The sequence below is a fragment of the Columba livia genome, chromosome 4, assembly GCF_036013475.1.
Source record: "Columba livia isolate bColLiv1 breed racing homer chromosome 4, bColLiv1.pat.W.v2, whole genome shotgun sequence".
Lineage (NCBI taxonomy): Eukaryota > Metazoa > Chordata > Aves > Columbiformes > Columbidae > Columba > Columba livia.
In genome coordinates this window covers 8,873,294-9,006,558 of record NC_088605.1, presented here as the reverse complement: position 1 = coordinate 9,006,558, position 133,265 = coordinate 8,873,294, and the positions used below count along the sequence as shown (strand labels likewise).

The following is a 133,265-nucleotide window of genomic DNA, read 5'->3' as shown; positions in this document are numbered from 1 at the left end:
CGACCGCGCTCCCAGCGCGGTTCTTCCCTCCTTCCCTCCTGTTTCTCACTTCCCTCAGCTTCTCTTTACATCCACTTTCTCGTTCTGCACTCACAGGCTGTGTTTCCCAGCTTGCTGGTTCTCAATCTTCCTTTTTTTCCGCTGCTCACGCAAGCTCATGTCTCTGTGCTTGGTGCCCCTGCACTCCCCATATTTCATCTCCTCTCTGTTTGTCAGCATGATAATGCTTGCAAACCAGAATAAACCTTTGCTATCCAGTCAAATGACCTGGTGCAATCAGCCACTGGACTTGCCCTAATTAATTCCTCTTCGAAATACAGCGTCATTTCTAGGAAGTTCTCCAGTCTCGGTTTAAAATTTGCCAGTGAAAGAGAATCCACCGCAATCCCTTGGTGAGCTCTTGTATTCATTTGCTGCTATCACGTTGTGGTTTGTGGGGGTTTTCTAGCAGAGGAAGGGAGCGGGGAAAGAGTCTTTAAAAATAGTAAAATAAATTAACTCCCCACCCTTGGAAAATCAAGCAACAAAAAGCCAAACGGTCTCTGGCAAACCTGTCTAATGCCAGTTTCTGTTCATCTGATTTCAGCTGGCTTGGTGGAAAAGCCCTGACAATGTTTCCTTTGTGGGGCTGCTTACGGGCTGTGTGAAGGTGGGGAACACTGGAGCTGCACAGCTCCCCCAAAAGTTTCTTGACTCTCTGTTAGTGCCCTGTGTCCTGTGCTACCCAGAGCCCGTCCCTCTGGGCCGGTGTAGCTTTTGCTTATTAACTCTTCAAGTTCAAACACTGCCGCAGTGTTCAAATGTGCCCTGTGTGCTTTCTGTCTGCCTTGGCTGCAGAGCATTCCATGTGACTCCACAGCTAGAGGTGACATCCAAACGCTCCTGAAGATATGGTCCTCTTGCGATGGTTTAAATTGCTAATCTGGGCTTGCATCTTCCCGCAGAGCCCAGCACTTTCCTGTTGCTGTAAAAACGCCGGTGCCGGTGTGCTCTCCTGTGCAAACAAAGGTGGATTCGGCTCTTGTCTCAGGGGCTTAACAAAGGTATTAGTCAGAGCTATAAACACTTAGTTAACAAAAACTGAAAGTCCACTCTCATTTCTTTGGTATGAGACATTTTTAGCATCAAATGCTGGGTCAGTTTAGAGTGGGTTACGCACAAGTGATTCAGCGGTTTGGATGCAATGCTTCAAATGACTCAGGCATGTTTTAAAAAAACGTAACTGGGTGAAAAGGTATGAATCAGAGAACCAGAATAATTCAGACTGGAAGAGACCCCTGGGGTCATCCAACCTTCTGCTCGGAGGACGGCCAAATTTAGATCACGTTGCCCCCAGCCTTGTCCCGTCACGTTTTGCTTGTCTCTAGGGATGGAGATGACACAAATACCTGGGCCCTGGGTCTGCCCACCTTCATGTTGGTATTTTTTTCCTAATGTCTTGGTGGGTATATCCTGTGTTGCGACTAGTGTCTGCTGCCTCTTGCCCTACTGCTGTGCACTCCTGGGAAGATTTGCCTCCATCTTCTCCACACCTTCTCCCCAGGCAGTGGCAGATTGCAACAAGGTCCGCCCGAAGCCTTTTCTTCTCCAGGCTCAGCAGGACCAGTTGGCTCAGCCTCTCCTCGTACACTACATGGTCCAGACCCAGCCATCCTGGTGGCTTCTGCTGCATCCACTCCAGTATGTTCGTGTCTGTCTTGTGCTAAGGAGCCCAGAACTGGACCTAGCACTCAAGGTGTATAAGGACCATCTCCCTCGACTTGCAGGTAGTGTGCTTCCTAATGCAACTGTTGGCCTTCCTGGCTGCAAGGGCTCTTGGTAGCATGTGGTCAGCTTCTTTACCAGGACCTGTTCTGCAAAGGTGCTTCCCAGCTGGTCAGTGGTCACCCTGTACTGGTGCATGGGGCTGTTCCTCCCAGGCCAGGGGTTTGCATTTGCCTTTGTACCACTTCATGATGTTCCCACCAGCCAGTTTCTCCAGCCTGTTGAGCTCCTCTGACCGCTATGAACACACCACTGAACAAGAGGGGTTGAAATGGAAACAAGGAGGTCACATGTTAATTCACAATGTGGAATAGTTGAGTCTCACTTGCACATTCAGGCTAAAGAAAATTTAATGACAGGCATGGAATTGATGACAATTTCAGCAATTATTATTAAGTGAGCGAACTACCATATGGTGTTACAGAAGCTCTGAGAAAAAATGTTAATAGAAAGTTGGTTCAAATGTGAAAGTCCTGAACTCATCGACCGACGTGTTCTAAAAATAGAGACTTGAACCTTTGCATTAATAAAAAGACATTACTCCCCTTAGGAAGACTTAACCAGGTCTAAGCAGGAATCTTTCTGATTGATGTCCAGCTATTTATTTTTAAGTCCTGTAATTAAATTTCTTTTCATTAATTTCTGGTGAGAAGTTTTCTTTTTCTTTTCCCCACTTCTGTTAAGCAGTGGTGTGCAGTTGCTACAATGACGAGAATAATGGCCTTCCTATCACCATGAAATGTTATAAGTTGAAAAATTTATGTGACTCCTGTACATACTGATCTTACAAATTATAAATGACCTGTTCATTATTTACGCTACATGGGGTAAAACTTTAAACAAAAAGTTGTTCTTCAATTCACCATCTAATCGCATGTTTCCTGCCCTATGTGTTTTCTAGATGTGAACTCTAGCAGTATAGATTCTTTTCAGCCTATTTAACAGTGCCGGTAACTGCAGTTTAGAGGCTGCTGTGCAGCAGAGCTGGAACTCACTAGACCTTTGTCCAAAGTCAATGGGTTATGGGGTTTTTGTTCGATCTATAGATATCTATGCTGTTTGCCCCAGGTCTTCCTGCCTCACAGCTGTGATTAAAACGCTGCCTCGATAGTTCAGAGCTACTGTTTGCTAAAAAGTGCTCCGCAGCTTTTATGATTGTCACATTGTTTGTCTGCCTAAAGCATCTAAGGCTTCTGCAAAAACAGATTAAAACCCTACACTGTCTGCTTCTACGTCCAGGCAGAGCCTGATACCAGGCAAGGATTCCTTCAGGGTCAGCGTCACAAGGCAATCGAGTGACTGCAGATCGCGGTGAGACCAGTGGGTTAAAAAGTATTTTCAGATGCTAATGAAACAGAATATAAAATATAATGATATGAACAAAAAAATATAATGATATCTTCCATATTGAATTCCACACTCTCTGGCTCCCAGCCCCAGATTTACGCAATGACTTTGCCTATAGCTGCTGTCTGGCTACCAAGTCTTTACATCACACTGTAGCCTTTCCCACATGGAAACCTCCTGAGCATCTGGTGTGAGCTGAGAATTGGTTAGCTGGAAGTTAACGACTGAAATAACCCCCCAGGCAGTGGTGGAGCCTTGCTGCCTTCAAACCAAGGTCTAGTTGTTGTTCCTTGCATAGGACGTGCAACTCATGGACACGGCGGGGGGGGGAAATCTACTTTTCGGAAGGAGTTAACCGCAAACCTGCCGTCAGCAAGACAAACTTCAGCAAAGACCTAAGTAAGAAGGTGTGATCCAGTGCTCAAATTCCTGAAGAGGAGGTAACAGCTGGTGAGGCTGCAGCATGACAGAGGAACATCTGGAAGCTATGGGAGACTCTAATCCAAGTGGGACAGCATGACGCCGTTTGTCTGCCTCTTAGGAGCTCTCTGGGCCAGCTTCCTAGGAAAGCTGCCCATGAGATACGGGAGATGGCTGCACCGGGTGTTGTTGAGGTCTGAAGTGCAGTATATTGAATCCAGGTTTGGGTATTGTTCTTCACTACTGATGCTGATGAGCTGGAGCAGGTCCAGATTAACAAGAATAACGAGGAGCTCATTGCTGTGAGGACCAGTTAATGGCACTGCATTGCTTTAATCTAGAGAATATAGGACCAGAGGGAGGGAAGACTCAAATTCAGAAGGGTTTGCTGCACAGGACCCAGTGCTCTGTGCTCTTCCACAGCTGCCAGAGTAAGATGAGAGAAATAAGCTTAATTTTCAATGAAATTACTGGGACCAGTTTCTGGTGTTGGATGGAGGTTGCTAGGCCTGTAACTGACAGTAAATGCCAACCTGTGACAGCTGCTGCAGCTCAGCAGTTGATGTGTTAATTTAAACCAGCACCATTAAAGCTTTAAGTTATTGCACTATGGCATAGAAGAATATGGGATGGGACCATGGGATGACTCTCGTTCGGTGCCCTGCACAAAGCAGGTTTCAGCCAGGCCAGGTTGCTCAGGGCTTCATCCCGCTCAATCCAAGGATTCAGTCCCAGGATGGAGGTGACACAACCCTTCTGGACAACTTTTTTTTCCCCCTTAAATTTAATTATAATTCCCTGTGTTGCAACTTGTGTCTGATGCCTCTCACCTATCACAATGCAATCAATAACGTTAATTATTAGTTAGCAATAATTATTAGTTAACAGTGTGTTTCTTGATAACTACCTACCAGCCTCTGATTTCATGATGCTGCACAAGTGGAGGACACAAAACTTTTTCACTTTGGCCAGGTTTGAGCATCAGAACAGGGCGACTGTGCTGGCCGAGCTGCAGAGATGCCGTTCTCCCTTCTCACGGGTGCCTCCCCCGCACAGCCAGATGTGGCCCTACGAACAGCTGCTTTTTAGCAGGACAATGAATTCATCCCTGTCTGTAGTTGGTGCGTGGTGGTTGAAAGCACTCTGGGATCCTTGGGGATGAAAAGCTCTGCAAAGGCTGGAGTTGTTTATTATGATTACTAAAATAAAACTTTAAAATACCTTAATGTAAGGAGTTCATTGGAAGGTTTACAATTTGGGGTGTTTTATGAGAGGAGAAATTATTTCCAAGAGCCAAGTTAAAGTAAGTTCTTCTTAGGGGAGTCCAGTGTATTACAAAATTAGCATGGCTATAGCTTCCTAAGCTTTTCAGATTCTCTGGTATCAGGGGAAAGGGAATAGGAGACTCAGGCAGCCAAAACAGGAATCTGTCTCTGTTTGGAAACCATTAGAAAGATGCAATGTGGTGGCTGGAACCCAGGCAGAATTTGAATATCATCCCTTTTCTATAAATAATTCATAATCATCATCATGTTTTTGAATGCAGACTGCAGAAGGAAGTTATTTCTCTTGATTGAACTGGGATGTAACATTCTGGACTGGAATTCAGAGGTCCCAGGTTCAAGGATCATGGGTGGTGTGTCCCAGCTGCTGGGTGCTCCCCTCTTCTGCTCGGGCATCTCAGGAGCAAAGGGATGAGGATGCTGCTCCAGAAGTGGATCCAAAACTGCAGACTCTTGCTTTGAGGGTTGTCCCAGATGCACTGGAACCCCCACCAGGAAAATGGGATGTTTACCATGATTTTTTTTTTCATCTCTGGACTATGGATGAAGTATTTACCACCTAGATCCAAAGTCAAGGGGTTTATCTGTGTCAACTCAGAGTGACGCATCAAAGAGAAAGTTTTTGGGGCAAATATTGGGGTTTCCTGTGGGAATTCAGGGTGAACAAAGAACAGAGGGCACATCCCATCCAGCTTTCAGGAGTGATGCTGCTCTGCATCTGGGACACTTATGTGATGCTCAGTCACTGTGCTGTCCAAGTCACTTGTATATTACTGTCATGATGCCTACACACTGTCCTGTGGGTGATGGGACGATGGAGTAAGGTGTCGGTGCTCCATGTTTTTGCAGTTTTGTGAACCTGCCTTCAAGGAGGTGTGCAATTCTGGTTTTAGTGATGAAATTATGCTAACAAATGTCCCGGTGTTTTATGCCACACCAGCTTAACCTGCACACCTTTGTGGCTTAGAGCACAAGGTCTGGCTTTGCTCTCGTTCTCTTTCAAAGCCCATTCGTAGTGTCTTTGTAGGGGTTTGTGCTGGGCATGGGAATTTGGCTGTGATTAGATGTCACTTAGCTCTGCATCGCTGCAAGCAAGCAAGGAGAAACAGCTATAATGTTTTGCCCTGTTACAGTTTCCAAAATACTGGGAAATCTCACAGCCCCTTTCTGCCAAGCACTGAAATCAGAGACATGCCCCTTGTTTAATGTCTATCAGGTTAACAGCTAAGTCACAACCAAGGGTTTGAGAGGGATACCAAAATACAGGAGGGTTAAGCACTTGACAAGTCAACAGATGTGCAAAGCAGCAAATGGAGTGTCCTATGTCCCCATCACATGCCCTGTCTTGCCCACCTCCTACCTTGCTGCCTTTGAATTGCTCCCTGTGCAACAGATTCCTATGGGGACTGGCTTATTTATGCAGTCTGCACTCTCTGTGCCTGAACTGGAGAAGAAAACCGATGGAGGAGAAATGAAGTGGTTACTAATTAGCAATTAGTTCATTAATAGAAGACATCTGCTTCACATTAGGCAGGGAGAGATGATGAAGGCTGGATGTCACATCCCTAGTAACTGGCTATTTATGGAGTCTGCAATAAACTAGAAATCAGGGTTTTTTTAAGGTTGGTTTTGTCTGCCCTAAAGATGTCTGTGTATTGAGGACTGAGTGATGGTGAATACCAATGATGAGACAGGATTCGCCTGTGAAGGATCCTCATTCTGCTGGGTGCCGGATCTGCTCTGCTCCACATCCCTCCTTGGTGCCAACTCTGCTTTGTCCAAATTTCTGATCCTGGTATGGGCAGAAAAGGGAAGGAATCTGGATTTGGAAGGAGAATCTGGAATTACCCCTGCAGTTAATTCAGCCAGGTTTGAACCTGGGTTTTGAGGTACTGATGAGACCAGTCTCATGCACCATGTGCCCAAACCCCGTCCCAGAACATGCAACCCACCCTGGGAGGTGATGGAGCTGGAAGGTAGTTTGCTCTTGTGAACACTGGGTGCAAAATCCAAATCATTGGAGGAACACCAATAGCTGAATAACCAAATCACTTGGAATCACTGGCTTCCCCAGCCACGTGGGCACTTTGAGAAATGCCCATCACGGCACTGGGTGAATATTTCAAAGCAGGAGCAGGAGAAGGTACCAACCCCTCTAGAGCAGCAGTGGTTTTCTCCTAGAAGACTGGGAGGAGAAGGATGAGGAGTTTCACATGGGCTGCTCTAAAACTGAAATACCATGAAGTCCAAAGGTGAGTTCCTTGTACACAGCCTGGAGACCTCTGAGCAGCAGATGCTGGGAAAGTTCTTGCAGTTTTATTTTCTGCTGGAAAATTTGGAAACCATGCACGTGAGGAAGCAAAACTATCAAAGAAAACAATTATCAACACTGTATGGGAAAGTAAAAGATACGTTTCCCTGGCCATAGTTCTTGAAATGTGTCCCCCTCCCTGAATTTTCCCAAAGTCTTCTCAGTTATCTTTCTGTCTAAATTGTCTTTCCTTCCAAATCTGAAACACTGTCATTGTATTGAAATTAAATGGAAAAAGAAATCCCCAGTTAAACCTGAAAGGGATTTAAAAATGCTAGTATAAGAAGCCATTTTTCCTTGAAAACCATTCAACTGACTGTAATTAAATCCCCTTGTATTAAAGCAGCAGAATTCCCCTTGATTTCAGGAGCGCTGGGACGGGCACTCAGCAGATGTTGATGCCGACAAGGGCAGCAGACCTCTGATTGCATCGACTATGAAACTCCTTTCCCTGGTCACCACATAGATGTTCTGCCTATGGATCAGGAGACTGTGGATTTGTGGGCTTGTCTACCAGGCAAACTTGTCCAGAATAATCTATTTTGCAAGAGCTACTCTGGAGCTGCTGTTTGCCTGAACCCTATTGAGGCCGTGTATTCCAGAGGAATTATTTTGCTCTGGATGAGAGCATTAATTATCCACCGTAAAATGACTCTTCATGTGGAAGACAGTGATCTGAGCAGGCAGCTGCTCCAGAAGGGTGATTGTGGAATAGTTTATTCTGCAGGAGCTGCTCTGGTTAAGTTCCCCGTGTTGGCAAGCCGTGAATCCCGGCTGCAGCACGGGAGGGAACGTGCCCGGCACCGGCAGCCTCTGCCTTTAGGGACGGCTGTGTGGCTGCGAGCTGATAAATCCAATGATATTATTATTCTGCTTGCCTTTGAGTGAGAAACACCATTAACACCATTTCCTCCTGGATTTTTCAGCTCCGTTAAATGTTATGCATTCATCTGTCTCCGCACAGGTATGCAGGGTTACCCGCTCCTCCCCCTCCTTTCCCACTGAAAAGCTGACTTGTTCCATCAATGCTTTTTAACTTTCTTGACTTTGTGGGTTTTATCCCTCTGCCCAAGTGGATGCAACCCCCTTTTATTTTAACTGCATCTATGACTTGTTGTCAGTGCTCCTTGGATTCCCCCTTTTTCCCCCTGATGGTGGGTGAGGTTAAGCTGCTCTCCGGCCCCACAGCGAGAGCATCATCGTGTGCCATCACCCCACGTTTTCCGTCTTCTCAGGCAGCTTTCAATCAGCATGACAGTGTTTTCCTGCCCGAGCCAACGTGAATTAATTTGGAGGATAAGATTTCAGGAGACAGTACTGAGTCCTTCAGTGAAATCCAAATAGATTGCAGCTGCTTTGCGCTCTATTAAGCCCATCGTTTTGTAATTCTGTCCAAAAAAAACTGGGGGAAGGGCAAAGAAAACTAGAGTCTGGCAGGATTTTGATTCCACAAAATCAAATGCGAGTTGAAGGGAGTTTAAGAAATGCTTTCCTGGAGCAGGGTAGCAGATTGGTGTAGTAAATTTCCTTGTCTACAATGTGGATGTCTTTCTTTACCTCTGCATGCCTCTTTTATCCATAATTAATATTTGATGTATTCCCCAAAGTGCAAGTATGTGTGTCCCTCATAGCTAGTGTAAAATTTCCCAAAGCACCTCATGATTTTGGCTCTTACGTTCTTAGCTGTTATCCGCTTCCAGAGGGACTTCTGGTCCGCAGGGATGGGCTCTTCCAAGTAGTGAAATGTAAAAAGTAATAATAATAATAATAAAATCCGCAGTAGCCCCAAAACAAAAAATGAATAACAAAACTTGAACCTTTGAGGCTCTAAGCTGAAGCAATGTGGTTTTGTAGATCAAAAGGTGGATTTAGAGTTGCACCAGATCTACACTTTTTAGTACAACCTGACTTTTACTGGTGATCCACCGTCCCTCCAGCCTTTGAGGGCAGTTGACTCATTCTTTGTGTTGAGGAATCCCAGAGAAATTCCCACAGGGGAAATTTCCCTATGGGTGGTGTTGGGCTTTATCACTTTCAGATCAGCTGGCAGTGTTTCCTTACGCACATTTGACATAACTTCTCTCCTGCCTTCTCCTCCTGCTCCTCATTAACGAAAACTTACAGAGACCTAATATTGACAAAAATCCTGGATGTTCTTTAGAACTTCACAAGCTGTTGACCTCAATAGTGCTGTGGGACACAAACCAAAGTGAGAGTCTTGGACAAAATGTTGTATGTTCTTTTTTTATATATATGTATATATTTTTTTTTTCCAGTTCAAATTATGTTGGCTGACTATTGGCATCCTAATGGGTCTTGGTTCTGTGGTCATCTAGAGGTTCAATAGTCTCTCTTTGCCCAGTTGTTGCTGTGTTTTTTCTTCCCTCTCCATTACGTGGCTTCTGTCCTTGTAATCATCTTTGGTATTTGTTGCTCACCACATGTAAGTGTGTCCTGGTCTTCAAATTCATGACAAGAAACCAAACCAGAAACAAACATCTTGATAGTATAAAGACTAGCCAGTTAATTCCTTTACTGGGATAAGGGAAGAGGAGCTGAGTAAGCTATTTGTACACGTTCACTTTTTCCAGCAAAGAGGAGATTTCTCTTCCCTAACTAAGAAGCTGGCTGGCAGTTGCCCTTTTCTGCTAAAATATCCAAGATTTGTACTTACACCTTCCACTCCAGAAGAACCCGCAGCCCAAAGCAGGTGTTTTGTGCACAGCGTTTGTGGATCAGCAGCAACAAAGATGTAACTAAAGCCAGGAGCTTGCTCAGGCTCCTGTAGGAGCTGAGACATTTGCTGCCTCTTCTGCGGCTTCTGTGGTTATGCGCTTCGGGCTGCATTGCTGATCCCAGGGTTTCCTCAATACAGTCTGTATCAGAGTATGGCGGGAAAGAGATTAAAGGTAAAACCCTGGGAGATGGTTTTTGGGAAGCTGCTGCATTCATTTTCCTTTTCCTCCCAACCACAACATCTCACCACAAAGTCACACAGAAGCACTGAGGCTTCTTGCCCTGCCACCTACTGTCACGAGATACCCTCAGCAGCCAAACCTCGTTGTCTTCCTCTAAAAATAAAAATAAAATAAACACCATAAAGTAAGATTTTGTCTCTATTTTCTCAGCTCCAATGTATAGTTTTAAGAAGAAAGGCTCCTTCTATATATTACTTCCCAAGAAAGTAGTTTCTGCTAAGTCATTTATTTATCAATAGCTGTAATACATCTTAACACAGGTACTTTTTTCACTTCAAAAAGAATAGCAGAAGTTCAAAAAGAAATTCCTCCTGTAGAAGTACTTCTGAGATATCTGAATAGTAAAGGATAATACAAATTCCCCATGCCAGTGCCAGAAGAGGAGCATCTGGGATGCCTTTATGCTGTCTCTAGCTCTGGTACTTACTAACTCTCCATGGTAACTTCTCTTAGACGGGACTCCCTACCAGGAGGGAGTGCCTCACTCCCCTGAAGCTCTTGGAAAACTCAAGTTTAACTTCTCTGTGTCTCATTTTTCCTGTCTCCAAAGCACAGGTTGTACCACAAACCCAGCTCAACTCCAGATGTTTGACTGTTCCCAACCAAAACAGCTCCAGCACAACTGGTGTCGGCCACACTCTCATCAGCTTGCATCACCTATAGCTCTTACCCTTCCCCATGTCATCTCTCCCCCAGTGATTTATTTGTCCCTTCATGCTGTCACATCTTGATTGATGCCACAGCTGCTAAGTGCTGTGCCTTGTCTGGATGCTCCGTGTCGGGTGTGTTCTGTGCTTCGGCAAAGGTAATTACCAGTAGCAGAGAGCAAGAGGTTAATTCCAGCTCCTTTCCTCTGCCTGGACCAAGTGTAAATTCTCACTAGAAACAACTGTGCAAGCAGCTGCCACTCAGTACAGAAATTAATAATTCCAGTTTTAATAAAGCAAAATTTTTGTGCAGCAAATAACTGAGGTGGTAATATTTAAGGCTATTTTTGTGAGTTCGGAGTTAAGCCTTCTATATAGAGGTTTAAATACTGGTTATCTCAGTTCGTTTTCACCCCGTATGCATGATCTGAAGGAAGCAAATATTTCTAAAAGGGTCTAGAACAATAAGTCTTATTTTCAGACTGATGGAGAAATGTTAAATATTCATTGCCCTTGCTTTAATTAGTATTATGCTTCTAGTAAGGGGAATGAATAATATTTCCCTGTTTGGCACTTTGCTTCATTAAGCAAACTGCTTGCTCTTAAATCAATCTTAGTTGGCTCCTTCTGTGATTTAATGATTTTAGCTGTAGCCCCTAAAACCAGCAGGTGACTGGTACCATCAGAAGGGGGCAAAATTTATACAGGGAAATGAGGTTTTCCTCATGCCCATGATAGTTTCAGTTTGTCAGCAGGAGGCTGTGCACACACGCTCAGGTTAATTTGTACAGAGGTAAATGTGACCTGCACAGGGTGTGAGAGCTGCATTTCTGTCCTTCTGACTCAAAACACAGATGTCAAAAGGGACATGGACCAGCACAGACCCTGCAAGGCAAAGGTGCAGGTACATTCCCAGTGTTTTTAGAAGATCTCACCAATGCTACAGGATCACTGTTTATGGTACAGCTGTGATGCCTTTTACTCAGTCTTTCTCACCTGGCAGTAGCTCATCAATTACTGAGAACTTTGCACAATTTGGTGCTGCTAGTTATTTTTCAGGCATCATGAAGAGAAACAGGACATGGGTTCCATAGTCCAAGGGTTACACCTGATGGTCCAAAGCCAAGGTTAGTGTGCAAGTGCAACCCCAATGATCTCATTGTTGCTGTGGAGCTGGAGGAAAGCCTGAAGCAATAGCCACAGGTCTCAGGTAGTATTCAACAGGGCTACAGCTCCCAGCAGCAGAGGGACTGGGGGACTACCCAGCTGAAATGTTTTATTCATCCAGTGATTGCAACTAGACTCACCTAGAGACAGCTCATCTCCAAACCCCAGAGCCCTGAGGGGTGTAATCATGGCAGTTTGATTCTGCTGTGAAGCCCTTAATTGGAAAAGCAGCTGAAAATGCCCATCAAAAGCGTGTGGGAGATTGGAGCAGCATTGGGCAGCTGGCCAGGCAGAGCGTGGGTTGGTGCTGCCAGATTCCTGTAAGTACAGGAGTTGTGATGGTGATGTGGGAAATGTAAGATGTGAAGGATGGGTTTGGTGGCAGAGCCAGGGGCTGGGTCAGAAGCAGCTGTTGGGGATGCAGAGGCAGCAGGTGATAAGGAAATGTCTGGCTGAAACAGCTTTGCAAAAGGAGCTGCTTAAGGATCACATCTTTTATAAATTGTTTCCTTAATGGTGTTGGCAGGAAAAGCTGCAGTTTGCTGCTGGGAATTCCTCCTGTGCATTCCCCACTGCTGTGCCTGCTTGTTGTTTGGTCTGTGACCCGTGGTTACTGGTGAGCAGCCTCAGGTTGGGGTTTTGTCTGAGCTGTGGAGGGAGCAGGACCTGGCTGAACAAAGTGTGGGAGGTGGATATTCTCAGCAGGGCATAAGAGGCTGTTTCTTGAGCCAACAGTGGAGATAACATAGAGATCTTCTCAATTTCTGGGTTAAGAGGAGGGGGCTCAGGTGAACAGGCATACAAATAAAAAAAAATTAACTTTATAAAAAAAGATGTTAAACAAGCATATTAATGTTTGTTTGTCCTTTGGGCTGCAGGGGAAGAAAGCAGTGAGCTGTGTAGTTAAAAAGTTTAGCATTTTTGGCTGAAAAGTCCTGTTTGGGACTAACGCAGCTGGTGGTGGTGGCAGGAAGGGCTCAGCCCGGGAGGAGCAATAACGTAAAGCCTGATGAAAGAAAGGCACTTCTTTGGGAAGGATTTGCAGGTTGAGGTTGGATTAGGTAAAGAATCAACAGCAGGATCTCTAAAAAGTAATTTTTCTGATCAGCTCTATTCTGTGCATGTCTGCCCAGGCCGCTCACATTGACTTGATGCTGAACAATTTTTCTGATTTTTGAAAACTGCAACAAATTGCAAGCATATGTGCTTACCTTGAAACACTCATGCAGCTGCATGTCTGATTATAATTATACTCCTGTGAAAATTTTTGGTGGACTCAAGGTCTTAATCCCTGAAACCTCACTGATCACTTCACTGTACATGTGAGTTTGTGGTTGCAGGATTAAACCCTGCCTTCAGCTATGAAGCAATTAATTGTTATGAGAAGAAAACATGCAGGGGGTGGGGGAAGAAGGACCAGGTTAAAACACTTAGACTCTTAATGAAAGAAGATCTTGCACTACTGGTAGGTGTGTATTTCTGTCTTTAAGGCTTATTGCTGGGTAAGCGGCTGTCCCAGGCTCCTTGCTTATGAGGCAAAGGATGATTTACTCCGTGTGACACAGAGAGGGAAATGGAACCTGATTTTAATTCCAGCGTGCGTGTGCCAGAAGCGCTTTCCCCGGGGAGTCCGCACAGTTCATCGCTTTGGTTTGCAAAGTCCCTGGTAGCCACCGAGCTGCCCAAGCAGCGCTGTGCTTGCTGCAGGCAATTGACTTGTGTGGCTATGGGAACAGGAGCAAACCTCAGGTGACCACCCACCCAAAATTGCTATGGACCAAGCCAGGTGGGAACACTGTGTGAATGCGCAAGGAGAAAGCATGGGAAGGGAGGTTTGATTCTGAGTCAAAGACAAAGAAACAAGAAAAAAGGGATGAGTTGGTTCAAATACCTAGCTCTGAGTTCCGCTCCATGGGAGATGTTTCTGCTGAGGCTAGATTGGAAGAGTGTGGTGATGTGTGAGCACTTAGGAAAGGGATTGCATTGCCAGAAAGAAATTTCCCAGGTACCTCAAATGATCTTTACCAGCTTAGTTGTAGGTTTTTACACTCTTTCCACTTGTTTGGGGTTGTGCTAAGAGCCCTGCTCCTGTGAAAAGGATCTTCTTGTAGAAAGGATCTTTGCTTGGTTCTTCTCCTGAAAACCTTTTGGGATGATTCACTCAATCCCCCCAGAGCACACAACCGTGTAAAGATGAGGTTTTGTGGAGGACCATACCTTCTCCTGTTACTCTGATGTAAACATGAAGTTCAGAACTAAACCACACTGAAATCACCTGGTTATTGAGGAGGCCTCATCCACTCACTGATGGTCTGCCTGGTGATGGTGGATCTCATCTTTGTCTGGTGTAAATCAAGATCAACACTAGTTCACCTGTTAGTGGCATTATCCCCTTCTGTGAATGATTGCTATTCAATTGGAGCCAACTGAAAAAATAAACTGAACGTTGATGCCTTTTGCCTTCTTTCCTCAAAAAGGATGGGATAAAAGGGGACTTGCAAGAGGTAAGGGAAACAGTTTGGACCTGGCCCACAGCTCTCTGATCAGCAGAACATGATCCTCTGCTTTCAATAGGTTTTAGAGTAGTAAATAAGGTTTGGTATTGGCATTGTAAATGTATGGAATAGCATTTAGCTGCTGCAGCCATTATGTTCTAAGGGTACACAAAAAATAAAGCTGGATTTTTCCTCATTCACTTCATCTGAATATTTGGGAATGGAGGAAAACAAGACACTCTTTGGCATCTGGGCTTTTCTTCCCATCTGGCTGTGTCTTCAGAAATGGTCTGTGAGCCCTTCTCAAGATGGAGAGATGTAGCTGGAGCAACCACAATTCCTGGGACATGAGGATGGGCATCTCTGATAGCTTGGGGTTTGTTTGTTTGTTTGTTTTTCCCCAGAGCTCTGTCCTACATAATTTATCTGTTTTCAGTTTCTCTGCCAATACTGTCTTGTTGAAGCGGGCAAGCTGACCTGTAAGGGCAGCAGGAGGCGGTTGCTGTCCCATGGTCTTGTGTGACCACTGACCTGCATGTGGTATCTCTGCTGGGATGTTTGATGCCCATATTTGAACGAATATATTGCAGACATTCAGGATGTTCTGCCAGAAGCCCCAATGGTTTGGCAGATTTCCTGAAGCTCATGCCCCTTCTTGCTTTCATTGATGTCCGTCTTAATTATTTTATATATGCTGTTCCTTGCTGCATGAAAGAGTGTTTCCACAGTTCTGAATGTGTGAGAAGGAGCCTTTGTTGTCTGTTATTACTCATGTAATTAGACGGTACTGGTAACTTTATGTAAAGGAATATGAAAATAATTAGGTTGCTTTTGGCCAAGCTCATTGCAAACATCAGAAACCCCTGAATTCAGATTAATTTCATGTTTTTCTGGGGTTGCTGTAGTCTTTGGATGAGTTTAGGTGGTTAGGTTGATGGTACAGCCAGTTTCTTTAGGGCTCTCTGTCCCTTTGTTGTTACATATCAACCTCTTAAATCATTAATTGAGTCACTACCATTAATAATGGCTGGGAAACATTCTAATAGTTAAAACTAGACTAGCACACACATTTTAACAATCTGCAGTGAAAATACTTGTCACCAGCTCTGCTAACAGTGGAGTGTGTAAGTCTTAAACAAAAACGGCTCTATGGGAGTAAAGAAACAAATGGAAGGCTTGCTGTTTTATGAGCTCAACAAGCTACATTTCACTCTTGTCTCTTTCCCATTCTGCATAGCAATGTATGCCCTATTTCCAAAATGCTCATGTAAACAATGGGGAGCAAAGCCTTTTGTGTGGCTTTTGCTAAGGTTGCAAGTTGTGTGGGCAACGCAACTCAAGGGAATTTCAATGAGATTTGCTAGTCTGTGTGCTTATGCACAGGGAAGTATTTCATAACTCATATTCTGTCTTAATTGACTTATTTTTTTGCACACAGTAATTTATATGAAGGCAAAAAGGGAAAGTACTTTGACTAAACAGTTAAGACTGTCTTTGAAGAACCCAAGGATGTTTTGTCTGGGTAGATTTATTCATTCTGTAATTAAAACACTTTGCAAATATGACATACTCCAGAAGTTGCAAACCACTGCCACTACTTCGTGCTCTGAAGGTCTCTTTCCATTAGTCAACGTTCTGCTCTGAATTGTACATTGTGCATTGTTTTGGAGACCACTTGAATTTTTTTTATATTTATTTTGATGTTGAGTCTTCACCATTTGGCTCCAGATGTTGCTGAAGTTCAAGTTCCCATTGCCTGTGCTGTGTCCTCATTTGTTATCGATGTATCTACAGCTGTTGCTTTATTATGAGAGTAATGAGGGACTTAAATACCACTTGAAACATCCAAATAGATGTGCAATTAAAACTACTACCTCCTTTACATTGTGCAACAAATACGCCAGACAAATTGTGTGTGTGTACGCGCGTCTGGCAGCTCTGGACAGTAAGATCTGAACGTAAGCAAAGTATTGGAGCTACAACAAGTTTATGCTGGGTGCTCCAGTAGAACGTGAATGTGGCTTTCCATCTACTTTGCAGGGCTGAACACCTGCACATTCTTGTTTCCTCCCCCCGTCTCCCCAAGCAGTGCAATGTCTGTTTTTTACGTACTTGTAGCAGCTTCAGAAAAATGCAGATCTTACCATAGCTGATAGAATCTCACACTGCGTAGATGGCAGGCAAGGAAAAAAATACAAACCAAAACCATACACACACACAATAAAACAACCCCAAACAAAAGCACTTTGACCATCTCCTACAAGGTGTGACATTTATGCTCTTACAATGAGTTTCAACAGTATATGAGATTGGGAAGGAGGCTGGGTAAAATGTTTCCTTTTCAACTTTTTGCATCTCTGCAGTTTTGAAGGAGTCAGTGCATTTCCTATAAGAAGGAGGTAATACTGTTGTCTTTCCTCCTCTCTACCTTTGCCTACAGAGGCAATAATGTGAAGCTACAGTTGTCATCTTGACTACAGGACCATGGGAGCAAGGTGTAGGGTAGAGGTAGAGGCCAAGTGGTACCATGTGGGTCAAAGCTGACACAGGAGGGTCCCGTTGGGAAATGGGAGCAAAACCACTGCAGCCACAACCTATTGGTAAGAAAAATACCATCTGAAACAAGAAACTAAGGCTCATGGGTGTATTAATGAGCTATGTTGGAGTGATGGCATTGTGAAGCTCTTGGGCTAACCAAGGCAGGGTGCCTGATCCCTGTCATGGAAGAAGTGTTGTGTAGCAATGATGTGCAGGCCAGGAAACATCCATATTTTGTGTATGAAGGTCTGTCTTGCACATGAATTTGAATGCATTCTGTTAAATTTTGAAGTTTTACAGTGTTTCAACATGTGGATACATGGTCTCAAGCTCCTACTGGTACTAAATAAAGAGCCTGTTGAAGTATATAGGATAAAAGAAAGTAAATAGAAGAATATGGAACAGGTTTTAACACAATCAATCGAACATCTACCAACAGCAACCACACTCTTCCTGGACTGACTAGTTCCTACTGTGTTGGATTTGTTTATTGATATAATTTTGTGCTACCATGCAATTGTAGCAGCAGAACCTGGCCAGAGATCCCTCTCTGGAGGACCCATGTGGTTAAGCTGAACAAGCCTGGTGCTTGGAAGTGGTGGATTTACATATGTTGGAGTATGTGGTTATGGTCAAAGTGAGCAGGTGTATCTAAGAGGGCTGAGAGAGGTCTCCTGAGTGGTATTGGTGACTTGTGAAAAATGGAGACCCTTGGGAATGGCAACCAGTCTATGGTGGCCAGTGAAGTGGCTATCCTGGATCTCAAGGAGCTTTATTGTAACTTCAACGATGTCTGCTTACCTGATGTGCTGACAGTGGAGGGGTGGCTTCATGGGCCCTGTTCTGGGAGTAAGAGCCGTGTTTATTCTTTGGCATCCTTTTGAAATAGGCAAGGAGTATCACTAACATTTACAACTCACCAGTGAAGAATGGGGACACAGAGCTCAGAGGTGGGACCTTTGGGGAGTTTCCTATGGGGGAACCCAGACACCAAGCTTGGTGTGAAGAGCTCCCTTTTCTTGGGAAGATACTTAGGAGCAACAGGAAAGATGGGCCTTAAGAACTTGGACATTGAGACTACTCTCTCTTCCTTTCCCTGTTGCAAGAACAGCTCAAGATGCTTCACCTTGTCTCTGAAACCTCAGATATGAACTTTCTTAAACCCATCAGCCGACATTTTTCTGTGGCATAAAGTGTGAAACCCCCCACTTTTGTACATAAGAGGAGGACCCGGGGAAGCCCTACTGCGCAGAAAGTCTGACAGTATTCTAGAAGAGACTGGACAACACCCTCGAATACATGGTGTGAACTGTGGGGTTGTCATGTGCAGGGACAGGAGTTGGACTTGATGATCCTTGTGGGTCCCTTCCAACTCAGGGCATTCTATGGTAAGGTGACTGCCCCAGGAAACCCTGTGAGTGGTAACAGAGGCATCTCTGGTGCCATTGGCATCAGCACGGCCTTTTGTTTTTCTCTTGGCAAACACCAGTGGTGCCAGTCTCCTCAGTGAGAGGATGTGAAGAGGGGGTCTGTGAAGTGGGGTGTGAGGTTGGGGTCCCCGTGAGCCCAGAATGATCCTCATGGCAGAGCTCCCCACCAGGGAGAGCCTCTGTGCTGAACCTCCTTCCCATCCACACTGCTGCAGTTGCTGCTCTGGAGAACTTGCTGCTTTCAATCTCATAATGTGCTGCCCAAGCAAATGTAAAATATTTAATCTGGCATTGCCAAAGGGGTGCTTTATGACTTATGCCAAATTACATTATATAAACATAATTAAAGGGTTAGCTTTGTTTGAATCTGTCATTCTAAGCAATAAAGATGTCAGATAATTTAGTGTTACATTTTGATACTCACCCTATTAAGCTAATAAGTGTTTTTGTGTGTTCATGTATGTATATGCAAGCAGTGTACGTGGAGTCAGGGTTTTTTTTTAAAGGTGGCAGAGTCTGATGATGTTGCTGATGGACTCTGGGAACATTGTCTGCTACAAAACTGGCTTCAAGTGTTTGCTTTTGACCCTGGATGCCTGTGCTTCCCCAAACTGTTTGGGTAGGCTGAGAGGGGCAGGGGACCCCCACAATGTACCCACAGCAGTGAGGGTCTGGCGAGGAGCACGGAGGTGTGGGCACAGCTGCTGGGGCAGAGTTGGGCATCTCTGGGGGAGATGTTTGTATTAAAGGTGGGACGTGACTCCTGTAAACCAAAAACTGTCAGGCTGCAATGACCAAGGTTTTAACAACATGAAACAGTAAAAATGACTGATGCTTCTGATGAAAACAATTTTTTTTTAATGAGTCGCCTCTTCTGCCCTATAGACCCTTCATGCCTGATTTATTTCATTTTGCCCAGTAGCAGGTCATGTCCACTTCTCCTGTGCACGTCATCAAAGGCCCACCACTTCAGCCAAGTCTTGTTTTTGAGGCAAAGGAACAGAGATGTGCCTAACTGGCTTTTTGAAGCTGGGGGAGAATTTGGCTGGGTACTTGCTGGTGTTGTGGGTACCAGCCGTGAGCATCCCTGGTGCAGTGTGGGATGGAGCAGAGCAGTCACCAGAGCCTGGGGTACATCTGCCCTTCACTGGTGGGGACCTGATGTGGTTTCAGCTCCCACTGGTTCTGCATTGAACCTCTGTGCTGAGCCTGGTTCAGGCTGATGTGCTGGGTACACACTAAGCTTCTGGAGTAAAAACTACCCTCCCTCCCCTGCATACTCTATTTCAAGACCTGCATTACAACCACTAAATCAATGGAAAAACAAACCCAAATCCTGCCAAGCACGAGGACAAATATTTTTGAGGTTATTTTAAGGTTTATAAAAAATACTAAACTGGAGAGTAAAATACACTTTACATGATTAAGCTGTCTTAATTTTATAGTCATGCACATGTATTCTTTACTGGGATATAGAAAGTAAAGATGCCTCTGAGTCTAAGACTTGTGTTATCAGTGTTGGAGAGTATTTATGAATTAGTAGGTGCAATTATCCTCTTAAAATCTGTTGTCAAGTTAGCTTTGTTTAAAGCTGGCTTTCCTTTTGGCTGCTGTTGAGTAAATGCACCGAGCCATAACATGCTGTTTGTTCACCTCTCCAGAATGGTGGGCGCACACAGTGCTGAATTTGTAATTCGTTCCTCATTCATATAGCATAAAGACTCCTATTTAATATTGAGAAGTTGCTGTTGGATACCTGAACAGCCTGGGCATACTAGAGGATTAAAAAAAAAAAAGTTAAATTAAAGACTAGGGCAAAAATAGATTCACTGGTTTTCTGTTTCAAACTAAACTCTTAAAAACCTCTTTCCCAAATTTCTTCCATTCCAGTTTTGGATCCAGTCCTAGATGCTGGGTCTGAAACCCCAAATTACACTGCAGTCTGTGCCCATGTTAGGGACAGGCTGGTTCAAATAGAAGATATAACCACACTGAAACCCAGGGAAGCTTTGGGACTCCTGCCCAGGTTCAGCAGAGCCCCTTTGCCTTGTGAGCCCTGTGCTGGACCCCCATATGTTCCCTCATAGCCTGTACACCCCTGCCTGACCCTCCCATGGCCAGTCTGGGTAAATATAATCTATTATGTAAATGTAATAAGATCTGCATTAGCTGCAATGACTAGTAGGGGTTAAGTAATTTATAAGTTCAATTAATAAACTAAACTTGGTGGGAGACCTGCAGCATTTCCCAGTTTTTCTCCAAGTATCACAACAAACCTCCTTGTTTGGGGAATGGTGTCTAGGGGGGTATCTGGCTTTCTCGTATGGGATTTGGTTTGGGCTCATCTCTACCCAAAATATTATTTTAACCACTCTTTGTATTTAATTTCCATACTTCTCCTTCAGTATGCTTTGAGAAAAGATTTTGCCAGAGACAGAAATGCTTTGAGCCCTGGAAAACGTTTTTTTTGCCGTGTATTTGGAAGGCAGTGTTTTGCTTGGCTTAGCTTGTGAAATACATGGTACAACCTGCATGAAATATTTGAGGCTGTGAGGAGACATGAGCAATTCTCAAAAGAAAAAAAAAAAAAGAAAAAAGTTATTTTTCATTCAATGGTCTCATTTGCTTATAGCCACACCCAGACACAAGGTGCAGGGCAAAGCAAGGAATAAGAGTTGATTTATGAACTTGTAAAATCAAAGTTGTTAGAAAGTTAAAAAGAAACAAAACAACCCTCCCCAAAAGCTCAGACTCATGGCAAGGTTTCTACATATGTGAGCAGGAATTAAACCATTAGTGTTTGATAAAAAATCATGAGGCTTTTGAAGAACCAGGGTTCAAGACAAGAGGTCCCAGGTTGTGAGGAAAAGGGCTGTCAAGCACCCCCATCCTCCCCTGGGTGGGCTTTTCCCACAGAGGGTTGAAACATGGGATAGAAGGGTGATGGGGAGCTTAATAGGGTCTTGGGATAATTTAGGTTGGCAGGGACCTCTCAAGGTTTCCACTCCAACCTCCAGCTCAAAGCAGGGTCATCAGCAAGTCATTGCCTCCTTGGGCTCCTCTGCAGTCCTTGGAGTGGCCAAGTGGTTCCCAACAAAGGTGTGGAGAAGAGATGGCAGAAGCAACTGAATCTGTCTCAACCCACTCCTTAGCACTGAGCCCAAAACAGTGTAGCCCCTGCGTTGTCCCATTTTAGCCTGGTGCTCCTTGAAGGTCCCAGCATGATGGGAGGCTTGGGGATAAAGCAGAGTTGTGGCCTCAGCCTGCAGCCCATGCCCGTTCCTCCATGCTGTGATGCAAAGGGGCTGTTTGACCTCGTGTCCAAAATGTGAGACTTTGATCTCCATCCATGGGGTTCTGTCTTTGCCAAGATTTTGCCTACAAGAAGAGATGGTGACAGTGAGCACTGTTCCGAAGTGGTGCGTTGTCGTGCTGCCTGCCAGCCACATGCTGGGTCAGGGCAAAGGGAACTGGCCATCATTTGTACCCCAATACTTGCAGGACACCCGAGCAAACCAGGATGATAATCCTACCTCTCTGATTTCTAAGGAAATGTAAGATGTGGGCAGAAGAAGGCAAGGCAGTGGTGGAGGAGGAGTTGGGATTGCTGTAAAACACAGCAGCCGTGGGATGTTGTTGACACCTCGGCACCACTCCTGCATGCAGCCGGTGGGCACTTTGTGCTCTAGTTTGCTTGTAGTTCATTGCTTAATGCCTTGCCTGGCAGTTTTCATGACATGTCTCCACCTGCAAGTGAATGTCTTCTCCTACAGCCCCTGGCAGAGCAGTGTCCTAGTTTAGAATGATTCTTGATGGGATGCTGAAGAAGGAGAACCAGGGCTTGGAGGGGCCAGCTGGTTCCTGGAACACCGTCCTCATTCCACTCAGGCACCTTTCCACTTGTCAGAGGAGTTTTTGTTTATTTTATTTCTTCAGAGCAGATAAAATATTAGGATGGCAATAAAATAGTAAAGCTGGGTGTCCATGGGCTCCTCGTGAGGTGCTGCTTGTTTGCAACTGAAAACCACTGATTTTATTTTTTTTTCTTAGATTGCTATGTGTCCTTTGGAGTCATCCTGGGGCGCTGCCAAGGGCAGTTTCTTCAGCTAAGGGCAAAGTGTGTGGATCTGTTAGCTGTGGGACAGATGGGATCAGTAACCTGGCAAGGTGCTGGTTTTGGGAGGTTTGCACAGCCAGTGATGGCATAGGCTACCCTCTTCCAGTGGCCTCTGTCTGGCACAGTGTAGGCTCCACACCAGCAGTTCAGCTGTATCCTGTGTCTCTTCAATGCCTCTTCATTTTGTTGCTTCCTTGCAAGGGTCTGACAGGCAGAACTAGTGTTTTTGAGGGGGAAAAGGAGATTTATAGACTTTTAAATTAAAAAGAAAAAAAAAGTGTCGCAATGAGTCTGACAGTGGCCAAAATGCCTTGACACCACCATTCCTGCCAGTAGCCCATCATGTGGGTGGAGCTACAGCTTGTCCTTCACAGCAGGTGGGTTTAGGTCCTTAGCATGTCCATGTGTTATTTCAGGAGGCTTCCAGGATTTCATTTTCCTCTGCAGGCCTCCACAACCGCAGTGCAAATCTAGTCAATAAACCCAAAAAAGGCTAGAAGCTGCACTTCTAGCAGGCAACGTTGGGGACCGGATGATGCCCACAGTTGTTCCTCTGGCTTTTCTTCTCAAAGCCTTTTTTTCCCTACAGCTGGGGCAAATCTCAGTAGAAACACAGGTGTTGCACTGGTATGAGTGAGAGCAAAACCACTAAGAAGACCCCAGAAGACAGCTGTTTGCTGTTACAGTCTGTCTGTGCTGGTTCCTCACGGCAGAGGCAGCTCCTCTAATCTTACTATCAACCCTTGAACCATCCAGGCTCGTCTCTGCAGCTCATCTCCAACTTGAACTTTTATCATAATTGCCAGGAAAAAACTTCCCTTTTGAGTGGAAGAGAAGTTGTCCCCATTAGGCTCCAGAAGCAGAGCATGTGTGCTGTGCCCTGGCACTTTTGCTGCAGGAGTCATTAAATCTGTTTAATTTGGCTGTGCTGGTGTGCCCGCTGTGTGGCAGGCGAGCAAGAACGGGTGCTCCAACACTTCTGCACCCTCATTACAGGAGAACTTGGGCTTCAGGAGGTGGAAGAAGGGAAATGGGAAACGGGAAATCCGCTCTCAGGGAGTGATGTCTTGCCATCACTTGATTGGGGTGTTTTAAATAACCCATTAGGGAGGAGGCAGGAGCATCACCTCCTGCCAGAGAGAGCGATTTGTTGCTGTTATCTAGTGAGCAGCTGCTGGATTTGGAGCCGTGCATGGAAGCTGCGGGGCCTGCAGGAGGATGGGCTTGGGGGATCAAAAAAGATGTTTTTACTTAGGAGAGGGGGAAACATTTAGCAGCTGAGACAAGTGCAGCTGGTCTCCATCAGCTGAGCCGTGAGGGGCGAGCCAGGAAGCCGACCTGCTCCCCAGGTGGGGGAAAGAGGAGCCTTCGCGGAGGCAATAGAACTCTCAGAGACTGTGGAATGGTTGCACAGCACAACACAGAAATGCTGTGTGTGATGCTCAGATCTCCTCAGGCTTGGGGTGGGATTCAGGAGGAGCAGGGCTGGGAATGGAGTGTCCAGGGATGAACAACATGAGGTGCACATCCCAAAATGCCCACTACTCGGTTAGAAGGGTGTTTCCACCTTCCTTGTCTTCATTGCTAATGGTGCAATGTCCTTGCAATTCCTCTTGGTTTAGTGCATGGCTTAGATACAATTTGGAAGAATTAATAAATGGGCAAAACCCCGCATACAGCTGCTTCAGCATAGTGAGCATGAGTCCCAAACAGATGCTGTTTTTAGCCAGACAGGTTCTGCCATCCACGCTTGGTTTGATCTTCCAAAACAACAGGGTGTGAACTTTGATATTTCCATGTTGTATGGCAAGAAATAACGTGTCTGTAACAGTTTTAATCCTGGGTATTACCTCTCCTCCAAACTCCAGAGATATACTGATATACACGCCCTGCCTTCCTGCATGCGGGTGGATAATTAGGAAGGAAAAATCCCGTCTGTATGTTCATACATGTCCTTCTAAGCAATCCCATTTTCCATTGGGATCAAGTGCAGCTGTTCTTGGGTATCCTGTGTGCTTTGCACTGCATCGTGCTCATAAACAAAAAGTGAGACAAATTTCAGTACCTAATCATCTTAAGCAAGAGAACTAAATGAGAGCTTCAGAGCCCTGTGCCGATGCAAGAATGAATAACAAGCCTGACTTTTCTTAGAGGAAATTTCAAGATGGTATAAATTGAATATATTGGGTTGAATGATCATGCAGATTCTTACCTTTGCTTTTTAAAATATCTTTTCAAGATAAAGGTAAAACCAGCAAATTAAATCCTCCAATTAAAATCCTTTTGGTTGTGGATATGAATAATATTTAGATGTTTCCATTTGGTAGCTACCCTTCCAAAACGGGGGTGCAGAGATCCATAGCCTACACCTCCAAAAGGTAATATTTCTTCCACTACCCTGCCATTAGCCTGGTCTGGTTCTCTGCTTCTCCCCAGGTCACCCTACCATGATTCAGGAATAAAAGACAAATCTAAGGCAGTTATAGGGAATTTTTCTCCCCTGCCCTCCCCCCCAAAAAAACAACAAACAAACCTGAGTTAATAAATTCATCTTTTTTTTTAAAAAAAAGCCTTATACCTTCTTCCAGGTGACTACCAACTGTTGACTGAGACAAGATAAGAACCTCTGGCCGGGTCAGAAGTGGTAATGCCTCTGTCTCTGCTTCAAGTTCAAGCTTAACTGACTTTTTGTGCCGTTAATTGAGTCATTAAGCATGTTGGACATGTGTTGAAATCTGAGAGTATAACAGGAACCCGTTCAGTGGTTAAAGACATTGGGGGGAAACTATACTTGAACTTATAATGAGATAATTCCAAAGTATCTTCACTGAAATTAATGGGTTTATTTTGGATTCATTCTCTTGTAGGTAGGAGGTTGGCAGCAGCAGGGGTAAGAAAGTGGCTTTCTCTGAAATCAGAGAGAGAAAGGAAAGAATACAAGCTAGGAAATGACCCAGAATTGGTTTCTTAAGAAAAATCCTCTCTTTCTATATCTTTTTAAATCTGATTTGACATTTTAGGGGAAAAAACAATTGTAGAAGATAAATGGAGTGGCAGAGAGGTGTGTGTGAGGGAGACAGGACTGGTTTGATTTAAAATTTGAGGTTGTTCACAGGGACTTCTCTGATGGCATTAAATTAAAAAAAAAAAAAGGGGGGGGGAGGAAGAAAGATGAAGAGGTTTCCCCTTGGATCCACTCCCCTTTCTCAGGCCACATGGCTGCGGGTCATGTCCAAATAAGAGACTGACGAGTGGTGCCATTCCCAGGTTGGGTTTAGGGTCCTTCTTCCATTCGGAGAGTTCAAACCCTGGTGTGCAGCAAATCCTCTGCTGTTACAGGGAATCCCAGCAACTGTAGCCCGTTTTCTCATGTGAATAAATTGGGACAAATTCCCAGGATTACTGTGATTGCAAGGCGTTTATCTTGTGTTACACCCTGGGCTGCAGGACAGGATGGTCCCTGTGCCCCGCTGTATAAGCAGCTGTGCCCTGCTGAAGCCCAAAGCTCTGAGGTTCCTGGGGACCACAACATTTTTGGGGTGACACATTGCTTTTTCTGTCCCTTGGTGCCAGGAGACATTGGATTAAATGCAGACAACTGTGGCTGGAGATGCTGCCTGCTGGGTTGGGTTTGATGTCTGTTGAGCTCCCAGCTTCCACAGCTTCTATAAGACACTGCCAGTCCACAAATACTATATAGAGCCTAATTTGACAGTTGTCTGGATGCTGCTTTTCATGTCGCTGGTGAAGTATTTGTTGACCCAGCCATTCTTGTAACCAATTTGCAATTTCTACCCGTTTCCACTATTGCATAAGAGATTTCCAGAAAAAAAATAAGTTGTTGGGTCAGTTGGATTATCTCACTGGTGTTTTGAATAATCCCCAGACATGTTGGGGTGCCTTATGAGACCATCAGCAATGTGTCCTCTTTCTTCAAAGGCTTAAATACAGAAATTCAGTCCTGCAAAGACCTCTGCAGGCACAGTGCATGATCCATTATAATGGGAATTGTAATGTTCTCAGGTATGGCTGTGAAGTATTTGCCAGATGATGGTATAGTAGATAGCATAGTGCTATAATTTCTGTTCAAGTGTATCCAAGTTGCTTTAAAAGGAAAAATAAAGCACTTCAACAGATATCAGCCCTGAGGTGGTCAGGCAGCAGGACTAGATGATTGTCATAGGTCACTTTCAACTGGAATAGTCTATTCTGTTCTACTCAAAATATGTAGGATTTGATATTTTGTTGTTCAATCCTGGACACACACAAATATGTTTGTGCTTATCATAGGAGTAGTGTGAAAAAAGGTAGGTCAGTTTAAAGTCTTCATTCCTTACTTTTAAGGTGTGTGTAATCCAAAACACTGCCATTAATGTGGCATTACTATGGGTGATGGTGTCACTTGGCAGTCCTAGGTAAATCACTGAAATGCAGGTAAATAGAACAACCCAACCCTTCCCCTGGCATCAGGCACTGAATACTGAACTGATAAAGCTTCATTTAAAGGACTCTGACAGGTATCTCTGTACTCAGGGGGTACATTTTGGCAGCAGAATTATTCAGGGGTAACCACTCACAAGGGTAATCAAACAGATGATAAGCCAGTTTGCACACAGAGCTCATGCAAAATGGGGGAAAAAAAGGTTATGCTTCGGCTGAAGGGAAGATGGGAGCCACTGGAAGGGGTGTTCAGCATACGGAGTGTGAGAGGTGTTGACTGGAGTGATGCTGGGTGCACATGAGCTGGATTTTGTGCACATGGATTTGCAAACAGATGGGTTCAGGCACTGCTGGTAACTCACCAGCCGAGCAGCTGTGCACGGGGAATACCTCTCTTGTGTTCAATGGGCAGGAAAAAAGGGTGGAAAACAAGTTAAATTACTTGCAAAGAATCAACCCCGTATTTATGCAATGGCAAATGGTTATTTTAAAGGCCAGTGAGAGATGTCCTTAGAGCAGGGAGTAGGTTATGAGATGGAACTGAATCTTAGTATGTACAAAGTCCTGGAAAGGAAAGGATATGCTTTCAAAGCAAGCGTGTACAGCTGCTCGCACTTGTTCACTAACCCTTCCAAAATGTGTCCCGTGGGCATTCCCACACAACATCAAGTGAATTGCTGATTCAGGAGGAAGCCACGTTGTTGAATGGCAGATGTTCAAGTTACCACTTGCTCTCTGCCCCCTTGAATGGTGAGGCTGCCAGAGCCTTGCTGCAAATCTGCCCTTCCCTCCCCTCTCTTCCAGTCCCCTCACCCACCCTGTCTTTGATACAAACACTTTGATTCATTTTTCACAAATGCAACCACATGTACATTAATGTGCATAGTAAAGAAAGACAGAGCATAGAAATACTGGTGGATGCTGCTAGGGTAGAAATTCCCTCAAGAAGGTGAACCTGGAGCATCTCTGCCCCCGTTATACACCAGATGACGGCCACAGAGCTGAGAGCGTTGCTGGAGTCTGTGCATCACTGTTACAGCCCCTGCCTAGAGGAAATGATGTTTTCTTCAATTTAAGAGGTGTAAAGTGCTCCCGCTAGTGCCAGTGAAGCGAGGACCAGAGGGACAGCCAGGTGCCCTCGGGGCATATGTGCACCTGGGAGGGAAGGGGAGCCCAGCAAGTGTGTTTGGGAAAGGTCCCTCAGGGAAGGGTGCCATGGATGAGCCTTTGGGATGGCACCAGTAGGGTTGTGACAAACCAGAGCTTGCTTTTCTCCATGAATATGGCACCTGGGGCTGATTCAACCTGCTCCTTTTCCCCTCATTACAATTTTTGTCATGAGATCGAGCTATTAAAATGTTAATACAAAATACACAGTGAATCCATAGCATGGTGTATGCCTCTGACCCGTACGATTTTTTCTCTCTGTATGCATAACACTATACCATGCCCTGGAGTGCCTATGCATTTATTCAAGGCTCATGAATTCAGGGAAAGACAATTTTTGTGTAACATTGGTCTGAATTTGAAGGGTTGAAGACACAGGGTCAAAAAATCAAACTGAAATTCACAGTATCTTTTTTGCTTAGTACTTTAAATGAGACCACATGATCCTCTTGTCCTTGGGAAAGATTGCTAAGAGACTAGAGCTGGCATTCTACTAGGTCTAAGGGAATCAGAGCTGTAAATTAGCATAACAAAAATAAAGTTCTGTAATTGTTTCCATTCTAATTCATTTTCAGTTAGCAACTTGTTACAGTTCTCAGATTTTGGGCTGAAATTTTCTGGGCTTGTTTTCCACCTGTGTGTATACTTATTTAAGCCAAATATAACTAAGGCATCTCTGCATTTCAGGAGAGGAAGGAAACTTTTCTCCCATTATTATTTCTTATAATTACCTCAGTGAATGTTGATAGAGCAGACACAGCTGGTTTTACATGTTGAAATGTGGCCTGGGAATGGTCCTTGCAAAGCGGTGCCTTTGTTAGAAGAATGCCATAAATCTGCTATAACATTGTAAGTTTGTGGTGCAGTAAAGTTGCTGTCAGGGAGCTGAGCTGCAAATGACTTCTGGAGTTCTTTGCTTAAAGATGTCTGCAAAAAACTCCTGTACAGAGCAAAAGTAATAAATAAATCGGTTTGTGTTGAGCCTGTGGAGGCTTCAGCTAAGGAAGGCTAGGTATTAATGCCTAATGAAAAGCATAGTAATAAACGTGATTGCTGTATACTGCTTAGAAACATCTGAGGTGGAGGGAAGAGGTTCCTGCAAGGAGCTGAAAAGCTGAACCTGCATTTCTTAGACTTTATGTTGGGCATCTCGGGGCTGTGACAATATCCTTGTGTGAGCCTTTGCATTGGGCACCTTCCATGGTCTGTGAGATAAGGAGGAGCATTATCTCATCTCTCCAGACTGTCTCATGGGGGTTGTTCTCCGCTGCATGAGATAACTTGTGTGCTGGGTAGATGTTGCAATACCATGGCCAAGCACGTCCCGTGCATGGGGCCTGGTATCACGCAGTTATTGCTGTTCTTTTTGGTTTCAGGATTTTTTGGAGGTCTTTTTTGTTTGTTTGTTGCTCAGTCCTGCAAAGCTAGCAGGTTCAATCAGCCAAAAATCTGGTCTCGGAGTTGCATCAGTTCCTCAGGAATACATATATATTTATTATTTTTATTGGAAAAGGTAACCTCAGGAAATTCTGCCCCCAATCCCCTGTGCCCCTGCTCCTTCTCTGTTGGATGCATCTCAGAGAGGAGTTGGTCTGTGGCGTCTCAGAGAAGACAGTCAGCCCAGGTCTGGCACCCTGTGACACTGAGCTGATAATGCTCATTTCTGTCAGTACAACCCAAGATTTTGCTTTATAACTATTAGCAACATGCCAGGAAGGATGGAGAGACCTAGAACTGAACTTGATTTAGGTGGATGACTTCAGGTCCATGTGGTGTCAGAAGCCTTATAATACACATTTGAACCCCAAAAGGTGTCTCTCCAGGTCACAGATCCACTGGCACAGGTCAAGAGAGCTGACTGGAGAAATGCAGGGTAGGAACATTGACAAAGCCTCCAGTTGTCATGTATGACAGTTAAAAACCTTTTGCTGGTAAAATCTGTTCACCAAAAGCCCTGTATAGCGCGTATAAAAGGCCATGAGCAGAGCATGTCTGATTTAGGAGGTTTTCCTCCAAAGTCTGGAGCTTTTTCAAGCTGCACAGCACAGGCTTCTGTCCAGAAAATCTCAGAAAAAACAAAAGTTATCCTGGAAGCCAGAGAGGACATCAGACAGCTTCTGAATTTCCTTTGATGGCCTTGTAGTGATTGTGCAGAACCACAGCTTGGATGGGGACACACCACTGCTGTGTGACCATGCAAAGAAACATAGCATTGATTTGCATAGCTGCAAACTTCAGTGAGATTTTCCAAGTGGAAGGACACAGGGTGTTGATAACCCTGGGAGGTTTCTGCAGGGATGCTCCTGCTGGCTGGAGCACCCCCATGGGCTGGGCTCTGCAGGAACCCATCGCACACCAGCTCTGCGCAATGGAACCCCCCGTGCTGCACCCACAGCTAAGGTGTGTTAATTGTGACCTCCTCCTTTTACATCTTATTTTAAGCATAGAATGTTTATAAAAAGCACTTGTGTGAGTCAGTCACCCATCTGATTACCTGGGGACCCACCTTCCCATCCCAGCTAAGCAGTTAGGCACACCTCTGCTGGCCTGTGCCCCTGAGTGTAGCTGAACCAGCATTAACAGTGATCTGCTCAACAAGGCACTGAGGGTGTCTGGTGGATTAATATAAAGTTAATGTCATTGTGTTGCTTCAATAAAATGGATTCATGTCTGCACCAGGTATATTTTCTAGTATATCAAAGCCAGACAGAATTAATTTCATGGGTTCATTCCAGTCTTAGTGCCATAGTTTTAAACCCAATATAAGATGTTCAAATAGTGATGGTAAAACCAGTGAAAACAGGTCTGAAAATCAGCCTTATTGCTTAAATTGCATTTAAATGCAGATTCTGACATTTGAGCTGGTGGAATTTTCCAGTGATACATAAAATTAGATCTTTGTATTTGTTTTTATTTGCTATCTGCCATTCATTTTGTTTGCCTTGGTTAAGTTTCCAATTTTCCTTTTATACAGCCTCTGCATACTGATTAAATGTACTTGGTGGGAACATTTTTGCTCAATGCCTGGTTTGTAGGAAGATGCTTTGCTAAGCTCAACCTGCACAGATCCCAGGCAAAGAGACTGTAAATAGCTGTCTTCACTGGAAACTTGGGATATTTTTTCCCCTCTTGAAATCAGATACACAAGCAAGTATCACAGCCTAACTGTACACCAGATAGAGCCAGGCTGATAGCCTGAGTGCTTCATTTAATGGTCAAAGTAGAAAATGCAGAGCTGGAAACTGTGTTCTTGCTTCTGACAATGATGGTTTCAGGAGTTTCATTCCATCACGTATCCCCCTCTGTGCCATTTAGACTAACTGTGATTTGCCTCTGCACACTTTCATGTGTCTTGCTTAGCTCAGCCTTGCAAAACTTAAAATCCTCAGACAATTCAAAAAGCTGCTTCAGCACAGATCATGCTTCTAAACTACTGTTTTGATCTTCAGCATTTCATTTGCTCTTGCTGAGGGTACTCTTTCTCACAAGCAGAAACTTTTTATCAGCTCAAATTTTTTGCTGTTTGCTCAATAAATTAATTTGTAGCCCTCACTGTAATCTATTAGTGAAACCACTGATGCTGCAGGTGTAACCCTGCTCCTGTGCTTAGAATCTCTGTCAGCAGAAGAAAATGAGCTTTGAGGAATAAAATATTTGCTTCAGTTGCAATTATCTTGTGTTCAAAGCCCAGAACTATTGCAGGAGTTTGTATGATTGATCTTTATAGATCAGATGAAGCTGATCTTTGTTCCAATAAATATCTACACTGTGGTGACTGGCTATCAAGGCACATCTTGAATATCTAGTATATCCCCAATATTGTTTCAGTGACTTTCCATTTAATTTGATAGTGCTTTGCTGGCTTGTGCTTGCTCAGAAACTTGTCCATCTCCCACTCTGAAAATTAGTCTCGATATGGTTCAAGGTTTTATACAGGTTGTGCCATCCATTCCTTAAAATAACACACAAATATGTTTAATAGAGGGCTGATATGTCATTCTGGGAGGTTAGAACTATCCTAATACTTTAAAGGACAGGAACTGTTTTCATGAACAGTTAAAAGCAAACAAGCGTTTTCCCCAACTAGGAAGGTGACCCTCTGCTGAAGGCAAATGTGTTTCTTAAGGGAAGGAGAATTTGTCCCTCAAAACCGGCCCTGAATACATCATGGTGAGCTATGATTCCATTCTTAGAGGAGGTCAAATGACCACTTTAGCAGGTGTCCAGTGTTCGGGGATCTGTGCTGTGCTGGGCAGCAGGGCGCTTGCCTGGGTTGGAGGCAGCTCCTGCTCCCAGCTGGGAGACCAATGCTTTCCACAGAGCACAGGTTTTAATTAGTAAATGGGCAGACTTTGGGCAGGGAGCACTCACCATCTGTAGAAAAGGCTCCTGGATCTGCCTGTGCAGAGGCAACACTAACACATCTGCAGCCAGCTCTGGACATGCAACAGGAGATTTGCCTTTCACAGCTGGCTCACCTTTGCCCTGCCAGCCATGGGAGTGACTTGGGGTGGATAAATAGCCGGAAGCAAAAATGGGAGGGAGGGAATGAGGTCAATGGATGGAGAGGTACAGGTTTTCATGGTAAAAGACATCAGAAGTTCCTTCCTTGGAGGCAGCAGTGCTCAGAAGGGCCTGACAAGTATTCTCAAAGGATTTGAAGTAGAGAATCCTGATTTCTCAGCTCTGCTTCAGCCAGTCACCCCAAATAGCACCTTGTGACTGCAACCTGGGGCACTGCATGGAGACAGGGTAACAAGGCAGAAGGGGAGCACAGACCAGATGCTTTTCTGGTCAGCTTCTTAACATTGTTTGTAAAAGGATGGTTTTATTTTTAGACATAGCCAAAATTGTGCTAAGGAAGGAATCTCGCCATGGCAAGGGAGTATCTGTTGCATCCTTGTGGTAGGACTCTGTTCTTGCGCAGTATGAAGTAGATTTTAGTTTTTGCTTGATGTTAGGTTATCACTCTTATAAACCCTAAACATGTAGTGAACTTGCTAAAGGGACAGGGAAGGGATGGTTACATGGCCTCAATCCTGAGAGGCTTTGAATCATAGGTTTAGTAGGAGGTGTCCATACCATATAATGAGTCTGAGGTAATGAGATTTGTTCAGCACAGGATATTAGGTCTGTGGAAGGGAGATACACTCGGGACATTTCTCCATCTGGTGGCCTTTCAGACCACTGGAATAAAATTGATTGTCCAAGAAGTTCCTGGGCAGCTGGAAGTTCCCAGGGGAGCTGAGACTGAGATGCCGACAGCAACAAGGCTGTGTTGGTCCTTCACCATGTTCCCCCAGGGTAGCAAAACGTGACTAAAACCAAAGGAATGAAAAAGCTGAATATGAGGATATGAGAAGGTCTGGCTAGTGCAGGTTGATAAGTGTTTTCAACGAGCAGCTTTAAACAGAAAAGGGTCGTAGGTGAGGAAAATCTGTGTTCCATGCATTTCATCAGTCAAGAAAACAAATAGAGGTGAGGGAAAGGAAGGAGGTGGAGACTAAACAGGGGCACAGCCTGAAGTGCTTGCCACCAAACCTTGGAGAGGCTGAGGGAGCTGGGTCTCTTTAGCTTGGAGGAGGCTGAGGAGTGACCTTATTAACGTTTACAAATATATAAAGGGTGTCAAATATATAAAGAGTGTCATGAGGATGGAGCCAGGCTCTTCTCAGTGACAACCAACGGTAAGACAAAGGGTAATGGGTTCAAACTGGAACACGGGAGGTTCCACTTAAATTTGAGAAGAAACTTCTCAGTAAGGGGGACAGAGTCTGGAACAGGCTGCCCAGGGAGGCTGTGAAGTCTCCTTCTCTGCAGACATTCAAAACCACCTGGACACCTTCCTGTGTAACCTCATCTGGGTGTTCCTGCTCCAGCAGGGGGATTGGACTGGATGAGCTTTCGAGGCCCCTTCCAATCCCTGACATTCTGTGATTCTGTGAGAGGGGGCTGAGATGAGTTACACTGGTAAAAAGATGAAGGAAAGAGAACTTCATGGTCATGAGAGAGCTTTTGGTTTTCCTTTCAGTGCAGGCAAAGAGAAGTAAGGAAACACTCAGTAAAATGAAATAGTGAAGAATTCAAAACAGGAAGGTGGATGCTTTCACTCAGCACAAACCTGCTGGGTCACAAACACGTACACCTGCCCCTCAGCATGGCCCAGCAGGCATGGGATAAAGCCAACCAAGAGCTGGACGGACCGCACTCTGTTTGCTCATATTTTGTATTTATTATTTCACTCATTCATTCATGAGCTGCCTTAAGGGGTTGCTAGAGTTAAATCCTGAAAGGGGTACACAAACAAACCCAGCACGCAAAGCACTTCCTTGAAGGGCTGTGCAGCAAGTGAGCCCCTGGGGATGCCGAGAGGAATGCAGCAATCAGGGCATAACTCGCTCTGTTTGTAACTTTTTTGCCTCTATCTCGTGGAGAGTTTATTTTGGCAACTGTGGTGTGTGAAGAGAAAATGAATGTTCTCATTGCAAGTATTGCATATGTTTCCTGATCTGGAGAGAGCCGCCTGGATGGGACAGGGCAGGGTCATTTGCTGAGAGAACTGGATGGAGTTCATAGACAGAAGGGCAAGACCTTCCTGCTAAAACCAAGGAAAGTCTTTCTTGGACACCTGGTCTAGCTTGACAGAGGACAGAAAATTGCATGCTGGTATTTGTAAGTGGGATTAATCCTATTGGAAGATTTGGGTAGAGCTTGACAGTGAATGTGGGGCTGTATTCTGTTCCAGAAAGGAGGGAGTTATTTCTACAGTGTAATAAGTTACATGTATCAGAAATATCTTCGTAAGATCCTTTGGGAGACAAAGACATTAAGGTAAGGCAAGTGTGGGTTGACTGATGGTTGACAACATCTACTCACCTACTTGTTGGGTGGCAAAATCTGCAGGACCTGGTACAGCTCACACCGTCCTTAGGTACTCAAAGGGGACAAACATCAAGCTCGAAGAGAAGTGCAACATCAAACCAATCTTCCTCTTGCCACTCTCTATTGTTATGCAAAGAATGACCATCTTATAAAAGTCTTTTGATGAACTAATCAAAACCAACAGTTACATGCATAATTTTGTTGCAAAAGCTTGTGGGAGCTCTGTGTAAGCAGCATTATCTGTTCTGTTTTCATGTCCATTTGTATGGAGTTGAGAGGGTGGGTGTGCTTGTAGGTGGTGTAGCAGGAAGCACCTGACAGTCCTGTAGACATCCTCAGTGCGTTTGTGGCCCTTGAGCAGGCAGGACAGGCCATACCATCCTTTGGAGCAGAGACCAAATTATGAGCAAATCCTGGATTGTTCCTTCACCTGGATGTGCACCTCCACACAGCAGCTACAGGACCTACATGTCTTGCAGATGTGTGTGCTCCTGTTCTGCCACAGCAGATTAATTTATATTTTCTAGTCATCTGAGTGGCAGGTACTATTGAGGTCCTTGAGGCCAATTAACCTCAACAGAGGGGTAAAAGGTGGAAGATAGTACAGCACACTGTGGCCAATCTGTCCATGCTGTGTGTGGTTGCATGCTGGAACCTCTGTTCCCCAAAGCTTGTCTTGAACCCAAGTGTGAGGTGGAGTCTGTGCAATGAAAACAACTGGTGAGCTTGGGTTTGTGAGGGCTTCGGCCTGTGCTTGGTACCCAGCTGTAACAAAATGTAGGACTTGACCAAAGGGACAATGAGGCTAGTGAAAACAAAGTTGTCATTGATACTAGTGTCCCCAGGAAAGACCCATGGGAAGGCCCTCAAGGGAAAAGTTGGCTTAAACAGATGTCTCCTCATTCATTCTGCATCAAACTCCATCGCTCTGAGACCAAGGTCAGAAGTTGAAATTCATCAGGCCTACTAGGTACCCCATGGCAGCAAGAGACATCACTTTACCTTTGGTAAAAAGTGGAAACTACTTTACCACTTTACTTTGGCCAGGGTGGAGAGTAGTTCCCACAGTCATCTTTTTTGTTTAACTGTCTCAAACCCTTTTGCTTGCTTTGCCACACAGCCCTGCGAACCCTCAGGTTGGTAACGCTCATGATCTACAAGCAAGGAATCAGTAATCTCTGCAGGCAAAACCCCCTAAGCCAAGCCTGAATAACCATTTACTTACAGTTCTCTATTTAATTGGGGTATTTTCTTCTACAGATGATCAGAAAATTTGTCCCCTTAGAAGATATTTTGGCTGAGCTCGTAAGTGATTTTAGTTCTTATGGCTGGAGAATAATCTTTTGTTTTGGCAGCTGCAGTGTCCAGCCTTGTTAATTTGTTTCTTTCTGAGCTCTGAAGAGCTTGGATTAGGCTCAAAGAAGTGGTCACCATAGCGAACATGAGAGAAGAACAAATCTCTTGCTTTTCTCTTCCCTGTCTCTCCAAGGCTGGGTGCTACCTCAGGGTTTGGTGCTGCTGAAACTCCTCCTGTCTCCACGCAGAGGTTCAAGCAATAAACCTTTCCTATCTCTTGGCCATACAACATCTGAGGATGGCTGAACATCTCACATAGGGTCAAATGTACATGCATTTTAGTCATGCAAGCTTCTTACTGATTTTGGAGGGTCATGTTAGGATGAATAGTACGGGCACACAATAGAGGAGTAGGTTACAAGATTAATATAAAACACAAGAGTTTTGGTGGGCTTGTTCTCTTTATCTTTCCATGAAACATCTGTTTCTTGTCAACAGTAGTAACATGCTAGATGTTGCTTTGATCCATTACAGCAATTCCTATTTGTATTATTGTAAGGGCTAACTGTTAGTGGCGATGTCTGTCCTGATGGCTGTGTGAACTGTTGCTATCTGGCACTGACGCAAGCAACAAAACCGTTCTTGTTTGACTGACGGATCAACCCAATCTCCCATAGTTCACATAGCAGCTCTGAAAGCTGCTGTCCTCTGGGAATGCCTGTGTGCTTGAATTTATGAGGCTTCCCTGAGTAAATCCCTAAAATTTCTACTGTTGAGAAGAAAGTCTTAGTGCTACTACATGTGTTTTGTGTCCTGGGCTATTTTTTTTAACAGGACAAATTCTGCAAGCCTCTCCCTATAATTTCTTTCCACAGTGACTATGATATTTTGGTAGGAACTTTCATTTTTCCTTTTTTTTTTTGGCAACATTATAATGATATCAATGTCAAAAGCAAAGACTGTGGTTGAGAGTCACGAGGAGCACTGACATTATTCCAGCAGTGCACAGTGAATGGTTAAATATACTTAATTGGCTTCTACGTATTATATCTGAATAACATGTTAACTGCCAAATAACTAATACTCCATGGACTACTAGAATTGCACTCAAAAACTATAAGAATGCCTCTGATAAGCTTTATCTTGGGCAATGTTTATGCGAAGAAAGCCACTTCAAATGAATTATTAGAAGTTTCCTCCTTCCCTGAGTAAATTACTAAATTAATTGTAAATTATGGCCCTGTGAATTCTGAATTATTTGTGTTCCTGTGAAAAGGTTTTTCCTCTGTACACTCCATGTACTTCCTATTGCTCCATGTCCAGAGAATTTCTTTCCAGTGACTGGGCTCTCTCCAAATGTATCTGTGGCCTGTGCTGAGAACTGATCATAGTAAATACTCAGGCTGTTTCATCTATGTCTCTGTGTGTATTTATTCTGAGCTTGGCTGAACATTAATACAGATGATATGGGGATGGTTTGTTTTCCTGTGACTGCATCCGTTCCATGGATACTTCCACGTCTCATAGATTTTACTCCAGTTGAGTATTTTATTAGTAAGGACTGATGAATGTGTTTTTTAAAAAGAATGTGCCAAAATAATAGATCATTGCACACACCTACATATGAAATAAAATCTGTGTTGTAAATAGCACCTGCGATTATCAGAAACAAAAACATTTTACAAATGTATTTAATTTGTTGTTCTTTAATGCTTCATAATCATTTATGTTTATATTCCCGATTTTTGCTGGTTATTGTGAAGACCACAATATTTTGGCTTTGTGCAGTACAAGAAAACAGTAAAATGGAAAGCTGTACAGTTTCTAAAAGCTGTCATGAAAATACTTCCATTAGTGGGTGGCCAAATAAAAAGATATTTAGTAAACATGAAGACAGGCGTATAAGGGCATGCCTGCATGGCTGGATGCAAACAGATGTGAGCTCCTCGCTTGCTCTCCAAGCCAACTGGGTGCAAGCCAGAAGCCATGAAGACACGTTCATGCAGTCCTGGGCTTAAATATTATAGCCTGTCTGGTAGGAGCATGCATTAACCCCCCCAAGTAGCCAGATAACTCATATGTGTGCAGTGTGATGCTGAAGCCAGCTCAAGCCAAGCTGGCTTGGAAGGCAGACAGGGGAGCCCGTGTGTGTCTGCGCCCATCTGCGTAGACATGCCCTAAGCCAGGCTGGGTGAGAGCTGGAACCTTAATTAAAAATGATGTTAATTAATTCAATAGGGCCAAAATTTTTCCTGCTGCTGGCATGGATCTGTATTGGACAAGAAGAATGTTTTTCCCTTTCTCAAGCAGACAAAATAATAGAGCTTGTATCTTTGAAGTTGGAGATGACAGAATTGACTTAGATTATTTCTGTTTGAAAATGCCTTTGTTTTTTCATCTCAGGTTGGGTGCTCATCTGGTTCCCATCCCCACAGCGCCCGGACACACTGTGGTCTTTGATGTACGACTCAAACAACACCCCTGAAAGAAGAAAATGTGCTGTTTTTCTTGTTGGGTAGATTGGAAATGGAGGCCTTGAGACAAAAGGGAACTTTTCCAAGGCTACGTGCTTCATCATACAATGGCATCTTGAACTTACTCCTCCAAGGAGTCATTAAGTGTCTCAAGCCTCCTTCAGAACTCCCCTTTGGGCCTTTTTTATACAGAAAATTCGGTGCCTTTGTTTTTCTAAACTGTTTGTAACAAGTCATGCACTGAGCTGGCAGAAGCAGGTTAATACGGGCAGATCCCTCTGATCCATGGCCACTAGTAGACATGCATGGCCAACATGTGGCCTTGTGTCCTAGCCCGTGACCATCCACACAAGTTCAGTGTTAGTAAGTGCCTTGTCATAGATGTGGCCTGTGGTAACTCACACTCTCCAAGCTGGTGTCCTGGCACTACCTAAGGGAACACATGAGCATGGGACTGTTACCAAAACTTATCCTCTTGGGATGGGGAGAACATGCACTTGGCCAGCCACTCCTGTGTGCCCCAGGCTGGGGAAGGGCTCCTCGCCCTGTTTTATTTGGCCTGTTAGGCATCACTTCATTTGCAAAATGCTGCCATGGGCTTCCTGGGGAAATGGGGATGTTTCTTGGCCTCGCTCTTGGCTGGGACAGGATGGGGACAAGAATTCCACACTGTGGGAAAACATCCGAATTACAAGTCTTTTTGGGGCTGAGTGATTTCATACTGATGACCTGAAAGCAGCAAACCAGGCTGAATTAGTGCAATAAGGTATTAATTAAGAAGGAGATTCCCATAATGTTAAAAAATATTTCTGTGCTGTTCTTCTACCACTGCTGTCAGGGAAGCTGAACTATCAAGCCATGCATCCTAGGTGGGGTTATGCCTTTGCTCCTTTGATTGTGGGTGTTTGACTTGGCCAAAGCCTCTGGGCTGGCACAGCTTTTGTGGCAGTAAGAGGTGGGAAGAGCTGGAATGTTGATGTGAAATATCAGGGGACTCAGAGGTTTGAGGACAGTGGAGCTGGCAAGTAGGGCACAGGTGTTCATCTTTTCTCAGCAGTGTGAACAGGTCACTAGAACTTTGCAGGTGCAGAGGGGAGGTGTGTTTTTAGGATGCTGCTTGAATCCCAAGGTAGGCAGATGTGCTTTGAAGCACCTGAGGTTTCTGAGCTGTTCTCATGCATCCTTCACTCGCCTAAGGACAGGGAATGGGGCCGGGCTTCAAACGATGAGTTGAATCCTGCCCTCTTTGAAGTCATTGGCAGAAAGCCCTGGTACCAGCTACGAGGTCTGTATTTCTGAAGGAGTTATGACAGAGCAAAACACCTTGTCTCTGGCTGGCCAGTTTAACTGGAGAGCCTGGGACCACTTGGTCCAGGGGACCCTCTGGGGTGCACAAGCTACAGGGGTAAGCCTGAGGTGCAAAGTGCTTCGTGGACAGGAGTTGAACTCGGTGATCCTTGTGGGTCCCTTCCAACTCAGGACATTCTATGATTCTATGGACCTGTGTCCAGAGTCCTTGTTAAATCACCCTGTTAGTATTTATAACAACCCATCCCTATTTCCTCCCTCCCTTGAGAGACCATATGCAACTGCTGTGAACAGCCCTGAGTCCTGGGGTGGACACAGTCTAATGGGCTCCAGGCAGGGTCTGCAGTGTTGAAAATCGGAAAAATAAAATATCTTATATAAATTGAGCCAATTGGATCTGGAAGCAGTGAAGAGAGAGAGAAACAATGTTATCAGCCTCTTGGCATGTGGATGTTTGCGTGTGTATTTAGTCATCTGTGCTTCTGACGGATTCCTCAAGTTTCCACACATGGTACCTGGCATAGCCGGAGTGGTGAGATTCAACAGTCAGAGAAGCTCATGTGACCGATGGTGGTTGGCCTTTACTTTTCGTGTGGATAAAGTGGCTCTAAATTATCCACCTGCTCTTTTAGGCTTGTCCTGTGCTCCAGTTTGCTTTATCTGGCACAAAGCTGTAGATGTTAATACACACCAGTGGGCTTCAGCCACACAAGAGACAGGGCTGTAGAGTCTCACAGCCCTGGAGATATTGCACTGGCCCAAGCATTTTAATGAAAAGCTGCACTTTACTGTGTAGTTGCTGATGACACCGAGCAAGAACTCCAGGTATTGAGCTTGTCCTCTGGCTGTCCCCATGCCCTTTAATGTCAAGGGCACCAACAAGGTCCAGAAAACCGGTACTGGATGCTGCCCAAGTTTGCCTTCATTTCTCAGGGCTGCAATGGCTCAAGCTGCCTTGGGTCACTGCTGCCCAACATGTGCTCCAGCAGCAGCTGTGTGCAATGCTGCTCCCAAGAAGTGTCTGCTTCGTCAGCTGGACAGACGGTCCCAGCTGTGTTAAAAGGCAACACCGTGACTTCGTGATGTGTCCTTTTCTTTTTAATTTGGTTCCCATTATGCAAAATGCCAGGCATGTCTGATGCCATCTTACATTGAGACCAATGCAATACATGTTTGCAGGACCTCAAAATTTCTGAGATTGAGCAGCCAGTGATTTACCCTCCACTTATTTGACTGCTATTGCTCTCTGTAGTCTATTCCTCTCCCTGCCAATATGGATTTTCTGCTATCAAAGTCCTGCAGCTGACATATTTCTAATCATCCCTTCATTGCAGTCTATCTTCTGTAAACAATTAGTGAACTCTCTTTGGGATTTGGAGTCATTGTGCTAACTTCCTAATTACTTTGCTTTTTTTGGCTCTTTTATTTCTTGGCAAGAAAGATTTAGTGGCTAGAAGACATTAATATGCCTGCTCTCCAAGTTCCTGGGCTTTGGTTAATCGCTCCAGCTGAAACCTGTTGATATTGGATGATTTCTAGAAGTTTATTATGTGAGTCTTTATAGTACATTTAACAAATGAGTTAGGTGGCAGGCATATTTCTGTGACAGAAATTGCTTTCCCCTTTGGGACAGGATCCAAAGACCACTGAAGTGAATGAGATTCTTTCCACCAGCTCAGTGGGCATTTCGTCTGGTCACTGACGGTGGGTTTCAGAACTGTCACTTATGGTTGGGGCTCCTTTGCTCTCGTTGCACCCTGAGCTAACATTTGTCTCATGAGGGGCAAGAACTGTTAGTGAAAAACCTGAGTTAAACTCCTAGATTTCCTTTTGGGACTTTAGCAATGTGAGCTGTGATCGATAATTTTACTTAAGAAAGCCTTTTTCCCGAGGAATCTCAGTATTTGTGGTGTTGTTCTAGACTAACATGTACAAAGCAAAAAGATTTTTAATGTATTTTCCATCCAGATGCAATGGTGATTATGAATAAGAACTTAAACAGAGCGGAGCCATTAGCTATGTTTGCCGCATAGGATTACAAGAGGAATTTCAAAATGCTCTTTGGTTAAGCTCAGATACATCCACTATAACAAACTGGCTCAGATGAGCCTGTTTTGACTGTGAACATTGGCCCTCTCCTTTTATCTCCTTGGGTTGTGCCATCATTAGACCTACATGCTGAAAGCTCTCTTTGTTAAGCTGGTGAAAACTAGTTACTCATCAGACTTGGAAGGGGTCTGCTGTCCTGTCCTGGCAGGCTGCTGCTCACAGCAAGTCCAGGGCACCTTGTTCTTCTGAACTCTGAGGAAAAGGGATTCCTCCCACCATTTTTCAGGCATTTCAATGTCAACATTACATAATTCATGTACTGTTCAAGCCATGTTAGCCTTGGTCTTTTTCTTGATTACTCCATATTATAGTGCTATGTCAGCGTATTAGTTTGTTTTCTTTCCTGTTCGCTTCCAAGAGCTTGACTCAATCCTTTACATATGTTAGTGCTCTTATCCAGCCCAAGTTATGGGTTACTGTGTGAATAAACTTCATGCAAGGAAACTGAGCATCCACACAGTGCACTGGGCACCGCATGGGATGGGATTAATGACTTTCAGGAGGGGAAGAGTTGAGGAAACACTGAGGTCTGGTGCCCAGACTGCCTGCAGCAGGGAGGTTGGAACTAGAGGATCTCAAATGTCCCTTCACACCCAAACCATTCTATGATTCATGTCACCTTGTTTCAGCGCCAGAGGAGGTTCCTTTCCTCAGGACTTGGGTGGCCTCAGATCCCTCTTCCATCAGTATGAAGAGACAGACCCCTCTAGAGGGACATTTGCATCTTCAGTGGTTTTATTTGCCTTTTGAAGAAGCCCATCTCTGGCCACTGATCACAAGGGAAGCTTATCACCCTCACCACTCCAGAAACGTGTCTACCATTGCCTTCGAATGTTAATTCTGCATGGGCTAGAGGTGCCTGTTGTGATTCGAGGCCTAAAGCTTGAATTTGGTCTGCTGTCCAAGAAGGGTTAATCACTTCTGTCAGTAGAAGAACTGGAGAAAGCTGTAATGCTGTGTTTCCCCACCTCTTCCCCATGCCCGGGCAAATAATTAGAGTATTCATCTGGGATATGGGAGACTCCCATGAGTGATTTTCCTCTGCTTGATGGGACTTGAACTTGCTTTCCCCAAAGAAATGTCCAAATGCATCTCCCAAAGCCTCTTCCAGGCTTTAAAATATTTGTATAAAATAATTAAACTGCCACTTGAACAGTCCAGACCTCTCCCCTTCCCAGCTGAAACCCTAATAACAGGCTGTGATGATTCAGAAAACCTGCCCACGCAAATTGTGGCTTCTGTTTGAACATCTGAGTTCTCAAAGCCTACCTCCACCAAGAAACCCTCTCTGGGCTAGGTTACCAGCTCCCACCAGGGTCTTTCCATTAGACAACTGGGTGTGTTAAGTGGGGATGGACCTCTCTTCACATGCAAGAATCACAGACAATATGTTAGGTCCATGGGGAAATACTTTATTCAGGGGAGTCACCTTGCCCGTGGGGACACCAAGCAGCTCTCCGCAGTGGATGGCACTTGTTTGAGGTGAAAGCTTAAAAAAAAAAGGGTTGGTGTGAAGGGCAGGATTTTCCCCAGCTCAGGAAAGAAGGACTCCAGCAGGAGGGTGAATTTTATGTGCTTCAGTTGAGTTTTGATTTTCAAGCTTGCATTCAGTGAGGCCACAAGTTTTCCAGACCCTCTGTGCCCTAAGTTTGCTGGTGAGGACAGTTTGGTGGGCCATGAAGACTTAGACCCCTTCTGTAGCAAGTATAATATTTCAGTCCAAATGAGATTTTCCTATTAGCAGTGATATAAATAAACAGTAAAAAATTTTTGTGCAGTCAGTAAGCAGCACTGTATTTCATCGGCATTTGAAAAGGGATTCATTAATGTTATAGTTTCATTTTAAGACATTTTTCTAAGCATTAAAAAAATCTATTCACTTTGCAGTAAAATATTTTATTTTCTGGTTGGGGGGGTTCTATTTTAAACATACACATTGTGTGCGAGTTTATATATTTTTATATACATATGTATATGTATATATATAAAATATGTGTAAGAGTGTGTGTGTGTATTTTATATAATGTAGGCCTGTGTGTGTCTATATTATATTTGGCCTGTATCCACTCTGACTGCCCTGAGCTTCGAAACTAAACAGTTGCAGGCTTGGCTGGTGCTGGGACCAGGGACCACCTGGGAACCTGGGTGCTGCGGGGACTGGCCAAGGACTTGTGGTTAAGCACGTGGTCAATTTTAGACCACAAAAACTGCATGAGTGGAAAGACTTCATTTGGCACCATTGTTGCTGTTGAGCTGATGGATGGAAGCTTAAAAAAAAAATCTATATAGATATATATTCTAAAAAATCCCTCCTCCTCACGGCTGGGTGTGGTGCCTTAGATGTCTGAACAGCAGAGCCTCCCTACCCTCTGGAGCTTATACTCCAGGGCCTTGAACCTGAAAAAACAAAAACAAATATGCTTAATATTATTCATGTGAGAACTTGCATAAGTGTTTGCCGGTCTGGAGCCCAGGGGGAAGCTCCATGTAGGGAGCAGGAGTAAAGCTCATGCTGGGCATTGGAGGCTGCAGTGTGGAGCGGTGTCACTGTGGGATGTCCCCCCCCGTGCCCATTTTTCCTTTCTGGCTTGTGTAGTGCGATGCCACTGGTGCTGGCTGTGAGGAGGAAAGAAATGGCCTTGGAGCTCCTCTTCTTTTAAGGACGAAAGCTGGTTTTGCTTTTTTATATTTATGCACATGTATGAGTGTGTTTAAAGAGCAGTGTGCCCATGTTTCTTGCCATCTCATCCCCTCCTGGGCACCAGGGCAGGAGCAGAAGGGGTGAGAACATCACTCCAGGAGGTTTGGCAGAGGTTCGAAGGAAGGGTTTTACTTTTACTTACATCACTCCTGGACCCCCTTTTTCTGGGCTTTCTGAGTGTGTGCACTTAAAGAAGCCCAGGGGACAACAGCACGTAGCTGTGGAACAGCCTGTGAAGATACTTGCCCTGACCGGGCTTTGGGATGCTGCTCATCACCCTCTCACCTCTGCGGTCAGTGGAGTTATTCTTGTGGAGCCAGGATGCATCTGCTGTATCTTTGTGAAACCTTTTGCACAGCCTGCTGCCAATACTCTGACTAGGATGATTTCATACTATATAACTCACAACTGGTTATTTATAGCCATATATATAGCAGGGGCTGGCCCTGGTGCTGTGTCTGGCGGGTTTCACCCCCTGATGCATCGCCTACAAAGGCCCCCGGATAAAGGCAGAGATATGAATAAGGGCCAAGGATCATTACCTTGGGCAACAAAAGCCATCCCAGAGAACAAAAATAACACAGAAAGAGCCCACAAAAGGCAGAAAATCCTTCCTTCCTGCCAGCTCCTCTCCAGGCCTTGCCTCCAGCGCAGGGGAGTGCAAGGGCAGGCGATACCCTCGGCGAAGGAGCTGCAACAAAGAGCACATCAGCACGTCCCCGGCCCCGGGCTACCTTTGCAGCCCCGTCCTGCCCTTCCCTGAATGCCGCCCCATTGTGAGGGGACACAATGGCGGAGAACCCCACGGTGACACTGAATGAGTTACAATGCCAACATCTGTGTGACAGTTTCTTTGGCCGGGTGATGGAGAAGAGGCAATAAATTCCTGATAGGCTGACTTGGGAGAGCAGTCACCCATGGCAGGGCCGGGGCATGCGGGGATGGAGTCGCCTATTTAATGCTGCCGCATGTGTCCCCAGCTCCCTGCCCGCGCCTAGAAACGGGGGGTCAAATGCTGCAGCCCATCTAACAAGGCGCTGGAGAAAGTCAACAGAGAATTAGGGACAGGCAGCGGCCACCGAGCCATTTAGCTCATCTTCTTGTTGACGTCTGCTCTTTGTTCAGCTTAATATGAATTGACCCAGCGATTGTTGGACTGTCTAATTCTTCAAGCCAGAGCTCAGATGCCTGCTTTTTTTTGTGTGTGGTTTTTGGGTTTTTTTTTGTGTGTGTTTTTATTTTAATGACTTTCTCCAGCTGTCTCATCTCCTCTAAAGGGGTGAAGCAGTCTGCTGGGATGATAGGAGGTAATGACAGTTTGAAGTTTGAAGAATGTGGGTTGAAATAAAATTGAATACAATTTATGTCTGGCCTGTGCAGACATTTGAACCTCCCCTCTGCTTGTTCACTCAGATATGGAGCAACAGGGATTGGATAGTTTGTCTTTGAAAAACAGCTATTTGTAGCCTTAAAACTGACTATTTCTCCTATTAATACAACTTTGCTCTTTTTCTGACCCAGGCTGTGTAGTATCACTCAGTGATTCCTGCAGCACAGCCATCCCACCTGGCCGAGACACAGCAGCTCTTGAATGAGAATGTAAAATTTCAGCTTTGGGCTGAGATTGTATTTTCTTTTCCTGCCAAGTGTCCACCTATTCATTATCAAAGATGAGTTGCCTACTAAAAATAAGCCCCAGCATTTACATTCACCGGTTTCCTGAAGATCTTTTAAGAACATAGAAGTGCTGATTAACGATCCTGTTGCTGATTAATTATCAGAGATTTAAGAGGCCATGTCTATCTGCACGGCAGCACAATCCCGTGTGTGTTTAAACATTCTTTCTGTTGCGTTATACATCATCCTCTTGGGACTACTCCCCATCTGACTTGGGAAGAGTTACAACTTTCAGCTCTTGTTTTTTTGCAAAGACCAACATCCCTTTTAATGGTTGAACCTGTATAAACTTGTGGGTGAGTGAAAGCAAGTTTCCCTTCTGAATTCAAACGTCAGTATTTAGTGATGTGCAAAATTGTTTTTGGCAAAGTTCCTCCCCAGTCAACATGCTATCTCAAGTTAATTATTATAATTTGACCTAAAACTGTTACATGTTCTGGAAACTCTCTGAGATTGAAGGGAAATCCTTTGAGTTCTTAATCCCTTAGTGTGCCACCTAAAACCAACTAAAAGCTGATGCATTGATCTGTCTTTTGATCTTTTCTCTCTGAGACTATAATAAAACTGCTGATCCATGATACCCTCAATTTGTCAGCAAAAACACTGCATATTTATTTATTTGTTGTTATATGGATCTTTAATTCAATTTAGTCTCCCTAAACCTCTTAACTCTTAGTGAAGATACGAAAAGAATTGCATAGGATCAAAAAATAAAAATCACTTCCACAAAATCATTCATTGATGGAGTTACAGCCAGTAGGACCAGAAGGGCCCATTAGATCGTCTAGTCTCATCCCCTATAAAATACAGAGGTCACAGAACTTCACACATTTGTTTTTGTATTAAGCTCAATACTTTGTGTTTCACTGAATTGTATCTTTCAGAGAAGTATGCAGTCTTAATGTTAACACGTTAAGAGAGAGATAATCCCCCTGTGTAAAAGGCTGAGCAGGCACAGAACCTGGAGATGAAGGAAAAAAACAACAAACCCTCCACTCCCTCCTATTAATGTAGGATTTTATCTAAAATACATTTTGTCTTCTTCATCCAGCATCCATAAAACATCTGAAATGTGACATTTTAAATTTTCTTTGGCAAATTATTCCGTTATTAAAACAACTCTGGAAACAACAACTGATATTCAACCTAAATGCACTATATTTCATTCAATTTCCTTAAAATGGCAATATCTGTTGTTACTATTTTTATTTTATTGCACAAGTGTTTATGTTTGCCAGTCAGGAATTGTAGTCTCCTATACAATACAGAGGAAAAATACGATCCTTGTTTTAAACAACTCATGCTTTGTTGTTTCTCTATTTGACCCCTCTAAGGTTCCTTTGGCTTGTTGCTGACTAGATCCACAATATACCTGCTTTGGCTGCACCACGTAGAGACCGAAAAGGATCAAACCACACACAGCCCACAGTGTCTGAAGGGCTTGTTTGGTCACACCCTACAGCAGGGGTGTCAAACTCATTTTCACTGGGGCCACATCAACCTCACGGTTGCCTTCAAAGGGCCGAATATTATTTTAATACTGTATAAATGTAAGAAATGAGTTTGACACCCCTGCCTTACAAGGTATAACTTAGCCAATTATTCCCTACAATGCTGATCCTGCACCTGGGATAGATGAGAGTAATACCAGGGTTTGTCCCTTCTCATGTCCTACTGTGATGGACAAGCTGCATTGCCTTGACACATATCCACAGAGATGATACACCAACTTTGTCTTGCCTTGTGTCCACATACCTAAATCTGTCCCTAGATTGCTTGGAAGAACTTTAGTCTCAAGGGAGGAAGCTCCTGCTACCCGCTTCTATTATTTGATTTCTGGAGGACCAATGTGTCCTCCTAGATGGGGTTTGGTGTTTGACCTGCCACCATGGGACTTGCCATGCATTGTGGTGTGAAACACCCTCTATATGGTGCATTTAGGCTATAAACTCCTTGGGAAAATGAGTTGTTTCCTACTGAGAATGTATTCAGTGCATTTCAGGCTGCCTGGACATGCTCAAGTAGTGCAGTAGGTCAGAGCAGCTGACCAAGCTCAAAGCACTGCAAAAAGCGTTGAGCTCAGAAAGCTTTGTAAGGATGTGGCATGGGTATTCTAGCATCATGAATGGGTTGATGATTTGGTGTCCACACTCAGACTCAGATCTTTCTTCTGTAAGGTCCTGAAGTTTGGCCTGGGTCCATGTTTGAGCCTACATTGCCATGTTATTTCGCCTGGGCTTAGGTCGATGCCATGCCACACTATTTCTCTGGAACTGGTAAGAACTTTTCCTATGTGGAAAAAAAGCAATTTTGGCTGTGGAGTAAACCATAGGCTTTTTTCTCCTCTTCTCCACAGTGTCAGTAATGGCCTGCCCAGAGATCCCATTGTCAGCTGTGGGTTGTGAGCAGAGAGGAGCCAGCATGCCGAACCTGGCCCTGCTGTGCTGGTCCCCATGGCCAACCTGCCCTGTCCCTGCAGCAACACTGCTGGCACTGCATGGCCCTTCATGTGAGCCCTGCCAGGAAGAATGATTTTCTCTGGGAGTAGTTTCATTTGTCTCTAAAACCGGCTTTTCACTCCTAAAATAAGTGAAAATCAGAATGGCTGGAAAAGGTTGAACCCACAGTATAGTCACTGCCTCTTAGAAAACTGTTTCTCCGTGTGTCACCTTTGCAAAGTATTTCAGGGGACTTTGGTGTGTGAGGCACTTGAAGCATCTGAGTCATTCCATTAAAATCACTGGAGGGAAAGAATTGAGACTGCCTTGTGTTTCCCAAAGGGCCGATTTTTAAATTATTTTGATCTTCCCTTTCTAAAGGGGCTGAGTGATGCAGCCAGGAGACCAAAGGCAGCTCTTCCTTTTCTGGTCTCCTTTCTGATTGTCACTGAGCCCTTCTTGGCTGTAGAGATGTCTTGACTCCCATGCCGGAGGTTTCCCCTCAAGGTTTTCCTCAGGATGGTGGTCAAGGCAGGCTCATGGGAGCAATGTCTTTGAGTCCCCTCACCCCGAGGAAGGAGTTGAATTCAAATTTGCTGTTTCTTGGCCTGGTGCCGCAGCTGTCACAATGCTGAGAGCTTCCACCTCCCTCTCGGGATGTATTTTTGGTGAAGGTGCCAGTGGCTGCTGCGCATCATGCCAGCACACCATGTACAATTAGCCCTGACATAACATGATGGTGGAAGTCATTGTCCAGGGGACTTGTGTATCCCAAGTGGACTTGGGCAGGAAATTGTTTTTTCTTGTTTTATCCAAGGAGGAGGTAGCTCTGCTCATGCAGTGTAACAGAACTTTGATCATCCACTTAAATATGACAAAAAATGTAGTTGATTTCATCAACTTTATTTCATCAAATAGGGAATTAAAAACATGATGTACCTTCAGAGTGGCCATGTTGTTAATCCAATATTGTGGCAACACAATTAGAGCTGCCCCAGCGCGGGGTCAGCACAGCAAGATCCGGATACCCGTGGCAGAAAGCGTGTAGAGGAGGGCTGGGAGCCCTGGCAGGGGAGGCTCCAAGGCTTTTGCTCAGGAAACTGTGAGCTAATGCACAGACCTGGAGGAACAGGCTGGAGGGAAAGCTGCGATGACAGTAATTAGTACTGATGTTAATATTCTCATGGTTCTGCTCACCCTGTACATGGGTTAAGTATTTCTTCCTGCAACCTGTGGATAGGGATGTAGCTCTAGAAATCTGTCCTGGATGCTGAGACATTGACATTGGCTGTTTATTATTTGTAACTCCATTCAGATCTCATTAATATGTTTAATGATCCTTTAGAGCCATTCAAGAGGACACTCCACTTGGCATATCGTGCTGGATTTGTTGGGATGGCAGTGAAACTGTGGTGTGCCTGGGAAACAGAATAGAAACCTGAGCATCCCAATTAATTTTGCCTTTGCTGCTGTTAGAGGTCTTTGTGACTTAGGTTTATACCCATTTGTTTGTGCCAAAGAGAAAGAAGGCTCAAAATATACAAAATCTGGTTGCAAGCAGCAGGTTGGGAGTTGGCTTCAAAATCGTCTATTTGAGTATGTCTGCACAGAGGGAGTGTGTATCCAGGGGATGAGGGCTGTTCTTGTCTTGGAATAGAAGCCCTCACAACATTGTCATGAAAATAAATATCTTTGTGTTCCCAAGGGATGAGATTAACTGGTCCCTCGTTCCACATTAAATTGAATTTGTACATTCCCTTAGCCTTTTTATTGTGTCTCTTCGGGACTACATCAGCAGCTGCTTGGGTAAATGCCAAGTGAATGGGACTGTGCAGCCACTTTGCATGGAGAAAAAGCAAACCCTGCTGTTGAAGCTCTGCTATGGATACTGACAGAGGGACATGAAGATGCCTAGGCTGGATTTTGCTCTGAGCATGCAGGATCCAAAATGCCAGCTGGGACACCAAAGCAGCTATAGCAGCAAAGCCTAGCACAAGATGAGCTTGAGCTCTCAGGAGGTGACCCCTTTCCTCTCTGGCTCTGTCCATCTGGGTCTGGCTCCTGTAGTGGTCCCACTGCTGCTGAACCCAATTTAACTCCCACAATAGCATCAGCGTCAGGAATCCTAATGCAGAAAGGACTCTGTGTGACCACAGCTGCCACAAACACAATCCTCAGGCTTTGCTTGGAGCAGGTGTAAAATGCTGGCAGTTGCAAACTCCTTTCCTAAACCCCCTGAATTTAAATGTTCTTGTTAGAGGATAATTCTTTTCTCTCCCCTAACCAAAATCTTGCAGCAATGGGCTGACCCCAGAGTGAGTTCCAGCTAGATCTCCTCGCTAGTTCAGTTGTTCTTCTCCTCCAGGGCTTGTCCAGACTTGGCACGAAGGTGCTAACACACTTGTACTGACACATTTCCAAATGAAAGATGACATATTTTCAACTGAGCAGTTTTATCTTTTTCTGCTAACACCTGCTAAAAAGCAGCTCCTTCTGTCCACACTGGGATTTGAAAACCTGCTTGTTCAAATATTTTAGCTGACATGTTTCAGAAATGTTCTTTTCGCCGCTGTCAGGATAGGCGGGATGTATGGGGCTGTGTTCCCTCCCCACCTGTGAACTTGGGGCTAGTGACAAAGCCTGGCTGGTTTGGATGGGGCAGGATCAGGTTCAAAATGAGTGAAAAGCCCTGTTTTCTTTCACTCAGCATCCCAGTTGTGGTGGGAGAGGAAAGTTTCACAAGCCAGGCTGTTCGCTGCAAACACTGACCTCCTGCAATTTACCACATCTTTTTAGCTGAGCTTCCAAATGAGAACGATTTGTCCCAACACCTACTGTTCCTCTTCCACACCTTTCTGACAGTGTCTACATCTTTGACTCGGTTTTTCCTTGCCTATCTGAGAATATCTAAAGTTAATCAGAAAGATGATTAATTCTTTATTTTCAAAAGAACTGGCATCAGGTACCTCTGGCAAGAGGAGCCACCTCCCAAGCCAGTTGGATTGAGCTCCTTCCTCCCGCTTTGTGAGTCAGGTCAGGTCAGGATTACCTGAGGTCTCATCCCAAAAAATCCTCCAACCTCATCCACACGTGGAACTGCTTGTGTAAGTCAAGGAAGAGCTGTGGGAGTGATGATTGAAGGGCTGGGCTCATGGGTTTCAGGCATTTTGGGGGAGGGCAAATTAAGTCTCAATAATGATGTCCTGTCTGGGCCAAATCCTGTCTGCAGTGAGCCCACTCACAGCACCTTGATCTTTGAGCGCTTGTGTTGTTGGGATTGTTCAGCCTGGGGAAGAGAAGACTCCAGAGAGACCTTACTGCAGTCTTTCAGTACTTAAACAGAGCCTATAAAAAAGATGGGGACAGACTTTTTAGAAGGGCCTGTTATGACAGGACAGGGGGTAATGGTTATAAACTAGAAGAGGGGAGATTCAGGCTACCCACGAGGAAGAAATGTTTTACACTGAGGGTGGTGAAACCCTGGCCCAGGTTGCCCAGAGAGGTGGTGGATGAACCATCCCTGGAGACATCCTAGGCCAGGCTGGACGGGACTCTGAGCAGCCTGATCTGGGTGAAGATGTCCCTGCTGATGGCAGGGGGTTGGACTAGATGAGCTTTGAATGTCCCTTTCAACCCAAATTATTCTATGATTCTACAATTCTGTGACCGCTCTTGGGAATAAGGAACGACTCCATGTGAAGCAGATTGGCAGAGTCCTATCATTAGCGAATGAATAATGAGATATGGCTCCTCTTGATGCATAAAGAATATAAGATATAAAGCTGGACCCTGGTTCTTAGCAAAGCATAAAACAAGTAAATGAAACCAAGAAAAAGTTAGGCAGGACCATGGCAAAATTTATTACAGGATAAAATCCAGTTGAACTCCCCATGACAGCACCTCCCGAGCTTTGTGCAATCCCACAGGTTGAGCAACACCACCTCTTACCTCCTCCCCTTTCACATCGTGCCTCAACCCACATCTGCCCAGGCCTTGCTTTGCCAGCCTGGGCTGCAGAGCACCTCGCTTTGGTGGGAGCTCTGCTGAAGACAGTTGGCTGTGCTGGGAGGGGATCCCAGAGAACGGGAAGCCCGTGAGGGTTTCCACAGGTCTCAGGGAAGGTGATGGAAAAATGCTTTGCATGGTAGGGCCAGGCGAGGTTAGATGTCATGTTGCTTATTATTGCAAAAAGACAAGAAACATGATGAATGTACCTTCCTTAAGACCATCTCTAGGCTCTTACGTCAATGTGTTCAGTGGTGGTAAAAAAACTTCTCTGTATGCAATGTAGAAGTTACTAGTGTTCAATAATATTAATAGGGAAGGCAGTGAGGAAAAAACCATAGTTACAACTGCAGTGAGAGCTAACTTGCATTAACTGGGTTGGTTGGTCTAGGATGGATTTTCTAAGGCCAGACATTGTCCCCTGCAGCTATTGATGTGAGCAGATAATTCTGTCTATGACAGCTTTATTAGCTTCAAAGCTAGCTTTCATTTTTCATATGAGCAAGACAGAATTCTTTTAGAATGGTTTCTTAAAGTGGAATTTCTTAACATTACTTATTTGGGGTCAAAACCCTGAAAAACATTATTTACACCATCCCATGATGCCTCTCTCAGTTAGAGATTCCTGAAACTTCCAGAAAATCTTGCCAAATACATTGTCAAACCCAAATGTCTTTGCGAGATGGCTATGCTTTGATGTGGTGACACGTTTTGACAAAATGGAGAATTTCAAGGTGTTTCCCTTGCTGCCTTGAAGTCTCTCTGTATACAACATTCAAAATATCACTTCACAAACTTCTGTTTCTAACAAATCTGTCCATGGCTCAGCACTCCCAGTAAAGACCCTTGAATTCATCCCTCACTTGTTTCACTGATGTCCTCACTGAGAGACTGAACCTCTTCTCCTAAACTTATCTGTAATGTTGTGAATCCAGTTCAGTCATTAAAAGCTGATCTACTGGCAGAATATATATGTTTTCCAAGCAGATAAATCTTAGGGGGCTGATTGTGCTCTAGTCAATGAAGTTAAGCTGGTTTGCCCCCGTTGGCCACTACTTTTTAATGAAGTGCTGAAAATGGGTCACACAAATGGTAATTGCCTGATGATTTTCATTGCCTTGAGCTCAGTGGTTGTTCAGTGTGTTTTACGAACAAAGTGTGGCATGGATGGGAATGGTCAGCCATTTCTCAGGTACATTCCTCTTCCATTTCTTGTGTTTGGCTGGTTTGTTACAGATGCGTCTTTGACTATTCACACCTCATTTCAGATGCGGACATAACCAGCAGTTTTTGTTTGATGTGAAAAAGAGAAGTAATCATAGAGTTTGGAAGCAAAAGGCGCTGTTTGTTTCCCGATGCACACAGGGATTCCTGTTTTGCAGCTATGATGTGCATATTTCATAGTGTTGTAGACAGCTTCTGTCAATTAACATGAATTATGGCTCCAGAAGCATTCATTTACCATAAACCTGCAGTACATTAACTCCTGAGTTTCAACCCCTGCCAGTTGCAAATTCATTGCAATGCAAATAGAAATAATTTTGAAACTTGTGACTGGAAAGACATTTCTCTTGCGCGACTGCTGTTTCTGATGCTGAGGGGGAGTTGTCTCCATTTAACCCGTGACATTGTGCATATCAGATTGGGGCTGCAAGCTCCTCCTACTGCTCAGGGCTTCTTGCTTCTCATTGTGTCCCCAGCTGCAGAAGGAAAAACCTTGCCCCTGGCATGGAGATAGTGGCACAGAATGGTAAACCTGACCTCTCCATTCGTATGCAGAACATCTGGAGGACAAGGAGTGCCCCTCCTGGGACAAGCCAGGATTCCCTCCTAGGAGAACCCAAAAGCCCCTCCAAGGACAACCCAGGCATTCACCTAGAACAACCCTCTAGCTAAACTCCATTCCTTCCTTCCACCTCTGCCCCAGGCTATGTGATCCCATGGCCCCTCCTGAGCTCTGGGGATTTGCAGTCCCCTCTCTGAGCCCAACAGTGAGCTGCTCATTCCTTCAAGAAGTAGTCTTCTGCTGGTCAAGTGCATTGAATCAGCTCATGGAAGAGTCAGATAAGGAATAGAACAAGGGTGTGTGACCAGGAGGAGAAGAGATAGATGGAGTAGGGGCTTGATGTGGTGCCCCAGGGTTTCAAAGACCGTGAGTAGTTAAATTTGTTTCATCTTCTGGCATTGCAACCTGGGAATTCAGGTTTCTTGAGAACTTTTTAGACCTCTTGGCAATGTGTGATAGCTGTCATGGGGAAAAAGACATACAGGTGTAAACAAGAGTTAATCTTAGAGAGCAAAGGGAGTTGATTGCCTGCAGGGGCTGTATCCATGCAGATAACCAACCAAGGCTTGTCTTTTAATAGTAAGGAATGCAGGGTCTACTTCTTTTTGCAGGCAGAAAGAGTTCAAAAATATTTGTAGAGGACTTATTTTTCTTTTGGGTCTACAGATGGGATACTGGTCTGTAGCAGCCTGTCCTGTGTGTGTAGGTATTTAGGCAGTGTGCTCAGACACTCCACTGTGGAGGAAAGATGTATTTTGGGTGTGGGTCCTGAAGTGGTGCTCAGCTGAGCTCCCATCTCCATTCTGCTGGAGTCCCTTTTAGAGTTTTTGGTCCTTTACCCTGTGTTTCAATTTGGCACCTTTAAAATGGAGTCAAGAGAAAGCACTACGCAGGGCATACCTATGTGGTATACAGATCCCCTGCTGACAGGATCCATGCAACCACTTAGACTGGCAGAGAAGGCGAAAGTTGAGATGCTGGTTAGAAATCTATCCTAACCACAAGGGAAAATGTGACTTCTGCTGCATGGACTTTTCAGAGTGTTGGCCAAGGCTCTTTGCCACACCAGCTCCCTGGCTCTTCTCAAGCCAGAGCAAATCTTTCTGAAACATCGACTTTCATGTCTGCTCCCATGGTAGAGTTTTTCTAGGCAGCTGAATGGGATCCAGTCAGCCAGAGTAGACACAGCAAGTGCTCTGTGCCACTGTAGCAATGCAAAGCAAACCAGAAAAACTGGCTGAGCTGCTAAAGGAAAGAGTTCCCATGGACTGGTAAATCCTCTGGTGGGGCAGGGTCAGTGCAGGACAATTCCCACTGCCAGCACGTGGACTGGATTACAGGTGGAGGAAGTGCCAGTGGTGCCTGTATCCAGATGCATGGTAAGCTTGTACAGAGGTAGTTCAGTTGGTGACAGCAGCCTTCAGTGACCTCTGATGGTGGTCCATGCATTGGCCAAGTCAGCCTGCAGCTCATTAAATGGTTGTGATGCTCACCAGTTGGTTCTTCAGTGCTCTTCTAATGCCATTGTGCTGACTGACCTATACCAATCTCTGCCATGACTGAAAAACAGTTTATATGCTGCAAAAATGCACTGCTGTGAACTTTCATGTATCTTCATATCTCCTGAATGGTTTAGAGGGGGTGCATGTGTATTTTTGGCCTGACAGACACTTTTCACTTGTCTCTGTTTATCTAAGGCACAAGGAGCACCTTGAGGAAACATCTTATAAGCACATCGAGGTTTTTTAGCTCCTTCAGACCAAGAAACTATTCATGAGAATATATGATATGCAAGCAGAGCATTTGCACCTCATCTGGCACAGACAGAGTGCCTGCAACTACTGGAGAAGGGGGGGATGTTTGAAAGTAAGAATGCTATTCAAGTGAATAATATTCAGCATTTGCAACTGAAACCTTCACAACATCAGCTTTGAGAAAACACGACCAGTCCAATGGAAACCGTGGTGCAGACAGTGCCCCAGGCTTGGGGAACTGCACAGAAAAGTGGGGCAGGGGCAGGAGGGAAACATTTGTGAGCGCAGCTGTGGCAAGTGCATGGACACAGACTGATCTGGTGTCCAAGATGTCTTTTATAGCAGGTGTGAGTTGCTGATTTATCTGGAAACCAACTTCCAAGTATTTTCAAGATAGGCTGGAGCTGCCAGCAATGCCCAATTCTGTATTTCAAACTATGCTGGGATCACGCAGAACTCCTGTTGATGCCAGTGGCATGGTGCTCTAGGGCTTGCTCCTGTAACCTGTAGACTTCCCCTGCTATGAGAGGCTCCTACTGAGATGGGTGTTGATCCATCCCGTATATATAACTTCAGAAAGATTTTCATTTATTCAGTGACCACCGAAACTGGTTCCTTTGCTACGGCTTGTCTGTTGTGGGAGAATGCCTTGTGTTGGAAAGTTTATTATCTGACGTGCCTTAACTAGCATAATGTTAAATGCTGCTTTGCCCAGCTGTCCTTGCTGCTGCCAAAGGCAAAGTAATATTGAAAACTGTGGTGGTGTTGATCTAATCACACTAACGAATATATTTTCTTAGGTGAACTTTTCCGCTCTAGACACAATCCGTAGTTCCAGACAAGTAAAAAGTATATAACTGATTCATCTCTAGTTGGTGTCTGTGCTCATTATGGTTGTAATTACCAGCCGCTTTTATGGATAATTTTGTTGGAGAGAAGAGCATTCACCCATTTATTTCAACAACATTGTTAGTGGGAACAGTGGGGGAATTTAGAGAAAAACTTGCTGCTCCCTCAGTATCTCTTCCAACCTCATGGCAGGTGGGATGCGGGTGTTAAGAAGGTGTTGAAGAGTTTTGTATGCTCTCAGCCTCTCAGTCCTTGCACACACTTCTAACGGACTTGGTAAAAATTCTAGCTTGAGTCAGGGAAGTGAGTTTTGAAGATTGTTTCACCAAACTCTTTCCCTAACCAAAGCAAATACATGCAAGGAACCCTATAGGCATCTGCAGCCTGTACCTGGATGGCAGTTATCATTTGGTCACCCCAGCTCATGGCTGAAATTCCAGCATTACCACTCTGGTACCAGGGAAGCCAGAAGGAGACACGTGTGACCATCAGTTTAAGGAATCAAGCAGCTCATGGAGGTTATTAAACATGGCAGAGATGGAGCTGGAACCAGGTTCAAACAACTTGGTAATAGTTGTTCAGCTTTAACTTTCTCCTGCAAGCCAAAATCAGCACGTCGCTTCCTACAGGATCCACTTCTGAGATTCACAGGGGAAAAGTGTGGCTGATAAGATACATGGCTCTGAGGGTGATTTAATAGGGCTTCCCTGCATGTGGAGCTGTTTCAGGACAGTCCTTGTGATCACAAAAGTCTTTTCACGAGATGGTCTGGAATTTGAGAGAGAAATGCCCTTCTGGCAGCCACCCGGAGCATTTTAGGAGCTGAAGATGATGAAACAGTGAGCAAGGCATTCCGGTGAGATCTGAGGTGCCGACATCACTTATGCATGGATGTACTAATTGGTAGGAGACTGGAGGCAAATCTAAATAAAAATGCACTGCACAATTATGAGAGATTAAATCAAGTCAGATTAAATGAAACTGCAGGTCTGAAGGGAAGAAGTACCCTGCTGGTATTTGAACAGGTTTTACAGAAACTTTGTCCCCCAAATCTCCCTGTCACTGAGCATCCATCCAGGGGCAACTCTTGAGTAACCAGCTGGCTTGAAGCTCCTATAAATGGCCCCTCAGACCAGCTGGGTAATTCTGCGAAGGACTAAGTAAAGGGCTTTTCAGACATATAACCAGAAGGGTCTGGAAGTCAGAGTTGTGCTTTTTGGGTGCAAGGGTCCATGGTCTTTGGTGCTGCCTGCAGCCTGGTTTCCCATCTCAGCCCCTGCCAGAGCAGCTGTTCAGAGGGCAGGGGCTGGGTGCCATATGTTTGTGCCCTGCCAAATGCTATGAGATCTCGATCTTGTGAGACTAGATAAAATAGTGAGACTAAACCCAAGAAGCCCAGGAAAGACTTGTTTGCATCCTGATGAGAGAAACACACAGAAACTTTCAACTCAAAACAAAGCTCCAAAGAAGAGCGCTGGGTCATCCGAGAGAAGGAGTTCTAGCAATGAATCCAGCACAAGTAGCCATAAATATTACAGTATTACCTATTTGCTTACATATGGCTGAAGATCAAGTGTGAAGCACAGGTGTGAATGAAATACCAGCTCTTACAGAGGTTTTAGTGGCCAGCCACCACCACACATCTAAAAGGGTGTTTAACTCCAGGCAATGCTGGTATTAGAGAGAAGGAAAGGATGGCAATGGCAGTCAGAATGGAACCATTAGCTAGTTTTGCAAATCTTATAGATGTTTTCATGTCTGAATATTGTCCTTTAAAAAAAAACCCACAACATTTTACACTATCTTAAGTGCATGTGAAAAAGCAGAGTTGGTAACTGTCATCTTTGCTTCCTTTCTTTGAAACCTCAGGTGCTAGAGCTGTGATATTAAACCATATTTAGATTTCATAGCTGTGTAGAAAAACTGTAAACGGTCCTTGGAAAGTACCCTCCAAATTCAGCAATGAGAAGTCAAATTAAAAGAGCTCCAACTGGCGACTTAGACTGAAAAGTAGTAAGAATTAAAAGTCCTGCTTCTTTGGGCTGGAATTGTGAATGTGGGGGTCTGTTAGTGTAGAAAACTATTATAAACCCTGTATCCTGCATTTATCTGACACAGCAGAGTAAGTTCTCCCATGCTCACCAGGGCAGCACTCTTGTTCTTCCATTTAAATTCAGTCTTTGGTGTCAGGCATGGATCACCACCAAGGAGCTAAGGAAAGAGAGTTGGCCCAATTGGCCAGAAACCAGGCCCAAATCCACAGCCCATTTCAAAAGAGCCAAGATGGAAGCACAGGTAGAAATCAGTTCCCCAGTGTCCCACCAAGCATGGATTCACATGGGTGAGTGAAGTTCCCAGGGTGCTGCACAGCCACCTGGTCACTTAGTCCAGTAGTGACCTGGGTAAATTACCGTAAAAACTTTTTGAAACATATTATGGAGAGGGAATGGCAGATTTTTCACTTTAATTGACTAAATTAAGCCCTTTTGCAAATGGGTTTCCTAAAGTACAGAAGTGTTAGTTTGCTTCTCTTCATTCTGCAGTGAGAATAATTTATGAGGAACGCAGCTTCTAAATACTTTTTCTTAGCATGTCAAGCGTGCACATTGCTGCTGGCAAAAAGCAACCAGACCTGTAGAAAGAAATTTCTGAAGAATGTGTGGGGTGTTTGGGTGGAGCAGAAATGAGCAGATGTTCCCACAGAACAAGAGGGTTTTATGGTGAATGAGCCCAGGTAAAGCCCTGGCTCCAGGGCAGCTGGATGCGTTAGGCGTACTCCAGCGTAAGAGTCACAGATGCAGCAGGGTTGCAGGAAAAATAACTTCTGGGATGTGCCCGAACCTTTGAAATGCTGCATATGGGGGTTTCCCACTGCAGGAGCTGATTGGGATGACTGTACTTGAGATTACTGGGATGTCCAGTTTGTAGCTTTCCTCAAAAGGCAGTGTTTTGTTGTTTGAAGCAAACACTGAATAATGTGAGGCTTAATGTCAGGCAGCAAAATGCCTGTAAAAAGAAAAGGCAAGAAGTTTCAAACCTGAGCATTTGAAGATGAGCCAGCTAAATCCACATATTAGTTGGCAACAGTAAAATGTCATATTTTTGACTTGTAAATCTTACATTCTTTAAGGGAACAGTCAAAAAATATGAAATACCTCTGCCATCTCACCCAGGCAAGTGGTCCTTGTGCCCCAGCTCCTCAGGCTACTGCTGCAATGTGTTGCGTGGATGACCAGATGGTTAATGAAGCTGTTGCATTAATTTGCACCATACTTGAAGACTGTGCTCTCAGCCCTCCTGAAAACATGTGCCTTAGCTTCAGTATCTGTAAACTGTGGTAATTAGCTGTAGAAACTCAGCTCTCAAGTTTGGCACCATCCTAAAAGATTATGCAGAGATCCAAAAAGCCCCTCTTGTGCCCCCACTTGCCACTGGATCCTGTCTGCCTCTGTGTACCTGGGAGACGTGCTGCAAACTCACCCTGTCCCTTGGGCTTGCATTGCTTTTGCTGAACTGAATTTGCAAATGTCTTGCTCACTTCAGCACCTTTAAAATGTGAAAATAGAGGGACTGATGATTAATAATTTATTTTACTGCTGAAATTCCTGCTCTCTGCATACTACCCTGTTTCCCTGAAAATAAGACAGGGTCTTATATTAATTTTTGCTCCAAAAGATGCTTACTTTTTTACATGTATAGCTGTCTGAACACTATTTAAATTTACTTTTTTAGTGAACTGTGATTAGGGTGTATTTTTGGAGTAGGGCTTGTATTTTGAGCATCCTCAAAAATCCTGAGAGATCATGCTAGGGCTTATTTTTGGAGAAGGTCTTATTTTCAGAGAAACATGGTAGATGTCCCACCTGAAATCTGCTTCATCGGTGCCTGAACTTCAAGGTACCTAAACTGAATGGCATGGGTACATTCCTTGAGTGTTATTGTGAGCTTGGTGTTATCTGATTTCCTCCGTCTTGGTTGTATTTTGCTCATGCATGTATTCTGCACAGAAATACGACAAACATATGGCCAGGCTAAATTGAGATGTTTCACTTCATCTGATATTTAATGTGATATTTTATTTATTCTAAGGTTGGAATTAAATATTAGGTTTCAGTCACTGTAATTATTGGTTGTTTGAAATGATAGTTAAATCCATTTTTTTGAGCCAAATGAATCACTCAGACATTGAGGAAAGAAAAATAAGCAGAGGTTAGATCAGCATTAGCATTGATCATTTGGAATTATAAGCAAAATAAGCTGGAAATTCTGAAAGGCACAGATATGTGGAAGATCTGTTCCATTGTAGCCACAGATTCTCATTTCTCAAAGGGAGAAAGAAGCTCTCATCATAAGCCATGGGACTGCCTTGGCTGTCTTGCATAGTCAGATCCTGAGAGATGATGTGGACTTGATGAGGAAGTAATTGCAGCATCATTTTCAGGTGCTCCCGCTCTTGCAAGAAGGAGCAGTTGGCTAGGCATATATCACCTATGAGAAACATCCTAGATCAAGAGACACAAAACTACTAATTACCGAGTGAATACTGAAAAATCAGGTACTTCAGTGCAGATCCAGCTTCCCTAGGAGATGCTGAATAGGAAAGGCTGGTCCTATGATGGGCCGCGTGCAGGGCTGCACAGGCAGTGAGGGACACTTGGATCCCAGAGTGGGGAGCAGGCAGGAGCTAAAATCAGCAGTGACAGTTTTTTGACTCTTATTTGGATGCCAGCTAAGTGACAGTCTTATTTTAGGCATAATTCTCTGCCACTGAGAGTGTGAAGTGACTCTGCACCAAGGCACAGCTCCTGCAGACCTGGAGATCAAGGACAAAGCGTGGGGCCATGAGGATGGTAAGGTCTCAAATTAAAGTGGTGCTGTTTTTGAGGTTTTTTTTCCTTGCAGTGTAATCACAGGTTTACTTGTCTCTGAACAACCCCAACTACGGCATATTTCACAGATCTTGCCTATTGCATGGAGTCATAGCGATGTGCAAAACCACCATTGCGGACACCTAAATACTGGGAGGCAATATTACAGCTGAGCATTCAACCCTGACGCTGCACTGCTTGACTGCTTCATTTCACAGTTTTAATGTTGCATAAACAACAGTATTTCTGCCCTGTTCTACACGTTCACACATGCACGCAGGCCTTACTTCTTCAGTCCCTCCCACACAAGCCAACCTCCATTGGCTTTGCTGGAAATTTCGCCTAACAACTGAAAACACAGCCTTTTATATGGTTTCTTAAGATTGTCTTTAATGGTGAGGATGAGTGTCTCTCTTTCAGAGAGCTGCCCGCTCTCCCTGGGCTCATACTGCACTTAACATTCTTCCATGTTCATACAATCTATGTGATACACTGATCTGGGCAAGGCAAGTATGTGTTAGTACCATCTACACTAGAATTGTGGTGCACTCAGAAAAAATAAGTAGCTTTTGGTCAGCTAACCAAAATTATTTTGGATTCTGTAACCTCAGAACCACCCTTTTTGCCAATAATTTCTTATCCTTCCTCTACCTTGTAAAAATTTCTTAAATTCTATATTTAAGTACAAGGCTGATGGAAAAGTCATGAGTATTTCTGTGCCAACATAGTGTTGTAATGTCGTAATGAATACAGCATTTACCTTTCTGTTTTCCAAATATCCAATAACGGCCTTACTTTTGCAAACCTAATTCCTGAAAATGTCGTTAAAGTCACTCTCAAAGAGTGAAAAGTGATAGTGGGGCTTTGCAAGAAGTGGACTTTGTATCCAAAGGCTCCCACTGGCTCAGGTTTCTTAACTCCTGTTAATTTTTTTAGAAGACAAGAAAAAAAGTGATAATCACAACTAAATAGTAATTCAGAATCAAAATAAAAAGTGGTGCAAGTCCGCATGTGTCTCCTATGAAAAAATCTCATCACAAGATAATTAGAGGGGGCATAGGTGGAAGTGGAAGAGGTGTATCCAAAATGTTCCAGACCGTCCAAGACTTCCTCCAGTTTAAGGCATAATTACGATCTTAGTAGCGGATGTCAATAAAACTGGTAGGTAATATTAAAAGCATCAGTTTCCCTGGAACATTTACATAACAGCAGAACTCTTCATATTCTGAAATTGTAACTAGCAAACATATATACTAATATATTAATAACTATGGGGTTTTTTTACTACTAGCAAAAAAAGCCCTACTGTTGTAGAAAAAAGGGGAGTGATGCCCACCTGGCACAGCTCCAGGTACACTGGGCTGCCCACTCTGCAGGCATTGATTTTAGTAGAAACACCGCGGTTTTGCTATTATTGGACTGAAGAAGGTCCAGAGCTTGATCAGCTCGGCTCACTCACCATGAGCATCTTTGCTCAGCCTGTACAAGGAGAGCTGGAAGCTCCTTTGCCTTCTTTGCTTGCGGCCTGGGACCAACACCTCTGTCTGGATCTTGGTGTTTGTTTACTAGCAGCATCATGATGTGTGTTGCATTTATCTGCATTTTTTATCTAGCAGTCACTGTGCTGCTCAGGAGCCAAGTGTGGTGGTTCCAACCTTCGTGGTTGCCTTACCAGATAAAAGTCCTTGGTTGTCAGGGCTGTATTGCACAGCCTCTACTTCTCTCTCCTGGGCTATTGAGAAGGTGGTAATACTTGCAAAGGAATTACCTGATTTTCAGACATTTCTGTCATTTCTCCTATTAGGGTATGAATATTTCTTTGGGTAGTTTGTGAAGGGCCACTTGGCAGATGATTTTCATCAGTTGGCTGTTTGTACACCCCAGGCTGAGGCAATGGGGGTTATTCCGAGTGGCTTTTTTGAAGCGGGAGACCACGCAGGGTCTCATTAAGATGATCCAGTTCTGGATTTTCCTTGTGTTCTCCAAGAGTTTGACCATAAATGCCTTTAGGAGGTATTTGCAGAAGTTTTTCATGTTCAAGACATAAACCTTCAACAGAAGCATTAGTTAGGAATGTATACACTGACAAGGGCGTTTGCACAAACACATTTTACAATACCCAGATCAATCAGTCCTAAAATTTACCTCCTCCGTTTCTTGTGCATGGTTTCTGCCCAAGGAAAGATCATTGCCAAAAATCTGAATTACTCAAATAACAAGAGCTCTGAGATGACATTCAGACAGCCATGACTTCGAAATTCTCACATGCAGGCTGTAAATGACAACAGCACATTCCCAGTGTGAGAACTCGTATGTACCCAGAAAGGTATTTTCTTAGGAACCCATCTGGCAGCTTGTTCCTTTCCCTCTGCTTATGAACATGACTCAGCTTTCACAATCCATGCGCTCATCTCTGTTCTTCTCCTTTGGTTTCCATGCTGCCCTCATCAGCTAAACATCTGAGTGCCTTTCTGCCGATGTGTTCAGCGGTGCTTATTCAGCAGTTCTGTAAGGGCTCGAGGTCTGTGGTCACGTAGTTAACGTTCTGCTGTAGTTCCCTTAGCTGGATATGATGGTGTTCACAGGAGGCCAGTGCTGCCTGCTAAGACAAGACAAACTCCTCCTCACTGACATCAAATGAGAGAAGACATCCCTAGGAAACTGTATTAGGCAAAAACTAGAGAATGGCAGAGAACTGGGAGCCTTCTGAAGCCACTGGCAAAGCTGAATCAATTAGACACATTCCATAGTTGATCCTGTCCAGCTGGTCAGTGCTCATGATGGTGCACAATCAAGGTGGGCACCATCCATGTAATGTCAACACTTGAGTGCATGTTATTCCCCTGTGGAATATGTGTATGTGTCACTCCAGGACAGGAAGATTTGTTTTGGGATCCTGTAATTCATGTGTAGAATGAGGCCCTATGAGTGCTCATTGAATTTGTTCCTCCAGAATGGCCTCAAGCACCATCTCCTGTGAAACTGTCATCTTCTGCAGGACAGAAATGGCTGAGGGAGTTAGACTGCAGGAGGGCACAAGAGGATGAAAACAGATCTCTCTCTCCTGTATTAACAAGAGATTGCCTGTCAGTACTACTGAAGCAGGTTTAATTTCAGGGTCTGCTTGAAAATAACTTCTGTGAAGTCTAGCTAATTTTTACTTTGGGATACCAAATTGTATTTGTTTGCCTCCATATTAATGTCGTGGAAGTGGAAAAATCAACATTGACTGTCTGGAAGAAATAAATGACTTCTGTGCCTTGCTGAGCAGACTAGATAAGTGTTTGATGGAAGGTCAGCGCAAAGAATCATTTCCTGAACAAGTTATGTGCTATATTGGGAAAAAAGATACCTGTGGTGCTACCCGGGAAAGACATGAAATTATTTATCTTGGATCGGGTTCAGGGTTTTTTTTGGTAGGACCAGAGCTATCTCAGAGCAAACACACTAGCTCCTGGGAAAGTGGTAAGCTGGATCTTGGTTGTCCAGGCAGCTGCCTCAGGTGTACATGAGCATTTCAGGAGTGCACAACAGCACTTCTTCACAGAGCTTCATGCTACATCTCTGCAAGCTATGATTACTTGGCATTTGCAAAATTACTCTTCAAAGAGGCTAGTTCCTTGAGGCAGCTTCAGTGAGGGCTTGTAGGAATTTGTTTGGCATTTTTTCCCAGTTCTACCAGTCTGGCAGGGTCTTCAGGGGATGCGCTATGTTTTATATTGCTTTATTGCTTTTCTCAGCCTTGATTTTGTGCCATCAATACTTAACGTTTTGCTCCTCTCCTGTTAAGAGGTCTTGTCAGTATGAGTCTAAAGGTAACCAGTTTCACCATCCTTGCTTGCAACCTGCTCTTTAATACAGTGTCTGACATCTGGAAGTCTCTGATGACCCTAACATCCACACTGACCTTGGCACAGGGTGGACTGAATCCAAACACAGTGCCTACCTTTGATGCAAGGCAGTGGTACCACCTTCCACACCATCTCAGGTTAACATGCCTTGAAGTCATGCTGGGCATGGTGAGGCAGCCCCGGAAGTGAGTGTGTGTAACATTTAAGGTAAATGCCAGTAATAACAGCTAGGCAGCTTGTGTTATCACTGGAGAGGCTGTGTGTTGATTATTCACAGCATTATCTTGTTCTGCACGGTTTGGGTTTTAGTTTGTGCTGCCTGACCTTCTGGTCAAATGTGTAGGGAGTGCATCCCAGTGCCATGGTGGTGGGGAGGGGCCTAAATTTCCTGGTACCAAACTTCCCTTTGCTTTCACTGCTTGAGTTTGGTGCCCGATGCCTATTTGTATGTAGCCCTTGGTTGTAAGATGAACCTGACTCTGCCCCTTTTCTCTGCTATCTCCTCCCAGGTGGGGTCATTCCTCCTTGATGGCAAAGCCACTTTTGCCTGCATGGTGAAGAACCTGGAGCAAGTCATGGTTAATGGGTGATGTGTGCAGACTTCGGCCTTTAGCAAGATTATTTCTGGGCCAAACCCACTTGCACGTTTGGTAAGAAATCTTTCTTCTGCTTGTATGCTTTTCTTTCTCATCCCCTGCTCCTGCATGATGCCAGACCACCTGAAAAGGGCCTGGGACAGATGCGATGGTTATGGTCTGGTCTTTAGTGGGCACCAGCCAGGAGAGCTGGTCACATGGTGGTATGTGTGGGCACAAATGACCTCGTAGGGCTCAGAGCCGATTGTATCACCATGTGCTAGGACACTGACTTCTTTCCTGGTTTTAGATAATAATCTTGTTGGAGCAGGGCACGTTGCTGCTTCTGCTTGACATGTTGCCTACACCCAAGATGCTGCTTGTGAAAAACAACATGATGGTGATGAAACAGGGAAACTTAAACAGATGCATAAGAAAGCAAAACCATGCTTAGAGCTAGAGTGGCTAAGAAGGTGGAGGAAAGAGTACACAGGCAAGAGTGACATAATAAGTATCTTCCCTGTCTCTTGATGAGCCCATGGTCCCGAGCTGTAAAGCCCTAGAAAGCTCTTAGTGTCCTGACATCTTCTCTGTCCATTCTCTCATGTCCTCCCATTGCTAGTAGCTCTGCAGTGTTGACCATCATTCACTTTTTATATTCCTTTTCCAGGTGCACAAAACCCATGTCTCTGTATTCCTTTTTTGCAGGGATGAACTGGCTCGCAGGAACCCATCAGCAGGAGACACCTCCTTCAGGAATTTTAAATGTCACTGGTCACCAGGAAACTGCTATTTTAGTTCCACTTGCCATGTCTTACTAACATTTGCAGGGCTCCAGACTTCTCTTCCTTTTGCCAAATCCTCCCTGTCTCACCATGGAGCCATGACCAATGGGAACACATTAAAAAAAAAAAAAAGAAAAAAAATCACTATTTTAGTAAATTGTTTGAATGTTGCTATGAAACAGGTCATGGGGGCCAGTGCAAGGCCCTGTTTATGCAGTCACCCACAGAGGGAAAAAACATTTGTTTTGCTTTGAAAAATACCTCTTTCATGTGGAAAGGGCACATGGTTTGTGTGGAAGGCTACGGCCTCCAAAGGGGAGGGTGAATTGTGGTGGGACATTCGCTCAGTGACGCAGCCCAGCTGAGGAGCCTTGCAAATGTTCCTTGAGACTGTTTTGCATCTTGCTCGACGCACATCACACGCTGCGGCCAAATATTCATCCTCAGCTCAGAACGGGCTGCATTGTAGTGCGATTAAAGTAAAATATTACTCCTCAGTCCTCCATAAGCCACAAGCAAACACCGCTGTGGGTGAAGGCCAGCAGAGGAAGAATGACTTCATGAAACTCAAGAGGGAAAGCAAACATCACACCACCTCCCTGCGTGGGTCAGCCACTGTGCTGGGACAGAGACTTGCCTCTTTGAGACTTTGACTTCTGTGCTTAGAAGACTATTTTGGGGCTTCTATAAAGCACGGGTGTGTTACACACGGCAGCTCACTGCAGAACGATCCATCCCTCTCTCGTTTTTCAAGTCGTGGTGGTAAATGGTGCACAACATCCTCAGCACCCTGCTATGATGAAGCCATTTGCAGGTGAGCCAGCAAAAAGTCTGTTGAGCTGTGCTCAGCTGCAGCCCTGGGTGGCTGGGGATCATCCCCTGGCCCACTCAGCTGGGGCAGGACACGGGGCTGGCCATCGAAGTGTGAACTTAAAGAATGGAAACAACCCATTCCAGGTAGCAAGACTTCTTCTCCCACAATGTAGTGCATCTTAGTAGTGCTAAATTTTCTTTTTTTTTTTTCTTACAATGACAAGGAAATGACCTAAACCCCATGTAATTTATTATTATTTTAAATTCTACTAGGATGTAACAGTGCTGGTGCCAGTCCCTGCGCCGCAGATGTAACCTGCATGTGCTCCCATGCCCAGCTACAAATGCCTGCTGCTGTAGGCAGGCTAAATACAGGTAGATTAATGTACACACCAAAATTGTGGTGTCTGGCACTGTAGTTCAGCAGGACCACTTGTAGGAATCAGTCAATATTAGATAGAAATGCTGGTAGGATTGACACATTTCCCAAGACTGAACGTTCCCCTGCATTGGTTGCCACCAGCAAAGTAAGGATTTACTGAGCTCCCTTACTCAATCCCTGCAAAACCAAAGCCAAACTTGGGCTCCCCTTGCTCTTTGGGAGCTGGGCAGGATGAGGTCCCCCATGCCCATCCCACCAAGCACTGGGTGCCTGCTCTGGACGCATCCACATTTTCCCTTCCCTAGAGGTGGGATCCTCTTGTGGACCCTTCACCTCTACCAGCATCTGCAGGGCTGAATCATAGAACAGTTTGGTTTGGAAGGGACATTCAAAGCTCATCTAGTCCAACCTCCTGCAATGAGCAGGGACATCTTTGCCCAGATCAGGTTGCTCAGAGTCCCGTCCAGCCTGGCCTGGGATCTCTCCAGGGATGGGGCATCCACCACCTCTCTGGGCAACCTGGGCCAGTGTTTCACCAGCCTCACTGTAGAACACAATGTTGTGACCACCATCACACTGAAAGAAGCCCATAACAAGAAGTTTAATGAGCGGTATAATTAATCCTGTATGAGAGCGGGGCTTAAATACCTCTATACCTGCGCGCACACAATTGCTTGTGTGGATATAAATGTGCCCACTAACAAAGAAATAATACTGCCCTTGATCAAAAATGGTTATAAATTTATTGTGAATATAAAACCTGTGCTGGCGAGGACTCGTAAAGCAGCACAGTAAAAGAAAATAACCCAACCCTCCTGGTACTACAAATCCCAGGGCCTAGAAGACTTGGTTTTGCAAAGGACCCTCACAACTGCGAATAAACCCCAAAATTTAACAACTTGTTTATTTTTATTATCCTTTTTTTTGGTCAAAATAAGTTTGCCATGTTAACAAAAGCAGAATAGTTTTATTTAGTGTTCACCTCACACCTTCGACAGCTGCAGCTGTCAGGCACAGAAATACAGTATTAAAATAAACTAAACAGAGTTGCTCATTGAAAAAAATCACGCTATGCAAACCTGTGGATTGTAACATCAACAGTATAAAATGTAACAAAATGGGAATTTTTAATTTTTGTAAGCTTTTAAAGATAATAGTCCAGGCTATAAAACTATATAAGCATTGAATAAGAAATGTTAAAGTCAACAAGTCTACAACAGATACATCTTGTAAAAACTCAATAAATTATATATATATATTTATAATATCTAGTAACATTTGAAATCATGCACAGTTTTGTACATTTTCTTTTTTCAGTACAGGAAAACTCAACGCTTCGAGTACTTGGAATGTACACCATTAGCAGACATTTGTAAGAAAATACCAACAAATTCTTTTTTATTCCAACGAAACAAAACAAAAATCTATAGAAATCTACGTCCTCAAACTTCCATTGAAATAACCTCAAAACTATAAATTATTTATTTTAGGATAAGGATTTCGTGGCTCTAAGGAGAGAAAAAAAATATCTTAAAATGAGATGCTGTCATCCTGTTATTCTGAAACACTGATATGTAATACGCACCAGAGAAAAATGGAAAGAAAGAATTCAGGATGCAACTTGCCTCTTCGTGGTAGTAGATAAAAGTCTTCTGGACAATAAGACCCAAAAAAAATCCCACAAAAAAACCCCAGCCCAAATCTGCCCTTTTGTCAGCTTGATCCACGCTAATATTCCCTAGTTCACTCCTGTGCTTTTACACAGCTATAGGACACAGAGGAACAAAACAGCACAGCATTTTAACAACAGAAAATCAGGCATCACTGGCATTTTCCAATGAATCAGATGCAAAAGAAATAAGCAGTCGTTGCACTTCTCCTGCAAACAGTGTCGCTTTTCTGGCTATTTTGCTCACAAGGCATTTCTGAAGCCCAAAATACAACGGTACTGGCAAAGGGGAAAAAAAAATTAGCCCGCATCATCCAAAGTCAACATTTCACTTTGCTGCACACTGGTTATTAAGTCGACCACAAAGAATACCTTCATTTGAAAATAGAAAAATAAACATCCACACCCCCTTAATGCACAGTGGTTAAACTGATGGAAGAATTCGTGGCCCTGTTTTTCTGAAATATGTAAAAATCATCTCTTGGCTGCTATTTGTTTGGTTTTAACCACTGGTGATGTATGGAAAAATAAACTTACCTCTGCTCACTGCAATCCAGGATAAACTAATACTTTTTAAATGAATACATATATATATTTATAACATTAAATGTAATTTGTTAAAGGACTGTACACCTATACATTCTTTCAATATTTCCCATAAACACAAAAGAAAAACTTGATTAATATATTTTTTCTCCATTTTTAATAAGTTAAAAAAAAACACCCTTAAGCTTGGTGAAATTTGAAGTTTACAGTAACTCTACGCTATTTAAACCAATGAACAGATATGTTAATGTCTATAAATAACTTTACAAATATACATGTTAAAGTACAATTTTTAAAACAAAACTGTGAAGATATAAAACAAACAAAATCTTTCCTTTTGCCCAGATCAGTATATCCTAGATTGCAATGCTCGTATTTTGAGACTCTCAGTACTGCTTTACGTTGCATTAGTATTATACATTCTTTTTTTTAATATATTTATTTATATATATACAGGATATATTTATAGATATATACACAGATTCTCTGGAATAAACCTTTTTGATATAAGTTAAAGGCTCTTGCCTACAGGTACCCGTAACTTCTTTCTCCGAGTCACTGCACGTAGATGGAGCCAAATCACTGGTGCGAAGGGGCGGGCAGAGGAGCCGCTCCCCTCCTGCTCACCCTTGGCAAGCAAAACTATGCAAACCCCAAAGAGAGAGATTTTCTTCCCCAAAATGGTTGTTCCCAAGGGTGGGGATGAGGCTTGAGACACTGTGTGGGCATCCAGGAGCCCGGTCCCACACTGCTCTCAGATGATGCTCTGCTGGTCCCCAGGGTCTGCTCCTGCATCCGCTTGGCCCCATCGCTTGCAGCCCATGGCAGCTGCCGAGCCCGGCCAAAGCGCTGCCATTTCAGATGACTTGACTGTCTGTTTGTATTATTATTATTATTTTTCCTTTCTCCATGATGATTTACATTTTCCTTTTTTTTCGTTTTTCTTCTTCCTTTTCCTTCTATGTAGCTGGGTAATACGATCATGAAGCTATAAAAACGACGACAACAAAAATATAGATTTTTTTTTATAAATATATGAATCCCTGCAGGCAACGTGGCTTTTCAGCTCCACCAAAAAGGTTCATGTACAGATTGCATAAGCAAAGAATTTCTACATTCTTTACACTTGTTCGTGTGTTTTTTTTAAAAAAAGGAAGATTTTTTCTCTCTTCGTATTGCAGGCACAGAATGGCTACTCTGGCACTCAAAAATACAAGCACGGAGGCTGGGGGGGCAGAGCCCCCAGGTTCAACATTCTGCTTAGTAAAAAAAAAAAAAGAAGAAAAAAAAAGAAAGAAAAATAACCCCCCAAAAAATCATATATGATAGATCATCTTGGAAAGAGATTAGTTCCTTCAGGCCAAACAGTGCTTCTTGACTTTTTATACAGCAAATGGGATAAAAACCCAAAAAAACCCTAAAAAAAAGTTTGTTTTTTCTTTTTACCCTGAACAGCTCAACAACACAAATCTCCAGGCACCACCACACAGTTCCACTGGAAGATCCTTCACTACGGTTTCATCCTCGGCGTCCCATGCTTAGGCCTCCGTGGGCATGCTATCCGTCTGTCCATCCGTCCGTCTGTCTGCCCAGGGGTGTCCTCACGTCCGGATGACGCCGTTGCAGGGGGGGTGCTTGGGCAGGCAGGGCTCATCGGGCAGCAGATCATGTGCAAAGACCGAGTCGTCCCCCGAGGAGCAGGTGCTGTGGGTGTCCTGCCCGGCCGGCGAGTACTGCTCGAAGGGCACCGAGAGGTCCAGGTATTCCTGACAGGGTGACAGACCCATCAATGCCAAGTTTCACCAACCAGGGACCAAGTGAGCCCTCCCCATGACTGCCCCACCACACTCACGTCGGTAGATGTCATGGTGAGGACCCTGTCCAGGTCTTCCACCAGCTGCTTAAAGGTTGGCCGCTGCGAGGGGACGGCGTGCCAGCACTCCCGCATGATCATGTACCTGCAGGAGGGAAGAGGGGACCATCATCCATGATGGGGTTAAGTGGTGCCCACCAGCCTCTGCCCGCCCACCCCCAAATTCCCTGAGAGAACAGCTATGGCCAACGCAACTTCAGCCATGGTGGCCTTGGTGCGTGGCCGCCTTGGGGGAGGAGGAGGGTTTTGTGAAGCCACGCTCCTTGTTACTTGTCACCTCATGCATGTCCATGCTCTTGAAGCAGGAGGGGGAACCATTCTCAAAATGACACACCAGAGCTTCACCCCCAACAACCATTCACCAAAAGAAGGAGGTGCTTTATGTCTCCTGGCAGTCATGGACTGAGTCAAAACACATCAGGGTGGGTGAAACTACCTGCTGCCAGCCCCACAATTGCACTCTGGGGATGTCCCACCAGCTGAACCACGGCCTGAAGCCACATTTGGCCACAGAGGGAAGGGGGAGTGGAGAGAGGAGGTCACCCCCCACCATGCACTCACAGGTCGTGGGTGCAGTTTGCGGGTTTGTCCATCCGATGGCCTTCCTTCAGGAGTTTGAAGAGTTCCTCAACAGGAATTCCTGGGTATGGAGACCCTCCCAAAGTGAAGATCTCCCATAGTAGCACTCCAAAAGACCAGCTGGAAACCAAAGAAAAATCTTTAAAATACAATGAGTTTTTTTTCCAGCTCCCCCCCATATTCCTTTCCCCGGCTCAGCTTTATTTCTGTGCAGCCATGCATAGCTAACAAAGTCATCAATAGCATGACTAATTGCCTAGGCCATTTTTACTAGTTACTTGGAGATCTCTGCTGATCCAACTCAATAGCAAAGAAATCCCAGGCACCAAGTCTGAAATTGAAATGAGCATTTAATCAGATAGGTGACAGCCCATCTATTACCCCCAGCTCTTTGTTAGGTCTTCCACCAGCTCCACTGAATGGAACAAATCAAATTATTCATGCACAGCTTCACTGAATTGCAGGCTTGGAACCACAGGCCACTAATTGTGCAAGCTGATACCAAAACTTGCTTGTTACAACACTCATTTCACTGGCCAAGCTGGGAGAAAAATACCCCAACAAAAATCAGCGGAGCACTAATGTTACACACTCCAGTCCCGCAGCTGTGCTCTGATTAAAAATCCTCTTTTTCAAATGTATCTTTTGCCTTCTTCATTTTTCTTTTAAAAACAGGGATTATCTGTCTCTGTTTTGCTTTCATGCATGCTTGCTCTCCCGTTCTCTAGCTTTGATTTATCTGTCATGCCTGTTGCAGCATTACCTAAGCATGGAAACTATGATTTAAGATCAATAAAAGCCAAAGTATGTGAAAAATACAGAAATAGAAAGATTCATTTGTCTGATTGCAAGTGGTGAGCCTTGAGGAGCAGGCAGGCTGGCTGCTGAATTACTGTAAAAATGCCATTATCAACCAAATACTGAAATAAAAAGCCAGTGTGTACAATGAGCTACTTAAGCCCCTGCAAAGTTCAGATGTGATACAGATTTACACGTCAGGCAGGCTCTGCTGTTTGCTTACCGTGCAGAGGCACCAAAATGGACAAGACAAGGATTAGGAAAAATAAAGGCAAATAAATGAAGCAGCAAAATTAATCCGAGAATATATTTGTTGAATATTCTCTGATTGACTCTCTGCTAATAGCAGACAGAATATTCCAAGCTCACCCCATGCACTCAACTGAAGTATAACCGTCTGGGGCAAAGTGTGGAGGAAGACGAGGGGAAATTATTTTTGCATGATTTTTTTTAATTTCAGGATTAATCTTCCCATCTATAAACCAGACAAGAAATACCTGCCAGCATTCCAATAACTTCTCAGCAGCTGACTAGAGATCCTCAGATGAAAGCAACTAGATAACGGCAAAATAAAACCACGTGTGCAAAGCTGCCGCTTGGAATCAATTCATTTGCTTTTGCGTCCCTAGGTGCCCCAGCAGCAAACGAGCCCTGCTGGTGCTTAGCAGTACGTTTGTCTTTATGATACTATAGGTGTTGATTTCCTTGTCATTTTACTTTTTTTGAAAAAGCTTGGGTATGCTTACACATCGCTCTGGTGAGTGTAGACCCGGTCAAACAAGGCTTCTGGAGCCATCCATTTCACAGGCAGCCGACCCTGTAATTAGGAAGACAATGGGAACATCCCATCAGCATATTCCCCCAGCCACAGAGGCACCATCTGAATCTTCTCTTCTAATCCAGTTTGAAACATTTTCATTAACAATCACATCTGCCTTCCTGGTCACTGGGCAAAACAGTAGTGGCCACATATAAACAGATTAGAGGATTTGATCCCTGGATCTTTGCTGACAATCTCTGCAGTAAATGCTCTCTGTAGAGGACAGTATTTCACTGCCAAGGCAGATTTAATGTATCAGAGCATCTAAATCTTTGCGTAGGAACAGCATCCGTTGCTCAAAAATGCAGCTCACTCTGCAGCAGAGCATGGGACAACACTTTTCGTCTCTTTGGTTGGAAGAAGCAGTTTTACTCAAGGTCCAAAACCTGCTTGGAGGTTGAACTTGAGGGGAAACTTCCAGGAGTGAAGGCAAGGGCCAGATCCTGTAAGAATCAAATCCCAGTCCAGCTGGAGGATAAAGGAGGCCTGATCCCAGGTTTCCAGGGGAACATGCTACATCAGGGTCATAAATATGGGCTGTCACATAGAGAAATATGAAAAAGACTAGATTAATCATAATTCTTTTGGGCTTTGCTTGGCCTCTGGATGGAGTCAGAAAGGACTGTTTCGTGTTTGAGGCACAATTTGGCTATGGGAGGGTTCTGTCCTCTTCTGACCTGCTGTCTCAGTGGGGGAGACAACTAGAGATGGGACATAGGCAGGATGCACAAACAGGATTATGCTCTCAGCTGTCCAACACAGCTCAATCAGGAAATTAATCTTATTTGGAATTAAATTCCCAAGAATTTTTATTCATTTATGATTAAGAAATCCTGGTATTTAAGAAAGATTTCTGATATGATATTGGAAAGGATCAGTATGGGCATAGCGGGCTTTGCAAGACTGTCTGGACATTCAAATCCCTTGCTGTTGCAAGGCCCTCAGGTTCTGCAATGTCCTTAACCTCTTCCACTGCCATCTCCACGCTGTCATAGTTGTGGCTTTTGCTCAGAGCTCAGCATCTGCTGCAGGGCTCTGAACCAAGACACAGGTCTTCACTCCAGCCCTTCTTTGTAAATTAATCTCTATAGAAAATATAAATGACTCCAGGACCCAGCCCTTGTCTGCGACTATTTTCTCACCCTTGGCAGTCAAGGAGCTCAGTTGTAAAAAAGAGAAATACATGAAAGCCAGGTAGCTTCAGATACACAAAAAGAGACATTCCTCTGTCAAGGGCTCTGGCTGGACAGAAGTTGGCTCTGTGGGACCTTTATGAGCAGTAGTGGAGCAGACTGGAAAGGGCTCCTTTCCCCTTTGGTAAAAACCTTGGCTTCTCTCAGTCTAAAGCCACCTGGCCAGAACTGAGCCCTCACAACCAGCTGCCAGCAGCAGCTGTATCCATCAGGAATAAAATGGATGGTGGGTAGACTCCTGGAACCAGCCTATCTACAGTCCCTCACTACATGAGGCCACTGGCAGATTTCTTCCTCCTAAGCCCCTCTAGAGAGGAGACATGGGACAAGGGCCACTTACTGCAGGGATGGCCAAGCTCCCTGCCAGAAGAACTGTACATGCCTGGCAGCTCTGTACTTACATTGGTGGTTTTCTTGTAATAGTCGATGTTGTGAACGTCTCTTGCAAGGCCAAAATCGGCAATTTTCATCACATTGTCTTCAGTGACTAACACATTCCTGGCTGCCAAGTCGCGATGAATGCACTGTGAAAGGTGAGCAAGTCAATCAATAAGGGCTCGTTAGCTGCTCACGCCCGGAACCAACGGCACCATGTGGTTTATGAGCTGTTGTTTCATTGACTCCCGAGCTCATAAAGCTGTGGGCACTGCTTTAATTCCTTGCCTTCTGTGTCACTGCCCCATCATGCATGCTCAGTGGGAGCCACCTCTTAGCAACACCTAATCGGCAGTGCTGACACAGCCACACGTCTTTTCTCTCCAAAAGGGATGCACAGATGAGAAAGCCAACCCTCCTCTTCTGTGGGTGCCTACTGGGACGTGAAACTGTCTTTCTGCCCTGCTTCCTCCAGGAAGAGGAACACAGGTTGATGTTTGAAGGAAAATAATCCTGAAATGAAGACATTCCCAATACATCCAAAATACACCATAGTTGTTAGGTGAGGAAGAAGCTAAATTAGCCTGGACTGTGCAGAAAGGGAGTTTAGAGCCACCATGAACCATCCACCCTGAACTACAGTCACAGGACCAAAACACCTGACTTGTGAAGCTCAACTTGCTCTTGCCATAGTGCTCCCTGCCTGCAAAACAAGGTCACGAAGGCTGGTACACAGCTTCCCAAACCCAAAGCCTAATTCTCCACCTGCTGATGTCAGGGTAAATCAGGACTAATCCCAGGGTATGATGCAAGCAAATGGAGCAGCCAGCTCGGTGTCAGCAAACTGCTCCCCTGGGAGCATCTTGGGCACAGTCACACATTGAGCCAAATCTGCTGCCAGCTCCACTCCCTCTGAGCCTACACGTGCTGGTGACAGCCAGAAACACGTGAGCTACGTACACCCAAGACCTCAGATTCCTCATGGGTGCTCTGCATCTTCAGCAATCTCAGAAGGGAGATGAGGGGCACAAGGGTACATGCAGCTCCTGGCTATTGTCTAAAATAACATCTCCCACAGTGGAAGCTCACAACATGGTGTGATACCCACCCTGACCACTGCTGCCTGAGCCTCAGGATCACACCTCTGAAAGCCAATTATCTCTGTGAGTGGTGCAGGTTGAACTGGTGAGGAACAGCACCAGCGTCTGGGTTGCTTGTGCTTTGTATGTGTTTTGGAGATGCTGGCAGGCCTTCGGGTGACAGTGAGGGTTATACAGCTGCATGGTTCATGCATACAGATGGCATACGGGAACTCCTGCATAGGGCTGAAGCCATCTCAAAAAAACCCATGATAAATCAGGTCTCTAACGCCTGCAACACTTTGCTTGAGTTGTCCTACACACAGACAACATCACATGCTTTTGAACAGATGGGCCTGACTGATGCTTCTACCAAATGAGGTTTCCCAACTCACCTTCTGAGATGCCAAGTACTCCATGCCACGGGCCACCTGGTAGGCACAGGAAACCAGGTCTTTAAATGTCAGCTGCTCCTCAGGTAGCTTGCAGGTGTCAAAGGAATAGTCCATGCCAGGTGGGCGACGTGCCCTGAGGTATTCCCGCAAGTTCCCCTTTGACGCATATTCTACCAGCACATAGAGCGGTCCTGCAAGCAAGAGCATCATCAGCATCCAGTGGAGGAACAGCACATGCTGCCCAGGGGCTAGGCTGACCACTGAAACCTCACCTGGGACATTTTGGGCAGCCAGTGACCAACTACATAGAAGGGACAGTCAAATCAGAGCCTCCCACAGCCCTGTAAGCACTGGGCTGCTGTGCTACGTACCGTCCTGCGTGCAGGCACCGAGGAGGTTGATAATGTTCTTATGCTTCCCAATCATTTTCATCATTTCCATCTCAGAGACCAAGTCAGAAAGGTCCTTGTCTGTGGCATCATCTGGAGAGAGCAAGAAAGGAAACCAAAAAATGACAGGAAGAAAAGAAGTGGTTTGGGAAGTAGTTAATACAACTGCTGCATAGCCATGTGGGGCTTTGATGGGGAAACAGTACTTAAAACATGGCAATATTGGTTTTCATTCTACTTCAGGAAGAAGAATCAAAATAAACCCAAAGCCTACTACCACACAAAAAAAAAGAAGACAAAAACCCAAATAAATTGAGGTAAATGTTCATATGGAAATCAATAAAACCTTTAATCTTCTGTTTCATCCTGGCAACAATTAAAGAAAAGAGGTCAGTTTCAGTATCTGTGATTATTTTCCTTTTCTGCTTGTTTCCCCATCTGGAGGGACAAAGAGTAAAGGATGATGGAAGATCAGAGCTGGAAGAGGGGCTACAGGAAAGAATGTAATTTTCCTACAAAAGTAGAAAGATGGAGAAAACCTCCCAAAATTAATGCTTTGGTTTGGAAAGAGGGAAACATCCCCACTTTCAAAAACAACTTCAGAATGGATTAAAGGAAATGTAAATTAAAAGAATCCTTTTCTGACAAGAAATATTACTTTTTAAAATATATGACCCCACGTAACCTCAGACCTGGGCTGCTCACTGTCGGAGCATCTGCCCTGTTTGTTCCAGCTGAACTCCTCCGGGTGATTTTGTCTGTGCATTGTCTGTGGTTTCTGTGTGGGGGAAGGATGGGAAACAGACTCATCCCAAGGTGCCTTGCGAATCGCCCATTTTGGCCTCCCTTTAACCTCTCAGGAGTTCTTCAAGAAGGATTTTGTCAACTGAGTTTCTGCAAACTCCACCTCAGGTTGTTGCATAAGCTTTTAAAACAGGCAGTGCTGGTTATGGGAGGAGTAAGGAGTGGGTTGATTCACTGAGCTGGCTGGAAGGGAAGGTGGTTCCCCTTCTTCTCAGGGATGCTATTACCCCTTGGCAGAGAACTAGATAATTTCCAGTCCCTCTTCCTGGTGGGATTTTCACTTTTACGTGCTCTCCAAGGAGACAGCCCTCACCTCCAGGTTATGAGGGTGAAGGGCAAGAAAGGCTGTTCTTGCTTTCTTCTATTGTATCTGTTTGTAAAAAAGACTTAAAAGAGGCAAAGAGAGGAAATCCCAGCACAATATGCCATTCTGCCCTCTGTGGACTCCCCATACCTTTTAACATCTTGACTGCAACTGTGATGGCCTTGTTTGGCTTGTCCTTATCAATCCCAATCGCTTCAGCCATCACCACTTGGCCAAAACACCCCTCGCCCAGTGGCTTCCCCAAGGTCAAGCTGGAGGGAGGAACAAGCAGGCACATTAGTAGGTACCAGCTGGTAACACCAACAGCAGGCACAGGGACCCCAACCTGTGGGTTGGACTCACCGAGAGCGTGCCAGTTCCCACTTGGGATCAGGAGGCAGCTCCAGCTCGGAGACGTTGGCCAACATGGGCCCATCGCTGGAGGAGAGACGTGTGATCCGGACAAGGGGTGTGTTGGAATTCATTGAAGAGTTGGACTCCAACGACACCTGCTTGGGTAGAGCAAATGAAGTGTTATTGCCAACTGTATTCCTAGGGAAAGCAGTGCCTGAGATGGATCACTGAGGGGGTCTGAGCTATCTTTGCCTACCGATACCTTTCTGTAACTTTGAAATGGGAAATCCCCTCCATCCTCCACCTCTGCCCCATTCCTGCAGAAATTTTCAGATCTAGGCACTTGTGGTCAGGTTTTTAGCTGGTGGTAAGGAGGACCAGGTCTGCCAATGCCCTTCAGCAGGCAGGAGGTACAATCCGTTCATTTGCTCTGTGTGCATCTCCATAGCACCTACAGGCTATTGAATGACTTTTCCTGTTCTGGCACCATAAATGCCCAACATGAGCATGCAGCCAAAGCCATGGAATCTGCATCCATCACTATGTGGCTTTACATAGTGCCGTCTGCTCCTGCCCTTCTGCAATTACATATGGCAGAGCATCTCTAAGCGCATGGAGAACGAGGAACTTCTCCCACCTCAAGGCACCAGTGACCTCTGTGAAAGCAGGACCAAGCACAATTAAATGTCCTCCTGCTCTCCAAAGGCCTGCTTCACCAGGGAGCCAAGACTAAACTGTTTCTTTGCAAAATGTGCTTTCTGTGGCATCCCCAACTGCAGTGCCAGCCCCTCTGGGATGAGGACAAGAGAAACGTGGCTGCTTGGGAGCTGCTCATAGACCAGAGTCAGCTGCCACCAGCTACTGCTCCACTGGAACAGAAACAAATGAGTAAAAGGGGGTTAAACTACACCACAGCCAACTTATGTCCCTCTTGGGCAATGATTTTCTGGTAGAGCTCCTCACCTAGAGAGAAAATTTCAAGTGGGACCAAAAAAAACAAAAGGAGGAGTGACGATAGCGGGGAATAGGAATCTTGTATCTACTTTCTGTTACCTGTCTCTTGAGTGGAAATTTGGAGACTTTCTGTACAGTAGGGGTGTTCATGGCTTTTTTGTTTGGCATTTTCATCCTGCAGATAATCACAATGACCACCACCAGGATGAAGAGAACAAAGCCAGTGCCGTAACTGAGAATGCCAGCGTACACTGAGCCTGAATCATCCATTTCCATGAGCTCCTCTGCTGCGGGGTGACAAGAGATGGCAGTCAGGACAGGGCACTCAACTACACACACGCAGTGCAAAGAATCTGGGGAGGACTTGCTCATCTACACCAATTTTTTGAGCAACTTGAGTGAGGGGACCATCCTAGGCCAGTGGTTTACCACCTGTGGCTGCAGCTAAAACATTAGATCAATTTGCCTTTTTTGGGCTAGTTTTACTGCCATTTGATGCAACCCTGGGGTTTCTAAGAGTCTTCAGCTCACAGGTTGAAAATCACTGCTCTAGGCTGAAGGCGCCTTCACATGTCTGTGCTGTCCCTCTGACCCAGACCTTGCTATCCCTGCACATCCACACAATGTAGCTGGACACCTTGGATGTGCAAAGGCTGCAGGACTGGGGTTTGCTGCACTTCACTCATTCAGCTTCTCCAGCAATGATCTCCATCGGACCAGTGCCTGCCCTGAGGGACCAAGGGGTTTGAAGGGCATGCATGGGTAAGGCATCACATAGGGAAAAAAACCTCACAAGGGTAATCACAGATTCACAAAACAGTTTGGGTTGGAAGGGACCTTCAAAATTCATCTAGTCCAACCCCCCTGCCATGAACAGGGACACCTTCACCCAAATCAGGTTGCTCAGAGCCCCATCCAGCCTGGCCTTGAATGTCTCCAGGGATGGGGCATCCACTACCTCTCTGGGCAACCTGTTCCTTCCTCTTACCACCCTCATTGTAAAAATTTCCTCCTCATGTCTGCATAATCATTTCATGAAAACTTAGTTCTGCTGAGAAAAAGCTGGAAGGTCTGGCCCAGGGGTGATGGCATGAGCCCATCAACAGTGGTTACCTGCTGGCAAGACTTTTTTGCAACCAGCAAAGCTCAGCTCTGATTCTCCCCTTGTTCCTTTCAGGACAGGCACGTAGACCAGAGGAAGGAGCCATGGTGGGACTGGTTTTCTGTCCCCCAAAGGTGTGTCAGCATCAGAGGAACAGCCAGCGGTGGGAAACTTTATAATGAAGTCATGCCGGCACAGTTAGCTCACTAATGGCTTGCGTACACCACTGCTGCCCCAAAGCAGCATGTTCAGCAAGCAGGAGATTTCCCCTGGCAGCAGCAGGCTCCGAGTTAGGTCTTCCGTGGCTGTGTTCAGGGGGACATGGGGAAAGGGCCATCGGGGGCTGGACTACCCCCACTGGACTACCACCACTGGGGGCTGGACTACCCTGTGTCCCAGCTGTGCAGGGCTTGATCCTGCCAAGCGTCCATCTCTTCCTGTGGAGAAACGTTACCAGATCTCCCAGGATCAGGCACTATGGTTGGTGCCATGGATCTGTTGCCTTGGTTCACACCATCTTTCCTTCCGTAGTGTGGACAGGGGTTTACAAGGAGGGTTCCCCAGGTGATCTGTATCCTGCACCCTCTCCATGGGTAGCACTCGGAGGCCTGCTGCTGCGCAGACGGCTGTCCTCCACAGCATCTGACTTCAATATAAAGTCCCACTTCAAGTTTTTTGTTGTTTTTTCCCCATTTGTTCTTTGCTTAAATAAGAGGTGTGAGTTCATACATTGTAAAAACATATGCGTAACAGTCGGATGAGACAGTATCAGGAGATGCTCAAAATAACAGAGACATTAGTCTTCTAACCAAAGGAAACGATTTCTCATCCAGCGGATGGCAGAAGCAGAAACAGGATCAGTTCAGCTATTTTAGAGCTGGCAAACAAACAGAGAAAAGACCAGCAGATCCCACCGGCAGCAGGGTTGGGCGTGGAGGAGACCCTCTTGTGCCCCAGTAAGAGTGATTACATCCAAACCACCCGCACAGATAAAGTCAAGATTAGAAATGCCAAAGTTTCCAATTCCTGAACACATCCTGAGCTGGACATGTTGTGAGAATGACCTAAATGTGGTCTATGACTGGGTGACCCAAAGTAGGGTGTAAAGGATTTTGGGTGTCCTTTTAGTAAGGGTCTACTGAACACACTCCAGGTCTGTTCATGAACTCTCTGCAAGGCACAGAACCTTTGAGATTCAATATGAATATTGCTGGTGCTTTCCTAGACCATGCTCATGCCTTCCCTGTAGCTGGAGGCAGACTCTGCAGGTAAAGGGACAGCACAACCTCATTACCCTTTTTTGGAGAGCAGATCCCTCTGTTGCATATTCTGTGCTGGCTTCATTGTCAACAAGAGCTTTTACACATGAAAGGACCACAAAATTGAGGTCACTCTGGCCTCGGGTTTCAAGCCCACTGCAGCTTTCATCAATCCCAGCTGGAGCAGGCAGCATGCAATGCTCCTGGGATCCTGGGCTCCCGGGCTCTCTCTCCGGATGACTCTCCTCGACCTTCTGTTTGAGATCGCTATCATGGCCTGTTCATCCGTGAAGTGGAAATAATACCACAGGCAGGGAAGGGTGTACTCACACCAACCACTTATGCATCTAATTTTAGGTTAAGATATGAGGTTAGACAGAACGTTTCCTTCATAAGATGATCCACAGTCCATGTGCAATTTAGGTGACCTGGATGATCTGATGGGGAGGTTTCCTTCTCCCACTGGCAGTGTAAGAAGACAAAGCTCCTAATTTTGGCACTTAAAGACATTCTCCTAACAAAGAGGCTGTAAACACCTCTCTGTTATCTAGACAAAAAAAGACACTGAGCATTGGTTAGCATTATCGCAATAATAATTTAAATTTGGAGATACAATGCAAAAAGTGTCTGTGAACAGGCAACAGAGGTTTTCTACTATGTCAATTTGCCAATGGCAGAACAAATCCCAGAGGAGAGCCCTCCTTGGATAACACATCCTCTTCCAAACAAGGGGCAGTCTATGGAAACTTGGCATTTCTAAAGCAAAACATCAAAGCACCCTGGAGAAGGAAGGAGAGGCCAGCACAGAAGGAAATACCTGGTAGCACCGTCAGCCAAGCAGAGTGATGTGAGAACCCAATAGAATTCCCTGCGAGACAAGTATATTCCCCAGCATCCTCAAAAGTAACATTTCGCAAGTACAGAATCTCTAGCTCCTTATCCGTTGTGTTAACACCTGCTGTCTATGGGGAAAAAAAACACACACATATAGAAAGAGGGAAAACAGAGAATAAGCCACATTCCCAGCAAGTGTGAGGACACCACAGGCAAATTTCAAAAGCAGATTAAGGTTGTTTTGTATTTTTTTTTCCAATGGCCCATCTTTCACATTTATTTATTCATTCCCCTCTGCAGTTTGTAGTCAAAAGCAAAAAAAAAAGTTCCCTTCACCAGGTTCTTACTCTGTCCCACTAAAGAAGCATGCAAGCAAAAGCATCCAAATGAAAAATTTACCCCACAATATGACTGACTTCGGGTTAGTAGGGTGAGTACAGGGGGGGAAAGAAAGATGATAAAAGGAAAGACAGAAACAAAGGAGAAAGGAGGGGAGATGTAGTGGGGAAAGATTCAAGTGCTGATCAGAGGAACATACAAACATTTTGGTTCATTAGTTCATCGAAAAATACAGAATTTTAGAATTTTTTCAGAGTGGGCATTTCAAAGCTGTATATTCACTACAAAGCCCTTGATGCTGTAGTAAAACTCTGATTACAAGAAGGTGCTCATAAGGAACACAGCATCAAATCCTCTAGGCTGGAGTCAAACCCCAGAGCCCATGAGATTGCTGCTGCTCTCTATTTGACATGTTTGCTTGCATGAGCCAATGTTGATATTTATTTCTCCATTACTTCTCCAAGGGACAAAACCGATCATATCGGTTTTATGGGTGAAAATCTTGAAATAGCTTGGTTTTCCAGAGCTTTGAACGTCACAGGTCATTAACATGCAATTCTGTTATCAGCACTCAATTGTAAAGAAGGGAAAGGAATAAAAGTGTAAAGAGTTGATAGTAAAATTTGACAGTCATTTTATTGTGGGAATTTTTCCATGGCAATTGCTGTATAGGCATTACAATTTTGTAAAAAAAAAAAAAATTAGCAAGAAAATAAGATAAAGCCATTCAGCGTCAGTTGACAGGGTATAATACAAAATGAATAGTGATTTTAATCACTAGCTTCTTAAAAATGTTATAGCTCATTCTTGCAGTTGCCAGGGCCTTGGGACAGAGTCTGTGGTTTACCTGGTTTTGGTTTGCGAATGTGGAGCCAAAATGGTTTTTCGGCTATGCCTACGAAATTGTTGGCTCTACACAGATATTCTCCTTCATCTTGTTCTGTCACATTGAACAGATTTAGGTTAGCATCGGCTTCAGCGTTTTTACTGATCCAAGACTGCAGGAATAGACAGAAACCTGAACTTCAGTAAACCAAACAATACCTCCATCGCACCTACATTAGCTAGGATTGACTGTTCATGACAATTTTCTTTTTGGCTCTGGCGACATCCCCGGCTTGCCCTGCGGTGAGGGACCTAACCCAGGACCTGGGCGCAGAATATAAGTTGCATTTGGCCCCCAAATCACATGCAGGTGAACTCCTTTCCCTCCGCTACCAGCACACATGCGATTTCTTTTTTGAAAACAGACCGATTTCCCCACTTCTCCATCTGACAGCAGTCAATGGCCCTCAATAACTCTGCAGACAGGAGCACCAGAGAAAGGGCTTAAGGAGAGATTTGTGTTTGCAACCCGGCTCAGCAAATATTGTTTCAATTATCAGATTCCAAAATAGAATTTGGAAACAAAATATAAGCAGCGGCGGTCTGAAACTAGCTGCTGACTTTGCCTTTCAGAAATTAGCTGTAATTTTTTCCACTGCTTATAGGAGCCTCTTCTTTACTAAATAAAGTGGTGCATATAAATCAAACAAATTTCAGACTGTTAAGCAGGGTTTTATTTCTCTTCTTCCATGCTGCCACAACAGCACATCAGTTTGTTCCCTAAACAGTTGTTTTTATTTTGGTTGAAAATGCACAGCTGTTTTGGGTGGCCTCAGAAGTAGCCTAGGGAAAACCTAGAAAAAAATCAGCTTCAGTTCTGGAAATTAAAATAAAGCAATTGGTCTTCTCATTTTTTGGACTTATGCTCTTCAGCTCAGTCTTGGCGTCTTCAATTTCAAAGCCCGATCATGCCAATGTGACCTGCAGCCCATTAAAATCAACAGGGCTGCCAGGTCTGATCCAGGTTATTAGGAACTGAACCCAGGGGTGGCATCACAGAGGAGCCCCGATGTCCACGTTCGATGGCAAACACCACTGGTTTTGACTTGATCTCATCTCTAAGACTTACATGCTGGCAAGTTTGTCTTTCCTGACTAGTGGGGAAACGTGCCTGCCTGCTGTTGCTGCCTTGTTTATAATTAAACCGGGCATGTTTCAATGCAGAACATATAATTTAGTCCTTGAAAAAGCTTGGGCACAGTGTTGCCAGCCCCCCCTCCGTAACTGGAATGCATTTAGTGCTCTTCTGCAAAGAAAAAGGAGTTTCTTTTGATCACAAATTAACCCAGGCTTTCAGGAACTGATGCAGGTGATGGCTTGGTTTTGTCAGGCTGTTTAAAAAATGTGTTGAAAGTACGGCATTCAGTTTATACATCTGGAGTGGGGTGGATGTTCCCCCCACCATTTAGATGTGAAGGGGAAATGTCACATGCTGGGCATCTCTCAGTCCCCCTCACTCTGATGGAGACTGGGATACCCCCCATATATAAACTGCCTCACAGCAGCTCCTACGCTCCAAAAAATCTCCTGAAAGCAGGAGGGAAGGGCAGGCTGATAAAAAAGCCTTATCTCCCTGCAGACAGCAGAGCATCGGGCAGGACAGAGCCCTTCCCAAAGCAGCTGGTAACAGCTCCCTGCTCCGGCAGCGCGGCCGGGATCCTGGGTCAAAGCAACAGCACCACGTGGCACCAGGGGAACAAGTCCATAAAACCAAAGGACTGGCCCCAAGATGCCAGTGAGAGATTTTACCAGATCTTTGTTTAAAAAAAAACCCAAGCACACACGCATTAAAGAAAAAAATATATATATCCCTTCAAAGCTGGGTCTGATACAGCTCCATGAAGGCCCAGTACTGGCACACAAAAGATGCATCCCAAAATGGAAATGCTCCATGCCCCAGCGCTGATGCCGGCATTAATACAATTCAAAGCATTCCTGATTAACCAGAAGTAGTAAATAGACGTGTGCTGGTCCTATTCAGAAAAAAAATAAAAACCAAACAAAACTTGTGCTTTCAAACGCCTGCCTGTGCTCCCCTTCGAGGAATGCGGAGCCTTTGCCGTCCACAGAAGAGAAGGTATTTGGCAATTCTAATTACCTAGCCACCCCGGTGCCGCTCCAACTTAATTTTAAAACACTATTTATACGGACTATTTATATGTTCTTTGCCACAGCAAAATGGGAGCTTGTGCTTGTGACACAAGGCACTGTTCGCAGCGGCTCTGCAAACTTCCAAAAGGTAGAACTTTATCCCACGGGGACCACACACGGAGCTCAGAGACTATATTAGATGGCATGTGACACAGCCAGCTATTCAGAGCTTGGTTCTGGGCTGTGAAACCAGGGGGAAATTCAAATATGCATAATTCAAACACATTTGGAGAGACGGCAAGAAAATAAAACGTTTTATCAACTCGCGAGAAGCGCGTGTTGCCAATCCTGAAGAACTGTCTCCAGCCATTTCTTCCAACCAATCTGTTATTTCAATCTGTGTAATTATTTCCAGGGTCTCTGGCTTTTATTATCATGTATCTGGCTGAGTTACAGTTTTGTAGATGCTGCTTGATAAGTGGGGTTTTTTTAACAAAGAGAAGGGTGTGTGCAGCAGGATGTGCATGGGGAATGTCCCTGCACAGGACAACCTCGGCTTGAAACTGCAGCGACAAAACCTGCTTTCAGCTATAATACAGAGCCAGAAAACTTGCATTTGGCCCTATATATTTAAATAAATACCAACATAGGATGCCTTTAATTATGAAAAGAAAAAAAAAGGGATTTTAAAAGTCCAAAGTGCTTTTCACTCTCTATTATCTACTTTTTATATTTGCATACGTCGAGGGGAAACCAGACTCACTGGCTTTGTTCTGGCTGTAATCTGGAAGCTGCCTTTCCAGAAAGCATTTTACCAAGCAGAGTCTTACTAAGTGACTTTTTGCTCAATTAAAAACAAAAAAAAAGCATAATAGCAATGCTCACAAATGTTAGTGGCTAGAACAACACTATCTTGGCTCTCAGGTGCTGGTAGTTCAGCATTATTTAGTATGTGCACGCTGCAGTATGTTTACTTGGTAAAGGGAAGAATGTGTTTTACTTGGGAGCCTTTTATTTTAATAAGCCCCAAAAATGCCTCTAGTGAAGCTGTAAAAAAGGGTTATTTTTACAATTTTAGGTCCAATGCAATCTGACAGCTTCTCTTGTATTACGCTGCATTTCTCACAGCTGCCTCAGCTCTTACAACTGCTTTGCTTATCTGTGCCACTACAGTAGTTGTGTTATCTCTGGCAAACAGAACAGTCTGCAACATCGACTTTAGGACATTTTTGCTGTACCCCCTCCAAAAAGCAGAGTATTCCACTGCATGGGCTTAAAGGAAAGAACAATCCAAACAGCTGTCCTTGGCTTATTCTAATGATTTTTTTTCTTATAGGCACAAAATAGTTACAGAAAATGAGACCTTGAGCTCCCAAAAATCTGATTCAAACAATGATTACCTTTCTAAGAACTGTGGCACTGAAAATATTCTGTTGGGAGTTTCTGGTTCGCATTTCTCTGCTAGTCTAGGGCTAGTCTAGGGCTTATTTATAAACATATAAATAAAGTTTATGGCTCCCATTGATGGCAAGCATCTCTACCCAGTGCTGATCACTGTTGCCCTGAGTACGGCAGTGGGTTTCTCTGAGGGGCATCCCCACAATGTGTCTGCCATCTCTGTGACACCGGAACTGAAGCAGAGGAAGGACTGTCCTGAGGGTGAGAAGAAGGAGCATGGACCGACCTTCAGCACTGTGACATAGGGCGTCCCATCGGGTCCATATTTGCTGCCGTTGACTTCCACATGTTTCAGCCACTGGATGTGAGGCTGGGCATCGCTGTAGACCTTACAGTGAAACTCCACATTGCTCCCTACCACCACGGTCTGGTTGGCAGGGAGCCCTGCTTGTAGGATTGGTCGGTGGGGTGACCTTTCTGAAAAAAAAGAAAAGAAAATCCTAATTTACCCGTACTTCCTCCAAAAGGGATTCTCCTCTGAAGCCTTCATCTCTTGGCTTTTCAGCAGAAAAGGTGCAGGCTGGGATTGTCCCCGCCTAAGTGTCCTGGCCACCACTCTACACAGTTCTTCTTAAGCCAAACAGAGAAGAACCGCTTGGGAACAGAGGAGACATCTCAGCCCTGCCATTCCTTCTGGCCCCTCTGTAGACCAGCTACGTAACTTATTGATCACAGATCTGAGGCTGAATTGTTGGCCCAAAGGAAGCCAGAAGACACATGATCCAGCCCTTGGGGAAAGAAATCAAGCTCCCACTTCCCATATCCCATCACACGCCCGTTCAACCTCACCACGGATCAGCTGTTGAGGGAAAACAGTGAAATCTCACCTAATACATCAAGCTGGTATGTGTGCCTAATATTGCCATATTTGTTCTCCACAACACAGGTGTAATTTCCTCGGTCTGACGGCACAACACTCTCCATCACCAAGCTCCACTGCTGGTGTCGCAACTAGAAGAAGAAATCAAATCATCAAGCTTGTGGTCTAGTGCCATCATCACCAGACCATTCAAACCAGTGAACTATCAGTGAATGTCTAGACACTTGGCCAACATGAACAGGCTGCAGAGTATGCCTGAACATCACAAGGACCCATTTCAAGGGTCATTAAAGGCTTAATGTGAAAGGGAATTAAGACCGATGCATGAACAATGCAATGCAATGTAACATGCTGAGATTGCAATGGGGACTTGTAAATGCTTTCACAACCATAATAGTACTGAAACCAACTGACAGCTGAATGTGGCATCCCCCATTAGAATAACAATTTCAGAAGGCATCAGCTAAGATAACTTTGTTCCACTGGTCCTCTCTACCAGACCGCTCTGGTCCAGAGACTGTCAGCTCAAAATACCACACTCTTGCCTGTGGACCTTTACCAACTGCTACATATAACCCACTAGATGACTAGAAACAATAAAGATCATGCTTCTTCCCCATCTATGTCATATTTTAAAGATGTGTGCTACGGAGGCAACAAGGCATGGCATCTGTCTTAACAGAAATGGGTGATTAGGGCTAAGTTAGTCCCCTAAATTCCTTGTAAAAAACAGGAGAAAACATGTCCAGCCTCAACTGTGGTCACTTAAGATGCCTGGTCAGCCCTTCTCATTTGGCTCCAAGTTTTATACCAGTTGGTTTTCTGGATGTGGCTCATACATCCAGAGTTGTTGCTCATTCAGTAGCAGAAGGGAAAGAACAACCCTTGTCTCCATCCTGACCTGGTGCCCTGTGCTCCCAGCTAGAATGTTTGTTTCTAATGAATATAAAGGAAATAACACATATGGAACGCAAATCTTGAATTAATACAGAAAGCAACCAACACTCACAAAGATGACTTCAGGATGCAGAGTGCATGAAAGCTCTCTAAATCTCTGGATATTAATTTGATGCCTTCTGCCGCCCAGAGCAGAACATTTAACTTTAATAAACATTTTGAAGGCGACTCCAAGGACACAGAAGCAGGAGATTACAATAACGCTGTGCTACAGAATGTCAAGGGCTGATGGAAAAAACAAGGGTGTAATTGCTCCTGGAGGTTTCTTGCTACAGCAGGTGAACTCAAATACGAAGTCATTTAACCTCTTCTGCTACACATAAATTGCATCCACATGCTTTCTTTTAAAGGGCCAAGTCGCAATTAAAGCCAGAATTTTGTAAAGAGAAGGTTTAAATACATAGGACTAGACAGCTTAGTCACAAGATAAGCAAGCAAAAGCCATTTAACAATGACCCTTGCTTTGTAGATCTGTGTCCCCAGGAACAGCACCACTGAGCACCCCACTTTTGAGACACCACTGAATATATTATAGTATTTCATTTCAGGTTACAGGTAATACAGAAATCTCAGTTGCAGCAGATGTCTGGTCAGCTCTGACTGCACCCTCTGCCCACCCAGGACAGCACAGATGGAGCTCAATGCAAACCACTATTACACCTTTTGTAAAGCAACATCCTACTTGGTGTATCTCTGCAAGAGCACAACAATTCCAGGTTAACAGGAGCTCTTGAGAACAGAGAGCCCTGAACGTACCAGACTGTCAAGGAAGTTTCAATGCAAATTTGTGGCTGCTCAGTGGCTCATTTTCATACTGGCTTGTCTCATAGTTGTGTCTAAAGACTTCATTTAATCTACTTTTCAGCATTGCAAAACATTTGCCTCTGGAACCCCTAGGAGACACTCCAAGGAAATGGGGCTACAGACATATGGATGACTCCCTAGTCTGACCTGTATAAAATCAGGTCCAAATTAGGTGTTTTACTTGGGATGTACTTTCAAAGACACCTTTATGACACTTTCAAAGAACTTATCTATGTCAGGTTTGTGATGGGGACTTTGAAACAGAGAGCAGAACCTGGGGGGCACAGACTCATGGGGCAGAACTTGTGTGGAAACTCCTCTACAAGCAGCAAGAGCAGCAAGATTTTCTTTTTTAGGTTGAGACTGGTGTCTAGATTTAAAGGATAATAAAAAGGGGTGCTCCCAAGTTAGGATAGTCGTCGTACTTGATAAAACACTAGAAACATAAAGTGACTTATTGCAGGCATTAATCAAGTCAGTGAGATACTGGAAATCCCTCTGGTTTATTTGGTGTTGTCATTCTTGGCTCCTTGTGAAACAAACATTTGCAGACACACTTGGAACCTCAGTGGTGTTTGCCAGACTGGTATGCAAGTTAGTGCAATGGTCTGGGAAGGGATAATCCTCTACCTCCCTTCCCCCTCCATCTTCCCTTCTAGGGTCATTTAACACACACAGGCTTACGATATTAGAGATTCCAACAAGGATTTAACCATTAATGCTCTTTGGGAAATTTCATATGATAAGTCATATGAATTTCTTTACCAGTTAAGGATGAACTGTAACAAAACTAGGGTTAGTCTGAACTTCATGTTTTCAACACCCGCTCATCTTTCTTGCAGACTTTACAATCACACAGGATCTAAACACCGTTTGCAGGAGGCAGAAGTGGAAGAGTGGTCACCTTTCATCTGCTGACCACAGACCTTTCGCAATCAATGTTTAAACTCTTCCACACGCTGAGAACAAACGAGAACATTCCCAGCTCAAGGATTTCTGGGTTAAGAGATGAAGTAAGCCAACCAATCTCTGCCAGAACTGGATCTTGCCCATTCTTTTCAAGCTGCATAATCCTGTTATGAAGCTAAGTTGTAACAGGGAATTTAAATCTTAAATATATGAGATACTGAGCATGTTTTCAATCTCTTTTTTTCTGGCTAAAATCTCAGCTGATATCCATCAGTATATTTATAGTGGATGAGATTTACATTACACTGCTTACATCTAACTACAGCTCAAAAGCAAAAGCAAGCAAATTAGGGAAGGAAAATTACAAAGAGAGAAAGATGTCTTTATAACAAGAAAGGGAAAAAGAACTACACCTAGACAGATAGAGAGCTTAAACCAATCTTGCTGTAATTGGCCTGACATTGCCTTCAATAGCTCTTTAAGCATCAGCTTGTTGCTGGAAGATGCCCCTAGAGAAACAAAGCACAGCGATGCCAAAGACTCACTACCACTCACTACCGTGTTGCAGAGGATGAAACGTGTCAATTTAAACTCAAGGATAGATTAAAACCACTGGGAAGCGGGATGGGGAATTGCTTTCAGCTTCAGATTTTATTCTGCAAGCATAATTTAGTGCAGCTGATGTCACATAGTTTTGTAAAAAGCCGCTCGAACAGCACACGCAAGCCTGAAAACACTTCATGATGATCCTTACAGCCTTCAATTAGTAAAAGATGCTTGTGCTTTGCGAATGTTATCTGCCAAAAGGCTGTTTACCCACAGCAGTTTCTTCCTCGCTTCTTTTTTCTCCTTAACTTTTTAGAAGTTCTAAACCTGAGCGTGTCCTCAGCCTCCTCCAGGCTGGAGCAGGGACAGGGCTGAGGAAGGAGCTTCAAAGGCTTCACTGAAGCAATCACAAAAGGCTCTTTCAGGAACAGGTCTGAGTTAACAGGAAAGAAACGGCCCAAAACTGTGGGGAGGGAAGACTTTTTTTAATCCTTTTCTGGTTTCTGGAGCCCGGCACGCTTTGCATGCCTAGCCCCCTTCCAATATGCCGCAGATGTGGGAGGCATCAGCACACAGCTATTCAGAGCACTGGTGAAGATGCCTTCCTAAAAATCACCTTCTCTCCATAGCAGGAGCGCAGGGATATGGCAGGGCTGGCAGAATGCAGGCAAAAAATTGCTGCTCTGGAGATATTTATTATAATCAGCTGCTGCTAGTTTTATTCTCCCCAAATACAACCAGGAAGGAGACCAACTCAAAAGGACAACCTAATAACAACATAATCAGAGCAGAACAGATTTTCCTGTTAAAATCTTGCCATAATTCATCATATACAGTAGCATAGAAACTTCTATCTAATTAAAACATCTGAGTGCAGTGGGGTTTTGTGTCCCTTAGCTCTATCTCTAAACACAAGCCAGAGCATTTTCCAGAACACGTTATGGTAGGAAGGAAGGAGGGAGAAAAAAGCAGCCAAGGAGCAGATGCTATTAGTCTGGCTACAAGGGAATCCAACATTTGACCAAGGGTCAGTGATTTATACCACAAGAATGTTAATGACCACCAGCACAACAGTCCAGCTCTTTGGTGAGGTCCTTCCTAAACCTTCAAAGGATGCCGAGTCGGTTTTCCTTGAAAGCTGGGCATAGCTATGGCTCAGTCTAACATGTCTCCACACACTGGGCTGATATCCAGAAATTATAAGTTTCTGCTCCTGCTTTCTCATCCCTGTTCACCATGAAACCATAAACCCAGCCTCATTTTTACCTGGTCCCTGCATGACCACTAGAGACAAACCTATAGCGATTTACCCCTCAATTCAAAGGGACAGCAGCCCTTTTTAACACTTTGGTGTTGAAAAACTTTCAAAGTTGCAAGAAAACATCCCTAACCCCACACAGTTGGGACCTTGCTCTTCCATGTACCAACGTGAATCACCTTCGAAACACAATTAAACAAAGATTCAAACCAAAGTCTTACCTTGATGCCTCCGATCCTATGCTCTCCCTTGAACTCCTTGCCGTTTTTCAGCCAGTAGATGGAAGGAGTTGGGTTTCCACCCGCCGGACATCGGAAGCGAACGGTGTTGGCAGCAGGAACTGCCAGCAGCTTCTTCTCCATCTTATCTGGCCGGGTCCAGAAGGGGACACCTGAGAAAGGAAAGACCAAGTTGAACGGGCCCATTTCTGCCGCGGAGGATATCAGCTGGTGAGCAGATGCATTTGAGGAGGCTTTGGCATGTGTGGAGTGACAGTTAAATTGCTACCTGCTGCAGTTAAGATAAATGACACAGAAATGCTTTCCAGCTAAATGACTCTCATAGACGTAGACAGGGTGTTTGCATTTTAGGTTTGTGATGAAAGGTTCATGACCAGGTTCTTGTTTCAGTAATGTCAGTATAAATCTAGAGTAGCTGCTTTTAAATCAACAGGGAGAGTTATCCCAGATCAGGATGAGAATCTGGCCTCAGCCTGTGAAAAGATACAGATGTACCTTCATGACAATAGTAGCCAAGAAGCAGGAACAGCAGAAAGATGTTGGAACTGTAAAAAAACGTTCATGGGCCAGTAAGGGAGCAGAGAAGAAATGTTAGCTGAGTACACTGGAAAATTTTGCTTTGCAGTGAGCACAAACGTAGTGTGGCCTCCTTAAGGGAAAGAAAGAAAGAAAAAAACCAAAACAGTGCCAAACTGGTTTATCATGTTTATGTTCTTTAAGTACAAGTGATTTTAGTTTTAAAGATTCATGTTACCTTTGAACAGGGATAAGTTTTAAAACACCAGTGTTAGCATGAGATACAGTTTATAATCTGCCTCAAGTACAGCGCTGTTTCTTGGCTGTGTTACAAACATTACGTATTAACTCCAAATTAAGGCAGCAGCAGCAGCAAACTCATTATAATGGGAAGAAAGAGAGAGAAAGTTTTTTAAAAAAAGCCTCCCAAGCTTTCATTTCTGCTTAAGGAAACACTGCAGAGCTGCAGGAGGGATGTTTCCGCTGCCATGCTGGGGGCCACATCCAGCCCCCCAGCTCCCTGCTCCACACCAAGGCCAAAAGGAGATGGGGGCAGACAGGATTCGGAATGCAAAATAGCAAAGAGGAGGCCAAAGACTGTAACTGGCATCTCCTCCCGATGGGGAGGAAGCACCCACAGAGAACCCAAACCCACTGCTCGCAGAGACCTTTGTGCTTCTGGCCAAGACAAACTGAAGGTGTTGGTCCTTCAAGAACTGCCTTGGAGAACAGGACGGCCACCAAAGCTGTCGGGAAAGCGTTGCTGCTGGCCTCTCCCGCAGTGGTGAGGATGCTCAGGAACACCAACCAGCACCACGGCCTCACCTCAGTGCTGCTCTGGAGCCTCTGCAATCCCCTTCCCCTTAATTACAAGGGTGTACAAGGCTTTTCCTCCTGTGGCGACCCTCTGCCATGCAGTTGAACTGCTCGCTTTTTCCAGTGCTCCCTAATACACTTGGCCCCAATGTGTTTGGCTCCATGAGACCTAACCCACTGCAATTCTAGGTAAGTCAGTGATAAGCCCACCTTAGTCTAAGTCTCCAGTGTCCCCCATGCAGGCTTTCTGCTGCATTTCAGCTCCCAGGATTTTGGAGGCAAGGTCATCTAGCACAGCCAAGGCAATCCATGTACCCACCAATTTTTAGCACACGCTAACACTCTCCGCATGACCCCTCTCTCCATGGTTCCTTGTGAAGCCCAACTGGCTATGGAACTGGATGTCAGGAGCTACCTCCGGGAGGCCCTTCATTTGCTGGAAACACCCCTGCTGGATGCAGTGCTCTTGTGTCTCATCTGCTCTCACATCTCTGCAGCTGGACACCTGCATGTAGGTACCACCCCAGTGAGGGAAATCCAGCTTCTGCCCTCACACTGCCTTGCACAACATGCCGTGATGCCTATCAGCGTCAGCTCCACGTATCAGAGGGATCTGGTGCTCACCCATGCCGTGTACGCCTCATTTTTTGAACAACGAAACTGCTTAAGGCCGTTTTCTTGCCGGGATGGCACTGGAACAGGAGTAAAGCTGGCACAAACAAAAGCAAAAGGGGGAATCCCTGCAATTCTCATGCTCCTGCAAAATCACAGCTACAAACTTTGCAGTAAACAGACAGCACATCCAGGAGAGGCCTCAAATGCTAATGTGGGCTAAAGTGGGACATCATGTAGCCATCTACCTTCCAACATCTGAACTTAGAAAAATGACAGAACTGCACAAAAAAAGGAAATAAAAAAAAAAAGTTAGAAGAGTGGGTGCTAAATAAATAAATATCAGGTCCTGACGGTAAAGGAAGATGCTGCTATTGCATGGGTTGGGAAGGGCAGAAACCAAGCAAAGGCTGGGCAAAAGCCCAGGAAGCAGCAGGGGGGTAAATCTGGAGATCAGTTGGGGTGGTGTTGGGAAGGCTGAAGAGGAGGGAGCTGCAGAAACCATGTTGGGAGACATCTGGTGCTTGGTTTCCAAAGCACAGGCTATTTTCTGGCCAAACGCTTCCTTTTGGCAACGCACCCTGATTTCCTGGGGACTTTACAGGAAGGTAAGGGGGCTACGGGGGAGAGTTCAGGGAAAGGCCAGGCATTGATGGAAAAGTCCCCCTTCACCGGCGCTGAGAAGGGCAGCCGAAAAACCTGTTTATTGTTTGATTAACGTATCTGCCTACAATAAATCCCATTTCATGGCACAGGGGTGTAACTAGATCACATCATGGCCACCCCACCAGGACGGGGCTCCTCCTTGCACTGTGTTTTGGGGGTTTTTTCCCTTTTCCACATTGGCTGCATGCGCTGCAGTGTGACGTTTCACCACGTTTTCTCACTCAAAAGATGAGTTTGAATCTCACAGGAGACCCATCAACCCACTGGCTGCAAATTTTGCCACAGAAGCCAAGCGGGATTTTGCCATGGAATATCAGAGAGGAGCAAGATGGGGCTCAGGAAAGTTTCCAGCTGGGGATATTCTCCATTTGGAGCAAAGGCAGGATCTGCTCCTCCCTCCTGCAATTAGACACGGCTTCTTCTCCAAGAGCCTCCCCGCCGTTTGGGTACTCTTCCATGCGATTTGAGGCTTGCCAGGGCTGGGCACCTTTGGATTCATGTGCCAAGATTCAAACAACCACGGCATCGCTCTCAAGTCAAACTGGAACTGGAATAAAGTGTCTATGCATTGAAAATGATGCCTTTGTTCTCACTTGCAAGAGCAGCGAACTAAACATCACTGCTTTCAGTTTGCTGTGCCCCTAGAGTCCTGTCATTACTGCTTTTTAAGGGGTTGAAAATGTTGCTAACTCTTCTTTTCAAGCAAAGCTTGCAAAGCTCCAGGGAGTTTCAGGAGTGAGGAAGGAAGAAGGATGAAAAACAGGAAAAATTTCAAGACCCGCTCTCTCTAAATTAATTACGAGTAATGATTTTACATGTGCAGGTGTGAAAAAAAAAGGGACCCACAAACATTATCACTGGCCCTTTCTCACCATCAAACACTAAGCCCAAGGGTCCATTTTGTTCGTCAAAGACACTGGCCACCCATCCGACTGGAATGACCAATTAAAAAAAACCAAGAGCAATACTTGGAATAATTAATATAACCAAGCGCTCATTTAGCAATTAGGAGCTGCCACAAAGTTCTGTGGCAGACAGAATCAACCCTAATTGTGTAATTTCCTCAGCTGACGCCTCCAAGTACATAGCCAGATTTAATTAGAGATTATAGGGGCTCTTTGAAGATGCTGGGGCTACGCAGCAGGGGCTCCAAACAAACAGATACAGAGGGGTAGGGAGCACTGGGGCAGAAGAGTAGTGTGTGAAAAGGGAGTTTTGGTTTTGTTTCAGGGCCGGGAGAAACAGCTGTAGAGAACAGAGGTATTGGAAAGCCTCTTTTCACAAAGGCGGACCGCGGTTTGTGACAAGGCCACAACAAATGGGCCGGCAATTTGAAGCTGCTGAAGTTCCTCTTTCTTCTTCCCTGCTGAGTCAGGCACTACATGTGGAAGGCCTCTCTCGGTGCTCTCCGAGAGTTTTTGCACCAAATATTCATACATTTTAGGGCAAATTTCCTCTCGTTCTCTTGCTTTGGTATTTCCAGCTCCCATTGTTCAATAATTTGGGGTCAAACCCCCAGAGTTAACAAGATTTGCTTCAAACTCCTGATGTTATTAGAATCAGCTCGCCAAGCTCTTATCTATAAATATAAGGATAATAAACTCTCTTGAACAACACAATTAAGCCAGAAAATTAACTTATCACTGCAAGGGGAGAGCAGACAAGGTTTTTGTTCAGTGATGTGTAATATGGCAACACGTAGTGAGCCAGTCCTGGATGGATTAGCTCCCCCTAAATATGAATGACTCTCAATTATTTTTCTCTTGCATGAAACCGTGTTTATTACCTTCATTCCTGTAGCTACTGACCATGGCTACATCTGATGTCCAAGCAGGGGCTCATACACCCCCTTAGTAGGGCATGTTTTTGCCACAAGAGATGGAGGACACAAATCTTTGGGCTGTCCATAAGACATGTCAATGGCTACACCTACATGTCCACCTGCTGCCCGGGATGGTCCTGCAGCCCCTACCCCCGGTGGGATGTCCCAGCACTGGTGGTCCTAGGGTTAAAAACTCCCCAGACTCAAAAGAAGAGCTGTGAAGGTTATCCAGAGGGTCTAATGTCAAACGAAGCAACATAAAGTACATCCACATTGCGACACGCCATGAGGTTTTACCACACTGGCACATTAAGCTGATCAACTGCTTTTAAAGCAGAAGAGAATCCAACCTTTTTATAACGAGACCTTTAAGCAAAGACAGTTGTTACCTTCAAGTCTAAAAAAAGAGACAGTTTTGAAGTCAAGAAGACCCAGAACACAGGCTATAAATAAATACATGTGGCAAAAAGTGTGTTTTCCTTTTCAGTGAAGAAAAACGTGTCTTTCTCTACCATAAACCAACTGATGTTTTGTGATACCTGTTGCTAAGAGATGGGGTTTACTACAAACTGCATTAAAAAAAAGTACAAAAAGATTAATTGTGCTCTTCAGAACCTGCTCTGCAGCAGGAACAAATCCTGACCAAACCTGACTATCCCTGTGCCTCTACCAGGCTCCTGCAGGCATCGGGAGCCCTGAGCACCTCTGCAAAGGTGCGGGTCACCTCAGAGGATCTGGTCCTTAATTAGAAGCTATTAGAAAACCACTAACTGCTGCCGATGGGTCGTCTGGCAGTGTAAGCCACCATTACTATCCACATACTGCACGACACAGCGGTATGAATTTATTACAGTGGGAGACCTGTTTTAAAGAGTCCTGCATCTCCAAAGCTATGGGCAGGAGAAATTTTCCAGTCATGTTGAATTTCTGCCAATGTAAATAGCTGATTGAGAGTTCAAATGTAAGACATTTATTTATTAAAAACACATACGCACAGGCAGCTAGCTTTGCAGAAATATAAAGGCCATAATAAAACACAACACTAACCCCTCCGAAGCATGTAATGATCCTGATTAATGCTATTGCACTTAAAGAAACAAGCACTGGGACTGAAAGAGAATCAGTGTAAAAGCTCTAAGAGGCTCCATCCTGGGGGCTCCCTTCCCCATGTGAGCAAAAGAAAAAGCCAGTACGGCCAAACAGGTTGCTCCTACTTATGGCATCAGTAAATTTGGCCCTTGGCTAGCGAAAATTTTATGCTTTGCCTCCAGCCAAGTTGCTGGTAAAGACCAGAATCAAACTAGCTAAAAATAAAACAGGCCAAGGTTTGCAATAGTATAAAACCGGTGTAACATCAGTGTAGTAAAAAACAGTAAGTGGGTTAATCTGGTTTTATATGCAAAGAAAGTTTATCACTCTGGCTCATCAGATCAGATTCGCAGAATCATGTTCCCAAAAATAAAAAATCATGCTACTGGTGCTGTAAGATATTATAGCAGCAATATCACCTTAGCAGCTGTTTCTAAACTTCTAGATAAACACCATCATGGTACCAGGTCAAGAGAGCTGGTTCTCCCCATCTTAAGGTCGGTGATTTCAACACTGATAAAAGAGCTGCTGTCTGAACACCCGGATGAGCTGCTCCGCTTGGGAGCCACATCTCAGAAAGACAAGTTACCTGTATCTTCTGACTCATCGTCGTCATCTTCATCATCACCTGACGAAGGGGAATCTAGGAGGAGACAGAGAAATAAGTGAATCAGAAAGAGGGTGACATGCAGGGACACCATGGTCGACCAGTCTGCCAGTGCCATGGTGGGTGTCAGCAAGGGAGGACATCCAAGTGATGGGTCACCTTTCCTTGCAGCTCCTGACCAGCCCATCCCTCCCACGCTGCTGGTCAGGAGCTTTCCAAACTGGGAGAGAGGTGTCATGAGTTTGCCGGTGCTCTGCCACCAGAGACCGGGGTCCAATGCCAAATACTTCTCCCTGTGCAAAGTGCTCTTCTCTTTAATACAAAAGCAATTCCAAAAGGGGAAGTTTATATTTGCAGAACAAGCTCTCCCCCGCTCTTTTTTTTTTCCCCTCTAGCATTCACTGTGAAGACTTTTTATTTCACCAAGCCTCAAAATGACAGGTCAGCGTTTCTAATTCACTTTCCCTGCGTTTTTCTTTTAACTCAATACACCCCTGCCACATCTCCCCTCATTAACTCCTTGCTCAACCACTCAGACCAAAGCTTTTAAAACCTCCCCTTGCAATCAAAGCTCTCTCTCAATCGACATTTTGATGGCTACTCTGTGAACCAGTTCCCTTCAGTTATATTCCTCCTACAGAGGCACCTCAAGGCTGTAACTGAATACAGGTTAACAGGTGGGAATTTTCCATCTGTATCTCTCCAAAACCTCCTGAATTGTTTCTCTTAATGTGGTCTGACACCTTGCCTTCTCCAGGCTGTCCACAATGAAGTCTCAGTCCCTCCTCCCCTCAACAAACAACTACTGTAAATGTAAATCCCATGATAAAATCGCAGCTTAGTGTTTCATTCAGTTTACACAATTTAGTACAATTCAGCATCTGGAAGGTTTAGCATCACTGACTTTATATAATCTCTAGGAATTTCTTTTTTTAAATAAAGGCAAAATGCTAACAACCCAGCAGCCTTTATATTCTGAGACAGCAGTAAAAGAACTTGGTATTAAATGCTAGAAAAGAAGAAACTTTATGAGTGTTCAACATGCGGCCAGAAATGTAAAGTGCTACTTCAGACCAAGCCAGGCAGAACCTCCTTAATTTCAAGATGCAGTTGAGTTTTCTGCCGTTCTCTGACCAGTTCAGCAGAGGTGAAAAAAGAAAGGGAAAAAAAAAAGGTAGGGGAAAGGTAACAACAAATACTACTTCTCTGCAGAATCTGGGACGACTATCCAGACATATTTAACAAGTACATGAGCAAGTAACATAGGAATAATCACCCTGCTTTAGACTGCAGTGGTGCATCATGCTTTGCACCTTCTCCTTGGCAAAGTCCCAAGGAAGACTTGGGGCACATATCTAACTGCAAATCCACAGTTGAGGTCCTGCTGGCAGCAGAACGATGAAAATGCCATGGGGCTTGCTGAAAGTGAAGTGGATGTTTAGGTGTTTCGGCTGAACCAGCAAGTTCACTCAAGCCCCAGCGAAGGCAGAAACAGAGCCAAATCCCCACCAGCATCGACAGGGAAACCAGCACATTCTCAGCCCTGCACTCTCAGATTTGGTTACCCATATATTACCATGTGATTATAGGTTACTTCTGGTTTCCAATGAACCAACTGTGACCAGAGGAGCAAAATCAATTTTTAAACCAATTCAAAACCAATTCCACAAGATTGAGGGAAGAGTCTTTGATCTTGCTTATGTTTTGGATCAGACATTCATCTCAGGTTTTAAGACTGAATATCTCATGTTCAGAACCACTGTCCTATTGAGGTTACCAAAACATCACCTTTTTTTAGGTGACTAAAAATTTGTAAGCTATTTGTTAATCATTTACTAAAACAGTAATCCTTTTCAGAAGCTGATGAGTATTGGCATCAGCAAGAACTGCTAGATGCTACTCTCAAAAGGACTTTAATTATGAATGGGAAGGGGCTTAATTCTTTTAGTCACCTGTATTGAAGAGCTCAGTCTTGAGTATTTGAAAGCTCTTTTTGCCAGTACAGTACGGTCCGTGCTTGTGTCAGGAGTGCTGCTCAGCCACTAAATCCAAAGGTTGTTCTGTGCATGAAATGGTTGCAGAAATAGAGCTTCTGCCAACAGGGCTGGAGATCAGTTTGGGCATGCAGCCTCTGTTTGTGATCCACATCAAGCGCTCAGGCTTTAAGAGGACAGTACGTTTCTTTTTGTGTACTAGCAAAATGTTCAAGTCCCATGTCTGCCAAGGGAGGCATTTTAAAGAGATCAAACCCTGCTATTAATCAGCCTGGTTTTCAACCCTGAAATTCCGGCTCCAGGATCTCCTTGTGCTACCTTCAGCATCGAGCATCTTACTGGGCACACCACGAATCACTGCACAAAATCCAGTTTGTTGCAGACTCAAAACCAATGGCCCCATGCAGGAAAATCCTGATGTGCTGCTAGAATCTGGAAGCATCCCTCATAATGGGTCTTACATGTATATCAGCTATTTTGAATGTACTTAGCCTAGTTTTGCTCCAGATTGGAGCAATTCAAGTTTGTTAGTACAGATTTAAACCAATTTAACGCAGAGAACAACAACTCCAGTCCCAAACATTAGACACCCACATAAACACCCAACCAGATACCTGCGCTAATCGCTGGTGTTACCTTTAAGAAGTGGGAACACAAACCACAAATCTCTGATAACTATCTCATCTCCACAGTGCCACGCTGAGCAATCAATACTAATTATGAAGAAATATCTGAGCATACAAGAGGCGCCACTATTGCCACATAAAGCAGGGCTTCAAAGTTTGAAACAAGTGCTGCTGACAGCTAAAACGGAGACTCCCACATTACCAGCACTTTGGTGGTAATGACAGTGGGCTAATAGAATCAAAGACTCATAATGCTGTCAGAAAGTAGGTTCAGGTTACTCGCTTGTTCTTAAGCTGTTATTAGCTATTATTAGCGAAGAGGAAAAATACAGGGGCTTAAACTTTTTAAAAGCAGAGGATTATCAGCCCTTCCACTATTAAAAACAATTTCTCACTTTACAAACTTTTGGGGCTGGCAGCTGTTTCATTTGAGCGTGTAACCAGCTGCCCTCTCCTGCCTCCCTGCTGCCCCTTGAACTCAAAAGCATTTTAATGTCACTTAAAAAAAAGAGAGAGTAACGTTTCTAACAACCTGCAGTTCCTTGGATAGTTCCAATAATCGTACCTAGTTAGAGAAAGCCTTTCAAGGGCCAAATACTGCTTTAACCATTTAATTGATATGACCTTGAAGCATTCACAGCGATCTCCAGTAACGTTCAATGAAAAGCAGATGTTGGTGAAGGCTTGCTGAAATAAGCTTTTATTCTCATGATGGTTTGATTCTCTCACTTACACAAAATCCTATTTCTGGCACGAGAAAGCCCTTCATGGAGTAGATGTGATTTACAATCACAAACTTCTCTGTGTTTGGTTTTCAGACAGAGCCCCTTATTTTTTGAGGGAACTCAACTTTTGGAGGCAAGGACCTGCTCTTCAGGGATGCCTAAAAAAGCTCCAACAGTGCAAGGGCAAAGGAAAGTTTTCAAAAACTGAGATCCACAAAAGGTTAATCCTTCTGAAAATGCAGGCTTTAATCTGTGTGATCAGGAGCCTTTCTGTCTGCTCACAGCAGTAAGTATCCATCTACCAGTGCAGCAGCCTGAAATCATGGAGATGATCTTGGTGTTAGCCATTAGCTATCTGGGAACAACAGATTTTTCTGGCACTCTCTGTTTAGTGATACAGGCTTGGACAGCTTGTAGCTGTTCTGTCCTGCTCTCCTAGGCATGGAAAATATGGCCAAGCAAATAACACCATGTGCTTTGCTAACACAGCACTTGTTTGCAATGTATGAATCCCAACAAGTACCTTTGATGAAGCACATGTTTGAGATCTGCACAGTTACAGACAAGCTATTTCCGAAACAAGCTAGTAATTTCTGATAGCCAGGATGGATGGAAGAGATTTATCAGCTACAAGAGGGAAACTGTTTTCAAGAACCTCTAGCTTTAACATACAATTTTGCTACTGATTTGTCACATAAAGTGGAAAAAGTCACTTAACCTCCTGGAGCCACAGTTCACTCACTCACAAAAGACTTCGAAGGCACATGTAGCATTGTATCAATTTGAGTGTTAAAGGGGGATTTGGGGTTTAATCTGACTAGCACTGTTTCTAAGTCTCTCTCAGTATTAACATCAAGGTTTAACATTTGGTATGGACACGCAAGCATTCTTCGATGGGTTTGTTTTGTCAGTCTAATCACTGCCAGGAGTCACCAGGGAGGTAGAGACCCACCAAGTACAGACTAACTCTGCAAAGCACCAGCAGTGCTGAATACATGGAGGGGCAAAAATAAAACATAATAATAATAATAAAGCATCAAGACAGCTGTATTTCTGCATGTACCTGTAACTCTGACTGTAAAGTTTCCCAGGACCTCGTTGGAATGCCTTGGCTTGCAACTGTACAGCCCCGAGTCATCATATGAAACATTGATTATCTTCAACAGTTTTTGTCCAATGTGAGTTCTGTTGGTAGGTGCAATCCCAATACCATCTTTAAACCAGAAAACAGACACAGAAGAGCCTTGGGTGTTACATGAAAGTTCAATGGTATCTCCACTTCCAAACACCAACTCTTCCAGAAAGGCGGTCTCGCTCCTCAAGTATTCTGCACAGGGAGAAAGAAACAGAAATCAGTAAATAAGAGCAAGTGTTAGAGAACAAAAAAGCATTTTAAAAATCAACATATCTCATGTTTGCCCTTCTGATACTTCCACATGCCCAGAGCTCCTCCTTGCTAGAAGTAAACAGGTAGTAATGCAGAAAGAGAACTGTGCACACCACAGGCAGGGCTCTGGCCGATCTACATGGATGGTTTCAACCCTGGAGTGACCAAAACACTGCGACACCACCAGGTGTATCACAACAAGCAGCGCAGACCTCTGTACAGGGTCATTGCAACACCCAATGTTGCATGTGTGCGGGGGCGATTTCGCAGAAATAAGTGTGTGCTGAAAAGTCCATAATTCAGTCTCTGCATCTTGATTTTTTTTAACCCTGTGAGTCTGTCCACAGCCCCTGCAAGACCCAGCATGGAGGGGATACAAGGAGCAGAAATGGTGATAAACCAAATTTCTCAGGTGACTCTGGGTGGCCCAAAGGCAACCCCTGTGGGCTGAAGGAAGCAAAGGGGAAGGCGGGACAGAAGATGCAGGCTGGGATGGGTAAAATAAATGAACACATTACTAGCTCCATGCTGGAGTTACTCTGTGCAACAAAGAAGTGCAGAACCAAAGACTGAGTGTATGAAAGCTGAAATCCCTGTTTCCTCACTCTACCTACCAGCTGTGGCAGTTTGTTCCGTGAGTGATGACAGTGAACCCTGCCACAGGCTGGAGAATTTTGTTTTACCAAAGGATAATGACACAATGAAAGGTTCAAACTCAGGAATCTCCCCATGTAGGAACGTGGGTCATGTTGAAAGTGTGGTTGGATCTGATGGTCCTCAAGCTTATTTTAGTGACATATAAACTCACTCTTGACACAGAATGGTTTATTCATCCTTTATGTCACTTTAATAAAGAAGAATTAGCTCTCCACAGCCACCCTCAACCCCTCCAGATCAGCTGCAAGACTGCCATTCTCCTCACCTTGTCTATGATAACCAACATTTTCACTTGGCATTGCCCTGTCTCTGTCTTCCAGCTTGCACTGGCTTGGAGAACGTACACTCCACCAGGCATAATAGTTGTATTGGTTTTGTACAATATGTATAATGGGGGATCCTGTTCCATGACAAAGACACCTTGATGCTATGATCACATAATTACACAAGTAAAAAGTAATTCAGAACAGACTGGGCTGAACCTAATCCTGCGATCCAAACCCAGGTGGCCTGAGTTGATCTCCAATAGTAATCACCTATGGATCCTAATTTCAGCATACTCAAGCATACTTATAGATTACAATTTGACTGTGAAACTAACGCAATTACAGCAGCCCTGAATATCTGAGGACATGCATGGCATTGGCTTCAAGCTGCTCTTTTGCCATTATGTGAAAGAGTTGGAGCAGGTTAGAAGAGAAAAATATATTGCTTTTCTCTTCTTGTCATGCAAGTTTTACTCTGGAGGAAATTTAAAAATATAAAAAATATTTCAGTCAATAGCCTTGCAGGGTAGAAATTAAGAATCCTGGAGCCCTAAAATGTGGTATTTCATGGGAGGTATCGTCTCGCAGGAGGTGAAGCCCACACTCATTGGGGTTACAAAGAACCTTTCCTGTGATGCCCTGGCAGCAGTTCCAAGTCAAATATTTTAGGTTTTGGCCAGAATTTTGTGGTACTAATACAGTCAAACGTTTAGGGGTTTTTGTTTTGTTTTTTTTTTTTTTTTTAAGTGAAAAAGGTTCCCCTGAAACCATATACTTTTAGTAAAAAGAAAAAGACAGAGCTCCAGCATCTCCTTCCTATCAGACAAGCATCTGCTGTGACACTGAGTGTCCACCCATGGTCTCTTCCCAACTGGGATAAATCCTTGGGAGAAATACGGCTGAGAAATATTCTGGTTTAACTGTTCCTTTCAGGTATTTTTCTTCCTTCTTCTAGACTATAAGGATTTTTTCAGTGGTATCAACTTTGACTTCCAATTAAAAAGCCCTGTATACAGCTTTGCACTTGCAGGACTGGGTACTGATCTTTGTTTGTTGACTCTGATGGAAGCTCTTGCTAATTTACTCTACTGGAAAACAAACCCCATGCAGCTGCACAATCCCTCCATACAAAATACACAGTTTCACCCAAGCTGTTTGCCAAATGATCAAGATTTGTATATTTTGGCTTTTGCATCATAAACCTACCAAACAGGAACAAGCCCAGACTAAACACAAGCCAAACTCTTTAACCATTTAAAAGAAAATCACTCTTTTTTGAGAGCCATAATGAACCTGGGTTAATGACAAAGTGACAAACTATTTTTATAAAACACAATTAGGCAATACTGAAATTAAGAGGAAATTCACTTTTGACTCAGAGCAGAATGACTGGGGTCTGAAGCTTCTTCTGTGGAAAGAAGCATCATCTGACAACTTTATCTTGGCATTTTTGCCCTCAATTTCCTCAGCCAGTTTTCAGCAGATATCCTGATGCCTGTCAAATGCAAAGTTCAGCCCTAGTGATTTTATTCCTACCAACTGGTATTAATATTTGGAAAGACAGAGCTGTGAATTAAATGGAGAATGTTACTAATGGTTTTAACCTCACTTCTTTAAACAGTTTTTCAAATTTCAGTTTATATGCTTATGGCTTAAAAGAAACAGAACCCAAATTGGAGACCTCCACAAAGTACTTATATGTGCAACGAAGTGCTTAAACACTTTGCTGAGCTGTGACCTCGGAGAATGAAAATTTACTCTTATTATTCCTCATGTAGCTTTCAAATACAAGGATAAATCTGAAAGCAGAGACAGTCTCATTTCCATGCTGAGAAGAGCTAGAGTTCAAAGTGGGGAACCAGACCTCACATCTCCCACTGGGTGCCTAGAGCTCAGAACCTCCTTCCCACCTTCCAGCTGCAAGTGCCTGGTCTTTCCAACACCTTCTCAACAAGAGTCACCAAGACATGAAGAAGACATGAACTTGACCCCTCTGAGGCCAAGCATCCAGCCAGCAGGCTGACTTGCAGAAGTCTACACCTCCAAGCAGGAGCTGGGTGTGCAGCCTGCACTTGGGAGGGTTTTAACACAGATAGGCTGAGCCCTCCCGGGGACCTGGGCAAGGGTTTGGTCACCTTCTTCATCCTGCATCTCCCATTGGTAAGTCTTAGGGAAACCAGTACAGAGGAGCAGGCAACAAGCTCTCCCAGTATGGTTGGGTCTTGCATCTGGACATGCACCTTTGAGGGACTCAGAAAACTTCCCACTGCAAAGCATCACTGCAGGGAGACAGGGTTTTGGCTTTACTGGGGCTGAAAACACATCTCCAGGATCCCAGTCCTTCATCCCAAGAAAACCATCCTCGCTGCTGGCAAACAGGTATCTCCACACGTCCTTTCAACTTTCCTAAAGCGTTTCTGTTGTAAATCGGGTTGCAAAATTGCTCCCGGCTCTCCCAAAGGAAACTCCCATTTGGGATCTAACATTAACAGCATTTTTTCGAAATCCACAGTAGACATAGGTATAAATTACTGGGGAGTTAACTCGTGTAGGGGTTACAGGAATCTACTCAGTCACCTGCCAGCAGAACAGGGATTAATGAGTTTGCAGCTTTAATGGGTTCTTGGAGAGGAGGAGGCAATCTAGGTTGTGGGCTCCCAAGATATGACTAACATTCGACCATTTATTAGTTTAGCCAAAGCAGTAATGAGTTGGGAATCACCAAGAGACGCTCTTGATGGAGATCAGCACTTGCAGCAGCATCACCGCTGCTTGTAGCAAACACAATACAGAGAAAAAGGCAATTTTCAAGCTGTTCAGAGGAGCAAAAAGGCAGCATCTAGCTGGGAAGCACCTTCCACAGTGAGGAGCAGCTGGCCCAGCAATGCTAAAATGCTTTTGCAAGTATTCACTTATAAGGATAAGATACGTCATCTTCATAGCTGCCTGGCTCATCCCAGTGATAATTCACCTTCTGTGTGGCTCATAGCTCCAAGTGCTTAAGTGTGTCAGTATTTCCATCAGGTGTCTGCTCCTCTTCGATATCAATACTTGCTTCTGGCTGAGCTTGGAAATGTTTTATTTTTGTTTTAAAGCAGGCAGTTCTCCAGAACTGCAGGAGGATACGCAGTTATTTACTTTTCAGCACAAAAGGATGAGGAGGTGGAGGGTGGTAGGGCATTCCTGGGCTGCTTATGCCACCCAAAAAACTTCAAGCCAACCTAGAGCTTGGCTGATGCCCTCTCCAGTGTCAGAGACTGTTTTCAGGTGCTGTGGCAGAAAGCATGGGGGACTGCTCTTGGGCACTGAAGGTCCACAGTGCCCATGAGAAGCTTGGTGGGACGGGGGATATTTGAGCCCCCCATCACCTCACAGGTGCTGAGTCCTGTCTCCAGGACACTCCATCCAGTTATTTCTCTTCACCTGTGTTTTTCTTTCTGGAATAGCTTCCCACAATTCTGCTTTTCCAAACATCCAAGTGTTTGGGAGCATCCCAAGGGACTGCTCAGGAGGGTGCATGCCTCCCCCATCAGCATCATCCTCCTCCACACATCCCACAGCACACATCCCACAGCTGGGGCGCATCCACCACACAACCAAAACCCACGGGGACTCCCACCACAGAGGGCTCAAGGCACTCAACATTCAGTACCAACAGCAAGATCTTCCTCACTCCACCTTGAACTCTAGCAATGCTGAAGAGGCTTTTCAGGATTGCTTCACAGCTCCGTGGTGGAATGGACTAAGCAGTTCATTTCTCAGTGGATCGTATTTTTCCCTTTTCAAGCTGGACAAGTTGTATTTGGCACGTTAACAAACAGAAAGACAGCAGTACTCAACGCATGTCTCTCTTCACATTAATTCAAAAGCATTTATTGTTCTATGTATTTTATTGCATGAAATCCACCGTGACAGTGGATTATAGGATCATGGAGCAACAACCATGACAGAGCTTTCTCCTGTTGAGTTTGGTGTCCCATTCCCAGGGGGACTATAGTCACAACGACCGAGTCAGTGGCCAACTGCTGTAAGGATATGGAAACCTCCCCTGGCCCCAGTAGCGGTGGGATGAACAATGCCATGATGGCAGAGAGCCCACAGACTATCTCCAGGCTTAGACCAGCACCATGTCCTCTAAATAAGTTTCCCACAATAGGGTCCACAGTATTATTGACCCCTCACAACCTGTGTCACTGCTCGTGGGACAGGGACGCTTCCCAATCTCACCTTGGGACTTCTGCAAAACGATGGACCTCAGGGGTCCTGGTGGACAGCAGGATGACTATGAGTCAGCACTGTGTCCTTGTGGCCAGGAAGGCCAATGGTACCTGGAGTGTTTCAGAAGCGGGGTGGTTAGTAGGTTGAGAGAGGTTCTGCTTCCCCTCTACTCTGCCCTGGTGAGACCATACCCTGGAATATTGTGTCCAGTTCTGGGCCTCTCAGTTCCAGAAGGACAGGGAACTGCTGGAGAGAGTCCAGTGCAGGGCAACAAAGATGCTGAAGGGAGTGGAGCATCTCCCGTGTGAGGAAAGGCTGAGGGAGCTGGGGCTCTTGAGCTTGGAGGAGACTGAGGGATGACCTCATTAATGTTTATAAATATGTAAAGGTGAGTGTCACAAGGATGGAGCCAAGTTCTTCTCGGTGACAACCAATGATAGGACAAGGGGTAATGGGTTCAAACTGGAACACAAGAGGTTCCACTTAAATATGAGAAGAAACTTCTTCACAGTGAGGGTGACAGAGCCTGGAACAGGCTGCCCAGGGTGTTGTGGAGTCTCCTTCTCTGGAGACATTCAAACCCACCTGGACACCTTCCTGTGTAATCTCATCTGGGTGTTCCTGCTCCAGCAGGGGGATTGGACTAGATGATATTTTGAGGCCCCTTCCAATCCCTAACATTCTGTGATTCTTTGAAGAGTAAACCCTGTTGCCCAAACTCCATTGTCCAGAAGGGAAATAAAACACTTTTCTTGCTGAACACTGTTCTTTTGGGACCTGCCTTATTTTAAAAAGCAGCCAGGATGGGTGACAAGCAGCCCCAGTGCCACCTCCCCATGAGCACCTGCCACGTCCCTACTCCCTCAGAGGCAGACAAGCCCTGACGGAATATTGAAAACCACCAAACCAGCGCCGGGCCCTGTACCCAGCAGCAGCCCCCGTGGAAGGTGGGCACGATAAGATCGTGGGATCGCCTCCTTCCCCACGTACCTGCCTTCTCAGGGCAGATAAGATCAAGGGAGCGGCCCCCACAGCAAAGCGAGCTCAGCTAAAGTCACTGCATATCCTCACTGCACCGTGGGGAGCTGATGGGGTATTTTTTGTAATTGTATTTTTGGTGGTGCTTTATGCAAGGCAAAGCTTCCTCTCTTCTGCAGCAGCTATGACAGTGCCAGTGGCAGAGCATCCCTGCCTGGCCACAACCCTGCCACCCCACAGGGCACATCACCAGCCTGGCACAGCATAAGACAACATAAAATATAAGTTTTATGTGTTTTATATATAATATTAAATATATTTTATAGTTACGTTTATATATACACATACACAATATTATGTATAGCATTCAGGTATATATAATATTATACATATAGAAGTGTTATATAAAATATACATCCTCTCTTCTCTCTTCCATCCCTTTTCTCTCCCTCCAAGGTCAAGATATTTCCCAGTGTCAGCCTACAGCCATCCCAGGAAGAAGGGGCTCTGGCCATCACAGCAGCAGGGGATGCTTTGCGGAAACATTATTTCCGCGCATGGTGTTTGGCTGGGTTATCTCCCCTGATTACTGAGGCTCACACCTTGGCAAAAATTAAAAAATAATCTGTTTGCTTTTGTAAAAGCCTAAACTGTGACTGAGAAATGTACCTTTAGAAAACCACGTCCGAAAATGGTTTGACTCCATCATCTGAAGGTGCCACTTTATCTTTCACCTATTGTGTGTGTTTGCGGGGGGGCATTAGGAAGTGGTAGTTCTCCTGGAAAAGCTTAAAATAGCTTTCCTAATAATAATGCAAGGCAAACTGTTTATACTGTATTACCACACAGCAGTCTACGCAATTGTTACCAGTCAACGTTTCTTCCAAAGATGTTAACAAGTGTGCTGCAGTGTTTTACCACCTGGCGGGGTCTTTTTTCTTAGATCTGTGTTAGGAGGAAAGCAAATTTTTTTCCTAAAGAATTAGCAGAAAGATAACTGTGTCATACACAGCTTTCTTCATAAACAAGAGATTATGGAAAGAGGAAAAAAAAGTCTCTAGTGTTTAGCTTGGCTATTCCCGGCAGTGACTTTGGAAGAGTTTCTAGAATGGAAAAGCAGATGTTGCAAATCTGCCTTATCTATGAGCAACTGTTGTCTCTGTTGTGCAAATCCTAATTTACATCTGCATGAAAGGTTTCAGAGATTAAACGGCATTCAAGGAGGAATATTAGCTTTTCTCCCTCCCTCCAGCCTTCCTTTGAATGGATTTACTACTGGCAATTAGCTTTCTGTTCCACCGGCCAAGTAGAAAACAGGATTCATCAGGACTCTACAGTATCCTCCTTTTAATGGACTGTTTTCTGAAATCACCCAATTCAGATGCTGAGAGTTAGAAGAAGAAATAAATTGTCACAAAGCTAAAAAAGTTACAAAAACACTTTGGCCAGGAGGATTTCCCTGTGGCACTTGGAAATCCCTGAGGAGTTAAAAGCAGAGAACAAATCAAAAGGGTCTCCTGGCTACACCTAAGAAGAATGGGAATGCAAAACCCAAGAGACACAAAGCTTTGGTTGCTGCTGAGAGCCCAGAGCCAGTCCTAAGGACAGACTTCAGCTTTTCTGGCTTAAAGGAACAGGCAGTGACGGGGAGTTTTCCTTAAAATTTGGCCAGCCTGTGCTATCACTTTCCTTGGTTCCCCACTCAAAACAACGGAGCAATGACTACTCCTATTTCTCTCACAGTTCTGTACCCCTTGATTTTTTTTTTTTTTTAACAGAAATAAATGAACTTGTATGAAATGTCCTCCACTTCTTCATCAATGGTCCCTAAACACAAGGAATGGTGGAGTGAAGACACAGTAGCGTGAGGATGCTGAGGTCCCCAGGCTGTTCTGCTCCATATGTCCTACAAGAGCTCCTGGCTTGTGCTGAAGCACCTCAAGGATGCTCATGCTGATGGTTCCTGCTCTTCCAGGCACCAAAGCCTTTGTGCTTTACTCAACAGCAGTAAAGCAATGAACTGTATCAGATCTCAGCAACCCACTCTTGCAGCGTTGGATACCACCAGTTTTAGCCTAGCATGCAAGCAAATGCACCCTTGCAACTGGTTTCATAAAATCATAGAATAGTTTGAGTTGGAAGGGAGCTTCAAAGGTCATCTAGTCCAACCCCCTTGCCATGAGCAGAGACATCTGCTCAGACCAGGTTGCTAAGAGTCCCGTCCAGCCTGGCCTTGAATGTCTCCGGGGATGGTCTTCCCACATGTCACACAGCCCGCCTCACCCAACTGCGGTGGCCAAACGTGCTCAACCCAGACTGCTCCCTCCTCAAGGTTTAGTGACAGGACACCCGTTGGGCTGATCCCAAGTGGAACACAAGAGACTGTGCTGATGGATCATCATCCTTTTGGTGTCTGCCTCTTGTTGCCTCTGAAGAACAGTGGCCAACTTGGCCCCAGCTTTTGAACAGCACAGCAGAGGGATCCTGATTTGATCTTGCAGACAGATCCCACCACAAAACAGCTGATGTTTTTGCATTCCTGCTTCTCATGCCTGAGGAAATTCAAAAAACCCTCATTCTTGCAGCAAGCAAGCAACAACCACAACTCCTTTCCAAAGCCACTGGAAGCAGCTATGGAAACTGAGGTACACACTGAGGCTTCCCAGCATTCCAATGGACTCAGTAAAGCTTGTCCCCAGCCTCATTGGGGCAGGATTGGATCCTGCTAAATCGTGAAGGGCCTGAGCAAACCTGTGCTCCTCAGCAGCAGTGCTCTATGCCATCCCTCCTGCCTTGCTGGACCAGGATACCCTGTGAGGGTTTGTAGGTGACAAGCACCAAGCAATTCGCAAAGTTAGCAACAAGAATGGCAGATTACACAAATAAGTGCCCCACAAAGCATGAAGAATGGAGAGAAACTGAATCTGTTGAAACAGTCTTAAACTTTCTTTAAAAACCCTTAGAACAATAAGCATGCATTGCTGAATAACTCTTTTGAGCTATTTTTTCTGGGCTCCTCCTCTGCACCCTCATTTCCTTCCTAAAGTCCTTCAGAACTTCATTACTCTTGGAGTTTTGACCTCCAGAGTGGGTTTTCAGCTATTCAGTGAATTATAACAAAATGCTCACCACCTCTTATGTGCTCCTGCAAACCAATTTTTAAGCAATACGTAAGTTCACCAGGCCCCAAAGTTTAGCTTTACCTCAGAGGAACTTTTTAAGGATGCAAACACTCCCAGTCCCTCTACAATTCCCAGGTAGGTCTGGCCCTGGCAATTACTTGTGCTGCTTTTCTGGTACTTGTGATGCTTTTCTGAAGTGGGCTTTGAGATCACATGGCATCAGAAAAAATTTGCCATAAAGCCCCAAGCTTTCCCCTTCGGTTCACAGCTATGCAGCTCCCAAATCCCAGCTCCTCTGCATTTCCCTTGCACTTCTAATGTGTGCTCCTCTAATCTTCATTTAATGCAGGCAGCTGGCTGCAAATACCCCCTAACAATGACTTTAATCCTAAGTATCCTGAAGCCCCCCCCACCCCCTTCCTTTCCTCACCCAAACTGAAGGGAAAAAAAAGAACAGCCTCATGACAGCAAGATGGAGAAATCCAAGCTATCCACTGGGCCAAAGGAGCAGAAAGACACAATGAGCTAAATTTTGCCTGGTTCGCTAATTAAAAACGGAAGCTACCTCACTCCGGAGCCAAGGCGGGGAGGTGGGGAAAGTTTTCATGCTATTGAAAAAATCGGCTTCCAACTGGGACCATATTCACTCCACATTAATTGTCATTCCAACTACGAGTGTCCTAGTTTCAAAATGAAAACTACTCTCCAGTGTAGCTAGTGAAAACTAACACCAGTTTGGGGGCATTAAATAAAATTTATTGATTGCATTTTCCCACCCATTAAAACTTTAATAAGCATTAAACCTCAAACTCCTGGCCCTGTTTCCTCCCCCTACCTTCTCTCTCCATAAAAAGGGTCAAGCTCCTCTATATGGAGATTAGAACTTAATGTTTGGTATTTGTTTATGAGCCTATCAATTGCCTCTCTTTCAGGGTGGGGGGAAAACACATCTTAAAAATAAAACAAAACAAAACACAAAAACCCAGCTCTTGTACATGGATTAAGAGAGGGCAAATGTTTAGGGTAGTTTGTGTGCGTTTTTTTCCAACCGATTGTGGGGTTTTGATATATGATGGATCATGTTCACATGAATGAAAACAAGTCAATATTCTCCTTTTTGCAAATTTCCCTTGAGTTACCTAAAATGGCATTTGTCAAAGATCCCTGTTTCTCTGTAACAGGACACAGAACTTCAAGTCTTCTCTGCTAGCTTTATTCAGCTGTGTAAAAGGAAGAAAAAATAATTTGGGGGCTGCTCTGTCTGCATACTTAGTAAAGAAAACAAAGGGCAAACATTTGAAATGCAAAGGTCGGTGATTAAGCCCAGAAATCCATATCTAGGCATCAAAATGAGCAGCCAGATTTTAAGAGTGCTTAAGTGATTTAAATGCAGAGCCTGACCTGGCTCAGCATCTTTCAAAACCAAGCCTGTTATTTCAGTGCCTCAAGCGAGATTTAGGTGCCAGGTACCCAAGTTGGAGAAGTTTAAAAGTAATCTCCTTTCGGGAAGTCTGATCCATTTAATCTAAAGTCAGGAATGACAAACGAAGATTTTGTTATTTAGAAAGGAAAGCACATCAACTAAAGCTGCAACACTCTGCCCTTGTGCTAAACTCATCTCTTATCCTTCAGCATTATCGGAAAGAGTTGGGATGGATGGCAAAAGAAAAGGAGATGTCAAAAATTCTTTTATTTCTCCTCTTTAAAGAAGGCTGCTAAAGGGATTAGACAGCTTTGAGTTCACTGCTCTGTTAAATCAACCCTACAATATTTTTTCAGCTTGTTTGACTTGCTGTTGCTGTATACATTTGTGTTTTCACCTTTCTGCATTCAAATCCCACGCTTAGCGTTTGTTCTGCGCTTCTCACAGGAAACTTAGCCGGTTCTTTATTTGTATTAAGTCTATGGAGTTATAGAAAACAGACTTGGAAAACAATCCCTAAATTAGCAGGATTTAACGGCTTCCATGCATATGCACACACACACAGGGCATCGCATACCATCCACCCCAAACGCAGCGGTTTATCATTCCCAGCAGCAACAGTGGGGCATCAGGTTCACCAGAACGGACCTTTTAATGGTCTCCTGCAAACGTATCTATTACGGTGGGTTTCGGACTGCACGTAATAAATTAAGAGAGAGTTCAAGGAAGTCATGCGTGTCTCGGTTTCCACTCCCTTCAAGTAGTTTTAATGCCCCCAAAGAATCATTTTCTCCAAACTGTACTATGATAGGCTCCAGTAATGCCCAAAGCAGGTTAGACACCTCTACACTCAGATATTTTAATGCTCTCATAAGGAATTGCAGACCTTCTGCAGAGGGCAGTTTTCAGTGTCATGCAGCAGGACAGGGCTGGTCAGGGACCTTCTACAGGCACTTTTGGACACCTGCCACATCCTCCACAGTCTGATTTTCCCAAATTTTCCCTTCCTTCCACCACCAGAAACACTTCTAAAACTTCTTTCTCTCTGCCAACGAGCACCAAAGTGTCCAAGTGAGATGCCCCGTTGTCCCCCCAGACACCTCGGTGGTTCCCATCCCTCCACAAAGACTTCCCTGATGGAGAAGCCCACTGTCTTCTCAAATCCCAAGACGCGAGAACACTTACGCATGAAAATGAGGCAGAAATCTCATTCCTTCACTAAATAATACACAGGTTGGAGCCCCAGTACAACTCAACAAACACTTTCTAGGAGTTATTTTCCGTTTTGTCTGGGCAGATCTCAAAGCATTTTTGCGGCAGGAGGTTTCAGGCTTGGGTTTCCATTGCCTCCTTGTCCAAATAATGGCAATATTAATTGAACCACTGGCCAAAATAAAATCAAATGTGACCCTTTCATCCGTATTCTGGGTGTTCTCATTTACTCCTGCAACTTTCTCTGCTCTGTCTTAAAAAAGGGCAAAAGAAGGTGCTGCTGTCAACCCCCTCTGAAATACTCTACGGCTGAAAGAAACATTATCTGTAACAGAGTATCTACACTGTATTTATTTAAATCTCAGAGTATTTATGGTATTTAGGTTGTATCCCAGCTCGGATGGGAGCTGGGGGTGCAGGAGTGTGGCTTTACCCCGTATCTTGGAGGCTAATATCACGCCCCACCTCCCCAACAGCAGCTTATACGCTTGTTCCGAAGCCAGGGAAATCAGGAGCCTGGAAAGCCTGAAACTTATTTTTACGCTTAATTACAGATTTGAAGTGCCTGACACCAGGTCCTCACTCATTACACTTCTGACACTTGATGCCTTTGGGCCGAGCTGGAATAAATGTTTCACAGTTGCTCATCACTCACTACGTTCATGAGTTTTTAAGCTCAGAAGAAGGTGGGTGATGGATTTGTAGCAACTTTGGGCAGGGATGCAGAGAGGACACCATCTGCCATTTCTTAATTTTTTCTTTTTTTTTCATTTTTTCTTTCCGTAATTAATCAATTCACAAATTGGGAGGCAGTTTCCTTGCAGTCTTCTCTTCCGATCACCCCTGCGGAGTGAAGGCTGAGGACACGGGAGGGCGGCTGCAAGGAGTAAGTGCTGCCCGTGAGCGTGAAGCTGCATTAGGGCCGGTCAGTGGGAGTATTGGGCTCCCATCCTCACTGCTCAACCCACCCAGGGGCCTCCAAGGGCTCGACCCACCGCATGCTGCAAGAACCAAGGCTTTCCGAGTTTTCCTTTGAAATAAAAATGCTTTCATAGAAAGCTGCAGAATCATGCAAAACACACTGGCTGTAAAAACAAATTTTTTAAAATATTTTTTTCCAGCTGCACTCACTCGCAGCTCACCTCTTACAAAGTAAATGCCCGTTAATTTATGCACTTCCATTTACCAGCCCCCTACTTCTGCATGAATCCCCAGCCTATTAACATAACTATTTAAACTGGACATGTTTTCTTAAACATTCTTCTTCTTTCATAAACTGCCAAGTGACAGTTGTTTACTGTCAACAAGCCTGGGTACTCTAAGACAGGGAGAAATATGCCCTTTCAGAAGGCAGACATATCGGCTACCAAAGGATGATTAAAATCTGGTGTTTTTCTCTTCTCCCTCCCCAAAAATGCTTTATTCGTACAGATATACATGATAGAGATCAGGAGAGGTGGTACTTCTGCCTAATTCCAGTCATTCTTTTAATTAAAGACAGGCTCATCACGGATTTATCTTTGGTTGCACATGTTATTTGTCAGGGCACACTCTTAACCCCCTAATCTTCCAGTTGCAACTGGTTTTTCTTCTTCACTTATAGCTCAGATACCCCCATGTCCCAAAGCACATCCTGGGAAATCAGCATGCTCATCTTGCACAGATCCTGCTACCGGCCAGGAACAAAACGCTTGCCGGGGGGGAAATCTATATAGAGGAATTTAAAAAACTGAAACAAAAATCAAATCACCAGTTAGTTCAAGACCTACAGTCTCCAAACAAGCTGCTGAAATAATTTTGCTGGGAGGGAATTTCTTGTGCTTGAGTCTTGCACGTGAAAAGGGGGTGGGAGGTATGAAAAAACAACCCAAACACTGAGAAAATTCTTTTTCCTTTGCTCTATGCTGGGAAAGCTCCCTGGACAGCTCTTGTCCCTGTAAAAGTGGCCCCAGCAGCCTGTGGCCCCAGCTCAGTCCCAGTTCAGCCCCAGCTGCCTGCGGACCCCCGCGGGGGATTATTAACACTTTCCCCAGCGCATTGTGCCGCTCCCAGATCACAGCACTGGGGGCTAATGCTGGCCGACACTGATATGATGGCACCGAGGACAGGACACGAAGGGACATCAGCTGGCGCGGCAGCTCGGCTCCACGTGGGACTCACGCCAAGCGGTGACCGTCACTGTGGCCTCTGGCGCTCACATTTGGGCTGTGATGCTGCTGCTGGCTTGTATCAAAGCTGTAGTTATAAAATCCAAGAGGGGAAGGGAAGGTTTGCATTACAGCAGGTTGAGAGGAACAGGTCAGGGAGAGCCGGCTCCGGGGATTGTCCCATGAAGCACGGGGCATCTCCCCACGCTCAAACCGGGGAACCCTTTTGCTTGTGAGTTTCCTCTGCTTGTTAAAATATTTGGGTCATTAGAAAACTTTCCAAACAATCCACAAGTACATTAAATAGCTGCTCCCAGCACGATCTGTGAAGTGCTTCACCCTGCTCCCTTGGAAATCAATGTGGGCTTTTTTGCTTAGGATTCAATAGGCGCAAGACCAGGACCTCATCATTATTTTTACAGGACTACAAGCAGCAAAGAATGGTGAAGCCCCCAAACAAAGCAACAACTCTCCAAAGTGAGAGCCAAACTTGCCATGAGCGATCTTTACAAGCTCTGCCAAGCATCAAAGTAAAATCAAAAATCCAATTATTGGGAGCTTTTCAGTTTTTTGACAGGCAATGTGTAAGATTGATAAAGGCTGGTCTCATGACTGGATGCAGGAACATCTCCTGTAGCTCCCTTCTCCTCAAATAAAAGCTTTCATAGATGCATATTTTGCCTTCCCCAGGGGGAATGACTAAGAAGGGATGAGTTGTCAGTCCAGGGTGATGCATGTTACCCTGCGGTACCTCATCGAGTCTAGAGTAGAAACACCTTCAGGGCTTCACATGATCTCCTCTGCTCCATGCCATGATGAAATCCCCCAGTAAGGCCCTCTACAGAGGCACCACCTACAACACAGGGGACGAGATGGCTCCCAGGATGTGAGTCCTGCTATGGAGACCATGTTCTCAGCCCATCTCCACAGAGGTCGGGTGCCACCTGTGTTTTGTGAGAGAAGCCTCAGAGATGCTCTCATCCCTAACAGTCTCCTCAGAGCTCTATGACAGTCAAGTTCTCCACTTCTTGCCTTCTTCTGCATTGCTTCTCTCCTTTGGCATCAGTGAGAACTTACCCATGCACCGCATAACCACCACCAGGTTTGGTCCCTAAGCAATACCCAGCTATTTTGCTGACTCCCCTACACCCAGCTCGCCTCAAGTCAACTCCAAAATGCTTCAAATCCATTTTATTCCCTTACCGCTGGGTACTAGCCCAAACTTTGTCATTTAGCAGTGATGTGGTCTCCAAAGCTTTACTGATTTAACTTCGTTAGCTGAAATACTTCAGTGAGATTCCTCATGAATGGCACAAGTTAGTTCGGCGCAATAAAGGTGCAACTGTAAAACACTCCACTTTTGAAGACAAAAGCATTAAATTAAGCCGACAAATACTTTTATCAGTTTTCAAATGGCAGGCATGGGGAAGTCACCTTTGCAGGTCCCTGGCATGCACCAGGATCGCCTGTTACCTCCTTTCCCTAAAACCCTTATACTCAAACTAAGGGATATAGCGATGGTTTGGCTCCTTGGCTGAATAGGAAACGAGAGAAAAAAACCCCAAACCAACATGCTGCCATGTGTCAGCTTGACACTTCCAGGTAGTTCGACAGCTCGCAGTACAACGCCTGGGTGCAAACACCAATGCTGGGGTACCCGTGCCACTGCGTTCCCGGGGAAAAGTGCCTTCAGCACACACCGCAGCCTGCCGAGCCGAGCTGGCTCGCAGCGAGCGATCCTAGACTGCGTCCTTTCCTCACCCGAAGACTTGGAACCCTTCTCACTTCTGAGTCATTAATACCTTTAACCCCTCGCAACCTGCAGAAATGGCACAGCCCCAAAATCTCACAGATGCTAAACGTGTAAGCACATGGTAATTGTTTTGCATACAGTTCTGTGCGATAAAGAAATCTCCTTCCAAGTTTTAATATAACCTTTTTATTTAACCAACTCTTTATCTTCCCTTGCTTTCTGGATTTGAGAAAGCAAGGCCAGCACACAAGACCTACCTCCCCCTCCACAGCAAATACCGCACCTTTTTTAGATGAATACTTCTGAAACCGAAGCAGTTACTGGAGCAATGTTTTGTTACTTGACTGTGCTGCTATCCTGCAAAGAAATGCTTTGCAACACTGGGTAACCTGAGTGTCACAGAAGAAAAAAACAAACAAAACAAACAAAAAATTTACCTGGCTAGTCCCTATCCACCTGAATGTGACAACCCCCCAGATAGTCTATCAGAATAATAGGGCAGGTTTATGTCTGATTACCTTTCACATTTTAACTACTAAGTTTACCAAAGGTTTTACTCAGCTCGTATCTCACGGTTCTTGTTTGCTTTTGATATTACAGAAACTTCCTGGTCATTCAAGCCAAGGAGCAGATACTTCAGGGGTAAGCACACAGGAATACTGCATTCACCACAGGAATAAAAGCCCTTCTTCACACATCCAGAGTTTTAAATCATATCTACAGCACTTGGCAACCTGAGCTGTGAGTGTATCGGAAAGGGGGCACCGCGACAGTCAGCTCTGCTTCAGAGAAAAAGGACTTTTTTTTACAAGATCACCAGATAAACAGCCAAAAGAGGGGCAAACAGTAAACTGATAAGCTATGCAGGAGGCCAAGGGAAAAAAGTCAAAGTGTAACAAGGTATTTTAAGGCACTTTCAGCATTGTACGTGTCTTCAGACATGGTTTTAGCCCATCGTTTGCATAGGGGGTGCTATCGGATTTATTCCTCCTAGCAGCCTGGACTGTCCGCTTTCACATACCATGAATGGCTTTGCTGAACCACAGTCCCATTTGCTGCAAAAAAAGGAGGTATGGCAAATTTTTACCAAGCCACGACCCTCTTTGGCATCCAGCCCGGTACGTGGAGGGAAATAAATTTTATTAACTAACCAATATTAAAAGAGATGAAATGGCAAACCCTGAAGCAGCTCTATCAAAGCAGGCTACCAAATGGCTTGGAGGATGCTGAGTCAGCAGGAGATTTCAAGTGTGATGTTTTTTGCCTTTTTTTTTTTTTTGAAGGGTCAGAAAAAATAATAAACAGGTATGCAGAGTCCCAGACAAACGCCCAGGACACAGGAAAAGTTACAAGCATGTAGTAGTGCACTAGGAAAAAGAGAAAAGTCTATTCAAACAGGGAAACAGAATAAAAATAGGGCTGGCTTTTAATTGACCATCTGCATACCACGTCCAGCCTAGCTGGGAAAAAGTCACCAAACTGGGGAAGGAATCTCATTTGTATTTTTAACAGAAATATCTGAATTTGTAATATTCTACTCCACATATACTAAAAAATTGACCAAAATTAAGGTCCAATTAATGCCTTCAGTCACAGCTCTGTGTGCCGGCTGACAGACCACTGTCAGAAACGCCTTGGTCAAATGCTTTTGTAAACTGGAAACTGCCCAGTAACTGGGGTGATTCCCTGTCTTTTAGGGCCTCCAACTGAAATAGCAGATGTATCCAGGAAGTTTTCAGGGAGGTCAGCTTTCTAAGCATATAGCTGGATATGAAAGCTCATTTTTACCGACCATATTTTAAGGGGAAAAATTTTGTTTCTCAGCATTATGGAGAGGAAAAAAGTCCTCCCTGAGCTTCAAGCAAAATTTCAGCTTTGCCCAAGCAGCCGACTGTGTCCCACTGGATGAAAATGGTCTTCATGTAGCGGGATACAGCAATCACGATTCCTTCAGTGCTCACCTAACTTCAAAAACCACACTCACACAGGCTTCTGGACAGGTACGCTTTCCCAAACAGCGCTGAAAATTTGTTGGAGTCATAAAAGTTAACATGCTGGTCAGAGCGGCTCACTTTAATTGCATGATTTAATTAGCAGATCAACACTTGGCTACACAAATTTCAGATTTACTTTCATCACATTACCTACCCAGTGGTTGTTAATAAAGTCGTAATTAAAAGAAAAAAAACCTCTCAGATTTAATTGGAGTGACCCTTGTCAATACGTGTAGAAGATGTGATGTTATACAGCTAGTATCAAATACATTAATGAGCCCCTCTCTGCAGTGTAACAGACTTTCTAGTTCACTATTTGCTAAGAAATGGAATTTTTAAAAGCCATATTTCATCATCCTCTTACTTTATCACTTAGCAAAGTATACTAGCCTCAATAGCTTTTTCAGCTGCTGCTGTTAATGAGAACAAATGGATCAACTTTTAATCTCAAAACTGTATCCCGCAGAGCTGCCCACTGAATCTAAAAGGTTTCTGGTCTCACGCACAAAGTATATATATATGAGACTCTTTTTAGAGGGTTACAACGCATAAACCCTGAGGCTGGCTCCAGGAATGGTTGGTGCCATTTGGCACCCACTTCAATCCCCTTATAATTTCAGAGTGAACTTTGAAATGCTCAGATATGCCAGGTGAAGCGATGCGGGACGCTGTACCCTACACCCTGGACCCCTTGCTGGGCGCTCGCTGGAGGGCTACAAAAGCCAGGTTGCTATCAGCTCCGTGAAGAAAAACACCTCAGCCACTGCCTCATCAGTACTTTGCAAGCAGAAAAGTCACAGGAATTGGTACAAGCCATCCCATTCAACTCCAGCAAAATCCCAAAATCGCCCCTTTTGCATTCTTTTAGCTTGAAAACTGTCTGTGCAGTAACTCTGGGTGACAATTTGACCCCAGTACTGCACAGGGAAACTTTGGTTCTTGCTCCTGATAGACTGGGAGAGCTCTCCCCTTCCCGCACAAACATTAGCAGCTCTCTGTAAAACTCTTTCAACACACACAGGCAACTTTAGCAACTAACTAGTGCAATGCAAATCCTAAGAAGCCCCAAAATTCCCTTTTTCATGTATACTGTCTGTACGCAGACAGACACACACACACCAGCTATGGGAGACAGGTCGGTTATCATAAGCTTTTAAAAGCGAAACGCTGCCATTTCAGTTGGTCTGCTCTCTAAGAAAACAGCCAGCATTACTTGACATTCACAAATCGTACGAAGTAATATCTTTATCTGAATACTAATGCAAATTGGACGGGCTTTTTTATATTGATGTCTATTCTGTGGCTGCTGAATAGAGTGACCGCATGCTCAAGGCTGCAAAGGAGTTCACTGACCTCCCTAATCATCTCTGTCATAGCCCCTGAATGACATACACATTCAATCCTGCCTTGCCTCTCTACTTTCATTCATAAAAAAAAAAAGAAGGGGGGGGAGAAATTTGACATTGTTCTTCCTGCAGCAGCCCCGAGAAAAGGAGAGAAGAGAAACTCAGCCCAGATGAGGCCCCTGGTGTTTTTAGTTTAGCTTCTATTCAGCAACAGCCCCGCCATCTGCCTCCTTCCTGCCAACAGCCGAACACCTCCCTGCGGAGATGTTAAAACCTGCACCCCCTCCACCTCCGCTAATAGCGAGTATTCATATTAGCAAACATACACATACCTCGAGAATGCCTCCCTTCAATGTGTGTTTTATGTAGCTGAGTATAGGCACAAAGCAGTAGCTGTTACAGCCTTCACAGACCCGTGTGGAGAATTAGATCACTGGGGAAAAATCCTTCCAAGCCCCTTTATGGAAAATAAGGCCTTAGACTGTAAATGCAAAGCCCAGCGAACAACAACCCTCAGTAATGAGCCAATACCCCATGGCCCATTTGACTAGGAGAAAGAATTTGCTTTTTACCATTCAAATCAAAAAGACTGAAAAAGTAAAATGTGTTTTTACTTGGCTCTGAAGGTTTATATTCTTTACAGTTTCTTTTGCACAACCTTTCCCCCTCCAGGGTCAGACGGGCAGCGGGTGCTCCTGCGCTGGCAGGGCTGCTGGTTTCGGCATGGAGCTGAGCGAGCAGCACCGACTTCACGCTTCCCCACACACGTGGTCAGCGCTGGGAGAACCACCGGCATCGCCAAGCTCCCCCCGCCCTCGCAGTCCCCCACCTGCAGGACCCTCCAGCAGTTTGCAGTGATGGGGCAACTCCTAGAGACATTGCTGGGTGTTGGAGTTAACAGGAGCCCTCTGCTCAGGGACGAATTCTGCTCTCAGGGAGCACAGGAGGGTTTGACAGTTATGCCTTTGCTTTAGAAAAAGCTGACAGAGTGGTAACAGAGACTGTCCTGAAGATTTCCAGCAGAGCCCCTGGAATCCTAACCCATCCCTCGGCTCACAGACATGACCAGAGGGACACTTGTCACAGTACAGCCTCCAGCTACACCACTTGCTAAAATTCAAACGTTATCCTAAAGCCTTAACAGGCAAAGGTGTCTTAGAGCACAGGAAGGGTTTAGCACTACTTGACAACATCATCAACCCCAAGCCTTGGGCTGAAGATGCAGGTGGAAACCCAGGCGACCGCCGAGGCAGCCACTGAGGTTGTTCCCGACCCCTGTGGGTTTAGCTGTGCCCAAAGTGACAGAGCCAATATGTACTTCAGGCAAAAATGGGGAGAACTGGGGACACTTTGTTTCTGCCGCTTCCCAGCCCTGTGACCAGCACAGGCTGCTCGCTTCCTCCCGCGCACCGACCTCATCTGCTCTGACCAAGTCGCTGAGATGTTGCCCCATAAATCAATTCTTTTGGCTGTGAAAAATGAGCCAAACGAGTTACACTAAGAATCTGGTGTTTTATTAGGACTTTCTTGAAAACAAAACCAACCCCCGGTGTGATTTATAGCTTTAACCAAAAGGGGTATGAAAGTAATGCCCCCACCCCCCAGCCTCCACGAAGCCCATTTATTCCCCTGTCACTTTTTTGGCAAACAGGCTTCAAACCCTTTCCTGAACAATGGAAACTTTCTGCCGGGTACATGCAATCCCGAAGACGGGGGGCTGCGAGGGGGCTCCCTTCCATTAAAGAGCTTTGAAAAATAAACAGGGACTCAGGTAGCAGCTGAGGCATATCAGAGAGACACGACGTTTCAAACCCGCCATGTATTTTTTTTTAAAAAAACATCTTTGATCCGACGTGTTAACTTTTTTTGACTTGCAACTGCAGTGCTGCCACTCGAGGGGAGATCTTTACTGCCTTCCCTGAAATGCTGTTCCCTTCTCAGCACCGCCACAGTTATTAAGCCGCGATCCAGCGTGTGTGCACCCGGAGCTGTCGCAACTCCAGTTTTGCTCCTAAGGCGTGGATATAAATGACTCTCCTTACTTTTTTCCCACCCGAACACACATGGCCTGAGCATTTCTGACGTGCGCTGAAGATGCGCGCTACACATGTACGGAGGCACCTTTCCTTCCCCGGCTGCAGTTATAAACGCAGCCACGGGTCAAACGCCGGGGGTTGCATGTACTGCCATGGCTGGGACAGGACTTCTGGGGTACAGGGATCGTCTTAAAACCTGTTTTACTCTCCTGGGCGCCTCTAAGCCTTGGCGGAGAGGTTGTGAGAGGAGGCTCACCCCGGTCCCGCTGCCACATCCCCGGCGCCGCGTTTGTAACTCCCGCTCCAAAGCCGACTCCGGCGATCTCCGTCCGCCCCCTTCCAGTCTCCGGGACAGCGCGGAGACTTGCAGCGCTAAACCCGGCCCGCCGTCACCGACCCGCTCCCCGGTCCGAGCCGCAGCGCGGAGCACGTGTGCGCGGCCGCGCAGCCTTACCTGCCGGCTGCCCGCCGCTCCTCTCCGCCGCCGCGCCGCCGCCCCGCCGTCCCGCCGGCATCCCGCCGACGGCCGCCGCCAGGCACAGGCACCAGACGGAGCCCCAGGCCGCCCGCATGCCTCCAGCACGGCGCCGGGGCAGCGCGGCCGCCGCCGCACCGCCCGCCTCAGACATCCCGCAGCCGCATGTTGCCGCCGCTCACCGCTCCGCTCCGCCGCCGCGCTGCCGGGAGAGGGAGAGAGGCGCTCAGGGGGAGGAGGAGGAATCCCAGTCCCCCCCGCCCCCGGTGCCGACACGGAGGAGGAGAAGAAAAAATAATAAAAAGGAAAAATAAGAGGGAAAAAAGAGGAGGAAAAAAAAGTGGTAAGGGAAGTAAAAAAGCGTAAACGGACGCGCGCAGCCCGGGCTCTGAGCGGCAGCGGGGCGCCTACCTGCGCAAGCCCCGCGGCTGGCCGCGCACCGCGCATGGAGGGACGGAGGGAGGGAGGTCAAGAAGGAACACGCCTGGCCGAGCCGCCACCGCCGCCGCGGCGCTCCTGCGTCTGCTCGGCGCGGCGCGGCGCGGAGCGGGGCGGCCGCGATGTCCCCGCCCGCCGGGCCGGGCCGCCCGCCCCGCCGCCCCGCCCCACCACCGCGGGGGGCCGAGCCCGCCGCCCGCTCCGCTCCGCGCCCGGCCCCCGGGGCTGCGCGGGGGGAGAACGGCTCCGCCCGGGGAGAGAAGGGGGCGGCCGGGTGCCTCTGGGAGCGGGCGGCGGCTCTCGCCAAGCCCCCGGGGTGCGGCAGGCACCCTGTTCCCATGTATTTGGGATTGAAGTTGCCTTAAAACCCCGCGGCAGCCAGTCGCGGCTCCATCGTGTGCCGTGGAACACACCCGTGTGTTTTCTTGCTCTGGCCCTCTAACAGTGCATCTTCTGAAAAGAGGCGGTGGGAGTGGGCTGAAGGGGGACCCGTGAGTGCGGGGGCCAGCACAGAAACTGAAGGCAAAGCTTCGGCTCTGCCTGAGGGCTTGCACAGCAAATGGGCGGCACACCCACTCCTCTGGCAGGGTTGCCATGCTGAACCCCGACGTGAAGCCACCAGCCTGTTTACGGCACCCTGACTTCACCCACCAAACGCACAGGCTCGCTGTTTTTTGTTGATGGGAGTAATCACATCTACCATTGACTTGTATGTTTGCTGTCACTAACTGGGCTAGCTACTTCAATAAAATCTGATGAGATGTCACTTGTATCTAGTTACATTAATGATGATCTGTCCCAGTTCTGATTTGGGACACTGTGGTCATCTCAGAGCCCCCTGACACAGCTGAGTTGCCAAAGTGACATGCATCAGTTACTGCTGACAAGCAATCCAAGCTGCTTTGTACAGAGAAGTCACGGCTCTGCTTTAATCCCCCTTGACGTAGCAGCTCATTCACCGAAAATAGATGCAAATATTATCAGAGCTGAAAATACTCTGCACAGGCGACCCAAAAACTCGACCTGCGTAACAGTCAAGCTGAGGTTGTTTGGGACAGAGGAAAAGTCGGGGCAGTGTGGTTTGGCTTTCAGTGAGCATGTATGGTGGGGATCGCTCGTGGCTGCCGTGGAGGGCTCGGAGTTCGCGCTGCTGTCGCTGAGATTGGGCTCTGTCTTGACACCTTTATCAGGCACAGAGACTCTGACATCTCAATACCGTTGCATTGTGTGGGGAAGCATTGAGACAGGGCTGCAGTGAGGAAATCCTGCATGTCAGAGGAGACCCTCACCAGTGACACCGTGGGTTTAAATGAAAACAATGGGGGTAAAAGCAGACATATAAATAAAATGTGGTTATTTCACCGTCACAGAGGTGGCTTGGCAGTGTGTCAAACTGCACGATGTTTGGTCTCAGAACAGCTGTGCTGGAGGTGCCAGAAAATCGATACAAATAAAACTGACAACAGCAGCATAATTATAACACTGCATCAGGAGTTGTTGCCGTCGTTATTTCGAAGATGAGTTTTTGCAAAAACAGGGCCAAATTCTGATCTCATGTAAAGTCAACAGAGTAAGAGCAACACCCATTATTGTTACTATTATGATCCCCATTTTCCAAGAGGAAAGCAGCAAAGGAGGATCAGGAGCTTTCCCCAGATCACAGCTAAAATAGAAACATGAGAATCCAGGGTGGTTTCTCTTACTGTGAGTACATTTCAGAAGCACCACAGTGATCGTTCCTCTATGTCAGGTGAAGGCAAATGCTTTTGTGATGCTACTGGAGTGGGGTAATAAGACAGAAATGATCCATCTGAACCTGGGGAGTTTTAGGGTTGCTGGGAGATGTAAAGGTCTGCATCTCAGATCAAGTCAGCTCAACCCTATAATGGTTTTGAACTGGTTTTCATTTGGAGGCAAACTAAAAGCTTATAACATTTGGAAGCCCTTTACAACAGGAAATCAAAGGGATATTGAGATAGTCCTGTAAGAAGGACTTTAAGGTTTGCATTTTTCCCTAGAGTGGGATATTTTTAGGTTTCCCATTTATTAACCTCTGGTGCAGCCCACTCACTTGGGGATGGGGAGCACAGACCCGATTAAACGCAGATTTTCAGATGCTGCTTCGTCACTGTGGTGGCCACTGTAACAGAACCTGGGATGTAATGCTGTGCAGCAAAAACTACAGCTCTGGACTGTGTCTCAGACACTTTCTTACTATAAAAAAATCCATGTACATAGTCTAGTAAACCCTGCACAACACAATTGTATTTATTTTAGGACTACTATGCCATAAGATGCATATTAGCCCCAAAGTTTTCCTTCCCCCTCAAGCTAGGAGCATGGATTCCCCCCTTCACGCTGGGATACTCTTGCTGCCAAAGTGTTTGTTCTCCTTTTACCCTTTATTATTTACATTCCCTTCCTATAACTTTATATTTGTTTATCCCCTTAATATCCAGAGCTGTCAGTGATGAAAATCAAACCCCTTTCAGCAGCTCAGGGATGGTGAGTGGCTGCGCTTTCCTGGATAAGCAGATGAAATACAACACACTCAATGATGCTCTCAGTGTCCCATCCTGTCACCATCACACTCCCATGACACCTCCATCTGCCCAGACCCCACCAGGGACCCAAACACAAAAAGCAGCTGTCTGGGAAGAAATTTGGGGCACCTTGCATGCTTTGGGGGCTTTGGGATGGCTAAAGCCCCTCTCTCCCTTCATGCCTCTCCAAAACCCTGCCTGGGAAGGAGGTTGTTAATCTCTCCCTCTGAAAATGCAACCTGCTGATAGTCTTGAAATAAGTTGAACCCAGGCTGCTGTCAGCAAAATCGGCTCCAGGTGTGAATGTTTTGAGCAGACCCTTCTGCATCTCTGTCCAGAAGATGGGGATGGGACAGGCTGTGGGATGCTTGTCCAAAAGCCCTTGGGTCTTAGGCTCCTCATAAGTCACCTTTGGTGGCATTGCTGGAGGAGGGCAGGCGATGAGATCGGGTGCGGTGACACGAACCCCTTCTCTTCCCCTGCAATCTCTCCTGTGCAGAGGTGCTCACCTGCACATCTGAGCTGTTCTATTTAGCAAAGTAGACAGTGAAGCAAAAGGACAGCCCTGAGCTAAAGCAGTGCTGGGTAAAATGAGAGTCTTGCAAAACCGATACTGGGGACTGGTACCTCCATACATCCCCGTCCTTGTAGAACTTGCTTCCTTGGCAGGCAGAAAGTGATTCCTGAATCAATACTGAGTTGGAGCAAAGCGATGAAGTAGGTGAAACTTCAATGCAAGTTTTATGATGCTGGGCAAGTTTGATCACAGATGTGGACACGTGAGTCTCTGAATCGTATCGCGTTGGGTACACACAATAAATATTGCCAAATATTTCTTATCAAAATGGGGACTTGTTAGCCAACTTGTTTGCCAGACTGAGTATCACAGCCCCACAGCATCGTAACAAGTTGTTCGTTTGGCCCGACGGACCGTTCCAAGCTCAGATGAGGATGAATGGAAATATCGGTTCAGAGAGCAGTGTCAGTGTGCGTGAGTAGAAGCATGAGCTGCCCACCCCCAGCATCCAGGGGTTAAATAGCATCAGTGGATGCAGATGCTGGAGTACGTTTTCCAGAGCTCATGTCACTATCCATTTATATCAATAAAGTGTATTGGAATAGCTAAACCATTTTTTATTAGCTAGCCAGCCCAGAGGACTGCAATTCTGGTCAGGTTTATTGAATTTCAAGCCGAAAGTCATTGTTGCTAAGATTAAGGATCCAAATGATTGTCAGGGTAAACACTGTGAGAGGTTAAGCCACCCTGCGAAGGCTCTCCCCATGCCTGCACCCTCTGCAAGCTCATTGCAACACAACCTCGTCCTGTGGAATTTGTTTCCCACCAAACAGCATGGACAGATGAGGAATAAAAGGCTCTGCAAGGGGTGAGCTGTTTGATTTGAAGTGAAATAAGAAGGAACGAGTGAGCTGGAGAGACACACTGAGTCTGTTCTGCAAGAGCTGTGTACAGGGGACTGCTGGCAGAGGTAAAATAACTTGGCAGCCTGGAGAGCAAAGCAGATCATTGGAGAAAGTGGAGATAAAAGAAAAAAAATGGAACAAACCTGCGGAGGGTTTGAGAAGCAAACATTTAAAATCAGACCTTGAAATAATGCTGACTCAGCACAGCAGCTGTGTGTGCAGCAGGGGGACTGCACTGGGGTCACACGCGGCTCTTGGAGGTGCCACTGACGGCTTGCGCAGGCTGGGCATTCCCTGTCCTTGGAGTAAACCAAGACAATGCTCTGGAGCTTGGAGAGGAGGAGACAGAGACCACTTGTGCCTGCCAGACCTATTCATGCCATCACCATGCAGGATGTTTCAAGCAAATGAGCTGGAGCATTGCACTTGTGGGTGTAGCAGCACACTTTATTTTAGGGGGTGTTTGAAATAAAGCCTTAGCTCATTTAATACCCCATGTGCCTGTGCAGGCTGATGCCCATGAGGACAAACCACAAGATGAACTGCTGGGAGCCCAATGGCCATACTTGAAGTCTTGTCTCCTGGATGTGACCAGACAGCACTGAAGGGCACAGCTGCCTCCTGCTGCCTGTCTAACCCGGCTGCCCACCCATGGCAGGGGGGTATGGAAACGCCCCTCATCTCCAACTATTTGGAGATGCTACATGTTGGGTTTTTCCCCAAGTCCTGGCCCTGCTGTATGGCCTGGTGGCCACATCCTTACCCTCCTTTCTCCAGGGGCTTTTCCCCTGCTCTGCCCCACTCCAAGCTAGGGAAAGGGATGCTTAGTGAGCAGGGTGGGAGCTGTCAGAATAAACAGCCACATCCTAAAATAAATACCAGCTGAAGGCTTTCATGTAGTAGGGACAGCAGAATTCTATTCAATATTAGGGCATTATTACTATGAGTTTGGGGCAAACTCTTTCTCAGTGGCACGTTGTCTTACTTTAGGGGAAGGCTCAATACAGGGACAAGTCAGCCATTCTTAATTCTGTTTTAATACAGCCTATGTGCTCCTGAAAGCCAGTGTTGACACAGTGCTGCGTCTCACTGCAGCCCAGCCACATCTAGACCCTGATTTCTATGGCTATCTCCTTGCAACTCCTGTGGTGGCTTTATTTTCTGGGCTTATTCAGCTGCAGAGGTAGGGTTGGTGGCTTAGACACATATCAGTGTGTTAAATACACAGGACATGTTACAGAATTGGGTGGCTCTATTGCTTTTACTGGCCTTTGAAACAAGAAGCAACACGCATATGTATTCCAGATCCTATGTGCACATCTAGCAGCTTTGCAGTGGAAAAGCAATGGAGGGTCTCAGGATACATTATAAACAGAGATAACTGCATAGGGGATACTTAAGTGTTATTATCCTCATGGTACAATCGGTCACTCCAAAGCCCAGGAAGGTGAACTGCCTTCCCAAATACCGACTCCTGATCTGCAGCTTGGCTTGTGGGACCACATCCAGCCATGTCACAATGAAGTGATAACTACCTCAGGGATCCTGTGCTTTTGTAGAAATGTGATTCCCCTCACGCAGCGTGCTGGATGTCCAGATCAAACATCATGAAGAATGCAACCTGTGGTCAGGGAGATTTGGCCTCTGGCAGCCCTGAAAGACCTCTGCATAGTAATTGTGGCATAAATTATTTCATTCATCACTAAGAGAAAAACATTTTTTGGTGTGGAAAATGGTGGTTACATAAGAAATTGGATAGAAGGCAGGTAGGTATTGACTTTACAATATTGTGTGGAGCCAGTGCCTTTAATCAACAAGGGAAATGTTTGAATGTTAATAGAACTAACAATGAAACCAGAGTTGTGTTTTGACAAGTATTTCCAAACATTCCAGGAACACTGTGAGGCTCTAGCAGCCTCTTTCCTCGGGAGAGAATTGGTTGCTTAAGTTACAGTGCAGTTTGCAATACGCAAAGAACCTCGCCAGCCCTTGCTGAACTGGGATGCTGTGGTGGGCAGGGGCAGGTGGTGGTCCTGGTAGCACTGGGGAGATGGGCAAATGAATATTTTGAATAAATTAGAGCAC

General features: G+C 45.0%; 1 protein-coding gene and 1 long non-coding RNA gene across 10 annotated transcripts; one reads left to right on the top strand and one right to left on the bottom strand.

Moving 5' to 3' along the window:
* Nucleotides 1–12,040: 12,040 nt before the first annotated feature.
* On the top strand, nucleotides 12,041–71,348 carry LOC110359467 (uncharacterized). Of its 4 annotated transcripts, none has more exons than XR_002414653.2 (4): nucleotides 12,041–12,237; nucleotides 62,135–62,233; nucleotides 66,612–66,752; nucleotides 67,386–71,348. It is a non-coding gene; the product is annotated as an uncharacterized LOC110359467 (long non-coding RNA). The 4 variants fall into 4 exon arrangements; XR_010472077.1 differs by lacking the exon at nucleotides 12,041–12,237 and adding an exon at nucleotides 54,694–55,146; XR_010472078.1 differs by lacking the exon at nucleotides 12,041–12,237 and adding an exon at nucleotides 56,069–56,159.
* On the bottom strand, nucleotides 69,548–127,346 carry FGFR3 (fibroblast growth factor receptor 3). 6 transcript variants are annotated; one of them, XM_065060357.1, is made up of 18 exons: nucleotides 127,189–127,346; nucleotides 126,757–126,979; nucleotides 104,827–105,090; nucleotides 100,401–100,454; nucleotides 94,273–94,442; nucleotides 89,585–89,708; nucleotides 88,984–89,174; nucleotides 85,171–85,321; nucleotides 80,883–81,076; nucleotides 79,845–79,990; nucleotides 79,632–79,753; nucleotides 78,356–78,466; nucleotides 77,985–78,175; nucleotides 76,537–76,659; nucleotides 74,869–74,939; nucleotides 73,307–73,444; nucleotides 72,725–72,830; nucleotides 69,548–72,638 (listed from the first exon to the last, which is right to left on the bottom strand). In XM_065060357.1, the coding sequence occupies exons 2-18, from the start codon at nucleotides 126,929–126,931 to the stop codon at nucleotides 72,474–72,476; spliced, it is 2,496 nt and encodes an 831-aa protein (XP_064916429.1). In that variant the 5' UTR covers nucleotides 126,932–126,979; nucleotides 127,189–127,346; the 3' UTR covers nucleotides 69,548–72,473. The 6 variants fall into 6 exon arrangements, with proteins under 6 accessions (XP_064916429.1, XP_064916430.1, XP_064916431.1 ...); XM_065060358.1 differs by having other exon boundaries at nucleotides 79,845–79,993; nucleotides 80,889–81,076; XM_065060359.1 differs by having other exon boundaries at nucleotides 80,889–81,076.
* Nucleotides 127,347–133,265: the final 5,919 nt, after the last annotated feature.

Bases quoted from the DNA above. Each gene is read 5' to 3' on its own strand.
- FGFR3 (XM_065060357.1), bottom strand. From the start codon at position 126,931: ATGTCTGAGGCGGGCGGTGCGGCGGCGGCCGCGCTGCCCCGGCGCCGT. The intron at 81,077-85,170 runs GTAAACCACAGA...GTCACCCCGCAG, and splicing joins CATTCGCAAACCAAAACCAG to CAGAGGAGCTCATGGAAATG. The intron at 78,467-79,631 runs GTATGGGGAGTC...TGCTCTCTCCAG, and splicing joins TGCAGTCAAGATGTTAAAAG to ATGATGCCACAGACAAGGAC.